Here is a 142,500-nt window from a genome sequence, read left to right as displayed (position 1 = left end):
CACATATTAACCTTAAAAATTTTATATATTATTTTAGGGATTGCTTAGGACAACAATACCATAAAAACAAGTTAGAGTAAGCAAACTTGCACAAAAAAACAGACATTAAACGAGCAATATTATTAATTGTTGAAAGGCAGACAAATAAGAGTTGCAAATAATAAGACTTGCAAATAAAGTGCTATGACAACGGTAAGGATAGCGTTAATATCCGAAACTGCCGTCGGCGATGACAAGAAGTGACGTCATTTCGCACATGCGCGGAACCGATCGTGTTGCTGGTACAGCTCGAGTAGCGACATCTCCCACACAGAGCGAATCGTGTGGATCTGCGACTCTAACCCCGCCCTCTAAAACCGTGCGTAACGTGGCAAACTTGAGCCCGGGTAGTTTTTCTCGCGATATTTGTGGTGCCAATTAACTCCATGAACGTGAGTGAATAGTGTAAACAGGCTAGATTTGTTTAGTCCGGTAGTTATGTCGTAGGACCGTTATAATACGACGTGGTGGTTTATGTGGGTCTCAGGATAACATTAAGATTCCCTTTACTACATAGTAAAAGGACAATAGATATTAAATCCACATGTAATTCTACTCATTACTGATCAATTTCCTCTTCATATTGAGGAAAACACAAATGCACAGAGCAGGGAGTCGAAAAAATTAGGGAAAAGTTGAAGAAAATTTGTCACTAACACTATCTATAACAACACTTGTATTAAGATAACTTTTCATACTTTTATTTAAGTGGAAATAACAACAACAACAACAAAAAACCACAGGACAATATGCAATGTTTGAATACTGGACCTACTAAATAAATAGAATTTCCTTACAGTTTCTTGACATTATGTAATAGTCATAAAACTGTTTATACCAATAATGAGTCACGGTTTAGTTTATTTTTTTCATTTAAACCAAGAAAAAAGTCAACAAACCTACACATCCAACAGAAAGTCAACACTCATATGAAGTAAAATCCTGTCAAAACTAAATTCTTCTATCCAATATATTTTATTTAAACTCATATCAACACAATTTCACTGGGTTTGAGTGAAATGATATCAGCTTTATAAAGAGTATATTAATAAAACCTGATAAAATAAACTCAAATTAAAAGTAGACTAATATATTTACATATTCACCCGTGGTTGAAATCCTATAAGAACTATTTTCCTAAAAATTCTTATTTTTTACCTATGTTGTGTCAACCATGCATAGTTCAATTCCTGGAAATTGTGGACTTGTCCGTACAGTATGTTTTAAATGTTGAGAGAAATGCACCTACCTACCAATTAAAACAAGTCAACGGCGTAAAAAGAAATTAGAGGAAGCACCTTTCTTGTGGCTCCATAGAGTTGGGTGTATGTGTGCTCTTAGACAGAGTCATAATAAGTATAAAAATTAAATAAGCAATTCAAATTAGAGAACATTCAAGAAAGTTGCCTACAATATAGCAGATATAAACCATTTTTATCTTGTTATTTTATTTCGGTAAAGCTTTGATTTGACTTTTGGGATTGAAAAAACACTGCACATTAAACGTAAAGGGGTTAATCAATGATGGAAAAGACAAATTACTGCAAAAAAGAGCAACGATTTTCACTTTTCACCTCTCGTATTAATCTGCTTAAAAGCACAAACGCTGTGCGTGTGTATGCCACTTTATCTAAGCTGTTGTGCACGTGAAAGCCCATTCTGATCCAGGTGATGGTTTGTCCATGTCACACCTCAGGAATGGAGTGGTCCATTAGAGATTTCACAATGCTGTTGCACATCCTGTGAAGAAAAAGTAAATAAAGCAATATAAAAAAGACAATTTGAATGACTGGATTTTTTTTAGCCATAATCCCCCTCTTTACCTTTTCATCATGTGATCGAAGATGAGCACTGGCATCACAGTTACAGTCACAACATTCCCACTAGTGTTGAGGATGTCTGACACTTGAGAGTCCTGATAAACAGAAGAAAGGGAGAGAAGCAGAGGCATGCTTTGTTTAGTCCTTCATGTGTACTTCAGGGGTATGATTACAATATTTTCATACTTGTGACTTCACTACTTTTCCAAGAAAGAAAGGGACACACTCTTGATTTGTGGACATGACGGTTCTCTGTACTCCGTAAAATAAGAACTGGAAATTCTCCAAAGGAACACTAAATATAATTCCACCATTTGGAAGACCTAAATACCTTATTATCTCTTAGGATGTCATCACATTTAGTCAGTTGAAACCTAAAACATCCCGCACGTTCACGGATAGGAACCACAAAAGGTGTGCCACAAAAATAAGTGTTTTGAAAGTTGAAGTTTGAAAATGATTAGAGAGAAAGACACAGAAAGAGAGAAGGAAAAAGAGAGCGAGAGAGCCAGTGAGAGTCACCTTTAGTCCAATCACATTCTGTCCGTTGATTTCACAGATCTGGTGGTCAGTGAGCAGTCCATTACGAGCTGCAGAGCTGTCCTTCACAATGGATGTAATTCTACCTTTCTTAAAGATGAACCCAAGCTGCCCATTCATGTCCTTATGCAGAGTGACAGCACGCTCCAGTGGCCTGCAAAACGACACAAGAAACACTAAATCCTCATTTCAATACCATTTGTAACATGCCCTTACTGACGCAATTATTTTACACCTTAATCCCACTCAATATCTTAGGTCCTGTTCCATTACTTTAGCAACAGGGTGTTCAGATTTATAACCACCAATTGAAAAAAAAGTTAAAGAGTTTTAGTAAGGTTTTGAGCCATTCCGAGCCACAAAAACAACTCCAGACCTCTTTGGAATGGTGTTTCAAATTCTCTGGAACTGTACTGACTCCAAAGATATTCCCTCAGTTGGTGTTGATGATACCAGTAGAGAGCACTGTTTAAAACGTATCCCTCATAAATGTTCGATTGGATTGACAGTCTGTTAATTGTAAAGACCAGTGCATATGGTTTACATAATTTTCATCCTCAGCAAACAATTCAGTGAGCTTTTATGCCCTGTGGATAGAGTCAGGGTCTTCCTAGAAGAGACTACTACAATAAAAGTGTGATCAATCAGCATGACTCTGTATTAATTTGAAGTGATTTCTTCCTCTCTCTCCCCCCACCTCCCCCACCTGCATAATATTGGGTAGATTCCCATTGCACCATTACAGCAACTCTGACTCATTGAGGCATAGACTTCACAAGGCTTTTCAAAAGGCATGCTGTGGTATCTGGCCCAAGATGTTAACGCCAGATCCTTTATGTCCTGTGAGTTGTGAAGTGGGGCACATCCCACAGATTCTCATTAGTCTGAGGCCAAGTGATCCCTGTGAACTCTCTGTCATGTTCCCTAAACCATTTCGGAAACATTTTGGCAGTGTGGCATGGTGCATTATCCTGCTGAATGAGGCCACTATTACATCCATATGAATACCAGGACCCAGGTTTTTCCAGCTTGCCCATTATTCCTGAATCCAACAAATCAGCTTTAAAAGCTGACTGTTCACTTACTGTCTAACATATCCCAGTTCATGACAGTTGCCATTGTAATGAGATAATCAGTTTTATTTACCTCTCCTGTCAGTGGTTTTAATGTTATGGCTGTTCAGGGTATGTATAATGTTATCAATGCAGAAAAAAAACCTATTAAAAATGACCTAGAAACCTTGGACCTTGAATACAGTGCCCTCATTACACAATGTAATTATGGAATACTACACTTTTAGTAAATGGCATGGATGAACTGCAGACTAAATTTAGATTTTTTACTACCGCATTAGTTGCTGCTGTTGTTCTTGCAAACACAGGTAAACATTTTCAAAAAATAAAAATAAAACATTGACACATCGTACTAGCATAATCCATCGTACTTCTCCTGTAGTATTGCTGTTAGTTTTGTTAATCGGCTTTCAGTTTCTTTGTAAAGCTCTTTTTGTCCCTTACTGGTAAAAAAAATATATAGATTCGTAGTAGACATAGTTACCCACAGTACATTTTGACCTGCTCAATATTGCTGAATCATTGTGTGGACATAAAATATCCTGTTCCCGGTAGCTTAATTAATAATTCAGCTGAGGCAATCTCATGTATCTGTGTGTTGTATTTTCATGACTACTGGATACACCGACTACCTGAATACATCCTAAAGATAAGATTCATGTGTGTACCTGTCTCGTACAGCTAGTGTTATTCTCTCAGGACTGGCATTCTTCAGAACCTTGTGTGCACGGTCACTGCTCCAGCCAGCACAGGACTCTCCGTTGATCTGCAGAATCTGATCCCCAAAGCGAAGCCCTCCCAAAGCTGCTGGAGTGTTTACTTGTACTAGCTGTACAAACAAACCCTGAATAACAGACATCACAATAATCAGCACTGGTCAATAACAAGCAAAAATTCTGTTTTCTCTGATATCAATCATAAACAAGGTGTTTTCACTTAGAGAACTGTCACAATTCTAGAGACTGTTGTGTGTGAGAATCCTAGATCAGGAACCTCTAAAACAAACTCCAAGCTCTTAACCTGTATTTGCATGATTTTTGCCAAAAGATGTTGTCATATGATCGGTTGATTAGAACGCTGCATCATTTTGCATGTGTAATGGTGTTCCTTATAATGTGAACGATGATATATATACAGTACTGTATATATTCATATACTGTATATTTAGGCAAAGACTAGATTTTTACTTCTTTGGATGCCGTGTCATTCATTGTGTTTTATTTTTGTGTCTTGTTTGTGGACAAATATTTTATTATTAACTCATTACCATAGAGGGAACTATCACAGCGTTGATTTGTTGAGCGTAAACTGTGCTCTTGATATTACAGAAAAATCAGAGAATTTAGACTATCAGGCTTGTCAATCAATATAACAAAACTCTAGAATGGACATTTTTCTTATAAATTTTATTTACCATAGAATAACTAATGAGAATTTTTTTCTCTATAGTAGTAGTAGTAGTAGTAGTAGTAGTAGTAGTAGTAGTAGTAGTAGTATGAATCCTATGTCTTCTGCTTTTGGTTAGACAATTGCTTAAGATAAAAATGAAAGTTTCTCGAAATTGCATTTTTAGCAGGAATATGCAAATTTTTCTTATGACCTTAAATTACTGTAATATTTAAGCATGTCAGCTGGTCTGCACTGTTTACAAGAGGAATGTGTTACGAAAGTCTGCATGTGCTCTGTGTGTGTGTGTGTGTGTGTGTGTGTGTGTGTGTGTGTGTGTGTGTGTGTGTGTGTGTGTGTGTGTGTGTGTGTGTGTGTGTGTGTGTGAAAGTTTATGGATTCATCTTACATTATCTATAGCTTTGAGACGGAGGCCGATCTTCCCGTCCATGTCTTTACAGATCAACACCTCCCTGACTCCCTGTCGAATCTCAGCCCGCTTCAGTCCCACGTCATTGCCAGTAATAGGAGCAACTGTCCAGTTTGTGCGAGATGAATATGCACTGAGAGCCTACAAACAACAGATGATATAATCTTCTTCCTACAGATTCTGCATTTATTTGTGCCATGTAGAACAACCGACATATACAAGGCCACAAATTCAAAAAGACTTACTCCACTAATTTGCTCAGGGGCTGTAGCAGAAAAGGTTTTTATTGCCTCAATACTGAGATTCAGGCCCATAAACTCACTCAGCTGAGGATACAAACTTCCAGAGGCATCTGTTCTAACACGTACACACACACACACACACACACACACACACACACACACACACACACAGATATATAAATACCAAAATACACAACCTCAAAATTGAACGATTATATTGTATATTGAAAAGGGTCTGACCTGTTTCAATTTCCTCCAAGTTTGACCCAGTGTGGGCGTGTGTATTGTTGTACTGGGCGTGGTCAGTGAGTGCCAGGGGCGGGGCTTTGGATGGACTGGCAGTAGGAGTGTTCTGAGCCTGTAGAAGAGATGAGTTTTTTGGGGTTTTATTCCATTTCCAAGACCAAAACCAAGGTAGTTACATAAGCTGAATTTATTTCCTACTCTTTTTTTTTATACATAATTACATTCACAAGGCACAGCATCATACCTGAATAAATTTATCCACCTTCAGGTCTTCTAAAGAAGGATACAATGACATGTTTTTTCTCCTGTTTCTTCTTGCACCGGTATGGTATCAGTTACCTGGATACATGCACGAGAAATGTTACAGTACTATGGTGTTTTGTGCCAGAACAGCTCTATAATTCTAACAAGCATACGATTAGTCGTTTCAAGCAAACATAACAATAATCTGTCTGATCCAAAAACCGACAGCTCTGAACACAAGGCGTCACGTGGAATGTTTCGGATGCAACATGATCCGCATCCATAAATCCATCCATGCAGCATGACGTCACAGTGTACATAATATAAACAAAATCTGCTCATTTCCCATAAAGCGGTCAGAGCCGCACGTTAGATCACTGACGCTATTCATTAGGATGCATGCTGGAATTCGCAAACAGAAGTGTACACATAGCTTCACTGACGGTGAGGCAACACCTAGGACAATTTCGCAATGCGAACATCTTTCAGACGTGATCCTGGTTACAACGTACAGTAGCAAACCTTTCGAATGGCACGTGCAACATCGACGCTTTAGCATTAAGCGTGTTATCGTGATGCATTACGATGATGGATTCGTTTTTTTTGTTGTTGTTGTTTTTTTTTTATGATTTAAATTAAATTCATCCTCAGACTCACCTCGATGATGCCGAGCTGGTGTCGGTCGTGATGTGGGTGCAGAGTGTGATATATCCAACAAAATGGGTCCGTAGGCTGCTTGTTAGTCGATGTCCTTCGTTGCGGTTCAGAAAGCCGATACTAATCGTGATGCTGATCAGAGTTGACCTTGTGTCTCAGATGCTGAGCGACCACGTGGTATAAAATACACACTGTCAGTTCAGACAGAGCGCGTGCACCTTTTTTTTTTAACTCTGGTGCGCGCGCGAGCTTAATCGTTTCTTGACCTGCTAATTGTTTTTGCTCAATATTCCGAAAAGAGGCCAAGTGTTTCACATAAAACTATGTATATATACTCTTAATGATGTTGAACTATTTATCAAATCATTTAGAAATACTTTCTAACATACACGGCTGTCATAAAGCCTCATTTTTATAGCATAATGCAGTGTTTGAAGAACCACCTCATCTTTGTAGCATAGTGTACAGTTTCTACTGGTTTCTAATGTCGTACCTCTCACATAACTCACACAAACACTGAAGACATTTGGCCTTGAGATGTCTTAAAGAACTTAAAACGTGGTACTTTTCCTCTGAACACAACCAAATGTCCAAAAATATCACTTTTCTACCACAGCTTTGCTCATCCTTGAGCTTCACAAATTATCCTTCCTTGGATCACTTTTTGCATTCCCAGAAGACTTTGTGTTTTTCAAGGTGCTCTGATCGTCGTCTTACCATCGCATCTGTTGTTTTTCCATTACAATTTGGTCGGTTTCATACTTCACATCATTACGCTTGCACATTCTTCCAGCTTCCAAAACACATCCCAAACTGTATGGACTGCACAGACCTACACCTAATACACACACTTCCAATATACATCCATCAAACTGTTTACATGCTGTTTTGCACACTGTTTTTGCTCTTTGCACATGCTGTCTCACATTCCAGTCGTTTGCTGTTTTGCACAATACTTAAAAATATCTCAGGTAACTGCTACTATAATACAGACAGAACGGGGCATAGAAGACTTTATTATCACCACAAATACATTACAGCACAGTGGAATTCTTTTCTTCACATACCCCAACCGAGGAGGTTGGGGTCAGATTGCAGGGGCAGCTATGATACAGCACTCCTGGTGCAGGGAGGGTTGAGGGCCTTGCTCAAGGGCCCAGCAGTGGTAGATTGGCTGTGCTGGGGCTTGAACCACAATCCTCCAATCAACAACCCAGAGCCTTAACCAGTTGAGCCACAAATACTGTGTTCATTCCAGTATTTCTGCCTCGCAATGTTGATTGAACATACATCATTTACACTGGTCGGCTTTCTGTTTATTGTCTTTTGTGTATTGTCTTGTATTTTTCGCTGTCTTTCTGTCTTGTTTTTTGCCCTGCTCTGTCTTTTGTCCTGCACTGTCTTGTTTGTATTGTCCTGCTCTGTTTGCACCTGGTTGCACTTTATGTATCTAGGACTAACTTACTAAGTCCTTATAGCTCTGTCTTTGTTTTATGTAGCACCATGATCCTGGAGAAACATTGTCTCATTTCACTGCAACACCTATATATGGTTGAAATGACAATAAAAGCTTCTTGACTTGACATCAACTTTAAGATGTCATTTTTCATTTACTGACTAATATATCCCACCTTTTGACAGATACCACTGTAACAAGACATTCAATGTTCTTCACATCACTTGTTTTAATGTCATGGCTGATCTGTGTATGTCAGTTTGTCATCAAAGGCTCAAAATGAAGTTACCTTAATTGTTTCTTTTAGGGTATCCACTTTGATTTCATATGCTTTATAAACCCAAAAAGACTCAAATTCAGCTGTCTCTGATTAATTTGTCAAGAAGTCCAAAATTCATACTGACTATAGCAATAAAAATCTCTTTTACGTAAGTCAAATGTGTTTGAGCTTTTGATTTAATTTTCTCCCTATGATAACACCTTCCTGTTCTTTAATCCAAAAACTGGTGCTGGGTGCCTAGTAAGGAAAACACAATTTGCCATTTGTATGAATAAATCTGAAATATTCAGGTTTATTTATTTCCAAAATAAATATGACATACAAATATCCAATTAATCGTGATGATCATTGCATATACACATAGACAAACAATATTCAATAGAATTTTCACACATAAATTCAACATTTCTAATGGTGAAATGATAAGGACTCAATAAAAGAAAAAAGAAGTAAAAAAAAAAAAGAAAAAGCAGATGACAATAGAAGTAAAAGAATTACTACTACACCCCTGAATTAAGTATGCACTCTGGTTTATACATTTACAGTTGACATACAACAGACATAAAGTATGTAGTGCTTTAATCAACCAGTCCTTTACCAACTGTAAGCAACTATTTATCAGAATATATATTATAATATATTTCTTACAGAATATTGCAAATTGACACTATAGAATATATGCACAATCGATAAAGGGCATTTCTAGATTGACAGAAAAAAAGTGCGTCTTCAAATTTATCCACTATCAAAGAAACATTAATTCATCACTTCCTTAAGTGCCGCTCCTTTTGTTGTACCTAATAATCAATATATATTTGCAGCTATAGTTGAGTAGAGCATGATTAATATGTGTAAAAGGAATGAGGAAAAGCCCCAAATCATAGCAGGGACTGTTGCTACAGGCCTGGGAGAACATCACCAGGTTAGATACTGCTTCTGCTTCTAAAGCTGGATAGAATGAATTTCATGTTAATGCAATAGAATGTAAAGTTCTGCAGCCTAATATTAGGATACTTGCCATATAAACCTAATTCCCCTATGGTTTATCCAATGAATAGAACTAAGTACCTACAAAATATACATGATAATCTACACATTACATTCAGAGCCACTGTTTCATTTCAAACTTTTTTTTTTATACATAGATATGATTTTTTCTAATACTTTTCCGCTGTTTTGGTTTAGCAAATGACATTCTTTTTTTTTTCAACTGACATTTTAGTCATCAATACCATTTTTCTCCCTGGGTTTCTCTGTGTACCTGTCTGCTCTTGTTTTGTATCTAAGCAATATGTCTTGTGAAGGTGGCAGGATGCCAAGGCCGGCGCGGGTACGGTCTGGTGACAGTGTGTCGTTATGCTCACTGATTTGTAAGTCATAATGCCAGAGCGCCAACATGAGAAACTGCTTTATCTCATTGATGGCGAAGAAACGACCCGGACACTCACTGGCGCCAGATCCAAACGGCACGAGGTAGTGCTTCAGCTGTCGGCCATTTTTGTAGAACTGATTCCGCCTTTGACCTTCTTCATCCAAGAACCGGTTGTACTTGAATACCTGCAATTTCATAAAAATCTCCATCACAAAAGAAGAAGCATCACAACCACCTTGATATACCACTCACTTGATATACCTTGATATATATTGCCTTGCAGCAATTACTGTAATTTTTCAATCTATTTCAATAGGATTTTATTAAGCAGCTTTTGTATTTTTATGAGTAATATTGTTTCATTAAAAAAAAAAAATGCTGTTTGGAGTATTTACCAACGGATCTGGATAGATTTCAGGGTCTAGGTGTATTAGTCGGGGGTAGAGAGCAATGTAATCTCCTTTCCTAATAGCTGCCGTTTGGCCTGAGTCCAGGGTCAGAATGAAGTCATCACTTGCGACTCGGATCATAATGGAAGCACTTGACAGCCGCAGAGCTTCCCTGATAATACTCTCTGCAATGTAAAACCACACTAATATGTTAATATTGGTTTAGTAGAAATAGGATATTAAATATTTACCTTTAAACACTATAGGTACCATATTATGGATATTATTTTGTAGTTTAGCGTGGCTTATATGATGGAACAGTGGATTTTTTTTTTATCACTGTACAAGTTATATGTAATTTTTATTAGCAAATGACTAAAAAGACTGAAGCAGCATGCAAATGAAATAGGAAATAACTTTTCCTTTAGATTGACTTCTTCATTATTGGGATGAACCTGTTGTCAGGCTTCTACACGGGTGTTTCTTCTTTGTTAGATTCAGTTTAAATGGCCGTCCACAACTGATACACGCTGTCACAAAGCTTTGTATTAATATGAAGCAGGTCCTAGCTTTAAGATAACCTGAATACTAAGCAGGAAGTTTAACGGATATCCACAACATTATCTTTATTTTATTTCATATAAATAAAGCAGCATTATTCCTATATAAGGCTTTATATACCTTTTATATATAGAAAATGGACTAGAAACTGAGTTATAATAGTCTGTGGGATTTTTTTCCAATTTGTTGTTTCTGTGCCTGTCTGTGTTTTTTGGAACATCTGTATCATTGACCTTTCCATTTCCTGTTTGGTTTCTGTTCTTCTTATCTTGCTTTAGGACTACAGTTATGTATTCCTTTCTGTCTATGCAAGTCACCGTGCTGTGAGATATGGCCAGGATGTGAACTGGTTTGCTGACTATATTCAGTATGAATCATAAGGCTTAAACAAGACGCTTTTAGCACATTCATTTGTCTCTAAATTTAGTTGTTTACTGCTGAATTTATATAACCACCACAAGCCTAATATGAAACAGATTTCTAAAATCTACCTAACAGTGCAAGCTTCTAAGTTTTATTTCCCTGGAAATTCCCTGTTCAGTTGACTTCCTTCCTTTTTTATGTACAGAATTGTTACTGAGTTTTATTCCAGAGCTAATGTAATCATACAGACTGCATGACTCAGGCTGCTGTAATAACAAACAAAAATAATGAAATGCTCAAAATGAAACTTACTTGATCTAAGCTGTTTTTCCCATCTTAACCAAGAGTATGCAATCATTTTTTTTAAATTGTTATTAAAGCAGGTTATGACAGGTATTATGACGTGTATCTGTTATAACCCAAGGTGGAAAGCTAAAACCGCCTACAGTCTTCCCATTATAAGGCTTACACACCAAAATGACATTCTATCCAAATCATCTTTTTATGTTTAGTTGCTTGCTTCCCATCACTACAGAAATATTTCAGTGACTCAGTCTGTTCCGGTGTCTTTCACAGGAAACACTATACTTAGTATTTGTACATGGTCCCAGATTGCAAGACTATTTTCCTCAATGAAACAGACTGCTACAATCCTTTTTGATGTTCCAAGAATTTTAAAACCAAAAGACTTGTCAAAATCTAATATTCCAAATAATGTAATATGTTGGGTTTTATGACCGGCGCTACACTCTAATTTATTAAAAACAAACTTTATTTTGCTTAATAAGGAATCACTTTTCGGTTGTTTTCAGTTTTTATGGCTGTGAGAATAATTGTATGAAATACTTAATCTTTTCTGATAATGTTGCAGACTTTCTGTACAAAGCACAATGTTCTTTTCTTACACACAATCACATACACACACATACTCTCTCTCTCTCTCTCTCTCTCTCTCTCATACACACACACACAGATATCTTGACCTTATCATAACCTCCTCTCCCTAGCCTCTCTGCTCTGCTACAATACGCTTTGTATGAAATAAGTTATGAAAAACATGATACTGCAGCTGGGAGGTTACCTGCTTCATGATAACAGTCAAGGTATCTTCTGCTGATACTAGCATTAAGCTCCGCACACACACACATTATGTCCTTCCTCTATATATTCATGTTTGACACAATAAACTTTGGAAAGACTGACGCGTGTGTGTTTCATTGAGATTTCCCCAAGCGCTTGTGGAGAACGGGAATCGAGCAGAGGTCCGAGCGGCTGAATTTTAGGTTATGCTGCCCAGGCGGCAGATGAGAATTCCTTACAATGGCCTCCTATAAATGTCAAGAAGCTGTATAAGGTGGTTAAAAAAGGCTTTTATTATAGGCTTTTTATTTTATCTAGCATGTATTATTAATAATAGGACCTACCAAGCACAATCATGGATTCCAGCTTCTCTTTGGGTACACTGATTGCTTTGTCATTTGGTAACTTGGTGAAGATCTGGTCGATCTCTTTACGAGCCGCAGCAAAAGCTTCTGGATGTCTGGAAGGCCAACAAACATGGGAAACATTGTCAAAGATAAATACGCACAAATAAACAAAATGACCTTGCTTGGAATGAGTCATGTAATCAGTGGTGAGTGGAGTGTGTTTTCTACCTCAGCATATAGTACAGACTCCAAAAGGCAGCAGGCAGTGTGTTGGCTTGCGAAGCCCAGAGCATGCATACGTGTGTTCGTGCTTTATTTGTCTCGTCCAGGTGCATGCGATCGAAGGCGTCCATCCTGCGCTGAATCAGATCTGAGACATATATCCTGTGATTGAGCTCCCTGTGCAGTAGTCCCTTGGTTAATGCTTCTCTGGCCCTCCACGCACGGCCGCACAGCGCGATAGGCACTCCGGCAGCCAGTTTAGGAAAAGCCCCGTCAAATGCCAAAAAATCTCTCTTCGCCTTCTGCACACATGTCCCAATAGCACCCTTTCCTTCTGGCTGAAGAAGCCTTGAATTCTTCCCAAACAGAGTGACGAATCCTGCCTCAAACATGATACGTGTGGTGAAGCACTGTAAACCTTCCTCTTTCCAAACGTTTTTGCTTGGCTGGCCGTGCTGGATAACAGACAGCAGATTAGCAAGCATGGTCTCGCTTAGTTGCTCAAGAGATGGGCCTTGCAGGGTTTGTCTGAAGAGCATGTGCACTTCACGGTAGCTTTCGCTAAACAATGGAGATGTAAAATCAGCATGCCCAAACACCTGGTATATGAAAAAGGAGAAAAAAACCACAAACACCAATTAAAAATACACTGTGACTCGAAAATGTCTATCATCAGTCTTATTTCTAGTGTCAAAATAATTCACTTCATGTAATATTGGTTTAGCAGACATTTCAAAATAGCCTCTGAAACTGTGCAGAGACGCACTGTGATAAAAGCACCTCGGCTTCAATGGACATGAAAGGTCATAGGAAGTATTTCATTTCATTTTCACACCACCACTTTCTGTGCTCCCCTTAAAGCTGAGGGAGGAATTTCTGGGCACTCTTTCTTAGCATTACTAAGCCTCACTATTGAGTAAAGGTTGAGGAGTATAAGAGATGTCATTCAAGGTCATAATTAACTTGCAGTGGAAATCTTTTCAGCAGAGACACACAGAACTACTTATTCACACTTTTTCCAAATCTGCAATGCCTCTGTATTGTATGTGTGCCTCACCCGCTGAGAGAAACCCATGGCGAATTTTTGAAAGTCAAGGTTTTTCCCCTGGCGCATCACCGATGAAAAAGAGAAAGGATCTGTGACGAAGGTGAAGTACTTTCCTGCAAGTTGGCATGTGAAGATGTCTCCATACTTTTCTTGAGCTGCTTGTAGGAAGGCCAGTGGGTTTTTACCATATTCTAAAATAACACCAAGAAAAGGCCAACCTTTCACTAGTGGAGGTTCATTCTCTCGCCTGAAAAACATACAGAAATCCATTTTGTGAATTTTAAAAACAAAAAAAATTATTTTTCAAATAATTCTTATAGTGGTTACTACATTTCCAATGATATATAATGCTATAGAAATATACATTATGTATTATTAATATATTCATATTAGATAAGATAACAGAATGGAAAAGCATAATGTAATATAAAAAACATCAGATTTGTGGAAATGAAATCTAGCCTTTATTCACAGTTCACTGAATCCAGATGTTTATATAATTAAAACAGAGATCGATTGATATTAGGTTAGACCTTTTACCTATAGTGCTAAAATTCCAAGATACCAGTCAATTCTAATCTATCAAACATCATCAACTGAATTAGATTCACGATTACTATCTAGTATCAATTTAAAGCATATTGAGATTTTAAATAAGATTTATTCTATTATTTTCATGATGTAAGTTCAGCTAAAGTACAGCTTTAAATTCTAGAGTTTTTAAAACTGGGACATTACAGGACAGAACGTGGTCTCCCTAAGATTGTTCTATAAAACAGATTGCATAATTATGAAGTTATACAGTTACATTAATCCATAACACTCATCCCCTCCCAACCCATGTTTCACAGCACATGTTCAACAATCTGATATCAACTGATTCACTCATTACACGTGACCAAAAACACATAAACACGTTTGAAGAAAAAGATTTTTTTTTTTTTTTTAAAGGCATGGAGTAACAACACAGTAAAATCTCATGCTATTTTTTTCCCTGTAACTTTCAGCTTTCCTCTTTTTCATGTGCCTTAAAGAACGTACCTTCTCCTGGACCATAAAGCGCTCAGTAATAGGAACGACACACCAATGGCGAGAAAAGCAACAAGAATCCATGTAGCCATGCCTAAGCTCCGTACGCTTTCTCCCACTTTCTCTTCCCTGTTTGCGGCTTTTCCTTCTGTCCCATCTGGCTTTATTTAACCCTGTAAACCCCTCCTGCTCACTGTAGGGGGGGCATAAATGCACCCTGTGTGCTGTTGTGAAATCAGCTGAAATGAAATACCAGAGGTGTTATAGAGGTCTTATCTCTTTAAGCCTGTGAGGACTCGTGCTTATTATTCTTAAAGAAACAGTATTATAAACAAATGCAATAAAGCCAGATCATGTGGACTGGCAGATAAAGAACAGGGCAGATAATCTCAACATGGTTTGGGTTCCTAGGAATAACTGAGAAATTACAGTGAACTCCAAAATCGGCTGATTTTCCTGTCCTTCATTACAATATGAAGTTAAAAGGGACAGAGTCACAAATAAAAAATAAAAAAATTCATTCAAAAAAAAGTGGAAAATGTAACACAGATTTTCTATCAAAGCAATGACAAGAAAAATTTATAAGGATATAATATCTATAATAATAATAGAATTGAACAATTCAATTAATTTTGAAATTTAACACATTAACAAAAACATTAACATCAGGCTCTCTCACTAAAGTAAAATAGATGTGATTTAAACAATCATAAACTTTACTCTTTTAGATTTATTTATTTATTTGTTTGTTTGTTTATTACCTAAAATATTTACAGAATTTATTGCCTACATTATCTTGACTCTACTACATTATTGCCTACATTATCTTGACTCTATCCTTCTCTCTAGAGATTCCATACAATAGAGACCGCCAGAATGTGTAATCGGATCTATCACATTATGAATAACTGAAGAAAAAGATTTCATCCCAAACGACTACATCTATCTGTTACAGTACTGTAAGTACCTCCACTAAGAAAGGATCTCATTAGCCTCTTCTTCACTACTCTCTGCAATGCTGAATTAGGTTGTATTATAATAAATGCCAGATTATAATCTTGTCTGATCAGCACCATATCAGTCCCTGATCCTTCATAATACACGCAAGCTTTTCTCCAAGACAAACAGTTTAAGTTTAAAGCTAGATATTTTATTATCAGGTGAATGGCTACAGGTTGTATTTGAATATAGGTACCTCTGAGTTCTGACTGATTCCATACTTTCTTTCATGTTCAAATTTCAGGTGAGATTCGATCAACAGAGGTAGAAAAGGTGTACGTGTATTCTGTGGTAATTACCCATATTACTCACTGTTTAAAACATCAAGCTCTAAAGATTAACTCTATTTTTCTCAAAACTCTGTCCCCCGGTGTTAATAAATGGAGGAGCGTCCCATGCGAAGACAAGTGTCCTGTAATGTCTAATAAGGTTGAGGAGCTTTTTTTTATATATATATAGAGACAGTGCTCCATGCACAACATTTCAGACTTCTTAATATTATTTTGGAAGTTGTGTGTGGTATGTATGTGGATTGCTTTCTGTTATCTGATTTACCAAGATATCTCAAGCATACTGTACGATATAAAGCATATACTAAGTTCCCCATATTCCCTAAAGGTTTTTGCTTCTATACTTAACCTTCCTATTTTCTCTGGGTCTTTTTGACCTGGCTGGAAGGTTTTAATGTGTCTTAACTTGGGTTTCCTTCCACATATTTGCCGGGATTGTTGAATTTACCAGGATTGTTCCAAATTATGAACTTTGCAAGTAAAATTAATTTGTGTTCAGACCAATATATACTTTGCGTTTTGGATCCGCTTGGGTCATTTTGACCCGGCCACATTTAGTGGGGCAATAGGTCACACTTTTGACATTTTCAGAGCAATGAACATACATACTGACACAAAAATGCACACATAAAATGTCCACTAACACACGCACCCAAAACACACACTCACACACCACACACACACAAACAAACACACACACAAATTGGGCATTGCATTTCATTAGGCCTCCAGAAAAAAAAACATTTGTAAATATTTCACAAATTTGATATGCCTTTGCCTAGCAGAGGGCAAAATATGATCTACCGAAATGATGCCACACACACACACACACACACACACACACACACACACACACACACACACACACACACACACACACAGAGTCAAACACTGTTCAAAGCATTGGGTGTTGCAATTCAGTTGGCCTCCAGACAAAACAAAAGCTACACATTTGTAAACATTTCACATTTTGACTCTGTGTGTGTGTGAAAATTCACACACACACACACACACACACACACACACACACACACACACACACACACACACACACACACATATGCAAACACACGCGCACACACACACATGCACACACACACATGCACACACACACATATTGGGCATTGCATTTCATTAGGCCTCCAGAAAAAAACAAAAGCTACTCATTTGTAAATATTTCACACTTGTTAGATGCATTTGTCCAGCTGGTGGCAAAATCTGATCTACCAACAAGCTTTACACACACTCACACACAGACACACACACGCAAACACAAGCATTAGGCATTGCAATTCATTGGGCCTCCAAAAAAACAAAAACAATCATTTGTAAATATTTCACACTTGTTATATGCATTTGTCCAGCTGGGGACAATATCTTCTCTTCTCTTCTTCAGTACCAACAATCTTTACACACACACACACACACACACACACACACACACACACACACACACACACACACACACACACACACACACAAACGTTGTTTTCATAATCAAATCATATTTGTTTCCTCTCTTATTTATAAATTTAGTTGCATCAGTCAGCTTTTGGCTTATTTTACTAATATTTTATTATTATTTTACTATTATTTTACTATTATTAATAAAAAACATAAGGAGGTAAATGAAGTTTTATTCACATGAAATTATGGCATGTTTTTTAGTCTGTGTGTGTGTGTGTGTGTGTGTGTGTGTGTGTGTGTGTGTGTGTGTGTGTGTGTGTAGCCTAATAGTAAAATTAGATATTACACACAGAATGGTGGTGATAGTAGAATTTTTGATTTATAAGCATTCAAGTCAATTTGGTCTGTAAAAAAACAGGTTTTATTATACATTGAAAATGGTCAAAATGGTTTCAAAACAATCTCCTGCCCTTGAAATATACCAGCCTGTAATTGTGCATTAACTGTTGTGCCTCTATCCTCTATAGTGATAAATAACTCAAAATTTCAGTTTTTTTTTACTAAAAAATGAGCCATGTTTTGTATATAAATAAGATATTATAATATATATATATATATATATATATATATATATATATATATATATATATATATATATATATATATATATATATAATATGTTGGAAACATGTTAGACTAAAAAGGTAAAAAAAAAAAAAAAAAAGAAAAGAAAAAAAAAGGCTATCATATATACTTCATTTTTTATAAGCAGTCAAAACAGACAAGGTCAAGTTGACTCAGCGCTCCGAATTTGTGTAGGAGGACAATAGGAGGGTTAAATATCTAAATGCTTAAAGGAAGAGTCTCCAATTTTTGAAAGCCAATGTCGACATTTGAAATCACCAAAACAAACACGCCCCTAACCCAAACGAGTCCCACCCCTGTATTGATAGCTCCGCCCACACATACATACGTAACCCAGGCAAATAATGAAAAGAAACGTGTCTTTATCATAGCTGAAGGGAAGAACAATACGATTGCAGATAAACAGGCAAAAATGACACACAAAAATCGATGCATTTTAGTGTTTTAATATAAAAGTAATTAGAAAATATGCTCGTTATGTTAGTATGGCAGTATGCTAGCATGCAAGCATGCACATTTCACACTTTGCACTTTACAGCAATGTTGAAATATTTATCTGCAAAATGTTTATCTGAACATTTAATCTGCAAAGGGATGTGGTGCAGTTTTCCACTGGATACAGTTTTCAGTGTTCACTATTAGTAGTGATACAATGTGATGATTTAACAGAGCACAAATTAATTAGCTTTAAATAAAGCAGAAGCACCACATTCCCCATACTCCTTAAGAACAACCACAGATATTTATATTAAGTATATTTGATTTCTCAGTCAATTTCACAGATTGTTCAAGAGGAAAAAATAAGGAAGAAAAAAACATATTCAATGTAAATGCATAATTTTAAATAAATCAAATGGTTATTATTATTATTATTATTACCGAGCAGCCACATAAAACACGCTGCCTGTGTTGCAAATGGGCTTCTTATTTTAAATAAAAAAATTATAATACATTATTATAATGACAGATAATGTACTGTAAGAGCACTGATAATCCTAGTTAGCACGAAAAGATCTGTTCAATAACTAGAATTACATAATATAGTTAAAAGTAAGCTGACAACTCAAGTCAAGTCAAGAGCCAAGAAGCTTTTTATTGTCATTGCAACCATATATAGCTGTTACAGTAGTTATATACTGTATATTGCGAAATGCGACGTTTCTCCAGGATCATGGTGCTACATAGAACAAAGACAGAGCTACTGTATAAGGACTTAGTATGTTAGTCCTAGCAACCTAAAATGCATCTGTGCAACCTTGTGCAAACAGTGCAGGACAATACAAAAAGACAGAAAGACAGTGCAGGACAAGACAAAAAGACAGTGCAGGACAAGACAAAAAGACAGTGCAGGACAAGACAAAAAGACAGCAAGACAGTGCAGGACAAGACAAAAAGACAGCAAGACAGTGCAGGACAAAAGATTTGTGGTGCAGTTTTCCACTGGACCAGGTGTGGCTTCTGCTTCAAATAACAACCTGCACTCACATTAACCCTTTCTGGATAACACTGGACTTTAGGTGTACAAAAGAAAACCTACTCACTATATAAACATTCTGTGGATTAATGAATGATCCCACATAATCAATAATAATAATATTATTACCTTCTATATCTTTACTTCATTCTGAATACATGAAGACACAAAAACCAGTAACTACACAATACTAAAAAAAATTGCAATTGGACTGATGAGTAAGGAAAGTTTTTTTTAAATGGCAGATTAAATAGCTTTGTTTTTATTATTATTATTATTATTATTATTATTATTATTATTATTATTATTATTATTATTTCACCACGTTCAAGAAACGCAGACTTAAAACTCAGACACACAACGAATTCAATTTAAAAACGAAGATTTATATGTATATAAAAACCAAAGTGCAATTCGCGTTACACGAAGGAATGACAACACAAATCCCAAGCTAATGTTACAAACTTTGAGCTTTCACGTTTGTCCAGACTGACAGAACTAAAGTCTTTACCTTGTCCTCGGCCTGCCTACTCTAAATAACAGGAAACACACTCCAACGAGGAAAGACGCAGCTAGGATCCATGTAGCCATGTCTAATGTGTGTATCACTTCATTTGCTCCCATGTTCTCTGTTTGCTTCTTGTCCTTCCTTCTTGTCCGTCTGGTGTTTTGCTCACTATAGGAGGCGCTCTATCACTTCACCATGTCGTTGTGTGTCCTGTGAGAAAGCACATGCTGTTACAACGCAGATTTCTTTATTATTTATTTATGCTATAGATTGTGAGTGGCTACTTATTTTCAGGCTCACTGGCTGCCTTTCCAACAAATTGCCTTATAACGCAGTTATTATGGATACAATTTTCAGTTACTGTGCCAAAGGTTACAGTATGTTCACTATTAGTAGTGATAAAACGTGATGAGAGGACAAATTAATTAGCTTTAAATAAAGCAGAAGCACCACATTCCCCACACTAACTCCTTAAGAACAACTGCAGATATTTATATTAAATATATTTGATTTCTCAATCAAATTCACAGATTGTTCAAGAAGAAATAAATATACAATGTAAATGCAGAATTTTACATAAATCAAATGATGATGATGATTATGATTATTATTATTATTATTATTTTTATTATTATTATTACTATTACTACTGCCGAGCAGCCACATAAAACACGCTGCCTGTGTTGCAAATGGGCTTCTTATATTAAATAAAATAATTCTAATACATTATTATAACAACAGATATTGTAAGAGAACTGATAATCCTAGTTAGCATGAAAAGATCTGTTCAATTACTAGAATTACACAATATAGTTAAAAGTAAGCTTACACCTCAAGTCAAGTCAAGCGTCAAGAAGCTTTTTATTGTCATTGCAACCATATATAGCTGTTGCAGTACACAGTGAAATGTGACAACGTTTCTCCAGGATCATGGTGTTACATAAAACAAAGACGGAGCTATAAGGACTTAGTAAGTTAGTCCTAGATACATAAAGTGCATCTGTGCAACCTGGTGCAAACAGTGCAGGACAAGACAAAAACACAGAAAGACAGTGCAAATAAAAAATATAAGACAATACACAAAAGACAATACACAGAAGACAATACACAGAAGACACTACACAAAATCACCACCGACCAGTGTAAATACTTTATGTTTACACAATAATGCAAATATTATCAATATTACCTAACCACCACACCCATGTCTGGTACTTCCACAAGCTGTTGCCACAAAGTTAGAAGTAAACCATTGTATAGAATATCTTCATATACTGTAGCTTTACAATTTTACGTTCATTGGAACTAAAGAACCCAATTTTACTAGTACTACAATGCTTATAAAACATGTTGTTAAGCTTGGTTCATTTAAACTCCAAGGTAAATGCAATCCCTGTTTCACATTTCACACTGCTCACCAGTATAAATACTGACTTGTCTCTTCTTTTGCATAAGTGAAAAAAATAGGCTTTATTTTTTTGTAGACTTTAAGAACTGATATCCAGCCTTTGTTAATTTTTCAGTAAAGTTTCCATTATATATAAATTGTATTTGTAACATACACCATCATAAACAGTATGGCATTTGGTAAAATGCTTTATTGACCATCTGAGTCATAAAAATAGAATCAATAAGAAAAAAGATAATAAAATAAAGGAGGAGTCAATAACACTATGACTTGGGAATGCAGAGAATGAGTCAGGCCGTGATGTAATCAGTATTATAGAATTAAACCAACTGAACACATTTAACATACATTTAACACTCAGGTTACAGTATTTATTATTCACTATCTTTGTTATATAGCAGTAGCAATTCAATCCGTATCACATCTAGGCTTCAGTCACGTGAATATGACATTAGGTGAACTATTATAAATAATTAATTTCAGTATTATCTTATATCACTGTGTGCTCTTTTGTGAACATAATTATATACTACAAATATGTCTACATTAGGGGGCATGTTGGCTTAGTGGTTAGCACGTTTTCCTCACACCTCCAGGGTTGGGGGTTTGATTCCCATCTCCGCCTTGTGTGTGTGGAGTTTGCATGTTCTCCTCGTGTCCCAGGGGTTTCCTCCAGGTACTCCAGTTTCCCCCCTGGTCAGAAGACATGCATGGTAGGTTGATTGGCATTTCTGGAAAAATTGTCCATAGTGTGTGAGTGTGTGAGTGAATGAGAGTGTGTGTGTGCCCTGCAATGGGTTGGCACTCCGTCCAGGGTGCATCCTGCCTTGATGCCCCGATGACGCCTGAGAGGCACAGGCTCCCCGTGACCCGAGAAGTTCGGATAAGCAGTAGAAAATGAATGAATGAATGAACACTCCTTTTTTTAAATGCAAAAGATAAGGAAAGAAGTGCTAGTTGAAGTGCTTCCTGAATAAGTAGGTCTTCAACCGCCGCTTGAAAATAGCCAGTGACTCAGCTGTCCGGACCTCTAGGGGAAGTTCATTCCACCACCTTTGGTGCCAGAACAGAGAAGAGTCTTGTAGTATACTTGCCTCTTACCCTGAGAGATGGTGGAACCAGTTGAGCAGTGCTGGTAGATGGGAGGTTGCGGTGTGCAGGAATGATGAGGGCTTTGAGGTAAGAGGGAGCTGGTCCATTTTTGGCTTTGTAGGCCAGCATCAGTGTTTTGAATCGGATGCGTGCAGCTACCAGAAGCCAGTGGAGGGATCACAGCAGCGGGGTGGTATGCGAGAACTTTGGCAGGTTGAAAACAAGCCGGACAGCTGCATTTTGGATCATTTGCAGAGGACGGATTGTGTTCATAGGTAGACCTGCCAGCAGTGCATTGCAGTAATCCAGTCTAGAAATGACAAGAGACTGAACAAGTACCTGAGCAGCCTGTGTGGACAAAAATGGCCGAATCCTTCTAATGTTGTAGAGAATAAACCGACATGAGCGGTCACATTAGCAACATGAGAGGAAAAGGACAGTTGATTGTCCATGGTTATCCTGGTAACACTGGGCCTGAGGCGGGAATAGGCACCAGTTAATTGTAAAGCACAATGTACACATACATTCAGAAAACCAGACAAACATAGGGACCCTATTTTTAACCCGCTGACAGCAGCTTATTTTGAAAGTTTTTTAAGGAACTTGGAGGAAAACCACAAAGACTAAGAGAATTTGCATAGACACAGAATTATAAACAATAAATTTGATAATTTTTTTCACTTAAAACAATCAACATTATAATATACAGGGAATAAAGCAAAGATATGCAATGCCAGAGTTTCATAAATCCTTACGCAGTTTGTGGTTAGTCTTTGCTTTGACATTTCCTATTTACACAACTATTGACAGTTAAAATACTTGCAAAAGCATTACAAAATAACTATGAACCAAAGCTGGACATGTGTGAATGTGTTGAAATTGTCAGCACACACAAGCTGTAAACAGCACAACACTAATAATAAAACACTAGATGGAGACAGAACACAAGTAAATGTGGCAAATGACATATTTTTAATAACTATCATGTTATAAGGTGAGTGTAATGTACAGTTACAGTTTTGGATTGAAACATACTCTTGCAACATACCACTGTAAAATAATATTAGTGTACACCAACCATAATTTATAACCCTTAGCTCAAAAGCAGATACTCAGAAATCTTGATAAACTGAATCAGACATGCTAGCTGGAACTGGAACTGCAGCAAATGATTTTGTGTTGGTATCAGCATCTGTATCAGCATCTGTTGTTCTTCATCTATAAAAAAAATATGTGAGTTTCTCATACTTTAATATTTATTGTTAATATTTTATTGTAATTTGCATTACTGCTTTCAAGAATGTGTTAGATGTATGTGTATAATGATAGAGTGTATTATGAGGAGCTTCAAAATGTTCAGCTGTTTGTTATAAGGCCTAATTATAATTCTCTTATCATTTATTTACCTTGTATTAAGTAGACATACGTTTGATTTATACTCCTTTTTTCATTCTCACAAAGAATGTACAATCAATTCTAAATAATCCCTTGTGAAATACAGTCATGTGAAGAAGTTAGTACACCCCATGTAAAGTTTAATTGGACATACAGATATATGGTCTTCATTTACATAGTGTTGACAGCTAGAGGTAATAGAATTTATCCCCTTCGACACTGACACAGATGAAAGAATTCTGCACAGAGGAATAGGCAACAATTTTGTTTATGCCAAAGAAGAATTATTCTATTGTTCTCTATATATACATACAGTATAACTGAATATATCCTGATGTGTCCACATATGTCAGAATAAGAGGAACATTTCAAAAGGGGTAATTGCTGTTTTTCTCTGGCCTTTCCTGTACAGCATGTCACTGTAATCAGTTGTAGCGCTGTAGACTTGTAGCACTGCATCACCTTCACATCTCTTGATGGTCCCTAATACACCAGGAATCCACCACAGACTCTGACACACAATTCTGAAGCCTCGCCGGTCTGTCTTATTGGTCAGATACTGTAGTCCACAAGCGAGGAGACTTTGTGGGCTTCGACCAGCATTGTGCTGTTTGTTCCCCAGTCAGAGAGGCAGTGGTTGTGGTAGAGGCATGTTTATTTCAAACTAAAGACAAAGAAACACTGAATATCACACAATTTAAAAATTCTTCTCAGTCCCCAGGAAATACATTTGTCTACAACTATTTCTTGTTTATATATGAATAGATATATGATGGTATGTGTACGTCACCACACCCCATGCTATTTATTTCAATGCAGAAAGCTCTGCTGCATTTTCACAGTGTATGATGGTTGAGGTGCAATAAAACAGTGGCAGAAAATAACCCTCTATCCATGGGAAAATTTGGTGTTGGATCATTGATACTATTTTTCACAAGCTCTTATGAAGAACAACAGCATCACGAACTCTGCTATGTAGAAGGACACTTAAAAGCAGGTAGCCTCTGAATTCACAACAAGATGTGGCAGAGGATAAAACATAAATCCAAATCAACATAGATCCATTTCTAACAATGGCCATGTTGAATTTGATCATTTCAATCATAATAATAAGAATTGGTCTGATACTCTGCTCCTTATTTGGTAAAATAAGAAAACACGCTATATATAATTTAAAATATACTTCAACCAGGATCATGTAGGTTCTTTGTATGCACCTGATTAGGAAAGGTGAAATTTAATCCTCAGCATTCTTACTTATTTTCTGCTCTACTCATTTCAAGTTTATTAGAATTATATGCCTCTCGCTGTGTAAACTGTGCTTGGAGTGTCACTTGATCTGTTTTTCCCAGTTGGACACTTGTAATGCCCATAATTTGTGATGATTTGAACATGGAAATAACCCCTGCTATACGCTAATTTTCTAGTTGACTAAATCCTTATAACTAACTCCCTTTTTTCACAATTTCCCTTCTTTCTCTTGCTGATCCTGATAGTTTCCTAAGAGTCCTTTTAGCTTTTTATTGAGATACTTAACACCTGATTTATAACCTTGATAAGCACAGAATTAAGACTGCTACAAACAAACCTGAATGGCATAATGTACAGGGCAGCACAAATGAACATTTTTGTTTTAATGCATCACAGTCAGTGAGTAGAGAGAGTGAAATCTGAACATTTATTAGACTGAAAGCTGCTGATTTTGTCCTGCACAATCAACTGCAGTATACTGTAATACTGGAATGTTTACTTTCAATTTTAAGTAAACTCATTTTTGTTGGTATTTAGTGAACTTAAGTAATGAGTAGTCAGAATAAGATATGTTCAGGTAATTAGACTACTTAAAGTTTATTTATGTAATTTACTTTACATTGAAATCACATTTTGAGTGGAGATTAGACACCTTTGTTTAAATGACTCTTGGAACCAATTATAATTAGAGGGAAATGTAACTAATTAACGTGATCAATTGTACAGACAGTCTACTACTATTACCACCACTATTATTACCACTATTACCACTACTACTACTACTACTGTTACATTCAGTTTAATGGTATATGATCATTTGAGTTCCTGACTTTTTCCACAGTGTTCTTCCCTGCTGTTCCCTGGTTATTTAACATACTACTTAACAACGTGTTCAAATTTTTATATACAATTTTCAAGTAGATTACTATCCATGGACACATTTACTCTTATAAAGTAAATATGAATCATTTGATTTTACAGTTAGCAAGATAGCAACCCACTGAGGCTGCTAGCTAAATCAATCATAGAAATATATTAGGATATACTATAATATTAAGAGTATTTTATATGATTTCTTTTTATTACATTTGATAATTTTGTACATTATTATTGTTTTGTGAACAGCTTGCTGGAAATGCATTAAAAAGCCTGGTATGTTAGTTATTTAAGTAGCTAGATAACAATATATACTGAACGTTGCAATCAAATCCTCTTTGTAATTGTTTCAAGAAAAGGCAAGAGACTACTAGTGTTCATTTTGCTAAGACCTGGCTGTATCAGGTATTAATGTCAGAAATTAATCAGAGGACATGTTAATGAGGAAGATGTCAGCGCTGCTCTAGTTAGATTAAGCCCTCAGCACAAAACTAGATGTACAAAAGAAGTGTTGTAATCATTGTTTAATTATGTCGATGTTGAAAACCTACTGTAGTATTATATAAATAATGCAAGAATTCTAACCTCCCAGTTTAACTCCTAAATTCCCAACAATTTCTTAATACACTGAAAATGTGATAAAAAAGGAAAATATCTTGAATACAGTCAGACTTACATAGTATTTCCTATTATAAGATTAACCAATCATAAAATGATTAAACCTTACTTTACCTAATTTTACTAATTTCATGCTTGAAATGATCTTTTTCTACTGACAGATTTTTTTTTTTCAGCTTTAGGGGAAAATTAATCGCTAATCGATAAAAAAACAAATTAATATTGATTTTTGCAAAGAATCTTGAATGAATCCAATTTAATTAATTTAATTGTAGAGCGCATTTTACAATTGACATCGTCTCAAAGCAGCTTTACAGAACATAGACATAGAACAAAAGGTTAATATAAAGAATAATATAAAGATTAATAGAATGCAAAATTCAAGATTAATATGAGATAGATTTAGTTCACAATGTGTATGTATTTATCCCCAATGAGCAAGTCTGAGGTGACTCAGGCAGCAGTGGCAAGGAAAATCTCCCTTAGACGGTAAAGGAAGAAACCTTGAGAGGAACCAGAATCAATGGGGAACCTCATCCTCATATGGGTGACACTGGGGGTGTGATTATAAATATACAGTCTGACAAATGTTGTAATGATGCAAAAGATGACATGGAGTTCACATCTCCTCTTTAGTATCGCAGAGTCTAACTGGAGCTGGTAGATCTCAAGATGCCTCAGGGTTCTCATTGTCGGGCTCATCTCAGTGGAGGTCTAAAATGTTCATCGCACGGAAGATTATCAGAGCTGGTACAGTTTCTGGATGGGTAGAAAGAGAGAAGCAGTGGAGAGGGATTAACATATCTGATAAAATGTGCAAGTCTGCTATAATAGTGCACAATATTATGGGATGAATACATGTATAGGAGATTTAGATTATGTAAAGGTTTGTTAGATGTTCTTCATGATTTTTTCAGTCAATTAAAATAAGCACATACATCCAGAGCTCACAGTATCAAAGACTCTGAGTGTCAATATTACGTGTCTAATTCTGTGTGTGAATACACATAAATATGAAGCAAAATGGCTATTTCACTAAATGATGTTAATACATGCTGATCAATAAAAGATTTTTCAGGCATTCAATCATCAATTGACCTCTTGCAAATCTAATCAGATGTCTTTCATGTGGTTAGACGGAGATCGTTGATCAAATGACTTTAAGCTGATTAACACCTTTCCATATAGGAATAAAATCTGTAATACTCTTTCGCAGGTTTCTCCTTAGTAATAAACACTTGCCTGATGTTGTTCTGCTTAAATTCTGAACCATAATGATGCCTTTTCACCTGCGGTTGAATGAGCCATGACCCATTAGCAAATAACATCCATTTAACTTACTACTTTTGATATATAATTGATGTTTTCATGGATCCTTCATGTCAGTAAGTCATTAAACCGAACATTTTAAATGTTACAAATACGGAAAAAATATGTGTTTACATGTGATGGTGGAAATGATCTAATGGCATATTTTGGTAAATTTGTCATTTTTATTGTTAATTGAAAAATATTTTTCAAAATGTGTATTTCAATATCTTGTGCAGCATTCTAAATGATTTATAAATTGCTTATTAAATATTTGCTTTATCTGTGTAAAGACCAAAGAATATTTTAAAATTTCTATTCCATTCGAAAAATGTTTCCAGATAAAACCACATTGGAGGCTGCAGAAAAGATGCAGGGGAAAAGTATCCAGAAGAAGGAGAGTCAATACAGTTTCTTTAACTGTATACTGCTATATAGATAAAATTATTTATGATTTTCTGATTATAGATCGTATTTTATTATAGATTTCAGTTGCTAGTATGAAAACTAGTATCCATTATGATGTGTTTACAGATTACTTGAATGGTTTATGGAAACAGTACTGCATATTTTCAATAGAAAAGAGAATATCACAGTGCTCTCTAGTATTCCTGTTTACCAGATAATAAGGGGTAAGAGGCATGACAAGCAGATTGAAACTGTGTCTAGTGGTGAAGATCAGGAAGATACTAAAAGCCCAAAGTGATAAAGACCTCCATGGTCCATTAACCCTACCACACACCCACCCACACACACACTGAGACTTTCAGCTTATGAGACCGGAGTCTGACCTAAACTGCTAAAGTGGAACATGTGAACAATATGAATATGTGATAGACACAAACATTATTAATTATTAATTAAAAATGTATTTCATTAAATCCACTTTTTCCTTTTCAGGACAGTGAATTCATTTGAACTCTGTCAGTCTGTTACGGTGGATGCAAAGCTATGAAAGAAATCATGGAAAAGCTTGTGGTGTGTGTTTTGTTTCTTTGGTTTGTAGCAAATTTTGCTGAAGTGGCCATCGATGAGAAGCTTTCATGAACCTCCCACGTCATGCACATGTGTATATGTGTACACATATACTCACACACAACCCCACATCACACAGCTAAACACTTAACACCAGCACGACTCAGGGTTGCCAGGCAACCATGTGGGATTCAGTAGGTTGTGTATGAGACAAGCACTATTCAGACCATGTCTGTTTAGCCCTCCAAGTCTCCACAAACTTCTAAATACCACTCTATCTACTTTATTCGATATCTGGACCAAGAACTTTAGATGGATCACTTAGCAATTCTTTTCATCAAGTGTCCCTCTTGGCTGGAGATTGGTTGGAAATCAATTTTAGCAATTTATGTAATCTAATGTTACAGCCAGGAGCAACACTGTGGGTAAGAGTTCAAAACACTCTGTTCTAACCAACGTGTGACTTAAATAAGTACACAGAAGAAACACACACAAAACGAGAGGTAATAAAGAAACCTGTCTCTGTTCTCTTTTTTATTGGTTCCTGCTATACCACACAGTGATATGAGTTAGACCAGAAAAATAAGAGTAACATATTCACAGTTGTGTGGCAAACACACGTGTGACATGTTTTTACAAATTAGGACACTAGTTTTTTTCCAAGCAAGTTCATTTTTTACTACAAATTTACCATGGTTAATAAGTAATTAAAATTAATAAACAAACTATGTTCTAAAGGTTTCCAATTAGAATTAAGCTAGGAACGATCCAATGAATCCTTAATGCAGGTCTCAAAATACATGGACACTATAATTCTACACTGGTTCCAAAACTCTGTATTGAGGAAGAGTTAGATGCCATGTTGATGCTGAAAGGCCTGCCATCTTCCACCGTACCCAACACCAAGCTGTCTTTAAGCTGTGCAATAGGCACCGGCGGCACTTGAATCCCTAATGCAGCAGCAGTGCGTCTCCAACTGTGTCCCCTGCCACCATGCCACATGTGATGCCAACCAAGATGGACTCCATGGAGAATCCAGAAATCTAGAGCTCCTTCCTGAGTATGCAACAGCTATATGGGCTCTCTTTGGAAATAAAGGAAAGAAAGAAAGAAAGAAAGAAAGAAAGAAAGAAAGAAAGAAAGAAAGAAAGAAAGAAAGAAAGAAATGACTTGTTTTACTACCCAAAAGTATCCCAATAATAAAAAACAAAAAAGGCATAATAAATTATTTTAAAAAAATAACTTATTAAAAAACTAATTTCTCAGCAATCACCATCACATTGAGTGACCTCACAAAAAAGGGGAGCACCATATCAGATCCAGTGGATGGAGCCATGCAAGCAGACTTTCTGCCAGGTGAACTTGGTTTTGTGTGGAGGTCTGCCGTTACATTCTCCTACTCCAATGGCTCTACTGCATTAATGATGCCTTTGCACAGATCACTAGTTTGTACCTTGGTTAACCACTTCAGCCATTGAAATTTGAGGTGGTCCACAGACTGGTGGTGCAGATAGTGGTTGTGGATTACGCTTATCAAGTGTCAGCTGTTGATGGGGAAATGGTGGTGTAGGTGTGTGTGGTGTGTGATGATGTAATGTGCCTCTTTATGCTTTTAGGAACTGGAGTGTAACCAATGAGTGAGAGAGTGTGACATAGCTGGCGTATACACACACATACATCTATACACACACTCGGTACTATGAACTTGAATATGACAGAGCAAAAGCTGTGAGACCTGTTGTACTGTTTTCCTTAGGTTTTGAAAGTATGGTGAATAATGTGGACTGAGACTAAGACTGTGGTTTGTACTAGATCGTCAGCCACCTTATTGTTTCTGATTCGAGATAACAACCATTCTATCTGTTCTATATTCTATCAATATTTGTTATTAGCTATGGACCTATTTAAACCACTGCTGCATTGGCTAGCAGTGCTCCTTACCCTCCCACTATCAGTTCATTAATGATCTGAATCATCACCAGCCCTTGCACCTCCCTCTGTGCCATGGCATTGTCAGGCTGTCATCAAGTTCCAGTGTTCCCCGGGGAGGATCAGATGCCAGCTGCACAGCTATAGCCATCCAATTCCAGGACAATCTCTAGTTTTTCCTGTTTGTTCCTTTTCTTTGGACCATGAGCCTCAGGCAAAATTCTAGGCTTGTAACTCATGTGATTCTGCAATCAAGAAACACCCTGTGGATTGAAACCATGGCAATTCTCTTATTGTGCCTACATGCTATGGCAAACAGGATTGCCAAGGATGAAGGGTGGTCTCGGATCAGAGACCTAGATTTTGTACAAATGAAAGCATTAAAATTCCATTGAATCATTGAGCCTGCGTTGCCTTGGCCTTATCTGCTGGTACCTCTCCATGAGCTGGCTTGTGAAAAATGTTATTATTTTTATCAGACCATGTTCAGATCCTATTTCATCTTTTTTAGGACATAATATAATTAAATAAATAATCTAATTGTAGTCATGCTGCCTACTAAATAAAATGTATTTTAAATGCTTTTACATTAACAAATTGTTGTTGTTTTTTTAATAATGGCCTTCAGAATAAAAAGTTGAGCATAGATAAATTATAAATTTCAGCTCATCACTTATACCATGGTCATATTTTGTTAAAGGATAATAAACTGAATTAACAGACACACAATTATGCACAAACCTGCCAGAACACAATATAAAAAAGAAAATGTAAAATTAAAGAAATTGTTGGTTCAAGAGTTTTTTTTAAATCCACTGAAAGTCAATGCTTGTTATATTAAGATTAGTATGGTATATTATTAAATTGGCATTTTTTATGTTATTATTGTGTATTGCTAATTGCTTGGTATGTTTCAACCTGTTTCAATTAGCTTTCCTTTTGAGCTTAAGTCACTATCTCTGAATATGTCCCAAGGAAAGCATTTTTTGTTTTGTTCATATTTTAGGCATTTGGATGCCAGTATTAGAACTCAAGACTTTCTGATTAGTAGTCTATCTTAAACACTGAGTTACTACTGGGGTAGTTCTCAGGGATATTCTGTATTTCTCTACCCCAGCTAAGGAATGCTTTACTACTGCATTATAGTTTTTGCTTTGTTAGCAGAGCACTTCACTGCTTATCTGAATAATTATCTTTTACCTTAATTAAAACAAAAGTAATGAAAGAGAGAGAGAGAGAGAGAGAGAGAGAGAGAGAGAGAGAGAGAGAGAGAGAGAGAGAGAGAGAGAGAGAGAGAGAGAGAGAGAGAGAGAGAGAGAGAGAGAGAGAGAGAGAGAGAGAGAGAGAGAATTGTTTCACTCGTTTTAATAGCTTAGGCCAGAATGTGCTTTATCTTTAAGGAGTTGCCAGTTATTTTACCATAATTAAACACCCCAAATAGCTAACAGAGCTTTGGTGATTATCACCATCCTCCCACCACCAAATTCAGCTAGGAGTTAAAAAACACAGTGGGAGATACCTCATCCACAAAGCAATAAAGCTCTGAGGTTATATTCAGTTTCCCACTACATACCTGTGGGTCAGATTTTCAATCTAACAGCCCTCATGTAGCAGCACACCATGACAAATACAAGCAGTGAAGATAAAATTCATTGTTTATTGTGATAGAGGCTAAGCTGGCATGTCTTCACAAGTCAAAGTGACAGCACTGAGTAGGATTTTCAAACATGTCACACTATAATTAATTAGTTTATGTAACACGCACATATTCCTCATTTTGACCTAAATAAGTTCCACTTGCTTGAGTTTAATAATGATGAAAAAATTGTGACCATCTTCTCTCTTGTTTACATAGACATAAGTTGCTATGCAACAGATTTGCCACTTCATACAACAGGTAGAACAATATTCCACGAAGATTATAGATTGTAGCATTATAGATCTTTAGAACTGTGCATACATTAAAAAAAGGAGGAGAAGATAGCAGATTGCTACTGACATATGGATACAATGAAGACTAAAATACAGCAAATATCATAAGGCACAAGTACAGGTCCCATCTTATAATTCAAACTTCAAGCATTTTATTTAGTAACAATCATGATTCATTCAGTCACTACATGAAAATAATAAGATATAAAATAATATGAGTAGCGAATATAAGTTTTACTCACAAGTCTTGGGACTGTAAAGGGTTAAACCTATTCCAGCATTATAAACATTATATTACTATTTAAGTACTGTACACTTAAAGCCAACTGAGCCAGTAGATGTTTAGTGTAATCTGATGGACAGTGATAAAACATAAATGTTGTATGCTTGTGTCCCTGGGATGTGAATATTTGTCTTGCAAACACAGAACCTGGACATAATGGGTAGAAAACTCCAGATGATGATGCATGTTGCTTTTTGCGTAGAATCTCATTAATTTCCTGGTACCAGATTGAGGCAGATTTCTGAATTACAGAATGCAGCTACTGTATACAAACAACTCATCTTCCACTGGAGTTACTGGGCAGAAATCATGCTGATTAACATACTGCTGTGACCAATCCCAATTAGCAAACAAAAAAACAGATGCAATAATACAGCTTATGAAACATATTAATTTAGTCTAATCCAGTCTAGATGTAGGGTCCACCTGTGTCTTGTTGTCTTTATATTTTATCACTAAAAATCTAACTTTTGGATCATCTGAGCCTTTTTCATTTTCCACAAGGAGACTTTTATATTTAAATTGGGGCCTACAATGCGCTTTTGTGGCACATGCAAGCTATATAATAACAAATGATTTAGGTGAAAAAAATGTACAATAACCTGGTTGCATAAATTATTCTCCCTGTGCATATAATGTGCAGGGGAAGTCACATTTGTGTCCAAATCAGATCTGTCCATCTAAGCTCCCTCCCTCAGTGGGGAGAATTAGGCAAAAATATTTCAAACTCGTGCTCAAAAATACCATACAATATGATAATAAAGAGATTATGCTTAACCTTGAACAAAAATCAAAATAGGATTGTCTTTGACTGCTGATGGTGGTCATGGTCCACAAAGATCTTACAAATCATTTAAAAACATGTAGGATTGTCAAAAGGAGAGGGTTACAAAGAATTAGGTGTGCTATAGGACACTGTGAAGATCACAGAAATAATTTGAGTGCTGTTTATCGGTATTCAGTATTGATGGATGATGTCAGCTAGCTAGCAAATTATGGCAGTCATGACTCAGAGCTCAAAAACTTTTAAAAAATTAGCATACATGCAGAAATGATATGTCTACAGCTTGACATTTTACGAGCTTATTAAAACTGCTGTACTTGCCAATTTGAGTTAACCAGTGTGCCACCTAGTATGTACTTAGTACATACCAACTATGTGTGTATGGGTGGGCAAAAGGTGAGCCCACTTCTTATCTGGCTGTAACTATTTCACATGCTCTGAATCCAAGGTCTCTACTTTGCAGACTCTGGCTACAATTTTTGCAAGATTTTGCCCTTAAATCAGTTCCAGTGAAATGATTAGAATAACTGGTACTAAATAATTTGCCTGTAAATATACTGTATATTTTGTGTACGCTGACTCATCCAGACCCTTTACTGGTTGCATAAAAGGTTTGGACGATGCACCAAGGAACCTAGTCTGTTCTAATTAATTTTGAATTGCAGATTATTTCAAATGGAACTTGGAAACCTGGGGCAAGATGTTTAGTAGTTAGCATGTATGCCTTGCACCTCTGGGATATGTGATTTGATTGTGTGTGGAGTTTGCATGAGGTTTCCTTGCAAGTATTTTGGTTTCCTCCCCATGTTTGAGTGTGTTTGTGTGTGTGTATGTGTGTGTGTCGCCCCGCCCAAGGTGTTCCCTGGCTTGTGCCCTGAATCCATGGGATAAAATATAGTTTTCCCATGACCCAGTGTAGAATATGCAGTACAGAAAATAGATGGATGGATGGAAACCAATAATGGAGACTGTACTTCGCATTGTTGTATCTTTTATCCTAAAAGCTGTCCAAGATACAGTATATCATCCACAGCCATCTTTAAGGTGTCTGTGCAGTACCATTCACAGTAACCACAAGGTGTGAGTGTTTTTTAGGAGAACAAGTCTTCAAGCAGGGTCCATCAGGATGGATGTAGCAGATGAGAATGTAATTATGTATTGCCTCATATTTCACTTTCATTACAGTGTTGCAGTGGTGCCACATTGAAATGCAATCACATCCTCAAGCTCTTCCAACTCTACCTTCGCAAAAGCCTCCAGTTGTATCCTGACCAGGATCTTCAACTCTCTCCACAAATTCTCAAGTGGGTTCAAATCAGGGCTCACTCCAGAACATTAATGTTACTATGAACCATTGCTTGAACACTCGTGCCGTATACTTATGGTCATGTTGGTAGGTCCAGTTCTCCGGCAGGTTGAGCTTGTGTGCTGACGCCACCAGGTTTTTATCAAGAACCTTGAGATTGTCCTCCTTTTTCATGATACCATCTATCTTAACAAGGTAACCTGTAACAAAGGATCCCCATAGCATGATGTGACCACCTCCATGCTTAAACGTTGGGATGGTATTCTTAGGATTGAAAGCTTCAGCAGATCTTTCTGCAAATGCAGGTTTTTGAACATCTTGAACTTCTTGATGATACTCTGTACGGTTCATACAGGGACACCCAGTTCTTTCCTCCACTATGGGCATTGGCTAAGATCATGACTGAATTCTTTCTTCTTGGCCATGGTGACAGTGACTGAGAATAATTAGAGCTTTGCCCCTTAATTATATTTTACCATGTTACCATGTAACACAATTTGGCCTTAATTGATTAGACCTAAATTGATTAAATACATTACAGTGACTAGACTGTGAAACCTTGTGCACCTTCACAAAAGAAGGAATTATTTATGAGATTGGGAATAGGGTATGGTTAATTTTTAAAAGGCTCATAAAAGACATATCTGACCATATCTATTTGAATACAAATGAAGTTTAGCTAACATATACAGTATGGGGGTTTGTGCGTCGCAACTAATATACTGTATATTGAATACAATGGAAGTTTTGCCAAAGTAGTTTTTATAAATGTAAAAAAGTTAAAAGTATTGATTTGAAGGGGTATGAATTATTTTGAGCACACCTGTATGTAATATACAATGTAAATACAATGTATGTAAATTCTAGTTTTGAAAATGAAGGTTGTGGCAAAGATAGGGTTAGCAATCATCCTCCTTTTCCACATGATTTCATTCATATAGAATCTAAACTATACATCCCAATGTCTGTACAATTCTGACAATATATTACAATATGAATTAAACACAAAATATAAATACTATCTTTTCAGGTTTACGATTTAAATATATTATAATATATATTAAATATCATTTATTTCAGGATGGTCACTTTCACAGTCTGGAAAAATGGAGTCGAGCCATTTTATCTGTGTGAAAAACATCTAAAGATATTTTAGTTGGTTGTGTAGCCAATTGTTTAATAAGTCAACAAACCTGTATTTTGAGAGTAAACAGTCATTTGGCACTGCAGCACCAATCTAGCACACTACAGCACATGGATACGTGCAGTTTTATATGCCTGTTTGCAGAAAGACACCTCAAAGCCACATTTAGTGCTCCATTTTCCATACTGTTATTTCAGCTTAGTAAGTGCACTTGTCCTCTGTGGAATAACAACTTTGTGGCCTAATTTCTGGCATAGTCCTCAGTTTGAAGCGATTCACTCCCCATGATTTTCTCTCTCTCTCTCTCTCTCTCTCTCTCTCTCTCTCTCTCTCTCTCTCTCTCTCTCTCTCTCTCTCTCTCTCTCTCCCGCTCTCTCTTTCTCTAAAAAAAGGTAACAGTAATCTGTCAGTTAGTTTTTGCAAAATAGTACCATGTCCTGCGGTAAAAGTGCAAAGCTTTAGTTAACCCTTCACACTCCCAGGACACTATGGTGGGTCCAAAACCTATGCTTATTAGGTTTTATATTTTATATAATTTTTTTCTGTAGTTTTATTTTATTTTATATTATTTTATTTTATTTTCATTTTACTGATTGTTATGCAGGGGGCACAGTGGCTTAGTGGTTAGCACGTTTGCCTCACACCTCCAGGGTTGGGGGTTCGATTCCTGCCTCCACCTTGTGTGTGTGGAGTATGCATGTTCTTCCCGTGCCTCAGGGGGTTTCCTCCGGGTACTCCCCTGGTCCAAAGACATGCATGGTAGGTTGATTGGTATCTCTGGAAAATTGTCTGTAGTGTGTAATAGCGTGAGTGAATGAGAGTGTGTGTGTGCAGTGCGATGGGTTGGCACTCCGTCCAGGGTGTATCCTGCCTCGATGCCCGATGGCTCCCCGTGACCCGAGAGTTCGGATAATTATTTTTTTTTTTTAAGGTCTTCCCAATGAAATATCCCCTTATTTTACCACACTGAAAGACATCAACTGTTTTCATCAATCTTCCACAGTAGTTATATGATGATTGAAAGGGAAAAAGAAAACAGCTACAATACAGATTAATACTGACATTTTGTAAAATTGTCTATTATATGCACACACACACACACACACACACACACACACACACACACACACACACACACACACACACACACACACACACACACACACACACACACACACACACACACACACACAAACACACACAGACATCATATTTCCCAACAATGAGTCGTCTGCTTAATTTTAAATTGCCAGAGAAGTCAGTTTTGTTGTGGGCGTGCAGTTGTTTGTCTGAGTTTGTTACAAAATTTTTATTGAATATTTGCTGTGAAAGTTCAAGTGATGTATCAGATGATTGAGCCATAACAACACTCTTGCACAGTGCTGTCACCATGAAAAAAAAAAATTATGTACTGCGGCTTTGAAATAAGACTACATTACTAAATTTTTTTCTGCGACAGTGCCAGGTGTGTTCTGCTAAGTTTATACCATGAGCGTTGAAATATGTGTGCATAATGAGCTGTCTGTATTTGTAAATGAGCTGTTTGTATCTTTCAGAAATGGACGACATTTGAATGAACACCTGATGCTCTGTGTATTTCGAAATGATTTTTAAATAACTTTCATAAATGTTTATAATCTTTGCTATTAAATCACGAAAAAGTTGACAGGTTCAAACACACCTCTCTTTTGTGGTCTTCAAATACATGCAAATGTGAATTCATCCTGATTCTGTCCTATTTTTTTATTATGACCTGTGAGATGCTAGCAGAAATGATCAGTTACATGTCTGACTAGGATTAAGATTCGTTTTTGTTTAACCGATATGGCACAAGTATAGCATACTACTTTCTCACCATTTTGCTAGGTCCTTAGGCGACAATCAAATTATGAGTGTAATTATTGGAGAATTTAAATGGACCAGGCTCTCATTTGGTGTTGTTTTTTTATATTCTGTCTGAGCACTCATGTAAGGACAAACTGGACCCATTATCAAACAAGCTATCAAGACAAAAACCAGAGTCTATACCACCTGAAATTATACTTGTGCTTCTTTAAGGGCCAAAAGTAATTTCTATTTGGAATGCACTTTTTTATTGGACCTTTAAACCAAATCATTTTCTGAAGCTACATTAAAAAGGCCATGCCAAAAGTATGTGCTAAATCACCTCAGTGGGTGGCTATCAGGGTAAAAACCAGAGCCAAACACAGAGATAACCAAGTGAACGATATATTTAAAAAAATTACTAGACTAGAAATTTAACAGTACGTAACAGAATACACAGACTGAAGGCACTGAAGAGAAACTATTGACTACAAACTACAAACACAGACTCGGCAGGGATAAATACGGGAAACAATTAAAGACACATAATGGACAGGTGTGCAGAGGAGGGTAAGGAAATAAGGCTAGGACGGGGCAAGGACACGTGAACAAACAACAAATAAAATGACACATGAAAAACACACACTGATGAATGCAATGTGAACACATCACCAGCATCACTTTAACGCATTATAAATTCTCAGTGTAATTTACAGGGGGAACAAATTTCTCAGGCCTCCAGGAAATTCTGTTCACCCTGTGATTTAAATATTTTCTGGGTAAAAGCACATAGAGAAAATACAGTTCTGAGGAAATGTCTGAACAGGATAATATTTCTGAAGAATACATTAGTTACTTATATGTGACACGTTGATTCCAAATGCGTTAAAACCAGAGCGAAAGCTAAAATTATAATATAAGTATATTTCGATCAAGCAATACAACTTCTTATAATAAGACATTAGTGTCTTTAGAGACTTTAAAGTTTGTATTTAGTTGCAAGCTATCAAACAAAGAACACAAAATATACATTATTTTGATGATAGTTACAAAGTACATGACGATAACGCATGCAATAGATGCTTTGGGAAAACGTCATGATTTCACGCATGCTAATGTGTGCATACTAAATTAAAAACTGGGAAACTAAATTCTCTGGAAGACCAGAACACCCCTAGAATGTCCAAGAATAACATTGACACACATGGACATTATCCTGTTAAATACAATGAATTATTATTAAGAACAACAACAAAATTAATATCTCAACTATTGAATGTTGATGAATATTCAATAATAACTTTAAAGTGAATCTAAACGTGTATGACTGAAATTTGCTCATGCGTTAAAAATATACTAAAAATTACGCAAAGCACAAAAATTCTTATGTCAAGAGTTATTTTCAGATAACTGAAGCTAGGGACAGCAAAATAGGATCATCCGTTCCCTCTAATAGTGACCACTCAGATGGGCCATTTAAAGCAATTGTTTTTCATCACTTCAGTCTGAAAAGACTCTACAATTGGCTCCTGTGGGTGCTCTCACTTTACTGTCAGCAGCTTCAATTATTTTACTTAGACCACACTGAAAGTAACTCGCTCGTGGCACAAGACTTTATGCTTCCTGTCATGTTTAATAGATTTACGTGAAACACATTTGAGCAGATTTAACACAGTTGCTCATATTTAAAAGATGCCGTTAATTCTTACATATATGAGTTTCTGGAATTTAGCATTGTTATGCATGCTTTTAAAGTACTGGTTGATCTTTGACTTCAACGCAGGTTGCTGTGGAAATTGTTTTCTCCTTACTGACATACTTTCAAAAGCTTGTTCTCTCGCTGCCATTTTTTTCTTTCATTTTCAAACCCATTCAGTGCTCATATAATAGATGTCTGTATGAAGTACTGTGTCTTTTTTGTGAAAAATGAAAAAGCAGCAATTAAGACGTCATTTTCAGAAGAGACTTTTGTTTCAAAATGTGATGAGTAGGTCATAAAACTTGAATGACAGTGACAAGAAAAGAGGAAAACAACACCCATTTGAATCTTCTTCCCACTATATAAGTATATATATCAGTATATCTTCCTATTTTCATTTTGTTTTTTCTCTGAAACTGAGAAGTGTACTTAAGGTAGTTTGACGTGAGACTTAGAGTAAATATATTATCAGTAGTGTTATTAAATGTATTATTTAATGTCATTTTTCACATACTGTAAAATTTCAATGGAATTTGGCTTGACCCTTGAACCAATCTTTAGACTCACAAACATACACAGCCCCTCTAGACTTGTCTATAGCAGTGATTGATCAGGTCCTTGCTCTTTTTTCTTTTCTGAGCAAAGGCTTTCTATATACATTCCAGTTCATGCCTGGACCAGGAACTTCATGTGATGTGATTCTGCTCAACAGACATCAGCTGACTTGATTTTCTTCTACTTAGCATGGTCCCATCCTTCCCAGGCTCCTGACAGTCTTATACTTTATCTATTGCTTTGTGGCAAACTTTGAGCTTTGGGTTAGGAACCATAGGGACAATTAGGGTCAGAAATCTGCAGGTAGGAGACATGAACTCTTTTACAGACCGTGCCATTCAGTGGCATGATGATGGGTTTGCATGGCATGCGAGCCATCATAATGGTAAATTGTCCTATCATGAAAATAAACGTTCACTACTAATATGCAGAATTTCTACACTTGGCTGGAATACTAATAAAACTGGGAATGCTGCTCCTCAAAACCATTTCAGTGTTACTTATTAAATACTACAGTAAGTGCCTGTTATTAACAATATACAAATGCACTAAAGTAGTTACAAGGGTATGTTTGTACCTTGAACCTATAATGCAAGACATTTTTCTCTTATTTACTGAATGCTCTAAGGTGTTCCCACTACAAACATTGAAGTTATATAACTGTTTGTCTTGTATGACATGGAAGCACATCTGAAAGGCTATGAGACCTAGATAGAGTCTCATTGGAAAAAAATTATACTGTAATGTTTGCAGAGAGAATGTTCAAGCATGAGTACAGTACGGGCTCTCGAGATTGAGCGAAATGTAGCTTCCAGCTGCTGGGTCACTTACTATCAGTTTATGTGCTATAAGGAACACGATAGAGGAGCTCAGTTATATAAAGACATTTTAACCCATTTCAGCATCATATTCTATGGGCTAGAATGTGTTCTTGTGTATTGGAGTTTTTTACATGTGCACTTTTGTCCATTACATGTTACTCAATGCATAATATGGATACATCCTGAGAGGGGCATTAAAATGAGTGTTATAATATCCCTCACCCTCAAACCCTCCCTTTGCCAATTTTTTGGATTTTAATGACTCTTCATTGAACCTTATGTGAAGCTTTAAGTTTCAGTGAACCTCATACTCAGAATCAGTATCAGTACTTTGAGGAATTTTCATATTTAAAAGTGAGGTAGTTCGGATAAAGCGGTAGAAAATGAATGAATGAAAAAGTGAACAATAACAAATTTCAGAGTTATCCTAAACCTCCATAAAAGTATTATGAACACTACTCATGTGCTCATGGTTTCAAATGTTTGATAAAGAACAGTATCCAGCACTGGTGAATATCTGATATTCCCAGTTGAATTATTTTTTAAGGTGAACAGGAAGGGACAGATATTTTGAACCTAAAAGTTAACAGAAGTATATAAAATAAACAACTCTATACTATTGTTGATATTTATTATCACACACACACACACACACACACACACACACACACACACACACACACACACACACACACACACACACACACACACACACACACACACACACACACACCAGCACACCTATATGACTTTTTACCCAACTCTATAAAAACTATCCATTTATGTTTTTATATATAAACTTAGATGCCAACTATAACTATTTTTCTGCTCTGCAATGGATTTTAAGCTTGTAGGCATTTAAAAAAAATGTGACCCATACTCAGAATTTGTTCTCTGCATTTAACCCATACAAAGTGCACACACACACCGTGAACACACACCCGGAGCAGTGGGCAGCCATTTATGCTGCGGCGCCCGGGGAGCAGTTGGGGGGTTCAGTGCCTTGCTCAAGGGCACCTCAGTAGTGGCCGACCCAAGACTCGAACCCACAACCTTCGGGTTACGAGTCAGACTCTCTAACCATTAGGCCATTAATTTTTCTATTTTATACCAAAATCACTCATATCACTCTTTCACATATTAACCAACAACAATTAGCATAAAAGAATAGTATCATCTATATAGTATTTGTATACTGCCTAGTCTATTCAGCGATAGCTAGCTAAGCTAACATTTCTGCAAGCATCAGACCTGAAGTTTTATCTTTTCGCGCAAGACAAGTCAAAGAGACAATTATTCTAAGTACAAAAATACAAAGCAAGTAAAGGGAAGGCTGAGAAATTCTGATCAATTGAAGGAAATTGTGATCAATTGAGGGAAAACTCAACAAATGAGATGATTGGTGCTTATCTATTGTTGAGGAGCTGTTAATCTGCTTGACATTCATATTCTTCAGATGCTGTAGGGACATTTGCATTTTCCAACAGGAAAAATGCTTTTTTAAATTGTGCATGTGTTTGTGTGTGTGTGTGTGTGTGTGTGTGTGTGTGTGTGTGTGTGTGTGTGTGTGTGTGTGTGTGTGTGTGTGTGTGTGCGCACGTGTGTGTATTTATATAGCTCTTATAGTTTGGAGTGGTTTAACAGGAGCAACCATCGCACATTTTCCTTTCATCTGATAAACATCACTATAATAGACTGTGGGTTTGAATAACAAACCTCTTTGTGAGAAGCACCATTTCATGACTCATATGCAATAAATAGCTGAATAAATAAATAAGCAGATACATTAATAAATAATGCATTATAATAATGTTCAAAACAACGAGTCATCACAGATAGATTGTAGGCCATATGTGTTTATTTGACTGTTTTTTTTTAACTGTGTGTACATCTGCTGCTATGATTCTTTGAAATGAAATTTACATTTAGTCGACTTTTTGCTTTTGCTTAAATTGACCCTAACGGACATGCAACAAATTACAGTAATATTAACATTCATCACTTCATACTGACCGAATTATTTAAACTTGTTTTTCATATAAGTACTGCATAGACATATTTGCCAACTAAGGCAACTCATTCTTATAACAGATCCCGCAGTGTCTGCAGTTGTCAAAGAGGTGTAATTAGTCTTAAAGATACAACAGCACGTTCTCAGGCTTGTGTAGGTTCTCCATCTTTGTCTACATCATTGTCTTTGAATTGCCTGCAGGTGTTTCTTTGTTGTGTAGGCTTATAAATAAATCAAAATACACACCTTGGGTATGGTCATATGCAGAATAACACATTGGAGCCTGACGAAAATGTATCATAATCAAACACTTGAATTTTTCAATTGTTTGTTCTGTTCATGAAATGCTGTTAGGTAATACAGGATATCTACATACTGTATATACTGTACATCTCAGTTTTTATATACGAAGAAACATTATATTATATTATATTATATTATATTATATTATATTATATTATATTATATTATATTATATTATATATGAAGAATCAACATAAACTGCTTTAGTAACTAGAACTGTATTAGAGCTATGAATATTCTGTTAAAAGATGATTCATATCGCTCAAAAATTCTCAGACCCATCAAACCATTTGGTGAGCCCGTTTGCCCAGTGATTGCTTTTATTAAAATAACTGGCAAATATCAAACAAATACAAACAGTAAATTTAGTATGTCAGCTGTATTTGTAAAGCTAAACAAATACTCTGCAGAGTATAATAAAGATGTGTGTGCTTATACAGGGTGTGGTGGTACATGAGTCCAGGTGATCGGGTGACAATGAACATGACACTGAATGTGGTCTGCTGGTATTGTAGTCCATAATGAATCCATGTTTGTAGACTGAGGTGCATTGTGCACCTTAGTGCTGCTTTTGACACCATTGATGATACTCTTCCCCTTGGTTGACTAGAAAAACTAGCTCTCTCCTAGCACAGGAGATCTGATCCTTGTCATTATGCAGATGTAATTATGACTTCTTTACACATACTAAGGAAAGGTTTGGCGTTCTGCAAGGTTCTGTTTTAGGACCATATGCTACTTCTGGGTAAAACAATTCATAAAATAAGATAAGATAAGATAAGATAAGATAAGATAAGATAAGATAAGATAAGATATACCTTTATTTGTCACACAGTGGGGAAATTTCTCTGTTACAGCAGCAAAGAGAAAGAAATGCAAATATAAAGAAGAATAGAGACATAATATGATATACAGTATATACACAACACAATGTATAAATACAGAGAAGAAGAAAAAGAGACCACGAGTAAGTAGTTACGCTAACAGACATATTGCACACAGGTAATATTGCATGTTTTTCAAAATTTCTGTTATTGCATGTGTTGTTTTAAATACTTCAGAAACATGGTATAAGCTTCCACTGTTATGCTGATGACACACAGTTGTATGTTTTATCAAAGCCAAACAAGAGCTACCAGATGCTTAAGCAGTAGTTTGCAATAACAAGTTCGTGTTTGTTCAGAATGCAGCAGCATTGCAGTCCTAACTAGAACCAGAACCAGAACTTATCCAAAGCCTCCCAGTCAAATTTTCCATTGGTTATAAAATACTGCTACTGGCCTACAACACAATAGCTGCAGTACCTGAGTGAACTTTTGTTTTTTTGATGATCTCCCTCACCTATGTCACTCAAAATGGGCAGGCTATTTGTTGGTACCTCTAATAGTTAAGGCAACGTTAGAGCTTTCTCTTACAAAAGCCCTACACTTATGGAACAGCCTGCCAGTGTCAGTTTTGAAAACATATTTGTTTTATTTAATTTATTTGTCAAGACTTTTGTGAATAGTGTTTTAACATACATTGCATGCTGTACATACTGCTTCTGAGATAACAGTGATCCTGCTCTCTTCTACTTTATCTCATCATGTGGAAACCACTTACTGCTGCGGAGAATGGCTCATCATGGACAGCCTGGAGATACATGGGAATGCTGTTGATAGTACCACTTAGAAACCATAAAGGTCGCATTGGACTGCAATTACCAAAGTCTCCATCAGTAAACAGTTAATAAATTCAAGGAGATAGATTTCATGTTTCCTGATTATGCAATAACACTCTTTGACCATATATCACACAGTTTGTCTACCAGCGAAATGCTTTACGATCACACTATCTCACACTATCTAGCTTTGGTTTCTCTTAAGGTTTCTTCATCATATAGTTTCTTCATCATCTTAAGGTTTCATCATCACATATGTGTAAATCTTTAATATCCTGACATAGTTCTTTAAAGCTTATTTGCAGAGCCATTATTAAAATCATTATACAATTTAAAACTGAACTGAATTGAATTATGGGAAATGGAATTGAATGGCAACTCTGGTGTTGCCATGATAAGATGATGATATTATCCTGGAACAGAACGCTTCCTTCAGGAATAAAAATGTTTCAGTATAGTATTAAAATGATCAGTCAGAATAATTTTTGTACTGATTTGCAGTAACCATTCGCTCTGAGGTGAAAATCGGTAAAACTCCACAGTATAACAGAGCCACCAGTTTTTGCTTTAATTTCTTTTTATAATCAATACTTTTATGTACAGAAATGTATAGAACTTTTATAGTAGTTTGCTTTTTTTAACAACCCCAGACAAACTGAACTCTAAATGAGCTGCTCTGGGTAAATCAAGAAGTCTGAGAGAAAGAAAGTGGTCTCCAACCAGCTCAAGACCTTTACGAAGTCCTGGAAAAGGTACAGCAAAGACTTTCTCAATGGAATGTCTGGAAAACTAGCTGTTTGTATAAAGAATGTGGGTGCAACAGCTTCCATGGGGTGCTTTTAATGAAAATGGAGTTCAGTTGCTTTTAATTTATTGATGCAAAGCCCATAAACTCAGTTAGTCTTTAATATTATTTAACGTTATGCAGACTGACAGAATTAATGTCCTTTTGTTAAATAATATTAAAGATGAAAGTGTCCCCAAACCTGACAGACACTGTGAATCATACAGCATCACTGTAGACTTCTGTGTTTTGAGAAATGACTGTCACACTCAGCAGCCTCTTGTGCCAGAGCTAACTCATTAAATTGGTCTCAATGGATCTGCTGTAGACAATATTTATTTCCATCACCAGTCAACCGTACCAGCTTCATAATAAAAATATAAATTAGTATATTTACTGTAGCCTCTGCTTAGTATATGTCTAAATATCATGCATAAACATAATAATAATAATAATAATAATAATAATAATAATAATAATAATAATAATAATAATAATAATAATAATAATAATAATAATAATATATCACAATTAAAATGTAGAGTTTTACCTTTGCAGGATTGGATATAGGAAAAAATATTTAAATATTAATATACAATAACACACAAATGCAATGATGCAATTCGCTTATGTCTGATAGCACTGACAGTCTAACAATTGCTCTGGGGACTTTTTTTTTCTGATCGGTGTCAACTGAACTGCAAGTTATAATTTAGTGTTTAACATCATAGACAATCAGTGCCACAAGAATCATGGTAAATCACCAGCCCCCTCATTAGAGCACATACACAGGCACATTGCTTTTGCTCAATCAAAACTAAATGATTAATGGCTATTTAACTATTAAGGCGAATGCTGTGGAATGATAGTTCTTCGTTAATGTAATATTTGCTCCAGTTGTGTTCCATGTCATGAACATTTTGGAACTTTATTGAGATGTGGCCAACCCTGTGAGGGTCCTAAGGCCTCTAAAGATGTACCAGATCCAGGAGATGCCAACTACATGTGGTCTTTGAAGACAACAACCTGCCAATCAATACACAATTCTCGGACAGTATATTTATAATCACAGCCTCCAGTGTCACCCAAATGAGGATGGGTTTCCTTTTGAGTCTGGATCCTCTCAAGGTTTCTTCCTTTACCATCCAAGGGAGTTTTTCCTTGTCACAGTCGCCTCAGTCACCTCAAGCTTGCTCATTGGGGATAAATACAAACACATTTAAATACAGTATATAAGTCTAACATTAATCTTGAATTTTTGTATTATATTAATCTTTATATAAATTTTTTTGCATTATGTTTTTTTATGTTCTGTAAAGCTGCTTTGAGACCATGTCCATTGTTAAAAGGGCTAGACAAATAAATTTGAATTGAATTGAATTGAATTGAATTTGGTCTTGACTGTGTGCCAAACATACCAGACAACTGGCATTGTGTGGGAAGTTTATATTATCATTGGAATCCAAGACAGTAAGGTTCATAGACAACTGTCCATCATACCATCTAATTCCATAAACTGTGGCCACAAAATAGGAAGCACACAGCTAAGTAGAATTTATGTGTATGTTGTAGCATTGGGCTTTCCCTTCACTGTTTCATCAAGAAAGTGCCCCTTGACACATTACAGGGTCCATAAAGACAGCATTGGTATGGATGAACTTGTCAGTTTTGCACAGAGCCCTGACCTCAAGACCACTGAACACCTTTGAGATGAACTGAAATGCAGACTGCACCCCAGACCTCCTCACACGACATCAGCGCCTGACCTCATTAATGTTTTTGTATCTGAATAGACAAATCCACATATCCACAATTCAAAAGCTTCTGGAAATATAATATAATATAACATAAAAGCAAAAGGGGGAGATGGGACCATATAGTATATATTTTGTACATATAGTGTATATTTGATCAATATTATACTTCATCATACATAGCAGCTTATTGTAGAAAATTTCTTCAGTCATACATTTTCTTTTGTTTTTGTGAACTATTTGAATCATACATTTCCTTTACAAATCTAGGACTAATTACACAGCAAAGACCTGGAACTGTGTTATTTCTTTTTAATTCCTTCTACAATATTAAGTTAATGACCAGTCAGTATCTATTACAAGCACTGTATATATCCATGCTCACAGGGTTGAAGGACACCTACGTTCAGTTACTGGGCAAATATAACTGTTGTATATCAAGCCATTTTGTTTATCTGACTAGATACGGATTGATGGCAAAAGCTTTATCCCATCACTTGTGAGTCACACTTATACCATCAGATGTCACAGAATGCCCTTCATCTTACCCTTTTCCAAAAAGGATCCTTTATCAGTGCAAGACACCAACCACATCTGGTAATTTGGTGCTGACAGAAAGATGAGCACATAAATCAGTCAAAAAGTATTTGTTGTAGATGGGATTATTGCTGTATGATGTCTTGATCTTAGCCTGTCTTTTTGTGGATATCACTTTAGAGTTTAACCTAGGATGACTGAGTCTGCTTATGTTCTAGTCCATAAAGAGGACAGCAAAATGTGTTTTGGAATAAGAGCTTCAATAAAACATCTAGACTTACAGAGGGTTGTCTCTGGCTATCGTTTAATGAGGTGTATTTTTAAATTGTACTTTAAATCCTTTAAAGTACTTGTCTACAAGTGCACTATAACCCTCTGAAAAATTGTTTGCTATTATGCAAATTATTATTTTTTAGTTTCTCTGTGGAGAGACCATACTAGTGCATCACTCCTAGCTTAGACCTCGTGTACTAGAATTCTGTTTGAAGAAATATCGAAGACGGCTCTACACATATTTTACATTTTCTTCTAATTCATACACCTTAATTGGGAATGAAAGTGAAAATATCTATAAAGGCCAAGGTATGAGGTAGGAGTAATGCAATGGACCATTCCACCCCTAACTTGCATAACAATTACTCATTTGAACAGCAATTATAATAGCACTAGAGAACACTTTTACATGAGTACTATACAGGACAATGACAAATAATAAAATCCTCTGTATCACACAGGAGCCAGAGTCGATAGGATGTAAGAAGGGGGTTTTATTTAAAGCTTTTCCAAAAAATCCTTTTCAGAGACTACAGAAGAGTACAGGAAGCACAGAAACCATTACAGAAAAAAAATAATTTAGAAAAAAAAAACAATACAGTTCATAAAATTATTAATTAAAAACAGCAAAGTCAAAACAAGAAAAACAAAAGAGCATTGGGAATCATAGCTTACAACCACAGCTTTAATATATGGAGGACTAAGCAAAGACAAGAGACAGACTTACACCCATTTCAGTAGGAACAAATGACCCCTTATACAATTATCCAATCACTCAATTATGTGGCAGCAGTGCAATGATAACATCAAGCAAGGTCAAGAACAAGTCAAAAGCTTCAGTTAATGTTCACATTAGAAAGGGGAAAAAATTTAACCTAACCTTGATCATGGCATGGTTGTTTGTGCAAAGCAGGCTGCTTTGAGTATTTCAAAAACTTGATTTGACATACAACCTTCTTTAGACTTCACACAGCATGGTGCGAAAAACAAAAGCATCCAGAACTGTGGTTCAACAATGCCTTTTTGATGTGAGTTCAGTCTACAATGGCCAGACTATTTCAGGCTACAGCAATTCAAATAAATACTCTTTACAACCATGGTGAGCAGAAAAGTAACTCAGAATGCACAACATATCGAGCCTTGAAGCAGAGGGGCTACAATAGCAGAAGATCATGTCAGGTTCCACTTCTGACAGATGGAAACAGGAATCTAAGGCAAAGGATGTGCAGAACTGCAGCTCACAGGATATTTTTTGTTTCCATTACATTGTGTGTATACTGTGATTATTTCCTGCAGTTTCTGAAATCCTCCAATCAGTCTTTTTGGCATTAAGAACATTACCATGTTCAGAGTCACTGAGGCCCCATTTACACCTGGCATTAACATGCACAATGTACAGGTGTACAATTGTGAGCAGATGTGATCAGATCAAATGTGTCTTGCATTTTATTCTGATCACACAATCCACATTCGCATGAGTGGACAGAGAGCTCTGTTATCCTCTGTAACATTACACATAAATAAATTCTGGTCTGCTTTTTTTGGGAAATCATTTTTGATATTCTAACTTTGACATCAACTTTTGAACTGAAATTTTTGTTCAGTTACCTGTATGAATAAATCTTTCACTAATTAATTCTTAATTCCAAATCACTTACATTACCAAAATTTTCTAAAAATTCAAATTTTATTTATTTCTTTTTTTTGTAGAGTTGTTGTTCAAAAATTATTGCACAATCTTGGTTTTGATGCTTTTGTATCCCATGGCAATGCTGCAGTAAAGCTAAAATTCCTAATCACAAAGCTTGTCTAAACACTTCTTCTAGCTTCATTTGGGACAAAGGTTCAAATCTTCCTTACCTGTAGTTTTTTTGTGAGTGGATGTGGTCCCATACTCCTGTTCATGAGTGAACATGAATTCAAACCTCCGTTGAGTGGCTTTTGGAGTGTTAAATAGACATCAATAATCTTTACGGAGTGCAGGCAGTGGTCAATAGCTGCCAGAGAAAAGCTGAAATGCTACAACAAAGGCATGAATACAGCATCACAATCACGCTCACATTGCCAGTGAAAAGACTGACATCAAATACGGAATTATATGTCTGGGTAAACGGATGGGTTTGCATTTCTGAAAACATCATATTGACCTCAAAGGAATTACACAGACCCCATGCTTGCATGCCTGTTGAAGTGTGTATACGCATGATTGTGTACTAGACCCCTAGCAGTGGCTTGACCTAATGGGAATGGAAAATACGGCTTTGGTCCATTGAGCTCGGGCTGGGATGTGATTTAGGAGACAGCGACCCTCCTGCCTCCACAATGACCCCTGCCACCGACCCCTTCTCTCAGTTTCACTTACGCATAATTAGCTGCATTGGATGAAGTGGGTCATTATGTGGTAGCATTTCGTTCCGTCTGCGTCATTTCACGCCAGAAAACGCTTCCTTTAGAGGACCGGGGGAATTAAAAGGCTCACGCGCGCACATCTGGAACGCTCGCGACGTGAAGAACAACTTTGTCCACACGTACAGCAAGTTCTGGAAGGGAAAAAATATAAGCCAGCCTCTCTCTCTCTCTCTCTCTCTCTCTCTCTCTCTCTCTCTCTCTCTCTCTCTCTCCCTCCCTTTCTCTCTACCCTTACTACTCCTGTCACTCCCTTTATCCCTCAGTTGACTTAATTACACAGACTTGTGGCTGCACATCGGCGGCGCGCAACAGAAGCGGACGCTGCGCACAACGCAATGATGAAGGTCAGTGAACCTCATAAACAATTCAGGGTTAAATTAGGAATAAAAAGCTGGACCAACTTATTTGAGTCTGGTTCGTCATAATATGTGCTTGATGTTATAGAAATGGGATGCATCTAAAAGAAATGTTCAACATTGGTCTATAAGGGACACGTTTAGTACTTTTCTTTTTCTTTTTTAAATATTTTTTGGGACTTAAAATGAAATCGAATTATTTTCTATTTATTATTATTATTTTTTTCAAAGCAACGATATGGTATCGAATCAAAGTAAAACTTTGAAGGTATTCCTAATTTTGATTTTATTTTTTAAAAATCGTTATTACTTACCAACATGATATAACATATATGCCGTCACAGTTCCCATCAGCTCTACAGACCATGCAGACATACGACATGCTTGTTAAATACGCAGTATAGTGTTGAAGTGGATCAGGCTGAGCAGTCACGCACTCTTTCTCTATGTAGTTGAATGTGGAACTTCAGATCCGAACACCATTAAACACTAATAAACACACGTTTTCTCTCCCTATATGGTTTCTGGGTGGTGGTGTAGCTGTGCTCGGGGATGATGCGCTTCCACTGGGTGCTCTTCTTCAGCGCGTATTTGCAGATGGTGAGCGCGGACTGTGGCTCGGATTGCGCCTTCTGCTCTGTGCACCTGCGCCTGCAACAAACACACGCCAACTCTATAGTAAGTGTGTTCACACTGGAGAGTCTTTGCGCTCTCAGCTCACATCAAGACTTTTTTCAGCTCAAAGACACTTTCTGGGTACAGATCCGCCTTATACAGTATGTCTTATTTATTTATTTATTTATTTATTTATTTATTTATTTATTTTTGCACAGCTGGATTTTATGCTTGGAAGAAAAAATAAGAATCAATAAATAAATATATAAAATATTAAAAGTATTTTTTTTTTTAGAAAAGCATTTAAAATGATATAGCAGGGCTATTGTTTATAGTCTTGCACTTTTCTCCCTAATAAAATACATAATTCTGTTTCAGTGTGCATTAGTGCAATCATATTCTGTGATTCATGTCTTTCTAACCAGTAATTGGTTTAAAAAGTTGAACAAAAAAGATGGATATGTATTGATATTCCATCTATTTGATGACAAAAAAGAATGAAATGTTCTGTGATATATTGATTTTCAAGCTATGATATGTTCCCTAAATCAATTTGTGGTGCTTAATGATGTATTGATCAAAGCTGTCCTAAAGCTCTTTGTGAATGCTTTATGACAAAATACTTGCTATATTTTGTCAAATATTTTCATGTCACAGATCTATCTATCTATCTATCTATCTATCTATCTATCTATCTATCTATCTATCTATCTATCTATCTATCTATCTATCTGTCTGTCTGTCTGTCTGTCTGTCTGTCTGTCTGTCTGTCTGTCTGTCTGTCTGTCTGTCTGTCTGTATCCACTATCTAATAGTGACTAATGACTAATAGTAATGAGTTTTAAAGTGCACTCTTTCTATTTCTTCTTGTTCTTCTTCTGAAGAATCTGGCATGGTGATCCTTTTATAATTGAAAGGGGCCCCTTCACATAGAGATACATCATTAAAGAACCAATGAGCTAAACTATTTTGTATCACAATATACAGTATAATGCAAAACGATCTGTGTTAGATTTGCTTAAAATGATTCACATTGCATTTAAATTCATATGGTTTTTCATGAGCTTAACTCTGCTTCCCACCTACACTCATTACACATGGCATACACTACTACATAAAAGAGTATGCAGTTAGTCAGGTCTAATTTTGACAGATGTTAGTGAGAAACAACCATCACCACTTATTTGTCTAATTATGGCAGAGTCAGATCATTTAACGTATGTACACGAGTTTGTAAGCCCAAAGACTGCAGGTGGTTTGTATCTCACAGATGGTATTCATGTGTTTTGGCAGGAATGTGTGTTGCAGTGTGAAGGTCATCTTTTCACCGGTGGCTCTTGGGGTATATGTCAAGAATTCCTGCAGACAACTGAAAGCATGCCTGAAACAGGGCAAACGTCCACACAAAGCTATAGCCTACCCCAAGAACACCATGAAGAGAAAAAATATGGTGGTTTCATGAAGCGATACGGAGGTTTCATGAAGCGTTACGGAGGCTTCATGAAACGGTACGGAGGCTTCATGAAAAAAGCAGCAGAGATTTATGAGCCACAGCCTGATGACGTAGACCGAGGCAGAGAAATCCTGTCTAAGAGTGACATGGAGATGCTGGCCAATCTGGTTGAAGATGATGCAGAGAAGGAAGGACTTGCAGTGAAGGACATGAATAATGCAAAAGGAGAGGTTGATGAGTTAGAGAGTGTGGTAAAACGCTATGGTGGCTTCATGAGACGTGGTTACGATTCAGGGGGTGGGTCAAAGCCACTACAGAAACGCTATGGTGGGTTCATGAGGCGGGTGGGGAGGCCAGATTGGTGGGAGGAGCCTAAACTTTACAGAGGTGTCTATAAACGTTCACCACAGGAGCAAGAAGAGCAAGAGAAGCCATCAGATATGGAAAAGAAATATGGGGGTTTCCTGGAATACTGATGTCCTTGCAGACTGTGGTTATCTGTTGATATTTCTGTTCTATTCCCATTCACCTGTTAATTGTTAAAGGTTCCTTGTAATCTTGGCAGATTCTTTCACATGCTTATAATGCACTTGTGCTGACACCGCTTGTACAATTTGTTTGTGATATCTTTGTAGTGCTAAACATTCATAATGTTAAAAAAACTCTCTCAAAGGTATATTGTGGCTACTGGAATTCATGTTTCATAGATGAAAGCATGTGTAGCAGAATCAGACAACAGATCAATTACAAAGTTTTATTACTTACGCTTGTATGTCTTACCTTCATTTGTCCCTTTTTTCTATTTCCTTGGCTGCACTACAAATAAAGATCTTGACACCAAACTTACTTCCAATTTACCACAGCAGCAGAATTTTTGGCATGAAAGTTTTTTTTATAACCACAGTAAAGTGATTTCCACACGCAGCAGTGTTTCTTATAGTGGGTTGTTCTGTTGACTGTCTAAATTTGTTATATGCTGTACAGCTTGAATAAACTGCTCGAAACTGCAAAACAGCGCTTCTTGGTATCATTAATATTTTAACAGTCAATGTTTACTGTTCCAGAGATGCATCCTTATGCCTATCTGAGAGATGCTTCAACCTAACACATAACATAACCAAGCAGATATAACAAGTATTTTGATCAGAATGTGTCAAGACTTTAGTTATTTATTTTATTTTATCAATTATTTGTAGCCTAAACATAAGATCAGTATCTCATGTCTTAGGATGGCAGTGACAAAAATCATAGAAATCTTTATAATGATATAACACTGAAGAATATAAAACAAACATTATAATATTCTAAAGTGTAGCTGTGTTTCTTACCTAGCAACATAATCTTTATTCAGTTGTATGCAAAGGTTTGGACACCCCCGAACAAAGAGCATATTGTATTGATGTTTGAACTTCTATACCACATGTCTCTCTAAATGTTAATGCACATACCTGAAATGTGATGAAGTTAATAAGTAAAAAAGCAATTATGTCAATTTTGTGTTCCTTGAATTAAGTCATGATAAATCCTCAGGCATGTTTTGGATCGTTGCCCTCTCGTAGAAGTCTTTTTTCAGCTTCAGTTTCTTGAGTGATATATACTAAAATATGTTATTCTTCTACCTGTGAAATGTTTGCACTAGCTCTGGGCCCAGGTCTAGTTATATGAGAAGTAACATGATTGGGGATGTGACAAAAAGCCTGATGGTAACATTTCAATCCACATCTAGAACATGCTTATGGTCCTTCTCACCTTTCTAATGGGCTGCTAATATAATTCTGTGGGTCATCCAATGTATGCAAAATTAGAGAACAGTAAACAAAATATCCCAGTGGTGTGAACCAAGTAATTGTGTAGATATTGCTTCATAGTGTGATTAAAAGATCTAGCTGATCCAACTGCAGGTAGTAGCCCAAGGTTTGTCCTAATGTTGCTAACAGTATCACTAGCATTTCACCACTTACTGTACATAAGTGTATACAGGAGGCCAACCCAGGAATAATGGCTTGTCAGTCCAATATGCTAGGAAATGACACCAGTAGTTTTTCACCTGTTTACTGATCTTATGTTCAGTGGACATAACAGAGAGGGCAAACATCTGTCAGTCTCTCACCATATTACTTGCCCATCTCTTGAGCATTATCTTTAGAAGTACAGGTGACATATCCATCTTGTCATCACTGTCTCACAAATGTAACCTGCAGAAAATCTTTATCTTGAATCCTTGATCTTAGGTGTGTATTGAATATGTTTTGGAGAAATAGTTATATTGACCTTTGTATTAGAGGTGAAAGTATGTGACCAAGTGAAAACCGCTGGTCAATCATCATTTACATGAGAAGTAAATGAGCAAAAAATCTAAGCATTTAGTTATTACATCAAATAAATTTTCTCTGTCTGTCTGTCCACCCCCATCTCTCTGTCCATATATCTCTCCTTATCTCTGGTGCTATCTTGGTCATTACAGTATGATGCCCAAGTTATAGCTGATACAGAGCTTTTTAACTAAGGCACACATTTCACCTTTGGTTCCTGTAATCATAAATAGAGGTACTTTTAATTATGTCATCTAGTCATCTAAGGACTTTGTGCCCTTACTCATAACAACAGTACATTGTAACATTGTCTTATATGCATATCCTCATCCAGCAACATTACAGCCATTTTCCTTCTATAATTTAAAAGCAGAAAACTGTGACTGGCTGTGACATTGACTGTAACAAGCCAATGGCCTTCATTATGTTTTTGTGTCTAAAAAGTGGTCTGTGATGTAACTTCCTTTACAGACATTTTCTTTTATCTATGATTGATTTGTTAAGAGATTAATGCTTGGAAATATATTTTTTAACTGACTTAATAACACAGTAGCAATAAAATAAACATTTAAGACAAAATTAAGATGACTGCACATTTCTTCATCTAAGAGAAATTATGTGCTAAACACAAAGAAAGAATTGTATATTCATGATATATAAATATATATGGTAACTGAAAAAAAAAATAATGTAAACCATTTTATCCTGGTCTGTGCCAAAGTGGATCCAGAATCTGCATAACACTGGGAATAATTTTGTAATACACCCTGAATGGGATGGCAGTTTCTTAAAGAAATGGACCAAGAGTTAATTAAACACAACAGAAATCTCCATGTGCTATGAATGAACCAAACACATTCAAACTCAGATTCAGGAGTAGTTACAATACAGCTGTCATTAATGAAGTGATTCTGATTAAACCCAAATAAAGATCAGTGGCTTCTGTAGGCTTTTCTGGACATCTTGTTTTTATTAGACTGCTGAAGCCATGACTCGCAAAGAGCTTACAAAGCCTGTTATTGTTCAGGAGAGGACAAGGCAAGGAAGCCACGTTTATTTATATAGCACACACAAGGCAATGCAAAGTGTTGTTCAATTAAACTGAAGACTATACAATAAAATAATTTCAAAATTAGAATAAACCAAGTAATATTTATTAAAGGGTTAAATCAAATCAAGTACGAGTCATAATATAATTCAGAAAAGCAAAGAAATGCAAAGGTGCTGAAACGAGTCCTGTACTGTACCCTCTGACTCCTCCAGTGATTTTTGCTCAATACAATGACATGGTGAGTTGGTTTGCAATTGATTGGTGAAAGAGGTAAGTATATTCTGCACAACTATGGTAAGCAATGCTAGATAGATCTGTAGTTGGTGACTTTATGTGTGTGTGTGTGTGTGTGTGTGTGTGTGTGTGTGTGTGTGTGTGTGTGTGTGTGTGTGTGTGTGTGTGTGTTGTCATTGTGATCCTGTCAGATTCATAACTGCCAATTGTAACAAATCAGGTTAACAAAAGAGAAGCAGTAAAAAAAATCAAATTAGATGTGACATGGAACACAGTTAAGGCCATTGTAGGAAATTGGGCACCGGCATTATAAAGAGTTATAAAAAGACAACACAAAAACTTATCAGACAAGCAACATTTGACACATTTCCACAAAAATATCATCCAAGCCCATTTAAATTTTCCCAAAACATACACATGTTCATACTCAAAACATGTGGCAAAATGTGTAATAGACACTCATAGTCTGTTCTCAAGAAAGAAAAAATATATAATAATTATCAGGACAGTCTATCACCCAAAGAACACGCACAGGGAAGCATGTCAGTGTCAGCATCTAGTCAATAAGAATTCCAATAATGGATGGAGTCATAGATGCACCAAATTCCCATCTTCTTTTGATGAAAATCTGCAGGTCTCTGATAGACAGCTAAAGATAAAGAAAACATTCACCTTCTACCATTACAATGACCCAAAGCACAAATCCAAGTCAATAAAAAGTGTCTTCAGAAGAAGAAGATCAGTGTTTTGGAATGGCCCATTCAGAGCCCAGATCTAAATCCTACCGAAAGCCTGTTTAATCACTTGAAGAAGGCTGTGCACAGCAGATCCCCTCACAATTCGATAGATCTAGAGCATCTGTACAAGGGAGAGTGATTTGGTAGATTCTAACCCCCAAACTATAAGTTAAAGGGTATGCACATTTGTGCAATGAGGTTAAGTTTTCCCCCCCTAACCATTTCTATTTGGTTTGCTATATTACATTAAAGTTGAAAAATTTGTGGGTTCATCTTAAACATGGTGTGCATACACAATGGCACAGGAATATATCAGAACTAGAAATGAAAAACTCATACAACATGATACTGTAAGTCAGTCTCTGAGATTTCAATAAACTGATATCAGTAAAATGAGCTTGCTAGTGCTGGTGTAGTGAGTAGGTTATCCAGTCTGATGTGTATGTCACTGTTACAATTGTATTTTTAAGTTCGTGAAATATAAAGTAACCGTGCATTAAAATTTGAAAAATTAAAAAAAAAAACATTTGCTGAAAATGTTTAGAATTTTTAAATAGATTGCTGAAGAGCTTGTTATTACCTGATTTCTAGTCAACAATATATGTATGGAGGGGTGACAAAGCTACCACATACAACACATTCTTCATGAATTATTTCTAAGTTAAACAAAATACTGAGACATCATTTAGTTTAGTGTTGAAGATGCTGACATTTCTAAAACTGACAGCATACAAAGTTTTAAAATGTTTAAATGACCTGATAAAAGACATTAATATAAAGAAATGTATGCAACTGTACATACTAAATTAATCAGTGATTATTTGCCCACCTACGTTATCACAAACAACGATCAACTGAGTGAAGAGAAGGCGCCTGTGTGTGACATTTACCTCAGGTAATGAGACCGAGAATTATGTGGATGCTGATAATTAATATGATAACTTATTTCCCACTGTAGGGCAATAAATCTATAAATCTGGCATAACAATAGCTTGGATTATAAAAGTATCGGCAGTTCAGGTGTCTTTCACTGTATTTAGAGTTTAATATTTAACTCTTTAAATCACTTTTTGGAGTTAACCATTTGAATGAATGGCAAAGGCAAATTTCAGTACAGGAATACTTGTATTTTTTAGAATTCCATTTAGAAGAAAATGTACACATTCGATCATCCGGATCGGTTTCTCAGAGTCCCCTGCATTTCCTTTGCCCTAAATTGTCTTTTAATGTCAGTCTCTTAACCCCATTTGAACCTGTTTGAGTATTTTTTGGTTTGTACATAAATGAATAATTCCGACCCAGGATTCGAGATGGACAAGCGTGTTTACGGTCTGTTAATAAATTAGCAACAGTACTGTAGTTGTTTTATGACAAAACATTCACTTCACTCCTGCAAGTATTTCTTCGATGTTTATGTCCTATAGTCAGGAGCAGCAGTAGGAATTTTGGGCCCTTTGAGAATTTAACAGACTGCCCTCTACCCCCCCCCCCCCCCCAACAGGTAAGTTTTTATACCTGAGAGGTGCTTTCTGGCCACCTGCCATCTTGAGATGTTAACAATCAACTCCGCCTTTCTTACTATTGTAAGACTATACAGATTTAACATTCTACGAGTGCCATAAATGTAGTTTTACAGACTCGTGTAAAAAATGCACTAAGCACATTAATAATAAGATTAAATGAAATCCCATTTTCTGAATGTGACTCACTCTAAGATGCCATTTTTTAAACATTATTTGTTATCATAACACAATGTCCCCTTTAATCGGGGTTTTATCTTATAGATAAAAATTCATGCAATTTGTTCTATTTTTCCTCTGCTTAGAAATTTCATAAAACTTTTTTCACTGCTCTTCTGTGTTCACCCAGAACCCACACTGGAATAGAAAAGAGTTTTGTGTGCAGTTTCCTGAAATATTATCCAGTGTAAGACTTGGCAGCTAAATGCTACACAAATAGTTAACCAGAAGCCGCGCCCTCTATCTACATCCTGTACCGTTACCGAGCCTACAGAAATATTCACCTTTGTATTGGAGGTAAACACGACGTGAAACTGAAGTTTTAGTGACCGAAGGTCGACTGTGTGACTATTTGTTCAGATAAAAAAAAAAAAGCGTTGGACAAACCGCCTGTAATTTCTGCCTGAGATAAATGCACTGAATTGGGACTGAAACTCGTTCCGGAGTTTACTGTAAACAGAAAGACGCTGTTCAGGCTTCTTGTTCACTCAGGCTCTGAGCTTGAACACTTTTGTGTCTATATTTCGTTATTTTGCCGAAATGAATTTCTTCCTTGAGACATTGAAGGTCATTGGATTGTCCGTGGTCTTTTATCTGGAGGCGTTTGTCCGGCTGTTTGTGCCTGCGCGGAGGAAGAGCATTGAGGGCGAGCTGGTGCTGCTGACCGGGGCTGCAGCTGGACTCGGCCGGACAATGGCGTTGGAGTTCGCGCGTTTCGGCGCGCGGCTTGTTCTCTGGGACATCGACGAAGCGGGAAATCTGGAGACCGCTCGCCTGGTCAAAGAAGCACATGGCGCACGAGCGCACACCTACACCTGCGACTGTAGTAGCCGAGAGGAGGTGTACAAAGTGGCAGACCGGGTAGGACTATACACATTATGTAGTGTATTACAGTACATGCGTGTCTTTGTAGCTAAAGAAGACTCTACAACTAATCTAAACTTGTACGGATGTTCTTCCTACATGGTCAAATGAATCTGTACTTGTACAGGAAACATAGAGGAAACAGAGAAACCTTATTAATTGAAACTGGCGTCTTTAAACTCACAGCAGAATATAAACAGGTGTAGTTGACAGTAAACAGGTGCAGTGCAGCCAAACCACAGTCCTGGGTATGTTTTAAGTAAGTCCTGAAAGTGTTTGACAACTCAATTGTGGTTTATTTTTTTCCCAGTTCAGGTACAGCTGGAGAGGAATCAAACTACCTGGCCACACAATCATGAAATTAGAATCAGAATCAGGTTTATTGGCCAAGTGTGTTGACACGCACAAGGAATTTGGTTCCAGCTGTTGGTGACTCTCAAAAGTACAGACATAAATAACACTATACATTTAGCCTGGACTATACAAGACAAAAACAGATAAGACAAAACAGACTATATGAGACAATACAGACAGTACAAGTATTAAATAGGAATACAGAGTATATGACAGATCAGTAATGTACATAAAGTGTGAGAGTGCATGGTAGTGCAAATAACAGTATTGTGCGTCAGGTACGATAAAGAGTTTACTTTAGAACTTTTGTACAATATATACCAGGGCCGTGCACAGACATTTTGAGGGGCAGTGGCCTAAACCAAAAAAAGGGGCACTAAGGGGGTGGTTGCTTGTTAACACAAATTATCCAGGTATTACAAAATGTACAATTTCAACAGAAGATAGCACATGCTCAAATACATTTTAGACTTTATTGTAGATGTTTTGATAGAACATAACAACAATTACACATTGCTGATAATAACAGAAACTATTTGCTGTTTTACATTTTTATATTTACCTGTTCCATTTACAGCAACACTTTTTTATTTGGTACCATGTCCTGAAAGATCACCAAGATCACCAATTTTTTTATGATTCACAATTACACATTGCTGATAATAACAGAAACTATTTGCTGTTTTACATTTTTATATTTACCTGTTCCATTTACAGCAACACTTTTTTATTTGGTACCATGTCCTGAAAGATCACCAAGATCACCAATTTTTTTATGATTCACAATTAGACATTGATGATAATAACAGAAACTATTTGCTGTTTTACATTTTTATATTTACCTTTCCCTTTTACAGCAAAACCTTTCTATTTATCCTAACCAGGGGTGTTCTTCATACCACTGTCCCTGAAACGAACGTCCTCGTTCATTTTTTGGGAACGGCAAAATTGGACGACAGGGTCCTACTGAATTTGAAAATTTTGTGAAGGCCACATTGTATGTTATATCGTATTTCTTTACATGAGCAGGATCTGATGGATTTTGTAATTGAAGCAAAAACTCAAAGTCTTCTGGCTTTTTCTCCCTTGTGACATGGCTGTGGCTGCCTCACTCTCCATTTCTTACTGTTCTGCATCTATCTCTTCCCTCTCTGTCTCATTGTATTGCTTTTCTTTCTCATTCTGAACTTTTTCTGTCTCTGGCTCAATTCCAAGACCTACACTTTTATTCTGCTGAGTTTATTCTGAGGCAGTTTCATCTTAATATAGAGAATGAATAACAAACCTATTACAATCGTATTTTAAACACAATTGTTAGGCTTTAGTGCTAATAAAATTTATGTTCTTGTAATATTACTCTTACATTCAAATAATTTAATGACTATATTTCTTGTTATCAAACTATAGCATATTCAGAATCCTTTACTGTCAGCCAGTTTAAAAACACTTACTTGTAAGTGTCTGATTTGGCTGATGCTCAATGGGCTCTTCCTCACTCTCTGAGGCTGCCTCTGCCTCATCTTCAATGGAGTAATAAGTAATAGACATTTAATTTCATATTCGCATACAGCATAAATATATATACTATGCTAATATAAAACTCATTTAGAGCCTATGATGATTATAGTGGGAAATATACTTACAAGGATTAAACTGATAAAGTGTCTGCTAACTGTTCTATATGATGATTTACCTGCTGGCTTGCTGGAGCTTTTAATCCATGTTTGCAGTGTTGAACTGATCGAGAGTACAATAATTTGATTAGACAAACAGCTAATACTAAAAACGTGAATATGTTGTACAAGTTGTTAGCACTAGTAGAAGACCAAGAGCAAAACATTACCGACATAAATACAAAAAATTTTCGCAGATTCAACCACTGTCTTGCATAGCCTACCTGTTAATGCGACAGCTTTCGTGAACTCGTGAACTTTCGTGTCGTGTTCAGTCCTAGATTCAAGAGAGCGCCACAGACACATACTGTAAGTGATGCTGCGCTTGCGGCGTGCGGAGCGAGCTGGAAAACCTGGAGCGGATTAGCGGAATCAGCGGAATGCTTTGAGCGGAGCGGTGGGGGTGGGGAACAGGGGCACCTCAGTCGATGAGGGCAGAGGGGCAGTGGCTTGGCCATCCGGCCACGCCCCTGTGCACGGCCCTGATATATACACGTATACGGATCATGTATAGAGATTAGTTCAAACAAATAATACAAAAGCAATAAAATAATATTAACGGGTTCGGGCACCATAATACATCTAAAAAATTCATCAAAGCAGCTCGACACCGCTTTAACTTGGCACGAAGTTCTGGGAAAACTGTCCAGCATCAAAATAAGGTTTGCGATGATGCGCCTGAAGTCACGGGATGAAGAACCAGTCAGTGACGTCACGATATGCTAATTTGTTTAAAGTCATACCTACGTTATTACAATCACCAAAATTGTACTTTTTTTTTTTTTTTTAACATTGAAACTTGGAAAAAAAAAATAGACCTACCTACCTACCGACCCTTTTTTTTTTTTTTTTTTTTTTTTACTGTTACTGCAAACCAAAATATTTTTAAGGATGGCCTGACGGTTTCTGGTTCTTGTATGGTACAAGTCCTGGAAAGTTGGCAGGGGAGCACCAGTTATTTTTTCTGCTGTTTTCACTGTGTGATGCAGTCTGTTCCTGTCCTGTTTTGTTGCTGCTCCACACCAGATCATGATGGATGTGCACAGGACAGATTCAATGACTGCAGTGTAGAACTGCATCAACAGCTCCTGTGGCAGACCAAACTTCCTTAATTGGCGTAGAAAGTACATTCTCTGCTGAACCTTTTTTAGAATGGAGTTTATGTTGACTCACATTTCAGGTCTTGGGAAATGGTAGTGTCCAGAAACTTCAAGGTCTCCACAGATGACACAGGGCTGTTGGATATTGTGAGAGCGAGTAGTGTTGAGGGGTCTTTCCTAAAGTCCACTATCATCTCCACAGTTTTGAGTGTGTTTAGCTCTAGGCTGTACTGACTGCACCATAGCTCCAGCCACTTCATCTCCTGCTGATATGCAGACTCGTCGCCATCTTGGATGAGTCCGATGAGCAGAGTATCATCTGTAAATTTCAGAAGTATGAGTTGGGTCACTTGACATGCAGTCATTAGTATAGAGGGAGAATAGCAGTAGGGGAGAAAACACATCCCTGAGGAGCACCAGTGCTGACTGTCTGAATACTGGAGGTAATACCTCCCAGTCCCACCTGTTGTTTCCTGCCTGTCAGGAAGCTGGTGATCCACTGACAGATGGCAGGGGGTATAGTGAGCTTTAGGAGTTTGAACCGTGGAGCCGAATTGCAGTCGACAGACAGAATCCGGGCAAGGTGTTGAAATTAGTTTGGAATAGGTTAGATCAGTTGGATTATGTTCCAAGTCAAATATGCGAACCGGGGTAATCCGCTGTGGCAGAGCATCTGAACGAATAACATAAAAGGCATATGTATATACTGAAGGGTTTGTAAAAAGACATTTATATTTTGAAATTTTTGCTACTAGACATGACATGCATGACTGAACAGACATTTCAACATAACCTATTTCTCATTTTCTGACATATTTCGGTATAGCCTAACGTTGACATTACAGAAAATACACACAGAAAATACAAAAGCCTATTGAGTCCAAAAACCACATCACTATATGTTTTCTGCTTGGAGATTCATAAAGCTGATTCAATTTGCTTGGCTCCTTAGGTCAAACGTGAGGTGGGTGACATTACCATCCTGGTGAACAATGCTGGCATTGTCACAGGGAAGAAGTTCCTGGATTCTCCAGACTCGCTTATACAGAAGACTATGGAGGTCAACAGCTTGTCACATTTCTGGGTTAGTTATTCTTACATTCCTCTAGGTCTCACTTTCTCTTCCAAATACACAGCTGTAGGTTTAGTCTATTTACTGGAGAGACAAGCATCTTGCTTTTTTCTTTAGACAAGCAAGGCTTTTCTCCCAGCTATGATTGCTGCAAACCATGGTCATATCGTCAGCATAGCTAGCTCAGCTGGACTTATCGGTGTTAGCGGACTGGCAGGTACACACTCGCAACACAATTTGTGACAGTATACACTAAATTAACCAATTAAACAACTGCCTTGTGTATGTGTGTGTATTTGACAGATTACTGTGCTAGTAAGTTTGCAGCAGTGGGCTTTGCAGAGTCCATTGCTCTGGAAATGTTGGCTATTGGCTGTGATGGAGTGAAGACCACCATAGTGTGTCCGTTCTTCATCAACACTGGAATGTTTGATGGGGCTAACACAAAGTAAGTCACAGAAAATATTTTATGTGTATAAATAATATGTCAGTGCAGTCACAGTGTTTTATGGGGGAAAATGCTTTTTTGAATGCTTGCTTATACACAAGGAGAAGTGTTACATATGCTAGTATTTTTTTCGGCTTATTTTCAGACATTTTAATTTAGCTTTAAAAATAGACAGATCAAGGACACAAGAGAGCTGGGGGCATACTGTGTCTAGACTAATGTCATACTAGCCCAGAACAATGTCTGAGATATCAGGGTTTTATTTGAATGATCGGTGTGTATTTGTTAGATGTTGTGTATGTAAGTGAGTGTTCTAGCATTAGGGGTGTGCATTGCAAAAAAGTGAAATACAATAATATATAATACATTCCGAATATGTTCAAATCTATCTGAAAGTTCCTATTATAAAATTGCAGTATATCAAATATATGCTTGATAGACCTTATTAATTAAAGTTGTCAGATAATATTAGCATTTATTTTTTACAAAAAAGCAAAGTTTTCTGCCTGGAAATGATTAAAAAAAAACAACTAAAAACAGTGTGAATAATCTCAGTGTTGTGTGATGACAATGTCATCATAAGGGCATTAGATAAAATTCCCCATATTCCAAATATTTTTATTTGTTATGATAGCGCATATGACCCTGTATGTTAGAGGATACATTATGGCTGGTCATCTTACTTTTCATACACCCAGTATTTATATTCATTAAAACACAGTATATCCCACCATATATACTGATAATATGCAGCACTGTTTTGAGATTATTAGAATTATTTGCACCAAAAAAGTGTCATCAGAGAAAGGTAGTGTGAGAGTTATTACGTAGTTATTGGGTCGTAATGATGAACCACTAGATGAATGAAGAAACTTCATTTCATTCATCTAGTACAGTAACAGTAACTACTACTAACTAGCTACCAGTTTGTATGAGACTTTACATAAAAAAACTATTATGCCTCAAAGGACTATGACTTTGTATTAGACTTCAGCTGCTCTGAGATTTTCAGCTGCTCTGTGCATTTCTACAGACAAATAAAAGTCAATAAGCACAGGTCTGTGAGGAAAAAACATTTCAAAGGCATAGATATGGTGATTATTCTAATTATTCTACACATCCCGGATCGTAGGTGGCCGAGAATCATGCCCATTTTGGAGCCGGACTACGTGTGTAGAAAAATTGTGGATGCTGTTCGGAGAGATCAGGTCTATCTGTATCTGCCTCGTAGCATCTATATTTCAATCGCTCTAAAAAGGTGAGTCACATTTCAAGCCGCACTGCCATGTTCATTGTGTCTACTCAGTACTCATATACTGTATGCAGGATTCTGTGTGTCTGTATATTATGTGTGAGCCCATGTGTATACACACACACTCTGCTGCTTATGCTCTAATCTCTTTTGAACTCTAGCATAATTGTGCCATCATTTAAGAAATTAATTAGCGAGACCAGTCTATGATGCCATAATGGATACACCTCTTACATGTCTGACTGATCTTGTGCCAGATTTCTGTTGAATTGCTGTTTGCGTTTGTGTGTATTTGTGTGCGTGCGCATGTAGAAGTGTTTGATTATACTATGTCTGGTAAAGGGGTTCACTTTTAGATCAGGAATTGGCACACGATGCAAAACACCCAAATTACCAGAATAGATGGCAGTATTCGATTTTGGTAGCAAATGTTTACCACTAAGTAAGCTTTACTTATTACACAGGTTGTCCGAACCGAATTGCAAAAGGTTAATCAGTTATTCTCTATTCTCTAGTATCTATTGTTTTCAATGCATTACTGCACCACAAATGTTGTCCTGCCGTTTTATTTTTCTGACATGAAGGCACTACATGATCATAGCAGCTAATGATCATGTAGTGTAATAAAGGCCATTAGAGATCACGTGAAATCATTTAAATATAGAAGAGCAGTTGAGGGTTGTGCAACACGTATAGTCTCGAGACAGTCAACACATCTCCTTTTTGTCTCAAGTCAAGTCAAGTCTAGTGTTTGGTAACTCGGTTTCTGTTCATATAAACATGTGAACAGGAATATTTCTCTTTCGGCTGTGCTTTAAGATCCAAATATTGTTCTATATTTTTCAATGCACATTTCAGACATACTGCATGTATTGGAAATACCCATACCATCCTCAGCACTACTACAACAGGACTATTTTTCCTGCTTATTCTTACCTTCCAGCTTTGATTTACTCGATCACTGATATTCCTGTATATGTTTCTACTGTATGCTCTGAACTGTTCAATTTAAGTCAAGACACATTTATTGTCACATCACCACAGCACTGGTGTCTTGGTGAGTGAAATTCCTAGGAGTGAACTCCAGAAATTGCAGAAACAACTAACATACAGATAATGAATTGACAGGTGAAAATGTGCAATATGCTCAAACACATAGTCAGTACACACAGTGTACTATTAGACAGTGACGTGACGTGACATACGGCTAAGTAAGGTGAACCATACTCAGAATTCGTTCTCTGCATTTGACCCATCCAAAGTGCACACACACAGCAGTGAACACATATATATATGTACTTGTATGTGTGTGTGTGTATATATATATATATATATATATATATATATATATATATATATATATATATATAAATATGATAAGGTGCAACAGATTGTACAGATACAGAAGTTTCATCGTATGATATCCAGTGGTAACAGATAGATTATTGTATTAAATGCAGTTTGTATGTATAGTGTATAGTCCAGTATGTGTAAATGCAGTGTGTATGTATAGTCCAGTGTTGAACTGTTGGAGTTAAAGTGCAGTGTGTGGCATACCAAATTGTGGAAGTATGCTGTAGGGTGTATTAGTTTTGGCTGTTAATTAGTCTGATAGCTTGAGGTAAAAAGCTATCCCTCATTCGGCTAGTGCGGGATCGGATGCTGCATCCAAACTAACAATAACATTGAAGAGGTTCCTATGCGAGTTAAAAAAAAGTTCACATTGCTTTTTTGCTTACTGCTTGAACTGGTCCAAATGTCACACTCCATTCGGTTTCTGTACCGATTTATTTTATTTTGTTTTGTTTATCCATGTATTTGTATGAACATACATTAACGATCTTTTTTCTTTTTGATTTCTTTCAGTATGTTGCCTGTTAAATTAGGAGTGCTGCTTGGTCAATATTTAGGAGCATTTGACTTTATGGCTAAGTTCAAAGGGCACGGAAAGAAGAGCAACTGATGCCTGAGGAAAAATTGAACCCCATCCGTAGAGCTTCATGATCATGGGACTTGTTTTCAGTAACATTAGTGTGAAGTCACTATTGGGATAGAGTAAATCTGCATTGAGAATAAATAAATGAAAAATTATTATTATTTAAAAATATGCAAGCATGGCAATGCAACTTACTATTGGCACTGTGCCATAACCACTGAAGCACTTAATCTGAAAAGTACATTAAATGTGCCAGTATAATAACAATGTAATAGTAGTAGTGTTTGTCTAACGTGTGTAACACATACTGGTTGTAAATGTGTCATGTCTTGTATCATGAAATACCTCCAATGAAATACCTCCAATGAAGTACAGTGTACATAAATGTGCCTTGACTGAATAGTTTCTACGTTGAACATAAACACGTTGATTTATAGACTTTATAGCTTGTGACTTTATTGTGCTTTTGTTTGTTTTTCAGGTTTATAGCAAGCCTCTTTAATAGGCGTGTAAATCTGCTTGTTCATTCTTATGAATCAATTTTTTTTTCTTTTCTTAAACTCACAGAACTATGAAAGCAGCTGATTTTCAGATGCATAATTCTACAGTATGTTCAGATCCCTGGTATGAAATTGTCATTTGCCAGTTTCACTGAGCCTGATGAACAACTGCGCTAAGTCCTGCATTTCATAACCATTCATCCACAAGATATATTGCACTCCTTCGGGGGGAACACTTACTCTGTACAGATGATTACTGAGCTAACAATAATAGTGAACACAGAGCGGTGCAATCAAATCACCCTTTATCCGCCATTACGATAATAACATGCTATTATTCTTATTTGTTCATGATAACCTATTGCTATTTAAGAGGAATGTCAATGATTGCTCATTTATGGTGCAGGAGCACATTTGTAGGCAGGGGGTTGTATGATTGCTGGGAGCCTGAACCAGCAGGCGCAGCAGCTCCTTTGATGATGAAGAAAATTGATAATAACTTCAAAGTACTTTGTAGCATTTTCTATGCAATATACGCTGCTTACATCATCATAAAGCCTGAATACCACTAGCACATTATTCATAAGGAGTCGTGACTTGAGTGGGAGATGACAAACATGTTGCATAGAACGCAACAGCTTGTCACATTAGTAACACGTTGGCTGTTCTCGATGCTTACTACAAAAAGGTCACTGAGGCATCTGTAATCACTCGGACTGTTAATCTGAAAACCAGAAAATCACAGTTCGGAGGATGAGCTTACTTGAACCAAAAGCTGGTGATTTTGTCAACCACCAATATATACACTGTAGAATCCTATCACCCTCATGAGGCCACGGAAGGAAGTGCACACCATAGAGTGTACACACAAACACGCACACAAACATGCACACACGCACTACAGGATGGTTAATTAAAGAGTCCTTTGCTTCCTGAAAAAGAAACCCTTACAATTTACACTGAAGTGAAAGAGAAACAACAGCAATTTGATTTTCATTATTTATTTGACTTGTGAATATTCATTGTGAATACTCATATCATATGTAACGGTCTGTGATTTACATTTGTATCTGCCAGATTTGCAGAATGATTTACATAGGATCTCTGTGTGAGCATGTGTTAAAAAAAAAATCATCATGGAAACACTTGCACTCACACAAACTCCATGCAGGTATGTACACACAAATCCTTACACAAGCATGCACATAGACCCACACACTAACATACCACACACACACACCCCTGCCCACCAGGCTGAAATGTAAATAAAGTTTTTAAGGTTTCCTATTAGAAGGATGCACTCATCCACACACTCACACTTCACCTCAGAGAGGCACAGTCAGTGTTCTGCTATTAAAAGTCAGTAGGGCTTCCCTCCCAGAGAAGCTAGCATTTCTTCCCTCTCTCTAGCTGTAGGCATATCAGGCTTTATACCTTCACGCCTTCGTTGTAGCATCACAGTATGCTGAGAGGAAAACAAAGGTGCAGTTTAACATACATACAAACTGTATATGAGTCTAAAAAAAATTAATGGTTATAAAAATTTGTCAAATGTGTGGTGGACTTTTGAAGTCATTCATCATAAAAGCATAATAGTGACAGTAAGAAATTTTTGCACTTTATATCTTTAATGTGTTCATTTATCTAAAATGTTTTCTCTCTTCAAGGGAAACTACAGTGCTTTAAAAAAGAAAAAAGATTCCGTTTTTTTCAGCATTCTACATCTAATTATTCATAAGGACAATGCAACGACGTTTTCACAATTTTTTTTTAAATTGCCAAAAAAAAAACCAAAACACCACAACAACAAAATCTTATTTATTTTTAATAATTTTTTTTAAATAGATTTGCAAAAGAAATCTAAAGACGCTTTTTTACTTTCTCCTTTTGGGTTAGTATGTGTAGATTGATGACCAAAAAAAGTCTACATTTATTTTAAATAAAGATGCAGTGGTTTGAATACTTTCCTTACCCACTGTACATGGTATTAATATGGTTCTTTCTGTCTTTTAATTATATCACTAAACCACCTTATTACAAGTTATTAATCACAAATTAAAAGTAACAGCCTAACCAATGAATATAAACAAATCTATCCTGCACAATTTGCTCTATATTATATTTGTAATTACTGACGCTTAAATAGAAATATTTGCTAAATAAACAAACAAACAAACAAATAAATACAAATCTTAAACCGAGGGAAAACAATAAAGTGGCCTAACATTAGCTGGCTAATCTACATGATCTCACAACTGAGTAATATTGAGTGAAGACGTCAGAAATATGGCCTGTACACCAGAACCAAAGGTTTTAATCAAGCTCTCGAAAAGACTGAAGACTTTATGTTCTAAAGTAAAATCATCCTGTGAATCAAAATCGGCTCATTGCAGAAACACTTCCTTGTTCTTCTACTACATTTGCAATGTAAAATCAATAAAGCTAGAGCTCCAGAAGATGAACACCAGAGCTCCAGAAGATGAACACCAATCGTTATTCATCGGAGGTATAAAAATATTCTAGCAAGGTAATGGATGGCTTAAAACTCTGAGCTACATCATAAAGCTCACACAGAGTGAGTATCTAATCTCACCCCACATAGCTGGTACAACTAGATGATATGGTGAGAAATATCTGCTTCAGATCTTTGCATGGGGTTAAATGATTGTGACGTAGTCTAACAAACCAGCCATCTTCAAGTTGTACTCTGTGCGCAGTGGGATACAGCGGTGGTCAAAATAGTTCGCCATTTGTTTCTAAGTATTTGTTCCCCACTTCAGTATTATGGGAATTTTGGGGTAGATTTAGGACATATTCATTTATTTGATTTGGTAATGGTTTTTGGGAACAAACTGCATTGTAGTCATGTGTTTTGCAGTTGACATGTTGAATCTGTCTGTTCAGAATGTACCTTTTAGATAAGTGAACACACAGTGCTGATGTGATACTGGTGACTAAATGTTTTTTTTTTGTGTGTGTGTGGACAATTTGACCTCAAAATTGGATTTCAAATACTCACCCAGTACTTCCTGCAGTTCTTGTACTCCATGAAGTACGCAGAGCACATGCTCTTATCGTAGTTATATGCTTCCAGGCACTTTTGGGATCCATCACTCTCCTACGCAGAGATGAATCAAATGTAATACTTGTTAGGGGAAGGCGAATTCATATCGTTTGTACAAGAAACGTTAACGTCGACAAATCGTGAATGTGTGTAACTTTCATGAGTACTGAGTGTTTGGTCAGTTTGTGAGAAAATAGCCTTGTGGTTTGTGTATTAATGTTAACAATGTTAACTCCCTTAACAAATAAATTGCTTGGCTTGTGTTCTGCTTTTCATTTAAGCAGCCTTGGTAAAAGTGACTACCAAATGAACACAGATTATATAAAAGAAAGAAATACAAAAGTAATTAAAGGGCACAGCAGGACAAAAAATATATTAATGGAAGTTACTGACAAAATGCTTGCCAGGCATTCATCCAGCAATTAATTAGTAATAAATCATAATAATTATTATATTAATTTATTATATCATTTTATATAATAATAATGATATAAAAAAGGCTACAGTCTATGAGGGCAAAGATGTGATCTTGTATAGATGCAGCATTTTGCTCAGTCATATGCTCACCATCCCACAATGTGTAAAATCATGCAAATGCGGGTCAAGAGCTTCAGTTAAGGTTCAGACGAAACATAAGAATGAAGAAAAGTGTGATCTCTGTGACTTGGTTCTTGTACATGAAACTGTTATATCTCTATAAACTGAATGAGTGACATTTCTGTGGATGGAAAACCTTGTTGATGAGAGAGATCAGATTGGTTTGAACTGCCAGGAAGGATTCAGTAACTCATATAATCAATCTATACAAACGTGGGGAGAAGAAAAGCATCTCAGCATGCACAAAAACACTGAACCTTGAGGTGGATAAGTTACAACAGCAGAAGACCACATCAGCTTCCACTCCAGTCTGCTAGGAACAAGAAACTGAGGCTGCATTGGGCAAAAAAAAAAAAAAATCCTTCATTGTTCAGTCTGAAACTCTCCTGTTCAGTGGAGTCTGTGCACACGACAGGCTCAGATCCTTGGTTTTGGATGCGTTTTTTGTTTTTCGTATCATTCGGTGTAAAAAAAAAAATCCCAAGAGATTTCTGAAATACTCAAACCAGCCCATTTGGAGATCACACTGTTTTTTCCCCATTCTGATATTTTATGTGAACATTAACTGAAGCTCTGGACCAGAATATGCATGATGTTATGCACTTTGCTGCATAATGCAATTAATTCATACACAATTCAATTGTTAGACATCTGATGATCTTATTCCATCGTATTAAAATGTACCAGTGTAGAAAAAACATCACTGCTGTATTTCCAAAGGCGTTGGAAAGCAGCAGACCCATAGGAGAATGAAAAAATGGTGGGAAGTAGACAGGAAGAAAAGAAAAAAACACAAACAAACAAGCAAGCAAAAAAGCAAATACACAAACTGGAGGAAACAAAAGTACAACAAGAGAGTGGATAACAACCGAGAAAGAAAATATACTGCATTTCTTTAGTCATTATTGAATCTCGGTTGGCTTTACATTTAACCTGATTGTGGGTTTACAAGAAGTGGCTGAAAGTTACATACAGTACTGAAAGATGATATGAAAACAAAGAAACACACTAGGCCATACTCATACAGTACCCTGACCTGTATACAAGGGTTGCTGTCTGCGTTCCTCACTTTTCCGGCACTCGACTTGGGGCTCATGATTCAGATGCAGCCGTGATCCGCGTGTGCTGAAAAATAAGAGTTGTGGTCAAAGTATATTTTATGTACATTTTTTGATAGCAACATGCTACTGGAGCTGTAGGAGATGTAACCGGCTGAGATGAGCATCAGGTATGATTGGGCAAATATTATTATTATTATTATTATTATTATTATTATTAAAGAAAAGAAGGACTTATGTGATGTTAATGGTCTTCCTAAGATATCATCATGCAGATCATTCCCATACAAATTTGCTACAGATATCTAGTGGTGTGTTACACGGGTAGTTCAGTTGTCTGCTGTAGAAGATGGTTTACAGTGTATCACAATGTAGTTAGTAGCAATGGCAGTAAAACTTGCTGCTGTTCCAGTGATGATTAGCAAAGCCGACACTTTCCTGCCCTTAAATCTACCCATCAGTACCATCGGCTCTAGCTATGTTATTAATGCATAGTAACTTGGTGTCATGTTACTATCTGTAAAACAAAAATGGACAATTCCAATCAAAATTATAGGCATGCTTACATACTGAATCATTTTTTAACTTTAGCTTTATTAGTAGTATTACTTTACTTTGACTGTTATTTTAGTGTGAGTGCAAAAAAAACACCTGAACAGAAACATCTGAATTTCTGCAGCCACTGAAAATGAACCACAAACATCTGAAGTGATATACATCAGTGTGGCGTTGAGAAGCTCTCGCTCGATTTGTCCATAAAAAAAACCAACAACAATTCACCTTGAGCCCTGTGCACATTAACCTTAATATCATATCTTTTGGTATTTTGAATTTTTGATATTTTGGGTATAAAAATCAAACACTGGTCCGTTTTTTACTTTTGTGATGAGTGATGTATATTGGCCTCCTCAAACTGCAAATCAATGATATAGCTTTAAAGTGGAAATGAAACCAAAAGAGAAGTTTTGTGGCTTTTAGTATGAATATGTGCCAAAGCTACATTTAGAACAGGTATGTACTCAAAATTTACACTCTTTTTTCTTTCTCTCTCCATCACCAATACAGATCAACTATTTGGGAACATCATTTTGCACTTCAGCTTCTCATCAAATTTCCTGTCCAATTAAATGCTCTTTAGAATCTAGTGTCCTGCCCCTAATATAAGAAAAATCACCTGTTGCTGCTGAGTGAAAGACATCATATCAGCATGCATGGGTCATTAATGTGTTACTTTGGCTGTTCCAACATGTCCGTTTTATACACTTTTCCAATGATACGTTGAAGAAGTTCATGGCTTAAATTCATTCACTTTGAAGAAGGAAGCATTTGTGCCAGCTCATGGCTTTGTGACATGATTTGTAACCAATTTTGGGATGTTCACCACAGGTAATGCGAGCAACCTTGGGGTACTGCCTCCACCATGAGTAAGTAGTTACTAATGTACCAATTACCAAATTATGTTTAATCAAATACATGAATATTCTAACATGACATTTATTTTCTAAACTTAAAATTTTAGCCAAAGCCTACAGATGTCTGGATGTCTATATAAATTGGCTTTGTTTGTGTGGTAAACAAAACGCTCAGAGCTATAAGGCGGAGGAGCCGCTCAACATAAAACTTCCTGTTTAAGTGGAAACGACGTCAACACTTCAAATAACGCTGCATGTTTCATGGCACTTCAAGGGGACTTTAACAAGAGAATTTGCCTGTATGTTAATTGATCTAAAGCAAATACATGTATCTACATCTTCTTTTCTAGGTCCTTAAATCTGTTCAGCTCTCCCATTGCTCCACTCAAACACAAACGTCAGGATTCTCTCCATCAATACTTTCATGCTCATCTCATAAATCGCTAACCATACTAGTGGTTTAAGGTGTTGGGCTACCAATTGGAAGGTTGTGAGTTCGATCCTACGTCCACCAAGCTGCCACTGTTGGGTCCCTAAGCAAGGCCCTTAACCCTCAATTGCTCAGGTGTACAAAAATGAGGTAATGTAAGTCGCTCTGGTTAAGAGCGTCTGCTAAATGCTATAAATATAAATACAAACCAAGTTTAAATCTAATGCTCACTTTCTCCACTACTTTTACACTACATTTGTCAGCCAGGTGACATTGTACACAGCAGAAAATGGTATGGTGCGTGAGAAAACAAGCTCTTGTGCCTTTTTATTTAATATCAGCTAACATTGGGACCTGACTATTATACCTCATGTCTGATTTTTTCTTCTTCTAATCTCTCATTTGAATAATTAAAATACAGCATCAACCAACGAATTATCACTAGAATCACGTCACAATCTTAAGATCTCTTACAATCCGGCATCAAGTTAATCTCAAATTAGTCTCAAATTATCTAGCTGGATTAAAGCTGTAAAGTATATTTGATGAAAATTATCTTTAAATTATCTTTAGCCACACCCACAACTCCTCCCATTTCCACAAGACTCCGCCCCCAGGATTGTCATGTAGTGTCTGTGAAACTAGCGTAATACAGTTATACATGTAACGCAGTAATGTAGCGTGTTAGTTCAATTTAATTTATTTGTTTTTCTGTCTTCAGCTCATTTAGCTTTTCTAAGCCACTTAAAACACTTGTGCTGAAGCCACGCCTTTCTTTAGATTTTATTATGACTTACAAACCTTCCAGGTTATTGGAAAACTATTGCACCTTTAAATATGCTTCTTTGTGTATATTTCATTTAATGAGGTAGAGAGAATTAATAAGAAACGCCTTCACGGGCTGAGAACATTGGCTGCTTTTCGAAGATGAAAATTAAAATTCTAAACATTGAGTCAATCGCTAGATTTCAGACCTTATTGTGGTTATAAGACACCAACACCTGAGCAAAAAAGTGACGGTTTTATGGTGCTGCTACTCGAGGCGAAGCTTCAATTCGATTTGACCTCCAATTAAACAGGTGAAGAAAGCTAAGCTAAGCTAAGCTAAATTAAACAGGTGAAGAAAGCTAAGCTAAGCTAAATCTTTGACCGTGTAACATCATTTATCATGAACGAGAATCATCGCAAATTGACTTATGTTGATGGTTAAAAATATTATTAATAAAGTTAATCGGATTTTATATGCAAACATTTCGGTCGTTCATTCATTCATTCATTCATTCACAGGTTGCTAAGCATTGTGTCAAGAGTCCTAACGGTGTAATAAGTTTTAGCGGCTGTTAGCCTGTAAGTTTGTTAGCCTGTTAGCTTGTTAGCCGACTCTCAGCTAAGTGTCAGCTGTTACACAGTGAACAGTTGTGTCTCTGTAATGGACTAAGAGGTAAATCACAACAGTTTGAACAATTAAGTAGACGTGTTTAATATTTTTACTCACCGGTTATTGCACCCCAAGCTGCAGAAACAGTGTGTCCTCACATCACTGAGTTACAGAGACATACAGCAGCTTTCCTTCATGTCAAACCGAAAGGCATACGAAACACAACACAACACAACTTTAGTCCCGCCCCTCGAGTGATTGACAGCAAGGACTGACGAATCTGCAGCGAGAGCTAAAATAAACCGGTCGCTACCCCGTCGACGGACAGGTCTTCTAGCCACTAATTCGGAGTCTCTGGCACTTTTAACCCACCTATTGTTTTAAATAGAAATCAACCGAAGTCATTTAGATTGACAGAATCGACGACGAGTACGAAAATTTTGATTTTCTGAAAGGTACGGCTGTGAGAGTGAAATATGAAAATGACAGGGTTGTACCCCAATCACAGAGAGCAAGGGGGGCGGGGCGACGGAGTGGGCGTGGCTAACGGGTTCGGTTGCACCGCAGCGCATAGCCTACACAATGGCTGCTGGAAAGAGGAGAAAGCAAACAATTTTCAGGCCCCGCCGCGTCCAGCAAAAAATATGAGAAAAAAATTTATTAAAATTCGGAAAATAAGTGAAAGTCAAGGAAAACGCCCTAGAAAGGATGTTAAAGCTCCAACGGTAAGTTTTGCGCAAATTAAGTAAATTGTTACGTTGTTCTTGAATTAAAATATCGGTGTTATTCAAATTATGAGAGTGAGGGTGAGCTAGGGGGAAAAAAGTTTGCGTTAATCAGCGCCCAGTTTGGGAACTGAGAGAAAAAGCAGCGGAAGATAAAAAAATGCATAGAAAATTACTATAAATGAAGGTGTTCTCTCTGGTCACCTCGCGTTTCTCTGCAAATCAACGTCAACACACGGAGGAAACGCTGGAGTTTAAAAAAAAGTCGGGGTAAAAGTTTTTTTTTCTCTCCGTCTCTGAATATAATAAGGTCGGCTGTACGGGGAAGCCGTAGCAGAAACGCACGCCCGTTTAAATATGGGGGAGAAAAACAAAACAAAACAAAACCCAAAAAAAATTCGTATAAAATGCACGCGCACTCGTGCTGCTCAAATTTTGACACACACACGCAGGCGAGACGACAGTAAACACCGTGCTGTCGGCGGAATCGCGTTTGCATGCGTCCTGTTGTGCGTTAACGCCGAAATTTGCGTTTTAAAGGTGTTAAAAGAGTTTCGTTTCACCACGTGATTTAAAGTTTTTTCCCCTTCGGTTCAAGAGTCACGGTCGTATTTTGCCTCTGATCGTGTATAACGCAGGAGGCGAGTGATCATATACTGCGTTTCCGTGTGGTTTCGGGGGCGATCGGCGCCAGGAACTTCACTTTGCTTGTCAATATCGCAAACAACCAAAATGGAGGGAGAAGTTAAGGGGGAATAATTGGCCGAAGCTAAACATATTCTCCCCCCGTGTGTCCTCTCCATCTACAAACCTCGTGTTCGGGTCCATAACAAATCCGACAGCGTGCTGATTTCTATTAGAAACTCACCTTTTCTTTGCATTTGAGTGGCGCAAGTGAGGACTGAGATTGTGTCAAATCGAGGTGTTTCCTAGCACAGCCTATGGTGGTGTGTGTGTGGTCAGTCATCATCAGAGGTGTATATGTATGCGATTGTGTGGTCAGGTCCATCACACCATCACGTATGTAATGTTGCGTTTATGGACGCACTCGCTTTCTTCACCAAAAACACATAGGATTAGTCCGAAGTTTGTTTTGTTTTGGTTTGGGTTTTTTTTTTTTTTTTTGGAGTTCTGCTGATGCGTGCGTTTGGATGACGGAGCATGCAAGAAGGTGGGGGCTGGGGTTACCTTCTGAGACAGTGGCACGCATGAAGCCCACGTGGGACGGTGTGTGTTGGTGGTCCGGCTGCTGTGGACTCCACGTGTTGTTGGGGTCCATGTGGCGCGCGTGGACAGTCGCGGCTTGCCGGAGTGCGCGTGATGGAGACGCAGCTCGGATATGCAAATTAAACCCGACGCTTTCAACCTCGTGGCGTCTCGGTTTGTTTGTGTGTCGCGTTTCCGCTCGAGAGACGCAGCCAAGTGCATAACAACGTCCTAAACCTCACAGGCTACTACCGCACTAAGTAGTGTGTGAAAAATAGCACGCGATTTCTGGTAACCATGGTAACCTCCGACGGTGTACTCACTGTGTAGTGCGGTTTGAGCTGCAGCCCATGTGCAGTCTGGTGCCGCAGATCAAAATCATGCTCATAATGTGAAAAGTTCTTAATGAAGGGATTTGTGATGTTTTGAAAAAGATGTACAAGCTTCTTGATGATGTTCTTGTGGCGTTCCTGGCCGTTTGTATTACCATTTATACCTGAAAACAATTAAAAACAAGTTTGCTGGAATTTTACTGCACTGTTCTGGTTTGTGTCAGAAAAAAATGATGTTGTTCAATCCAGTCATTTGGATAGTAATGTTTTGATGTGGGCTGTAATTGAACTTTTTTCTGTTTTGCTTCAAAATGACTAAATTAATTAAGAAGATATAATTTTGCTAGTTTTAATATCTCTCCTGTTTACTCGTGAAATGAGATTTTGTTTTATTATTGTTGAGAGTTGTATGCGTATGTGCTGTTTGTTTTGACTTTAAAGGAAGTGATTTAGGATTTTAAGGTCTGAAAAATGTTTTCAGTATTTTTGCTCTAATATGTGCTAAACATAATGGTTATAATTTTTTTAAAAGTCTTTTATAAGATGAAAAATCATCTCTTCAAGCTGATCCATTATTTTAGGAGGAAAAAACTTATTGCATTCAAAAATTTTCAGAAAAGTTTTCTTGTGGTTTCATACGTTTTCTTTTTTCTGTAATGTGTTATTTAAATGATGCTGAATGCTAATGAATTGTTTATCAATGCTGAACAAATAATTGTTACTGGATAAATTATCTTTCAAAGTATGTAGAAATTTGAAATTTGATTAAGGTTTCTAGTTCTTTCTGTGCACCAAAACAGTTTCCCTATCTACAAGTTGATTAAATGTTTCCTCAACAATTTGGGTAATAAATTTGCTGAATTAATTTAAGATAAACATGTATATTTATATAAGAAATGTATCTGAAAAATAATTATGTTGAATTAGTATTAAAGAATTCAATTTATTATAGAGAATTTCACCTCAGGTTCATAACTTGTAAATTTCTTTGTTTTTAGTTAATAACTATCACTTTAAAATAAGGCTAACAATTTAGCATCACTGAAAATATACAATTGTCATTGTTTTTAGTTTTTTAAATTAAATTTTTAAAATAGTACCTTTTATGAATTTACACTACAGTATGCATTGAAATACAAAAGAAAATGTTTATAAAAGTGAATGTTGCTGACTTCTGAGAAAAGTCTGAACTCATTTCTAAAGTCTGAAATCATTCAACCAAAAAGTTCATGGAAAATGCTGATTGTTCAATCTGTCACTCATGAAAAACAATAGAGCAGGATAGAGGAATATTCAACCCATACAGCAGTTTGCCAGTATGTGGACTTTGATAAAGAAACGCATTTCTAAAGGAATTGTTCAGGGTTCTAGATATAACTTTAGGGTCTTAAATGTAAGTGCTGAGTTCTAATGGGTAGATAACCAGACATTTGGTAGTCCTCTGTACAAGATCAAAGATATACAGGGCTGTCCATGTACAACTGAATTGATAAGGATGGAAAGTAGAAGTGAGTACTAAAGGGATCAATATATCTGCTGCGTATTTTTGGCTATAAATATTTGGATAAATATTACAATACAGCTCAAAAAGTTGCCAAAAAATACATAAATCTGGAGCCACATTTAGTTATCCAACAGTTTGACCAACGGCACCACAGAAGTGCCATGTTTCTGACTTCAGTTCTTTCATAGCATCAGAAATAGAATATTTATCTCCCTCCGTTCCTTGTTTTAAAGCATATTATTCATTTATTACAGTGAAACTACTACCAAATGCAGGTAGTCACTAGAGTAAGAAAAGTCATGCACTAACAGGTCCAGTGGGATTCATTTGGTTGCAGATACCTTGTAATTAATGACTTTAAGTGTCTGATGATATTTTATTTCTGATATTTCCCATTATGAACTAGATGCTGTAAGTGATGATACATGTATCGTAGTAGGTTATTGTGTTTGAGACTTCATATTAAATGCTGCAATTCATTACAGTTTTCTGAAGGGTTCTTCTTAATCTGAGCATGATACAAGACAAGGATTGCTGTACATCCAAAAGGTGTAAGCTTATGTGTGGAAATTTGTTTGAAAATTGCAGTTATTTTTACTTAAAGTTGTAAACCTATGCAATTTATTTACTCAGGTCCAATAACACAGACGTACAGAGCAGTCCATGCCTAATTGGACAGACATTTTGCTGCTTTGGCACTCTGTGAACACGTCTGAATCTGAGATGAACCAATAGTTATGAATAGGCTTTAATATCAAGCATATGTAGCCTACATTTATATCAGGTGAACCGTGTAGGAATTACACACGGGTTTTCTACATAGTTCTCCCATTTTATAATCCCAGACGTAATTTGGTAATTGACTGCTCAGTTATTTCTTGGCCAGTCGTGTGTTGTTACATCAATCCTTGAAGCGCAGGAGACCTGACAAAAGGTGTAGAATTGATTCAAGATTTTGCATTTGCATCTGGAGTCTGTTACCGTTGTCAGTGCCAGTAAAGGAAGCCATCACAAGACTGAGAAGCAGTATAAATCAATCAGAAAAAGAGTCAAGACAAATGACCTGTGTGATGCAGTGTTTGGTATACACGCAGGACACACACTATAAACACACCGTTTTTTTTTTGTCCTCAGAGAACATACACCCAGGTAACCACTGGTAGCTTTTAGAAATGTGCATTAAACTCCTGTGCAATATAATCTTATGGCTAAACGAGACGAAGACAAACCCGTACCAAGAGTCATAGGAAGAGGAAAGTTGGAGAAAAGGGAACTGCTCACAATATAAAGCCTGCTACCTCATACTATCTAGCATGAAAGATGGTGTCGTGACCATGTATGGCTTAGAACCCATTACTTTAACGGAAGACAAAAGTCCCCAAAACAAGCAGGAACTGAAAACAGCCTGCAGAGAATAACCAGGAAAGATACCCAGTGTCTGGTGATGTCTAAGAGTCACAGACTTCAGGAAGTCATCAATCGCAAGGGATTTGCAACCAAGTACTAAGTTACAGTTTTAATAAGAATTGTGTCCATGTGTTCATCCACTTTCTTATATTTCTCTGAGACTGTGTTTAAAAAACAACAACAAAAAAATACCTCTGTTCTGTTTGTCTCACTTGAAATGTATATAAACATGCAAACAAGCAAACGATAAATTTAGGCTAACATTTAACACTGCAGTCTTTTTTTTTTCATTTTAATTCTGCTTTTGAAGAGAGACACAGCAATAATCACTGTTCATTTTAAACTGTGATCATTTTCACCATTGTTTATTGTTTGCTAGGTGTTCCATGATTCAACCCTTGTATTTCATGCTGCAGCAGAATTTAGAATCACTGTTTTATCAAACAAAAATGCAAGATGATTGTCCAGCGTCTGATCTGCTTTTTTTCTCTCTTCTTTTGGAAACCTACCATCATCTTCTCTCACTTCCTCAGTGCCTGTCCTCTCTGTGGTGTTGAAAATTCAGCCTCTGTCACCCTGTCAGTGATCGGACACATCTCTGGTGTCCGCTGCGTGCTAAGTCACCATGGCCACAGTTACTCCCGACGATGACTGCCCCAACCCGGCAGAGCACGATCGAGTGAGGAAGAGGAGGCCTGAGGGGAAAGGGAGGAAAAACTTCCCGTGTCAGCTTTGCGAAAAGGCGTTCAACAGCGTGGAGAAGCTGAAGGTGCACTCCTACTCGCACACAGGCGAGAGGCCGTATCGCTGCACACACACCGACTGCACCAAGGCCTTCGTCTCAAAGTACAAACTGCTACGGTAGGTCCCAATGGGATGCACACACAGTCTGACTAACAGATGCCTAAAAGCAGACTACTAAACCTTATCCCCAACACACTTTTTCTTGCTATCCTGTTCTTTCAGTATAATGATGCGTGTTAGTTTGTTTCCACAGCCACATGGCCACCCACTCACCTGAGAAGACCCACAAGTGTAGCTACTGCGAGAAAATGTTCCACCGCAAAGACCACCTCAAAAATCACCTGCACACACATGACCCTAACAAGGAGGCTTTCAGCTGTGCCGAGTGCGGCAAGAGCTACAACACCAAGCTGGGTTTCCGAAGGCACCAGGCTCTGCATGCGGCACATCGCGGTGACCTCACCTGCCAGGTGTGTCTGCGGCCATATCCCAGCACCACACTGCTGCTCGAGCACCTGCGTGCCCATGCCGGAAAAAGCGCTACAGCTGCAGCCAAGGAAAAGCGGCATCAGTGTGAGCACTGTGAGCGCCGATTCTACACCCGCAAAGATGTGCGGCGCCACCTAGTGGTGCACACGGGTCGCAAGGACTTTCTGTGCCAATACTGTGCGCAGCGCTTCGGGCGCAAAGACCACCTAACTCGGCATGTAAAAAAAAGCCACAGCCACGAGCCGCTGCGTGTGAAGGCGGAGCCGCTGGAGCCCTCAGAGCCACACGCCTACCTGTTTGGCCACGCCTCCTACTCTCCACCACCACCACCACTCCGTCCCGAGCTGGAGAGCTACCTTCTAGAGCTGCAGGCGGAGGAGGTGCCGAAGCTGAGTGCTGCTGCCACGACCTCTGGAGAAACACCTCCTTCTTTTGACTTCCTGTCTCCTCTGTTTAACTTCCTGCCCTATGGGCAAGGGGCAGGGCCAGGCTTGGGGGTTTCCTACAGCCAGGAGGAGGGGCTCCCTGTGATGACGCCTTCTCAGGACACTCCCGATCCTCTTGGCCCAATTCACACGCTTGCGCATCCACACATGCTTTCACAGACGCACGCTCTCACCACAAGTTACACACACTCGCCAAGCCTGAATACAACCACCACCCTGCCTCGCTTTCACCAGGCCTTCCAGTGATCCAAAACATACACATTAAGCTACCGTAGCAATTACATGCACCTACACACATCAACTTGGCACTTAAAATAAATGCAAAAAACACACCAAGATAACACTTATTACTTAAATCAGTGACACTTCTAAAATGATCACCTGCTCATTTAAATCTATTTCAGTCTACAGTTTATAAGTTAGCAATAGAAGATGTTGAACATCTTGACAGCTGGCATTCGAAACAATCAGTCTGGTTTACGAACATGTATGTGCCTTGGTTTGCAGTGAAGTTTTGCTCTCAGACTCTGAGCACTGAGTGCATATAGCTTTCCCATTTAGCACTTTCTAGATGTTGAAGTTCCATCAAAGCTAAACATTGAGTTTTTTTCCTGATATTTTTATTGATCACTTTATTTGTTGGCTCACAAGCAAAAGGGTACTGAAATGCCAGCATCTGAGTGACTATACACAGCCAAAGGCAACCAAAACCCTCAGAGCCACAGTGTGGAAGGCTCATCTTGTTTTGCCTTTTTTTTTTTCCCTTTAAAATAAACTTTTTTAAATGGCCGTTTGCCTTCATGCTGCTGCTCGTTTTAAGGGCCTTAAACTTTACCAGTGCAGATCTGCTTCACTATACAAAGCAATAAAGGGAAACATGGACTGACTTTACATAGACTATCATATGTAGACACAAACAGCTCTTAAACACCCCTTTCATATTTTTCACCCCTCTGTTTGTCCTTTCATTGCTTTTTCTTTTCTTTTTTGGTCCTGGACTTTAGACACCAACACAACCTTCAACCTCATCTGCCAGAATGCTGTCCATTGCACTGATTCTGATTCTCATCAATTTTTATATATATATATATATATATATATATATATATATATATATATATATATATATATATATATATATATATATAATTCAGTTGTATGGCTCTGTGCTGTTGCATACGAAGCGCACACAGAAGCCCTGCAAATAACATACGCAGTCTGTGAAGAAGCTCTTTTGTGAATAAGATACATTTCTATGGATAGTTTTGCGGACTCTAGACGTCTCCAGAGGCTGTAAAACACACCTACATTTGGCACAGTCCTTTTCGCAATCCCCCCCAGCCAAAACCCTGTACAGATGTGTATTTGTGGGTGGGGGTGTGGCAGGGACGACAGAGGTGCCTGCTGAGTGAATGTTGGGGCTCATGTTTATTATACATTGGGAGCTGAAGGTTATTGGATGCTGGAAAGCCTCCAGGTTGGGCATATTTTTCATACTAGCACTTTCTATAGAATCTGATGCCTTGGTTTTTGTCATGTTATAAATATGTATTTTATGTTAAACAATCTTTTGCATCAAATGTTTAGATGTCATATATAGCTTTTAGCAGATTGTGTGTGAGTGTGTGTGTGTGTGTGTGTGTGTGTGTGTGTGTGTGTGTGTGTGTGTATACAGTATATATATACATACATACATGCACAGGAAGTATATATGTAAAATGCTAAGAGTGTGATATTTTTACAGGTACACGTCATACAGTGTTTTTTGTAAATGTCTTTTGTTTTTGCTTTATTGCACAAAACGTCTGTGTCTCTCACTGAGATTTTATTGCGAATGGTTTATTCCACCCACACTTCTTCTTCTTCTTCTTCTTCTTTTTCAAAGCACTTCCATTGTTTTCAAAGGGTTTTTATAAATATATTCCAAAATCTGCAGTTTGTAAATACTTCAGTATTGAAAAAAGTGTATAAAACTGGGAAGACCAGAAAGCCTCAATATTTTTAAGGTGTGAAATAGCGATGTCATTCGATGCTGCTGAGTGGCTGACGGATTGTGCAGAAAAGCTGATCGAAGTGCTCGGCTTCCGAGCGCGTTTTCATTGGGAGACACAGACCTTTAGCAATTCTCCTGTTCAATGTCAGTGGTACCATCCCGCATTGTGTATATTTTGTGAGAGTGGAACCTTCTCTCGACTTGGATAATGCTGCTAATGGACATGGCATAGCCCATGATGGCGCAACAGAACTTTTAGTGTCCCCCCTCCCCCCATCCTTCTTTCAGATCCATGAAATGTTTGAAGGAGTATAGACGTGTGTACTGTCCGTGTCCTATTTCCATGTGTCAGTAAAGCGATGTAGTTCTTATCAAAGCTGATTAGGAGCTGGATGTTGCCTCAGCCGTGCTTCGAGGGAAATGTCTTTGTAGAGCTGAACTCTGAGTGACCTTTTAAAGACAAGAAGAGAAGGAGGTTTTGTTCAAGAGAAGGCATTCCATCCATTATGGTGTTTTACATGGTGTCCTTATTGTTTTTAATCACATTTCTGTAATGCCATCCTGTGATAGTGGCTTTTGCTAATCAATGTATATGTTACCATAATGTACTTTTACAAACTACTGTTGTATGTGTATATCCCAAGACAGATTGATTCATAATTTGTGTGTGTGTGTGTGTGTGTGTGTGTGTGTGTGTGTGTGTGTGTGTGTGTGTGTGTGTGTGTGTGTGTGTGTTGAGAACTTGCTGCTGCAGCCTGTGTATTCTTTTGTCTCCAGATGACATCATCCAAAGAGAAAGTTATTTAGCGGCTGGCTGGAGGAGCCAGTTGTTTGCTGTAGAAGGTGAATGGCAAAGTGTGAATGTGTGCGTGTTTTGTGTCTGAGAAAGAAAGCGTGTATCTGTGTGCATTCAGACGACCTTTGCTGCTATGTGAGGAGAGGAGAGATTTGGTCCAGTGTTAATACAGTTCACAGTACTGAGAGCTCAATAAACATACCAGAAGGACTCATGTTCCACATTGTTGTTTTTTTTCTTGTCCATGTCAAATTCATTAAAGGTTAGAAACAAACATACTTCGTTTTGAACAAACTGCAAAAGGGTAATGGGATTGAAAAATTAGAGAAAATATTTAAACATTATACATGTTGCATAAAGTAAATTAGGATATTATGTTGGTCAGAGGAAATATATGTGCTATTATTGCAGTATAATTAAATATAATAAAGCATTATTTTTGTTTGTATTGTTATTATTATTATTATTATTGTTATTATTATTAGTAGTAGTAGTATTATTAATAATAAAGAAATCCATACATATGCATATACATATATCACTAATATATTGGAAATAAAATATTGAAACCACTCAAATAAAATAATGTTAGTATTTGCATTTATACAATAATTTTACAGGATGCACTACATTATCTTATATCCATTAGATGTTTTCTTTAGTTGTGTGTTTTAAAGGAGATCTGAATGCAGTGTCTGATTTTTGAATGCAGCATGCTCGTTTTTGATACCAGGGAACTGAGCCGGACAGTCCAAAATATTCCTCTTTTTCCACGTTTACTGGGAATATGAGTATTTTTGGGGTTTTCGGAAATTGCCTGTCCGTTGACCCTCGTCTCTGTTGGAGATTCGGTGCTTAGAACTAGAGTATCCAGAGACTGAAATGGTTTATGGGACAAAATGTTTCTGTCCTCTCCTGAAATCACTGATATGATGATGTATTATCTATAAAAGTGAGCACGCCTGAGGCTGCTCTGAAAGACTCATCTGTGTACAGTATATCAACCTGTATATCGTTTACGTCGTCAGCCATTTCCCTCTCTGCTCATCGACGAACCGTACGACATGCTGTCGATTTTATCCTCTTTTTTAATTTAAAAAACAAAAACAAAAAGGTATTAAAAGTGCTGTAATTTATACGTTTCCTTGTCCCAATGTCTATCGTTTGATAAATAAAGCCTTTTATACTATATTTTTTCTTTACTAATTTCAAATGGAGCAGAACCTAAAAACATCTTATTAATTTGTATTAAGTAAACTACACTATGTTTATTCTGTATTTTTTTTTCCCTAAATGCCTTTTTATTGTGGCTTTTATAAATCTGTGACGATTATAAATGTACATAGTATGGTATAGCTATGATGATCTTATTTTGCTCTTTGATTAGATTATTGTCCAGAGATGCATTGTTACCTGTTTTATATTGTTTACTTGAAGTTTGCAGCCTTTTTTGTTTTTATATATTTATCATTTGCTAATAATTGGTTACTTGTGAGAAAAGTACATTCAGGTAAATGGTTGTATAAATTCGGTATAGTATCTCTGCTTATAACTAGTGATACACAACATGGCAGTCGACACTGAACTAACAGTGAACACACATCCTGAAGCTCCCAGTGAACCCACTGACCCTCTGTCCTGCTTCTGGACGCTGACGTCAATGGGCGGAGACGCTGTCAATCATTTGTCATATCAGCCAATCCGTTCACGCGGTCTACTCCCGCCTTATATTTGCTCTTTCTATTGGTTGGATATGAAGGGACGCAGTCGTCGCGCAGTACCCGGATGTTGTATATAAGCCGCTGAGCAGGCCGTTAAGCCTTCCTTTCTCCGTGAACAGAGCACACTGTGTGTTTTGTGTTTCCTGGCTCACCGCTGTTCGCTTTTTTAACCGTACGAATAAGTCGGTCAGGAATACCTAATTATGGTAAATGTTTTAAAAGATTTTTCTATGATAGATTTTTATTTCGCCACGTCGAAGTTAGTCAGATTATTCTGTAATTTAGTTGTTTTTCTGTGCGCGTGAACCACGTGTTAGCTGGTTAGCTTGTGTTTTAAGTAAACTTCAGAATCAGAATCAGCTTTATTGCCAGGCGTGTTTTCACATGTTTTAGTGACAGAAGCTCCACAGTGTAACAGAATGGCATATACAGTGTAGACGAAACTTGGATGTTATTGATGATTGCCCTATCTATCTGTTTGGGCTGAATAGTTTCACATTGCATATAAACTAACCATGTGAATGTCTTTTATTTGTTTTGTGTAATGTGTGTTTACACACTTGCACATTAAATCAGCCCATAATGCACACTGCTTTGCGTCAACTTCCTGCATTCTCATTAATTCAGGGCTGACTTGCCAGGTCACCTTATTCAGTGGCTTTGGCCTTTTGTGTTTTGTGACGACTAGTCACAAAACTAGGCAATGCACTCTACCAGGCTATGGATTAAAAGCACTGCGTGTTTGTGTTTTTTTTTTTTTTTTTTTTTTTTTTTTTTTTTGGTTTTTTTTTAGTCCACACACGAAATGTGTACCATGACCTGTGGTAGCTCAGTGGTTTAGGTGTTGGAATACTGACCAGGAGGTCATTGGTTCGAATCCCAGGTCCACAAAGCTGCCACTGAACAAGGCCCTTAACCCTCAATTGCTCAGTTTTGTAAATTGAAAAACTAAATCACTCTGGATAAGGGTGTCTGCTAAATACCAGAAACGTAAATGAAATGTACAATAAGGTTCCAGATTTACTTCTTACAAAGTACCCTGATGGTTGTCTAACTTGCAGGCATTCAAAGACACTGGCAAAGCTCCCGTTGAGCCCGAGGTGGCCATTCACCGCATCCGGATCACCCTCACCAGCCGTAATGTCAAGTCTCTTGAAAAAGGTTAGTAATTGAGTATACTTTCCCTTTCCAGCATCCTATGGCAATGAGGACACCCTAAATTAAAATGATTCAATAGCTGAATTACAAATTATACGCTATTCTGAGCCAGTGCCTCTGTCCAAGCTTAGGATATGCCTTATGTTTTTTCACTAATATGAATCTGTTGCACCTTCAACAGTCTGTGCTGATCTGATCCGTGGTGCCAAGGAGAAGAGCCTTAAGGTGAAAGGACCAGTGCGCATGCCCACTAAGGTAAATAATACAGATCAACAGGAATTTTCAAAATGAGAACTTCATGTGTTTTTGGTGAAATGTGAAGTCTACTAGGTAATTGTCTAATCATACAAAGAAAATGTTACACGCACCACAAACGAAGCAGAATGATGAGCTAATTGTGTGTTAATATGTACTATGGAAAGTGTGCAAGGCTATATAAACACTGACCATTTAGAGGTGCTCTTGCTCCATGCAGCGTTTGAGTCCGGCAACTGTAGTGGAGCCACTGGTGGGATTCAGTATAATCCAGGTCGTTTAAAGGAAGTTATTTCTCTGGTTTTTCAAGTGAAAAGGAATGGTCAAGCCTGTTTGTCCAGCAAGCAGCTATCCGCTGTGCACAGTTATTAGTTGGAACAGTTATTTTGGAAAGTCTTTTAATGTTTTGATGTGTGTCCTGGGAATTATCAGCACAAGGACTTTTTAAAAAAAACTCAAAATGTAAATTGCAGTGAAGGGTTAGAATGCCTGTTCTATGCTATAATCCAGTCACTTTTTCAATTTCAGACTCTGCGCATCACCACCCGTAAGACTCCTTGTGGAGAGGGTTCCAAGACCTGGGATAGGTTTCAGATGAGGATCCACAAACGTCTCATTGACCTTCACAGCCCGTCTGAGATTGTAAAGCAGATTACCAGCATCAGCATTGAGCCTGGTGTTGAAGTTGAGGTTACCATCGCTGATGCATAAGCTGCTTTAACTGGTCAGAATAAACAGCACTGTACCATTCAAGTCTGCACATTAAAAGAAATTTTCGATAAAACATGCTGTGGTTTTCTTTGGTCTGTGTTCAAGCACAACTTGTCAATTTGTGTTTAAAAAAAAAAGTGGGCAGAGTATTTGATTCTTTCTACATGATGGAAGCACAAGCTTGCACTTTTCCCAATACTTGCATAAAAGATTTCTTCTCCAGTTTACTTTCTCAGTTTTGCTGTAACCTTGAGGACCATCTTGGCAGATGAATTTCAGTATGCGTGTGGCTGTAGTGGTGGACATGATTGAGTCATACATGATCAAACTACAAATGTTAATAATAGCCATTGAGGAACTATAACAACCATAAGCAGTTTTGTGATTTTGCAGAAATTGTGGTCTTTATACGCAACAGTTTACTTCTATATAAACAGAATATTTACATAAAATCTGTAAGGAAGATATGTATGCTATATTAATATTATAATCCACAATGAGCATTTTACACCTAAATTCTCCCTCTGCTCTCCAAACAGCCTCAAGTCTTTGTGGTTTGGGTTCCACAAGATGCAAGAAACATTTGAGATTCAGGTTCATGTCACACTTCCTGCCATCACATCCCAAACGTCGTGTTCTGGTTTTAGATCTAGTGACTGGGAATGCCACTGAAGAACTGAACTCATTGATATTAACAGGTCCAAAGTGTGCCATCTCCACCAGCCTAAAATGTTGAAAGGCAGTTTGGGCTCATGGATGATGGGTGCTGTGGGTGTCAAATTCTGACTCTACCATTGGTGTGATTGAGCAGAAATCAAGATTTATTAGACCAGTCTTTAGCTGTCCACTTTTGGTAAGTTTGTGCCCAAATCAGCCTCAGGTTTCTGTTCTTGGCTGACAGAGGTGGAACCGGACGTGGTCTGTTTTAACTCATCCACACCAATGTTTGATGTCTGTACACAATTGTACAAGTTATTCCATCCACAAAACTGCCTCTGACTCAGTGTTTTCCTTTACTGTACCATTCTGAGTAAACCATAGAGGCTGTTGTGTTTGAAAATCCCAAGAAATCAGTAGTTAAATAAATACACATACCAGCCCATCTGGCACCAACAATCATGACAATAAAAATCATCAAAATTGCTTTTTCCCATTCTGAGGGTTGTGAAGACTACACAGTTGATTGGCTGTATCTGCATGACTATGCATTGCACAGCTGATGGTCAGATTAGATATAGAATTGAATATAAATAAGATATGAAAATAGGTGTACTAATAAAGTGCTCTGTGAGTGTATAATAAAATATTTATAGAATACAGTTTCCTTTCTTATACATATTATTTTACTTAATGATTCATGTTTTTTTAGTCTAATAAATAATATTAAACAATGCAATACACTATAAATCAATCCAAAATAAATCAATAAAATCTAATATCTGCATAGGTAAAAAATTACTATGAGAAAAACAAAAATCCTCTTCCAAATGCAATTGCAATCTTTTTCTATTTATATGATTGAATAAATTTTTTGCCATATATTGGTCTGACACCAATTCTATAGGCTTATGTAGTCTCTAATCCATAAAATTTTTACATAGACTCACCTGCCTGACGCATGCTATAGACCTCTCATTTGTTAGCCAAGCTGCTGTATAAATGATTAGAATTATTATTTAACTTGCATTGGACTTTGTATTTTTAATAAGTAAGCTTTATTAGCTTCATCTTGAAATAATTCAGTATTACAAAGAGTAAGTCAGATAGCTGCAACCTTCTCATGCATGAACCTGATTAATGCTCAGCTCTGATTGGAGGGCTGTTTTTTGCAACTCACCTATAATTGGCTTGGTGGCATTTTGGGGCAGGGTTTTGTCTCATCACTGAAAGTGGATAAAGCTGTTTTACTCAATGGATCAGTGTGTTGAATTCATCTCACTACTTTCAACAAACGCAAGTTATCACCACTAGATGAGTTTGGAGCTGAAGAGGTTTGTTGGTTTTAGATGGTTTCTGACAGAATTTGATAAGCACATAACAACCATGGGCAATCATTTCTGAGATAAGTGTATTATTTGTTTTCTATCACAGTCATGGCAACAACTATTGACCTGACTCATGATGGCACGGTTCTGGTGGCCATGGAGTCAACAGCGTATGATCCTCACCACATTGCATTACCAGAACTTTCTGGCCTTTCTTCCATCACTTCACAGGTACTGATGATGCCACTAAATCCTCCGTTGCATCTAATAGTCCTGGTGATTTTACATTGTGAGTGTGTTCACAGAATGAGTCTGTTGATGGATGTGAGCAGCAGCTTCGTGTTTTTCTCCGAGTTCGTCCTTTCAGTAAGGAGGAGCTCAACAACAATGAGGACCAGGTTTGTGTCTGCTGTCCCTTCTTGTTTTAATTGCTGATTTTCAAACCAGTCCTTTGGGCCCTACTAACAAAACAGTCCATGTTTCTGCTGGTTCTCAGTGTAAAATAGGTTAGAGCAAAACTGCTGTTGCTTTGTATTGCCTTCTTCAGGGTTGTGTAGTGTTTGAGAGTGCAGAGACAGCCACGCTTCATGCCCCTAAAGGCTCTGCTACCATGAAGTGCAGTGAAAAAGGCATTGGACAACAGGTGCACAAGTTCACCTTCTCCAAGGTAGTACCTTTTAGCTACTAGACATTTAGAGCTTTTCTTATGAGCAGCTCCATACAGTTTTATGAAATTGTATGTTTATTATCTAGATTTTTGGGCCAGAGTCGACTCAAGCGGAGTTCTTCGATGGAACGATCAGGTCGCAAGTGCAGGAATTTCTGCATGGCAAAAATGCACTGGTGTTCAGCTATGGAGTAACTAATGCGGGGAAGACGCACACCATACAAGGCATGTACAACTGGACAGTAATTTTATTGATTTCTAGATAGATATGTGGTGGATTACTAAATACAGTAAGAAGGTTTCGGTAGGTTCTTTAAGGCTTAATTTGTCTGAAATGTTTGTATTTTTGATATCAGATCTGTTGGGATCGTGGGAACACGTGCTGAATAAAAAAAAAGTTACTTACATGAGGCAGATGTACGTGTTAACTAGCGTTAATACTGTCACACTGATGCTCAAATAGTATAAAATTTTATTACATTTGATTGAACGACCACAGCAGCAATACAATTACTTGCCTTTCATGTGGGATTAAAGATAAAGTGTACAATTTAATCTAAGCATGTTCTTCAGGCACCACATAATGAGAACTGGTTCCTTTTCCTTCTTTGGTCCTGTATTTTGTTAATTGTCAGTGTTTGCCTGTGTGTTACTGTGTACCTGCTATTATGTACAAGACTTGATGCTAGTTCATATTTTTTACAGCTGTTTGTGTGTGTTTTGTATGAGCACAGGCTCTACAAAAGACCCCGGTATTTTGCCACGTGCCCTTGACACTGTTTTCAGGCACATCAGTAGGCGACTATATGATCAGATGGACCTGAGACCGTACCTGAACTCGGATGTGCAGAAACTAGATCCTGATCAGATCAGAATGGAGAGATCTGCCAAGACTGCGCTCTTCAGTATGTTGAAAGAGGTACCGATCCAAATACCCCATGACTGGAGAATAAAATGTGTACATGTTTTTTTCCCTGTAAAATTTTACTGTGTGCACTGATCTTGCATTTAATTTGAAGATGGATTATTAAAGATCTTTTTGTGTTTTTTAGGACTCTGAGTCTACCAGAACCAGCAGAAGTCGGAGCTCCTCTTCATCTTCCATCAACAGTCTCTCTTTTTCTGGAGTTTCTTATGATCAGACCGGTAACACTGCATTATCACAAATGCTCTAACCCTTTTCGAATGCTTTTTAAATGTTTTTTTTTCCTGTCTCCCAGTGGACAGCGCGGAGGGAGTTGTCGACGACATGCAGTGTGTGTATTCGCTGTGGGTTGCTTACTACGAGATCTACAACGAGCAAGTGTATGACCTGCTGCAGCCTGCACTATCTAACAGGACGAAGAGGCGTGCTGCATTGCGTTTGTGTGAGGACAGTGCTGGAAATTCCTACGTTAGAGGTGACCATGCTTTATCGTCCTGTACCACCACTTGTGAGACCAACAACTCGTATGCTATAGCAATTTTTAACCACAAGGGGTAGCAGTTTATTTACTTTTCATACACTTACTTTCTATTATATCTAAATAAAGAGGGATTTTTAGATAGATATTTTTTTTAAATTGTCATTGCATTGTACAGGTTCACAGCAAGTTTGCAGTTTGGCAAAATGCAGTTTGGCATCCACCAGAAGTGCACAATGTACCAGTCGTGCAAAAGTGCACGAATGGCATTAAAATGATACTCGGATTTTTATTTTTCTGTTTTTGTTGGTCTAAGCTGAAAAAAGTTGTAGAAGTGTTTGTTTACTATTTACTTATTCAGCTAGTATGAAACAATTTGATGTAACTATGCCAGTACAACAATCCTCTGTATGTTGTAGATCTGAGGTGGATTAATATACAGAGTGCAGAAGAGGCTTCTAAAGTTCTAAGAGTAGGGAATAAGAATCGCAGTGCTGCTGCCACCAAAATGAACCAGTCCTCCAGCAGAAGGTAAGTCACTTCTTGATATTCCCTTGTACATTTTCAACACAATGTTTCCTAGTTTTTTTTCCTATCTGTTTGATAAGTACTATATTGTTGCTGTCTGTAGCCATAGCATCTTTTCCATTAAGCTTATGCGCATTGATGGATCTGATGTCCAGGGAATATCAGAGTAAGTTTTTATTTTTTTTTGTTCTTTTATTAATATATAAAACACTTATTATCTGACTGTGTGAATGGCAAAAGACTGATCTTTCTCCTTTTTTTTAGGCTTTCTCTGTGTGACTTGGCTGGTTCGGAGCGATGCAACAAGACAAAAACATTTGGGGAGCGTCTGAAGGAGGCTGGAAACATTAATAATTCCTTGCTGATCCTGGGAAAGTGCATTGCTGGGCTCCGTAACAACCAAGGTGACAGGTATAGATGTCCTGCTAAAGGAAATGGCTTTGACAAAAGATCTGTATGATTGATTGCAATATGTCTAGTGTTTCAGCCAGCATCGTTCCATTCAAATGTACTACAGTAGTGGGTCCCATCCCTGGGTCTTGGATTGCCCCGGTCTTATGTTTTGACTTTTTTTGTTCTTGCTTTACTAGTTGTCTTATTAAGTAACTGTTTATCTGTTCAGTTTGTGTTGCCATGAGGGACATGCTCAAATATTTCAGGGTGCATTGCAGGGTTTAATGTGAAAGTATTAATTTAAGTTTGAAAAAGTTTAACTCTTCACCAAATTATTTTTGTCGTATCTGTGCCTGTTTTGGTGGTGTCCATATTCATATAATAATTTTAATTGTAATAACAAGGTTTCCTTCTTTTAGTGCAATGATTTTTTTTATCTTTCCTCTTTACCTGTTAATCTTTATCTGCCTTTTCTAGGGTAAAGAACAACTACATTCCTTTTCGTGAAAGCAAGCTGACCCGTCTCTTCCAGGGAGTGTTTTGTGGTCGTGGAAGGGCCTCCATGATTGTGAACATAAATCAGTGTGCTTCAACTTATGATGAAACTCTACATGTCATGAAATTCTCTGCTGTGGCCAAAGAGGTACTGCTACAGTGGGAAAAGTCATTTTTATAAAGCTGTTAATAAATAAGAAAATAATATAAATCTCTACCTAGTTTGGAGGGAATTTTTTTTTTTTTTTTAGAAAGATAGAAAGCTTACTGGAAATTATGTGAAGATAAATAATAACCTTTTACCTGTCAGGTGGTTCAGGTGATCCAACCTCGCTCTCTGGAGTCTCTAGCACCACGCCTGCTTGGTCGGGATGGAAAGCCTTTGCTGAACAATGGGGTGCTTGACAGCCAGGCAGTGGATGAGTACTTATCAGAGGAGGAGCTGCTGGATGGTGATGAAGAGGCAGATATGTCGATATTACCTCAGGAGGTAATATGTAACTTTGTAACCCCAGCTGTTAATGCAGCATGATCGTGCTCTCTCTGTTTGTTTGTTTGTTTATTTTAAATATATAATATGAATACATTTTATTTATATATATATATATATATATAATAAATTTACTTAAACAAATTAGTCAATGCTTTTTTTTTTTGTTCGTTTTTGTTTTTCACATTTAAAGGATTAAGTCTTGTTCACCAAGATGGTTGTGTCTGCAGGAACTGTTGAATTTGGTCGAGAGTCTTCGAGCGAAACTATTGGCTGAGCGCAAGAAAAATCTCCAGCAGGAGATTCAGATTCGCCGAGAGATGGGTGATGCCATGATGCAGCAAATCATGGAGATGGAAGAATGTCACAGGTGTCTGTACTCATATTTGGTTTATAAATGATTAAGTTGCACCAATATTTGAAATGAAATTTGTGCAAGAAAAACAAGTTACAATTTGAATGTCAGATGGTATTGATTTACAGTGAGAAATTCCAAAAACATTTGTATGTAATTGATTTTATTAATGATTGGGATTTTGAGCAATGAAATTACCCTTCAGAAATCGGAACTAGGTTTCACTAGGTGAAAAATCAAACCTGAAAGCAAGCATTCAAATAACATAGTAAATAAATGATGATAAATGTGAGTGAGTTTTAACTAAACCAACAGTAGGTATCCTAATACAACTGAATTTCCTGAAAAGCAATAGTACCAACCTAAATAGCAATTGCTTGGCATTAATACATTAGAATGGTGTGCCTACGTGGTGGTTAGATGGCTGTTTCATTAGCACTTTTCTAAACCTGACATGACTTCTACCAAGTGCAGTCTTGCATAACTCAACTGGGGCAGAAAAATATCCAGAGACCTGTATTTTTCTTTCATTGACCTATGTTGCAATTATGATAAAGCTAATTATAAGTGGGTTCACAACTGATTGCCTGCTTTTTAGTCGACAGATGGCAGATTTGAAGGAGAGCTATGAGGAGAAAATGGATAGCACTTTTGAGATGTATAAAGAGGCGCTGAAGGAGCATGCCTACCAGTGTGCTCTGGAACGGCTAGAAGAAGAATACATCCCGCTGGATGAGTTCACCGCTGAGCAGGACCGAGCCAAGGTGTTTACTTGTACTGAATTTAAAAAAAAAAAAAAACAATTACTGAATTATTATTCTTTTATACTTTCTCATTAAGGACCTGTTTCCTGTTCAATTAGGAGCTTGAGAAGCATGTGAAAGAATTGGAACTGAAGCAACAGGGTTCTGCATCAGTCTTTCAGCAGGAAAGCTCAACACAGACTGACCCTGTGAAACCAAGCACAGAGGAGACAGGTTGGTATGGGTGTTTCTTTTCAATGCCTGAACGTGAGATGTCAACTTTTGCATTTCCTTTTAGATTCGGAGAGATTCAAGCTTCTATACAAGGAGAAATGTGCTGTGGAACAGGTCTGCGCAGAAAAACAAGAGGTAGAGTATACAGTATTACTGGTGCATATATTCTGATTTAAGTCCCATTCTTAAGACTTGGCTTGATGATCCTTAATTTGAGTAGTGGACCTATGCAATCCAAACCTGAACGGAGATGTGACCAGTAACAAGAATGTCTGTTGTGGTAAGATACCAGAATTCCTTCACCACTTCCAGATTCTACCACAGTCTGGAACTGTACTGGAGGGATAAACAACATTCATCTCCACAAAATATTCTCTCAGGTGGTGGGAAAACTCTACCATACCACTCAAGTCTCAGATCTGTGCTCAATTAGTTTGAGATCTTGTGACTGAAGACAATGGTATATGATTGCCTGTTCTAATCAAACCGTGCAGTTAGTCCTCGTGCCTTGTGTATGTTGGTGCAGCTTATACATAAGATGGTGATTAGTCAGAGTAAATATTGTTCTGTTGTGACTCTTCCCTAGAATGGAATAAGTGGTCGCAAACCATGTAGGGAACATGGCATAACAGGGCCGGTGGTTTTTCCATCAGTCACCTGTCCTTTAGTTCTGACAGCACACAACACTAAATGATTACACACAATCTAATTACTTGCACTCTCTCTCTGTCTAGTTGATTGTATCACTTGAGAAACGGATCCACGAGTTGAACGAGACTCTGCAGGAAGCAGGAGAGAGCTACATGGAGAAACTAGAGGTGGTTCAAAGTTTACAGAATAGGCTCAACTATCAGGTATGTGAACACTTGTCCTTGAACAAGAACACACCCAAAGCTGTACTCGCCTTTTAACACCTTAGTTATCCTTTCAACAGGAGCGAGAAACTGAGCATTTACAGAGGGAGCTCACTGAAAGGGCGCTGGAGCTACATGGGTTAAAGGAGGATCTGGCCAAGCTAACCCATGATTCTGTAGGACAATCTCGTCCAAAGCGTGGACTGCTGGTCAACATCAAAGAATCGATGTCAACCCCATCCTCAGGAAATCTCTGCCGCACAATCAGAAAATCCGTCCGCACTACAGCATCTTTGAGGAAAAAGCCTAACTGATCAAGTCTGTCTTTTTTAACAGGTGTCTAGTTTTATTGCATTGTCTTTTTTTTTATTTGTATAATAAATTTTTTTTACCTCAATCTTGCATTCTGGGAGTAAAATTCCGAATTGCTGAAAGTTTCATATACTTCCATTAAATGTATACGCAGTGATTATTCGTCATTACTGAAGGACAGAAGCCTCCAGAGATGCAGCCCTGTTACCGCACACGCTGTTTTGGAGTGAGAACTGATTTAATACAGTTTAATACATGAGGTCATTGTTACATTGTACAGTCTCTAGTAAATGGGCTCCACATGTGTTCCACCGTAGACACATTTTGGTGTTAATAATTAATTTATACAAAATGCTGGTGTTTTTCCAAACACTCTGTATAATAAGCACCTCAAGCTCTTTAAATTTAAGAGCTGAGACAAAATGTATTTTCAAAGGGTTTTATTTTCCTAAGTAAATAATTACCATTTGGAAGTCCTTTTTCTATACTACTCACTGGCCACGTTATGTGGTGAAACTGTACATTTGTCAGAAATACCTTTTTGTGTACTATGATCAGACTGGTTTGAGTTGACCGGAAGGCTCAAGGAGCTTTAATAGCCCCTGTTTACACCCATGGTGAGCAGAAAAAAACATTTCAGAGTGCAAGTCATATGAAGCAGTAAGTTGAAACCTGGAAAAAAGGTCAGTGTTCCAATACCCACTGTAGCCTCAGATTTCTGTTCGAATCAGGATTTGATCTGTTGTGGCCTGTCCATCTAAACATGTGAGCAGCCTGTCTGGCACCAACAACCAGGCCATGATCAAGTCATTACAATCACATTTTCCCAAACTATCATGTTTGATTTTAACATTAACTGAAACTCTTAACCTGTATCTGCATGAATTTATAGACCGTTCTAGTGCCATATGACTGGATGACCAGACAATTTTTAGCGGTACTATTCAAGTGGCCAGTGATTGTAGTTTTAAATTGGAGCTGTAGACTGAGCCCCTGAACACTTTTATTTGAACATTTCCAGCTAGTAACATCTATTGGTGGACTGATTTTATTTTTACCTTCTCACACAAATGTTAATGTTGGTCACCAACAAACCTGAAAAAAAGCCAAAATAAAGTATTTCTTTCTTTCTTTGCTGAATGATGAGAAGACCAGGCCTTCCTTCAGCACTGAAGAGGTAAGTTCTTCTTTCTATGTGAACTTCTAGGAAGCTTTCCTTGGCAAAGTTGCTCTCACACGGTGTGGTACTTGTCTGTAAATAATAAAAATTCTTTATAATGCTCTTGGAGGTTTTTGATCTTCTATCATGGCTGGCTCTGGTACTGGCCCTCTGTGGCTGTATAATAGTCCTCCAGCACGCTCTGCATGTAGTCAAACGTGGGCCGCTCCTCGGGTTTGGCTTTCCAGCATGAAGTCATGATCTCATACAGTTCAGTTGGGCAGGTGTCAGGAGACTGAATGCGATAACCACGCTGCACTCGTGCTATCACTTCACCATTGCTCAAACCTGTGGTTGGGTGGCAAAAAGTGTTTTTTTTGTTGTTGTTGTTTTCCAAAATGTGTGGATTTTCTAACATTTTCTCTACAGTTAAGTTACACGTAATGACCCAAATTCAACACCATAATCTGGATACATGTATAAAACTATTAAGCATGATTATTTTTTGCCACTAGGGGGCAGCAAACACTGTAGGCTTATCTCAGGAGCAGAGTTTAGCTTCTGGCTATTTCCTGGCTATTTTTTTTTTTTCTGCTCACAATACATCAAATTCAATTAATTAGCTAATTGACAGTTCTTGTTGATTTGTAATGGGTGTGTAAGAGAAGGGAAAACACCAAAATGAATAGGACAGGGCACTTCAAAATGTTTTTTAAAGGTAAAAAAATAATTAAAACTGATTTTAGCACATTAGCGAGTGCACACACACACACACACACACACACACACACACTTTTTTTAATTAACATTCTGTTTCTTATATAACTAACAACCTGTCCAAACAACCTGTCATGGGTAGATTAGGGAAGTGGTTGGGGAATGATACTGGAGTCACTAACCTGTGTAGGGGATTTTTCCATAGGTGACAATCTCATAGAGCAGGATGCCAAATGACCACATATCTGATTTGATGGTGAATGACCCATAGTTTATAGCTTCTGGTGCAGTCCACTTAATGGGGAATTTAGCACCTAAATAAAAGAAAACAATACTGAGTAATAAATGAAGGTGAAAACACACAATATAATTCAGTTCTATTTTAAATGTATAGAATTTGGCTTGACAATGGACATTGTCACAAAATAGCTTTACAGAACTATATAAATTCAGGATAAATCAGGATAAAACATTATCTGCAATGAGCAAGCCAGATGTAATGGTGGCAAGAAAAAAATATGGAAAAAAAAATCCTTGAGATATTAGGAAGAAACCTTGAGAAGTACCAGAATTAAACGTGAATCCATCCTCATCTAAGTGACACCAGACAGTGTGATTTAAATTGTTTTATTATTGGAAATTAAAGTGCTTTTAGTCTGTTGTACAAACGATCAAACTTTTTGAAATGGGCTGCTCTGAAACACTAACATTAAGTTTGCTCATTCATTCATTCATTCATTCATTCATTCATTCATTCATTCATTTGTTTATTCATTGTACCCCTCGGATCAAGTTTGTGTAGTCAGCCCTCCTACCGGAGAACTGGAAGAAACCCTTACACTCACAGAGAGAACATGAGAACAGAGAACAGCTATAAGGCAGCAATGACACCCACTAACCCAAAGCCATTGTAGTGGGAAATAAAATGGTTCTATTCGTCTATACCTTCTCTGGCTGAATATTCATTGTCCTCAATGACCCTAGCCAGGCCAAAGTCAGCAATCTTACATAGCAGGCTTTCACTGACAAGGACATTTGCAGCTCTCAAGTCTCTGTGAATGTAGTTCTTCTTTTCAATGTACGCCATTCCTTCTGCAATCTGAGGCACAAAAACAACAAACCAGTTTCCATTATAGCGCTCCTAGTGATGCTGAACACCGAAGTTCTGCTTTTGTCTGATTACACACACCATGCTTCACAGAAAGTCTCAGTTCTCTTAAAATATTTATGTCATTCTGAGAATATAAAACACCTGTTTTAAACCGCTCTATGTAGAATATGGCTATTTAATGTCATTTGACTTGGTGTGTGAGTACAATAATACATACTTGTGCTCCAAAGTCAATCAGTTTAGGCAGCTGTATTTTTCTGCCTGAGGTACTTTTCAGAAAGTCCAACAAGCTCCCTGACAGCAAGGAAAAGAGAGAATTCAAACATTGTTAAAGTGCTTAGAACCCAGTGTTCCTGAATAAAAAAAAAAGAAAATCTTCTTGGTCTGTCATATGGGCATTATAATAAATTGCTGATCTGCCTGGAATGTAACATCTAGAAAAAAAAACCATTTAAATCTGCTAAAATATTTGTTGTTGTTCATTTGATCATTTGTCTGTGCTTTTTAACTCAGTAATGTTTGTGATGTTTTACAAATTGCTATTTGATATAAATTTTTGATTGAAAATGGCTTATTTTCTCTTAGCCCTGTCTTTTCATTGTTATCAAAATAGATAAAACTCCTAGTGTATACCATTAGCCATGAATTCAGTGATGATATAGAGGGGCTCTGTTTTGGTGACCACGGCGTAAAGGCGGACAAGACGGTCATGCCGTAGAGTTTTCATCAAGTTAGCCTCCTGCAGAAATGCCTCAACCGACATGCTGCCTGGTTTTAGGGTTTTCACTGCCACTTTAGTCGTCTTGTTATACATTGCTAGAGAGAGAGAGAGAGAGAGAGAGAGAGAGAGAGAGAGAGAGAGAGAGAGAGAGAGAGAGAGAGAGAACAGAAGTAAACTGCATGCATGGAAGGGAACAGCAGGTACAGTATGTTAGGAAACAGGAAGCTCTGATGATGCAAAAAGGAAGCAATAATGCCCATAGGATCATACACACTCACCTAACCAGACTTCACCGAACTGACCAGCTCCAAGCTTCTTGATCATATAAAGAGATTCTTTAGCAATTTCCCAAGCATCTTCATCCCACTGGACTGCTATTTTAGGTCTCACACATGCTTTGCCTAATCGCAGGCATAAACCACTGGCCTGCTCTACAGACAAATACACCATAAACACGCATAAAAGGCTATATCGTTAACCATTGATATATTTATCAGATGTCTGAAATATATTTAAGGTTAATATAGAGCCTTAATAATTTACTGAAATTTATGCATCAGTTTGTTGAGACCTTTAGCACATTTGGTAGTTTATTTACTGTTGTCTAAATCATGTCCAAATATTGGCCACTGAAATGTTTGTTTTTTTCTAAAAAAAAATTAAGAATTTCCTGCTACTTTGACTTCCTGTCACTTGAACCTTTTAAGTGACTTTTGAGTGAATTCTGTGCCTTTCTAGATAAAAACATATATTTAAAAAAAAAGTGTGAGATCATTAAATATCTACTAATAAGTATTTTAAATATTTTTTCATTGATTCAATCTAGGGATGAAAGTTAAAAGGTTAAACTGAACTAAAAAATAAATGAAGAAACCAATCCAAGGACAAGTTTTTCATTCTAAAGGTATTTCTAAAAAATTATATACTCAGTATTTTCTATTATTTACAAAATTGCCTCTTTTTTTTTGGCAAAATACCAACTACTAATTTAAAGATGATAAGTTTGCTGACTATCCCTTCTGGCTCAAGGTGGATTATGAATATTATTGTAAATGTATGTTTTCCTACTTTGATAGTACGCGATGAGGTCATCTATTGTTTTGAAGTTGATTCTTGGGCTGATGTAAAATCCTCCATCTTCTAACAGGCGAATCTTATAATGCTTTACCACAGCTGAGCCATTAGGACTCACGTCTCTCACTGACATCGAGTAACTTCCTGCACACAGTAACAGATATGTTTAAATGCAAAAAAAACATTGTTCTGTATAAGATATATGGTATGGATACAAATAAATTTGACTAAATATGTGAAGGAGTTATTTGAATTTGACTGAGTGAGTGAGTGAGAGTGTGAGTGAGAGTGTGAGTGAGTGAGTGAGTGATTGTGAGTGAGTGAGTGAGTGAGTGAGTGACTGAGTGAGTGAGAGTGTGTGAGTGAGTGAGTGAGTGAGTGATTGTGTGTGAGTGAGTGAGTGAGTGAGTGAGTGAGTGATTGTGAGTGAGTGAGTGAGTGAGTGATTGTGTGTGAGTGAGTGAGTGAGTGAGTGAGTGATTGTGAGTGAGTGAGTGAGTGAGTGAGTGTGAGTGAGTGAGTGAGTGAGTGAGTGAGAGTGTATGAGTGAGTGAGTGAGTGAGTGATTGTGTGTGAGTGAGTGAGTGAGTGATTGTGAGTGAGTGAGTGAGTGAGTGAGTGAGAGTGTATGAGTGAGTGAGTGAGTGAGTGATTGTGAGTGAGTGAGTGATTGTGAGTGAGTGAGTGAGTGAGTGAGTGAGTGATTGTGTGTGAGTGAGTGAGTGATTGTGAGTGAGTGAGTGATTGTGAGTGAGTGAGTGAGTGAGTGAGTGAGTGAGTGTGAGTGAGTGAGTGAGTGTGATTGTAAGTGAGTGAGTAAGTGAGTGTGTGAGTGAGTGAGTGAGTGAGTGTGATTGAGTGAGTGAGTGTGAGTGAGTGAGTGAGTGAGTGAGTGATTGTGAGTGATTGTGAGTGAGTGAGTGAGTGAGTGATTGTGTGTGAGTGAGTGAGTGATTGTGAGTGAGTGAGTGAGTGAGTGAGTGTGAGTGAGTGAGTGAGTGAGTGAGTGAGTGAGTGAGTGATTGTGTGTGAGTGAGTGAGTGAGTGAGTGAGTGATTGTGAGTGAGTGAGTGAGTGAGTGAGTGAGAGTGTATGAGTGAGTGAGTGAGTGATTGTGTGTGAGTGAGTGAGTGAGTGAGTGATTGTGAGTGAGTGAGTGAGTGAGTGATTGTGTGTGAGTGAGTGAGTGAGTGAGTGAGTGAGTGAGTGATTGTGAGTGAGTGAGTGAGTGAGTGAGTGAGTGAGTGAGTGAGTGAGTGAGTGAGTGAGTGAGTGAGTGAGTGAGGGTATGTGTGAGTGAGAGTGAGTGTGAGTGAGTGTGAGTGAGAGTGTGAGTGAGTGAGTGTGAGTGAGAGTGTGAGTAAGTGTGTGAGTGAGTGAGTGTGTGTGAGGGTATTTGTGAGTGAGAGTGAGTGTGAGTGAGTGTGAGTGTGAGTGAGAGTGTGAGTAAGTGAGTGAGTGAGTGAGAGTGTGAGTGAGTGAGTACGTGTGTGTGAGTGTATGTGTGAATGGGTGAGTGAGTGTGAGTTTGACTGAGTGAGTGAGTGAGTGAGTAAGTGAGTTTGTGTGAGTGTATGTGTGAGTGAGTGAGTGTGTGGGTGAGTGTGTGAGTGTGTGAGTGAGTGAGTAAGTGAGTGAGTGTGAGTATATGTGTGAGTGAGTGAGTGAGTGAGTGAGTGAGTGTGTGTGAGTGAGTGAGTGAGTGAGTGAGTGAGTGAGTGAGTGAGTGAGTGAGTGAGTGAGTGAGTGAGTGTGTGTGTGAGTGTACAGTATGTGTGAGTGAGTGAGTGAGTGAGTGAGTGAGTGAGTGAGTGAGTGTGTGTGTGTGTGTGTGTGTGTGTGTGTGTGTGTGTGTGTGTGTGTGTGTGTGTGTGTGTGAGAGTGTACAGTATGTGTGAGTGAGTGAGTGTGTGTGAGTGTACAGTATGTGTGAGTGAGTGAGTGAGTGAGTGAGTGAGTGTGTGTGAGTGAGAGCGTGTACTGTACACTGCAGACCTGCGGTTGTCTCACTCTGGCGTATAAGGAAGGCACCTGGTTTGTTGGCAGGAGCCAGCAGGTTTCTCTCAGCTGTTATTCTGCTGATATTCTTAAAAAACCAGCTGTAAAAAAAAACAACAAGCTGAGAACACATTGTATATGGAAGAGATATAGAAAGAGAAACATTCAGTGGAAAGAGTGTGTCTGGCTTTGTACTCCAAACAATATAAATAATATTAATGATACAAATGCGATGAAAACTTACTAATTATTGCAATTTGAAACAATATTTGGAACAGAGGGAAAAAATCGACAAAACAAAATAAGACCATAGAGGCAAAATCAAGATCACAAAAATGACATTATTATTATTATTATTATTATTATTATTATTATTATTATTATTATTACTACTACTACTACTACTACTACTACTACTACTACCAGTAATAATAATAATAGTGAGTTAAATAGATATATTAATATAAATAATATTAATAATAGCAAGTTATTATTATTATTTTTTTTATTATTGTTGTTGTTGTTGTTTTATTAATAATAATAATATTAATACTACTACTACTACTAATAATAATCTATAAATATATGGGATGTGGTAGATGTGTTCATCTTGGTTTCTCCTGATTATAAAACAGGAGAATACACTAAACCTGAACAAAATACTCCTGCAAAGGGGAACAAAAGCATGTGTTGCTGTGAAATAACTACATTTATGTGAATAGATAAACAGGGCTTGACTGACATCATGAAGTATACATGATTTGAAGATTCCTTACAGAAAGCTGCATACATTATGATCAATATTCTCTTGACAAATTAAAATGCTCCCATTTTTCTCGGTGATCATCGTCTTTGCAGTGATAGCAGACATCTACAGTATTCTTCCTGTTATACATCCGCTTTCTATAGATATGCAAATATATAGATATTTGTTTTTCATCCTCCGTTTTAACTTCAATATAACTCCAGTACTTAAAACACAGTATTGTGTTACATTTCATTTCATTATATTTCCAGTTCTAAATTACATAATGCGTTTAATATTGCATATACACTCTGGAGACTGGAACCACTTACTCTTTATTATCCATGCCCTCTTCTATCTGTATATAATTGGAAGGTATTAATCCTACTTTGCCAGAGGAAAGAGACTTTGCTTTCCACCACTCTCCATTCCTGACACACAGACAAAACACACAGTGCAATGACCACAGTGATAATTATAGATAAAAATGAAAAGATTAGCTGACATTCAGGGTGTGTGTTCTTAGAGGAGTTATATAAGAAAGGCGAATATATTTATAGATAATGTAGGATTTATACTCACTCGTCCAATATTACGAGTTTCTCTCCTTTCTTGAAAGTTAGCTCCTTTTTATTGTCAGCTTCGTATGGGAATAAGGCTATCACAATCTTGCTGTCTGTGGATTCAGCTGCGGATACATGAACACCATTTTTATCCAGTATAAACTCAAAGTTGAACAAAAACTCAGATGCTATGCCTGAAATTGTAATCTCAGCCCCACTGTGACAATCAAAGAAAAAGGACCATAAATTCAGTGCACCGTGATTATATTCTCAGCACAGCACTGACACTGACAGGGTTGCTGTTGCTTGAATGTGATGCTGATGGAGAAGTAAAGGATTGTCCATGGAATCTTTAACTATATACAAAAGGGTTAGTATTAAGTGTACACAGTGTTGAAATAAACCAACAATGTTGCTCATGCTAGTGTCACTGTCCTGCTCTGTACATAGGGGAGTGAGACATATTTTTTTTTAAAGTATACATTTTTAATTGCAAATAAGTGACCCATGCCTAAACCTTGTCTGTTATTACTGCACACCAGTGCTTTTCTTTCTTTATAAGAACATTCAAATTTGTACTGCTTTGACTATGCATTGCAAATCTTGCTCTTTTCTCCCATAGACAGCACTCTGGTCTTCATCTTGGTTTATCCATTTTAATAACACTTGCAGTCTTTACAGGTGAAACCCAGGGTAGACATTCAGATCTATTGAGTGTTTAAATCAATCTAATACACATCACAAGAAACACCTGTTAGTCACGCAAATTTTTTGATCGCTTTAACAATGAATGGATTCAAACCAAAGGTGCCATGTTCTAACACATCTAGGTATAATTATTAGAGCATGAAATCTGAAATTCTGATCTACTGCCTCATATTTATCTTCTTGTTTTGAAGGGGTCTGTGTGTGTGTATGTGTGTGTGTGTGTTTGCATCTTTTGCTGTACCATCGCCATTTTGCAGAAGCTGCCCAGGCAACAGTGACGAATTCTAGACACAGAAAAACCAGAGTGAGTAAAGGTGTACAGTGGCACTCTGCTATGCAAATATAATAAAAATGTTCTCTTTTTTTCTAGGACATGTTTAAATTTGCATATGATTTGAATGAGGAAGGAATAAACATCATTTTAATCTGGCTTGAGGTTGAGTTGCTGTAAATACAGTTGTATACAGTACATATCAAATGTAAATGATCAACAACAAAAAAAAAAACATTATGTGGTACATTTGATACATGGCTGCTCAACAGTGACAGAATAACTACTTTAAATCCTAACTGTAATAAATCTGTGTAGTGAGTGTAGGCAAGGCAAAAGAAATAATCGTTAATAATAAATATTTCATTTGCTCCAAATACTGTAGATATTTTAAAATAAATTCATGTGCACTAAGATAGACAGACAGACAGACAGACAGACAGACAGACAGACAGATAGATAGATAGATAGATAGATAGATAGATAGATAGATAGATAGATAGATAGATAGATAGATAGATAGATAGATAGAATTTGATTTTACCTGATTTGGGTCTCTGGTGTTGTTGCTGACTTCTGGCAGTCGGGGATTATGTTGCATACCACCACCCTTTTCCCTACTACTCACACATCCCATTCTACCAGTGGAGATAGAGAGAAAGAGTGAGAGGGATAGAGAGAGAAAGAGAGAGAGAAGACCAGCTTTCATTGACCTTTAACACTGTAACACTCCTATTGTCTCTCTCTCTCTCTCTCTCTCTCTCTCTCTCTCTCTCTCTCTCTCTCTCTCTCTCTCTCTCTCTCTCTCTCTCTCTCTCTCTTTTTCTTTTTTACATTTATAATGTTTTATGTATTTAAATACTAAATGTGCATTCATTTACAAAGTCATGTCAATAAAGTTTCTATTTGATTTTGAGAACAAGAGAGATTATAATTATTTTTCTACTATGTGTTTTTAACATCTGCCTGTTTATTTAAAACATCTTAACATTAAAAGGTCTTGAAAAACCATGACAAGAGTCTGCTGTCTAGTCAAGCTTTTCTTCCTCGCAGCAATCATTTTGATATAATCAATAAAAATGGCTTACAGGTCCCTCCGAATGCAGACGTTTGCTCAGCTCAGCTTCAGAGTGTAAATTAAATGATGGAAAATGTAACAGGGAATAAAATGACACTTTCTCATCCCATGGACGAACAAGAGGCATTTGAAACACTTACGTCCGGGTTAAAATGAGTCAGAGTTTTTAAAGAAAGCAAATCCTCTGTTGAAAAAAATGGGTGAGAGTGTGAACGTTACTGATAATTCGGCCGTGACATTTTGAGCTGAACAAAATGAAAGTTGTAACACGATAAACTGAGTTCTACACTGACATAAAAAATGGCTGCATAAAGCACATTTACGTTCTTCAGTCTGTCAGTTTGTCCGTCTGAGTCTGAGACGGATGTGAAATATAGCCAGAGTTCATAATCATAAGCCTTTTAATACACAAGCTGCCTGTTGACATTGAACCTAATTTGTATATGAGTGGAAAATACCATTAAATACCAGAAAGACAAAATGATGTTAAGCATAGCTTCAGTTTACTCACCTAATTCTTAAAAGTTCAGTCAAAGTTCAGAATTCACTCTTGCTTCAAGGTGATAATATCTCACATGTTTTTGCTGGGTAGGTTCTCTTAACTCTTGTTGTGTACTTCTCGTAACTTCTGGCTTCCAAACACCACATTGCTACCTTCATTTGCATAAAGAGTCATAAAAAGCACTGGAGATGTGCCAGAGTGTGTAGGCTGATTCAGACTCATTTACTGGTCAACAAGTAAACAGTAACAACATAAAATATACTCATCTCACAAATATTTAATTTATACACAACTGAGATAGGAGAGTGTCTTCTAAAGATTTCTAAACATTACTGCAGTTAATGAGATTACTGATGATGCCAAGCCATGCTGTTTAATAGTAATCGATCTTGTGGGTCTCCACAGCTGAATGAGTAAGTCGAATTACTTAGTAAAAATGTAGTGTACACTGGCTACTAAATGATAAAGGTTTGTGGATACGTTAATATCCATAAGCAGACAGCTGTATGTTTATATGTACATAATAAATCATCAGAAAAAATGTATGTAAATTTCAGTAGCCTACAGTATAACCATTCTTCTTCATACCCCAAGATATGTATATATTTGTTTACTGCAAAAAGCTCTGTTGTTATCTCATTTCAACACAAAGCACACTCCGAGTCAAATACATGGTAGATTGTACACATATGGCTCCTAATACTTCAATTCATGGTAAGATTAAATAAATAATAAAATAAATAAAAAAAAGGGGGGAAAAATACCAATTTCAACTCAGTACATATTTTAAGCTGTGCTAAAAATATTATTAGAGGTATTATAAATGCTTATATGTGTCCTCATACTTCACTAGGGAAAAAAAAGCAAAATAAATATTTTAATAAATAAAAAAAGTCAATTTAAATTAACAAGCACACAAACAAACCTACAGCTAAATATATAAGGTGGTGAAGATCTTAAGGTTGCTGCCTCACAGCTCCAGGGTACACTGTTCACACCTGGGTTGATGAATGAATGAATGAATGAATGAATGGATGGATGGATGGATGGATGGATAGATAAATAAATAAATGATACAAATAAGAATCATTTTTTTGAGCACCTTTTTTTCTCAAACAAAAGACATTTCCATGATTAATGGAAATCCAATCCAATCTATATAACAGACATGAATCTAAATTTAATAGAGTTTATAAAACAGGACAAATACACATGGTAAATTCTTACAAAGCTGCAGAGGGGTTAGAAATTAGTTTGACAGTATTTGGAATTTGTTACTAGGTGCAGGTCAGTTTTCAAGAAAATCTAATTTCCTAAGTAGCTATATGAGTTTGTAGCTCTAATGTTACAGTTTCCAAAGCATAGATCAAGTGATAAATAGGAGTTGAGATATTAGACAGGAATTAAAAAGGCATAATAAAGTCTGTGTGATGTTGAGCTGCGATTTTTTTTTAAAAACTCCCTGATGAGTGATGGGCAAGTGGGAGTAATATTGAGGAGATGATCAGAAAAGTCAGAGGCATGTTGGTATAAAAAATCTATTTTATTTTCTAAGAAATGAAGAAATGATTCCAATGGCAGTGGATGCAATAGGAATGTCTAAGGAATGGAGTTCATTATTGTATTTACAGTATAGCAAAATGTGCTACCTGTCAGTGTATTACACATTAGACAGAATGAGAAGTTTTAAGCTGCCATCTAGTGGTAAAAATATCTAGAACAGACAAAAAGAAACCTTTTAATTAAACATATTTATACTAAAGTACAGCGGAGAGCAAAAAATAGCCAGCTGCCATTGACCTTACAAAGCTGAATTAAGACTTGGAATGGAAGAATTGTTTTTGCTGTTTTTTTTTCTGACACATAAATAAATAGATCTAAATATATGCACATACAGAATTAATTGATCAGAAATTGCAGTATTTTGACAACACATTAACCTTGTTTCGAACAATTTCTATACAAAAGCGAAGTAACTACAGTATATACACTGAATATGTACAAATGAATTAAAGGAATTTTAAGCCCATTTCAAATGATGGGTTTTAATACTGTATACTCACAACTGGTATTAATTAACTGGTCTATATAAATATAATTCATTCAATTTACCATAAGAGCTTTTCTTAATCCTGCCTCAAACAGGCAAGGCAGTCATGATGTAAACAAACCTGCATCTCTTTATTATTATTAACAAAAGTCACTAGGCAGGTTTCCATAAGGGAGACATATAAAACATGTTTTTTTTTCAGTTTATTATATTAATTACAATTCCTTTTTTTTCATTAAAAAAAGTATGAACACAAGCACTGAACAATTGACAGTTCAGCGTTATGATGAGAGATCAGGCACTAAATTATTCATGTTCTGTCACCTTAAGTGCTAATCAGTAACCAACAGATGTGTTTCATAAATCAAGGTGACGCACACGATCATTTTCAGCACCTCCAGAAACTGTTGCCTTTCAAAAAGCCATTATGTTAACAAGGAATGTAAGGCAGCTTTAGTCATCATGAGTTATATGTTATACATTCAAGTATTACTACTACAGCAATGTGAATTGGTAAATATGTAGTTTACAGTATGGGGCAGTGTTGCCCACAAAATACAAACAGCATCTCCAGGGCATCAGGTTCTGCAGATTGTTTTATGAGTCCTGTTTGTGCATGCTGTGCTTTGACTGGCTGAGTAACCACAGTAGGGGTTGTAGAATCTGTCAATGGGTGCACCTTATTATCTGCTTTCTTTAAGACTGGTGGGCTGAAGGCAGGTAGAAAGCTGTTTCTCTCAGCCCTGGTTTTTTGTACCTGTGTTGCAGGGGCCACTTTCACTTCCCTTTTTTCTTCTGGCTCCAGGTCGGAGTCACTTGCATTTGGAAGGTTGAAATAAGTAAACGTTGATCCTGATTTCTCAATATTAGTAGAATGCTGTGTCCCATGAAGAGAATCTTCCTGGCCACAATGTTGCTCAGGCTCAGCTGATACGCTTTTGTTGTTCTCATTTCTGTAACCTTCTTTGAGTTCTGGAGAGCATTCACAAAGTTGTTTCTCTGCAAGTAACCAGTGCCCTTTGTCAATAAGATTAGCATCTCCAGATTGCACCTCTTCGATCAGTGTGGCGCAATCAGTTGCAACACTGAAGATATCAGACGCGTTTGTGGCACTAAAGTATGATAAGTCAGTCATTACTCGAGTGCGAGCTTCATGGTAGGAGGCCAAACTAGATACATTCGTTCTTCCTGGACCTTCTCTTTGCTTGGCTTTCAACACAGCTGGGGATCTCATGTTATCTGCACTTACACTACTTGAATTACTTCTTCCATAGAGCCTCTCAATGGTTCTCCTGACAAAACCCTTGGCAATAGCTAACCGACTTGTATCATCCTCCCCACTGGATGTCTCTTGTGACCAGTTACCCCCACTGTCTGTAGATTCTGGTTGGGGATCAGACAGATCAGAATTTGGACTATGTAATTGTCTCTGCCCATTCTGGGTTCCAGTTTGGCTCTTAGCAAGAAACATGTCCCTAATGAACTTCACTCTGTGAGCCTGCACACTTCTTTCTGAGTCTTGTGCCACAGAGCTGCTTTGGGAATCGTAGCTAAATGCTAATGAAGATGAGTTGGTTTCTGAGTTTGTGTCTATGAGCTTATCTGTTAAAGAAACATTATTTAAGTTATCTGGGTCTGATACTTCAGTGTGACCTACAAATCTGCGTGCTGGCTTCTCAGGTTTACTGCTTGGCCTTTGTGTACATTTTTCCAGGTTACTGATGAGCTTTGCTACTGAACTATTTTTCTTTTTAGCCTGTACTGTCTTTCTCTCACATAATGCAGCTTCTTTGGGATTATATTCCTTTTGAATTGTGTTGCATTCTGGTACGTCCACAACCCCCTGCTGCTCCATCTTCTCGGATTGATGTCGTGTCTCATGTTCCAGACAAACAGCAATCAATGTAGTTTGCGGTTCAGAATCTGCAGCGTTCTTCACGCTCTCTGTTTTACTGTATAAGTGTGTGTGGTCTTGATTCCACAATCCTTTACTTTGATATTTTGCTTGAGGTTCTAGTCGGGAATCACTGACCTGATCTTCAGAAAAGTTCATATGTTCTTCATCACAACTATATTCTTCTATGCTGGATTTCTCCTCTTCACAGGTAGGCAGACTTTCTTTACTCATCTCTGGCTCTGATAATTTGGGGTACACTTCAAGAATTCTACCATTATCTATTTCATTTGCATATGTCAGGTTTTTCACTTCCTTTATTTCTTTATGAGAATATTTATGATCAGTCTCCCTTATGTAATTTTCCTCTACACTGTCAGATATAATCGTTCCTTGCATCATCCCACTCTGTTCACACACTACCCTGTGCTTGATCTCTTTCATATTTATTTCCTGATTTGCAAATGCTTCTTGTTTCTCTTCATGACTTATATCTTCATCCTCAATTCTTTGTTGCTTTTCTTCCAAGATGTTTCCACAGATGTTAGAATCTAATATGTAGTCTACCTGTTGTATTCTCTTTGTTGGACAAGAATTTCTTTCCTGTTCAGAAGTTACCACTTTGATTTCTTTTTCATTGTAAAGCAATGAGTGTGCCCTACATACCCCTGAATTGATATGTGCATAAACTGCTTTGTCAATGACAAATTTAACATAGGATTTTATATCTTGAAGCACAGAGTCAGGGAACCTGAATGTATCTTTGTTTAAGCCTGATTCTGTATATCTTTTTACCTTTTCCTGTGGGAGTGACTCACACAGCTCTTCTGATCTCTCAATCTGGTTACCTTTTTCCATTCCTTGGGTGTGGAGAGCAGCCAACTCTTCACGAACTATGTCTGGAACACCTAGTTCTTCCATGAGACCTTGAATTGCCTCCTCCTCAGAGCTTGATGCATTGTAAGACCCACCTTGAGTGCACTCTGGTGTGACACTGGAACTCATGCACATGTTGCTCAGTTGTTGAAAACATTTCCAGCTCTGCAGCAACTGATCAGATGTTGATTTCTGCAGATCATTTAAGTTGGCGCTTAGCTGCTCTGCATCCTCAATAGCTGCCATCTCTTTAAGAGACTGAAGCATTAGCAAAGCCTCCGAGCAGCTCAGACTGTTCTCCTCTTGGAGTGTATTCAGATTATCCAGACCATCCCTCAAAGTCATGACTGAAAGGAACGCTAAGAGCACTCGTGTTGAAGAACCAAAAGTAGAGGCCAAGTGTGAGGAGAAGTCTGGAAGGCTGTTGGATTTCTCCAAACAGGACCGCTGCTTGTGCTGTGCTGCTTCACGGAGTGAATTAATTGAATGACAGAGTTCATCTAGAACATGCCTCATATCAGGCCTTGCTGATATTTTAACTGTGTATGGTTTTTCTGCTGGAAAGACTGACATTTTGTTCTTTGGAACTGGACTTAATGATGTATGTTTATCATTTTGCCATGAGCCTACTAATCCCTGTGCGATTATAGATTTAGATCCCTTTATCTTACCTGATGGTCCAGGTTTTGGCTTTTTATGAAATGTTCCATTCTGAGAAATTGCTGTTTTCTCTACAACTTGACTGCTGAATAGTGATGCCTTCGATAATGTGTTGTTTTTGGGTATTTGTTCTATGGAGTCTTGGGTAGAAAGAGACTTTTCTGAATAATGCTCTCTTGTAAGAGATGTTGGCATTAAACAGTTGTTTGCACATCTCCATGCGTCATCTATAGACCCATCTGAGTTTTTATCTTTTTTTACATTTTGGGGAAGTTGGATTATTTCTTGACTTGAAGATAATTTTTCAGATGTGGAAAACGTATTATCTAAAACAGCATAACTAGTCAATTGCATATTTTCTTTCGACATACTACGGCCAATAGTCTTGCAAGATGGACTTCCATTTGGTGATGAGTTATCTTCCAAAGACATTCTTTCCCAATGATTATTTCTCAGAGATTGTGTCATTGGTAAAGGCATGTTCACTGACATGTTACTTTCAGATGACATAATGTCTCCTTTCTCTGTGCTAATTTGGGATAGGGATAAACTATCCTGGGCAGAATCTCTGGGCAATATTAATCTTTTGGGGGAGGAACTGAATGACTCTTTCACTGACAACTTTCTCACATTAGTACTATCTAGTGGAATAGGAGGTGTTAAATTCTTTGTTGATGCCACTTTAGCAACTGGAGTCACACAAGTTATCACTAACTCCTCTGAAGGCTTGGATGGTGGCACCTGCTCCAGGTCAGGGGGTGGTTTTGTTTCATTCTTCTGTAGCCAGAGTTCTACATATTCATTTAAAACTGAGGAAGAGTAATGTAGTGCAGGAAAGGGGGTGCTTTCTTTAAGCTCTTGTATGTTTTGTTCCTGCGTCCCATGCTCTTCTTGCATTGATGCTTGCCGTGTTAGGGTACATTTATTGGTTGATACATTAAGTAAATGTTCCTTCTGTGAGGTAAAACTTTCTCTTTGTTTTATGTCAGCTTTGGCAGGATGCTTGTTATTTGTACTGTATTCTTTCATAGATAATTCAAGTGGACTTTGTTTTTGCACCAGAAATGTCTTGGGCAGATTGGTTCTTTTACCTTTTAATAATTTCTTGACAGATCTGGTTCTGCATGGTTCATTCGTACCTCTCATAACACCGGCTTGGCTAAAGATAGCGCCTCTTAATTTCTTTATCTCTTTCAGAATGTCAATTTTGTTATCTTTCCTCCTATTGTCATCAGTCATAATGTGGAAGATATGACTCTTTTTTACAATGACTCTAACTTTCTTTCTTTTCTTGCAAGTATCTGCAATTGACAACATCCTAGGAGCTGGCTTTTTAGAAGATTCGTTTAGAGCAATATGCATTTTTGACTTTTTATTTTTTATCTCTGGAGAGTTATTTCTTTCACTTGATGTCTGGAGCTCCAATGATGGGAAGATATTTTCCTGTCTTTGGAGAGAACCATAAAGAGTTGCAAGTCTGCAATCAGACTCTTTGTCAGAAGATTGAATCGTGTCAGGAAATGCGGAAAATACAGTATCACTTGTTTGTATCCCCTGATCATAGAACTCTGTATTGGCAAGGAAACACTTCTGGCAAGTTTGATTCTCATATATTTGAAGCACTGTCTCCTGCCCACTGTCCTGTAGTTGTAGGACCTCTGCAGATTTACAGAGGCTAGCTTGCAATTGTGAGATCCCAGAGCTACGTGGTTTAGGTACAGGATGTTTACTGTACTCCCTACTTGTGTCTTTTACTTGCTCAATACTTGTGTCTTCCATTGAGTCTTCCAATCTTTGCACAGTACCTTCGCTCTCACTTTCAACAAATATTTGATCTGGATATTGCTGCATAGGCTCTTTTATTCTGAAGCCTTTTTCTGCCTGAAGACCTTCATTAGTAGATTCATTGTTATATTCTTCAGGCCTTCTTTGGATCGCTGAGGCAAAATCTGGGGTAATTTTGTCAGATAAAGCTGCATCCAGATTAGATTGTGACTCCAAGCCAGACCTCATTTGACTTATAACACTTTGCCGACTGACCGTCGTCGTCCAGTGAACAGTTTCCTCCTCTTTAATAGTCAAGTGCACTTTCATCTCTACAGTCATGCTGCCGTCTTGATTGACACGAAAGGTTTTCTCAATGTCATCATCTTTGGGCATGCAAATGTATTCATTAGGGTCACCATCCATACAGGTGACTGTATCGGTCTCTGCAACAGATTCAAGTTGATGACTAATTTCCATTTCCACAGAACCATTGGGGTCATATGCACTTTCTGCAAAACTGTTGTGTAACTGATTTACAAGATAACGCTCTGAAGATGGTGAGAAAGGACGAGATTTGGTGCTGCTCGTAATAGATTTTTTTTTTCCTATAATTGATGATGATTGATCAGAATTTCACAAACAATGCAACAAAATAAAAGAAGAACAGGACAGAATTTTACCAGAAATGACAGACATGAAAAAATAGATGTATCAAGAAGATATCAGGATATCAAATTAATTATCCAGGCCAGATCACCATGAAAGCATTAAGAGAGAAAAAAAGAACAGAGAAAGGGATTAGAACCAACAAAGGTGTGAGCGAGTGAGTTATGATGCATGTTGCAAAATATAGGTCAAGCTGGTTATTAGTGCAGATATCAATGCCTCAGCATTTACCTCAGATAATCTCAAACACAGACAGGCACCTATTTCATTTACAATATATATTTTACAGTTGCAGCCAATTTGCGGTCCATATTTTTTGCTTGTTTTTTTTTTTTAAATGCAAATAATGTAAGAAATATCTCAAATTGCTCACATAGAATACATCTTATCCAATATAATAGATTTTAAAAGTCTACACACCCCTATTAAAATGGCAGGTTTTTGTTATGGAAGGAAAAATGAAACCAAGATAAATCACATCAGATATTTTGCCATCTTTAATGGGAAATGATTTGAAATACAAATTTATGTTTTTGTGGAAAAATATAAAAGGCAAAATTAAAATTAAAAAAATTATTTCCAAAAGAGTGAACACCCCCTTATACATTGTTAAATCTAGTCTTTTTTGGCTAAGAGTCTTCCAAATTAGTACATCTTGATATGTCAATCAAGATTCTTGCAAAGTTCTAACAAATTGGCTGACCAGTTTGGTGCTCAATTCTGTCTAGGTTCTGACTGGTCCATTCCACAAGATTTAGATTTAAATTTTTTTTTATCTTCAGCTGTGTAACAGAGGCCTTCTGACATGATTCTGACATGATTCCCTCTATTTTAAGTAGAGTCCTAGTACGAGCTGAAAAGATTATTCTTATTTTTTGTTTGTCTTTCAGAAATGATCAGACGTCTTACTAGATACACACACAGCTCTCTCTCTTATCTTTGGTGCCACTCTTTGAAACACAGAATATTCCTTAAACAAATTCCTGTTCCACATTCCATTAGGAAAATTTGTTTTGCAAAAACATATCTTTTAGAATTCTACCTTTGACCAGAACACATTTATCCACTTGTTTTGTGTAAATTTAGGTTAAGTTTATTTTTCAACACCCCACCCCATAGCATAGATATGTGGAAAAAATTTGAATATTGTCACATGCAGGGGTGACCAGATATCCCTGCAGCTCCTTTAATGTTGCTGTAGGTCTATTGGCAGTTTCGCTGATAAGTTGCGATCTAGGCTTGATGATGGTTGATCGCTGGTTTTAGAAATTCTTTTGTGACCCTTTGCTGATCAATATCGTTTGATTCTGTACATGCTTTGTAAGCTCTATCTGGATCATGGCTTCAGCAGCAGAAGTAATTCAAGAAATGTAGAAAATCCTAATGATCTTATCAGCTGAACTTTAAGTATATGAAACCATTTGGTGTGAGTTTGAAAGTGATTGTTTAACCCTGAGCACGTGCCTCATTATATAAGGGTGTGCACACTCATGCAACCATTGTATTGTAAGATTTTTCTTTTTTCTGGACTGGATAATCTTGTTTTGTGGATTTTGTAGGTTGCTATATCACATTAATGATTAACCTTGGTTTCATTTTTAACGTCACAAAAACTATTTAAAGATATTTAAATGCACAACATATTGAATATTTGCAGGATAAAGATTAAATGAATGCATATCAAAGGACGCTCATGAAAATATTCTATCTCTATTTAGTATTTGAAGTGGATAAAGAATGGTAGACTTACTAGTGATTGGATGCAGTCTTCCTACGGTTTTTGCAGGCAACCAAGTTGGAGCAAAGGGCTTTTGAACATCATAGTTTAGTTTTCTGAAAGGCTCACGACCAGCAGCTACCAAGACACCAGAACACAAGATCAGAGCTGGAAGTCCATCCACCTGTAATACAGCAAAACATATTTTCATAATAGTTAACTATTGAATTATGCACATAAGTGAAATGCCTATTACATTCTGCATACCAGGCGAAGCCAATTCTAATACCGACACCAACCTGTTTAAAGTAAGCATTTATTAATATTTCCACAGTCGTCTTCTTTTTCTTTTGGCTTTTCCTGTTATGGATCGCCACAGTGTATCATCTGTTTCCGCCTATCCTCAGCATCCTCTACTCTTGCACTAGTTAACTTCATGTCCTCATTTAACACATCCATATATCTACTCTTTGTTCTTCCTCTTGACCTCTTACCTGGCAGCTCCATCTCCAACATCCAATATAACCCTATATGCTCCAATATAACCCTATCTCCCTACAAGTCCAAACCATCTCAAATTAGCTTCTCCGACCTTGTAACCAAAACAGCCAACCTGAGCTGTCCCTCTGATGTGCTCGTTCCTAATCCTGTCCATCATCGTCACTCCTAAAGAGAACCTCAGCAAACTCATCACTGCTACCTCCATCTCTGCTTCATGTCTTTTCCCCACTGCTACAGTCTCTAACCCATACAGCATAGCTGCTCTCACTACTGTCTTGTACACCTTTCATTTGATTCTTGCTGACACTCTTCTTTCACACAACACTCCTAACACTTTTCTCCACCCACCCGCCTGCACTTGCCTCTTTACCTCTTTTCCACACTCCCAGTCAAAATACTTAAACCACTACACTGTCTTGACCTCACTGTTGACCCCTGTAACTACTTCCCTCCCTCTAGTTCATACACACGTATTCTGTCTTATTTAAAATTTCCACAGTGCCGCCAATAATTATCAAGATATATAAAATGAATTGAAAATTGAATATGTGGTGCTTACATGTTACGTGATTAAAATGAAATCATAACCACCATTGTTATCTTTTACAATGCTAGATTCTGACACATATATCCACTGACACATTTTGAGCCAATTGTTAATGTGAAGTTTTGTTGCAATAAGGAATAAAATCTGTAGTGTTTAGTGGTTAGTTATCTAGACTACAGAGTATTCAAGACATTCCCACCCATAGGCTTTGTTCCAGGATGCAGGCCAGCATAATAGGATGAAACAGTAAAGAAGCTTAATGCTGCAAGGTGCTGAACACTCTTTAACCATGTTATTAATGCTCATAGCAACCATAGACAAGCACATATTATGAGAAAAACATCCTCATACACCACTATGGTTACATGGACAAATCTTCTTGAAAAATCTATAAGCATTTTGACAACCCAAAGTCCTATAAAAATGGATTTCCCCATGGTTGACTTTTTTCACCATGGCCTTGTGTTTTTCTAGGGAAGTAACTTGTGTTCTGGATGTCCTATGTAATATAATAAATTAAATTTGAATTTAGCATAAGTAAACTTTAATATATTCCAGTATTACAGTAATTAAAAACAAACAAACAAATGCTTGGATATTGCACATAAAGATATAACAGAAATAAAGAAAAAAGAATACAACTATAAAAATATAGTTTCAAATATTATTGGAATATCTTAATTTTATCTTATTTTTATTGAAATAAAAAATGGGGAGACAGCAAGAGCACAAATGCATTGATAACCTAAAAGAAACAAGACAAATACAAAACAAACGTGTGTGTACGACTATGCAAACAACAGAAAGCGTAAAGCATAACACTATTCGCAGTGTACACTATATACACGTAAAACATGGTAAACTGGAACAGTGGTGGTTAGTGTTTAGGGCTCTGTGTTACTACTATGGTGGATGTTACATTACTAAGCTTAATCTTCTCCATCTAAGCCACAATGTGCCAATGTACAACATTGAGAATGTATAACTTTTGGCTCATAGCAGACTGGATCTTTTTCACCCTCTTCTAAAATTCCATATAAGGACGATGAAGTCAACGTCACATTTTTACATACATGTAAATATTTCTATGTTTACACTTTGAAACTCTTAAATGGATTCGATCACTCCATCTAAATCATTATTACTTTCTAAAAAAGTGCTTAGAAGAATATGGTTAACATCACTTTATTACTATTTGTTCTTGTGTAGAAAATGCAAATGTAAAGTAGCATTATTTGCCAGTGGATTTAATCAGGTGTGTCGCTAGCATTAGTTAGATAAAATTAGTTAGATATCAAGCTAATATCAAGCTAGAACTCTGTTACAATAATGTTATAGATGTTGCTGTACACTTTAGGCTAAGCAACTTAGGGAGAGAGGAGAAAAATACAAAAAAAAGCAAAATCAGAAAGAAACACTGACCAGTATGATAAAGATCTATTTAATTTATTGTCAACCAACGATTTACCTTTTTTTTAAATAAACATAATACCTAAGTACTGTGATGCACCAAGAAGTTTTAAATTAGATCAGCCTTGTTAAATAAATGCAATACAGATTTAGTGCACATTTTTTGTTTTTGTTAAATGATCAACAAATCCATTGAAATGACTAGATAAAGAATTCCATTATCAGTTATTGATATTTGCCATAAAAAAACCTAATTGTTAACTAAACCAAATTGATTTGGAAGCCCATTATGTATGTGTATGTGTGTCTATACAAACACAAATTCATTTACAGACATTTCTAGAATTCTGTTTTCAGTTTGTCATTATGAGGTACTGAGTGTAGATTAATGAGGTAAAAAATAATAAACTGAACAATAGAAGTATCAGACTGCAACACAACAAAATTGAAAAAAAAAGTGAAGTGGGTCTGAATATTTTCCAAATCAAATTAAGAAATGAATAGAATGTCATAATCATAATCTTTTCAGGATTTGTCTTTTAATTTTTTATAATGAATTACAGAAGCATTAATGTGGAGCTTCACAGCACAGTTGGCAATTTTGGCAAACAGCATCAGTAACTCCTGGCAACTGCAGATCACTTGCTAAACCGAACTGCAGGTGAGAAAATAAGGTGAAAAAAAAACAAGAAAAAAAAAACAAGCCTAAAAACTTCAAAAGAGAGAGAGAGAGAGAGAAAAAAATGAAACTCTTAGGGAGTTCTCACCCTTTTCCCATCTGGTGTGTGCAACCTGCGCACAGGGAAGCACATGACCTCAGAGATATGATCAAGCAGTGCCTCGAAAGAGTGTGTGGTCCTCTTTTGCAGCAGAAGCGTATGCTTGACTTCTGGATCTCCGTTGCGGAAAACCACCAGCCGCTTTGGGGTGTGCAGTAGGGCAGCATGCTCGTTCCGTTTTAAATTGCGCGTGAGAGGACTCTGCCTTTCTCTTGGACGCTTGCTGGTGACAGGTCTGGCATGGTACCATGGTGGTGGTTTGCGTCGTGCTTGCTCCAAGTCGATGGGCTTGACAGTGCGTTTGTCTGAGCAGATATACGATTGGCCGTGCTGAAGCTGATCAAGGGCATGAATTGCTGTATGGCCACGTGGTGTTGTAATAGTGCGTACTCCAAATGGCAGTGGAACCCGCCTGGATAAACTGTCTAACAGGGCCTCAAAGGTTTTGAAAGTGCGATTGTTGATGACCACAGGCAAACCACTAAATTGGGCATCCCCGCTTTTATAGAAACACACACGCCTGGAGGCAAAAGGTTTGCTCGTGTATGGTTGCCACAAAGGTACCAAGGTGTGGCTATTTGCAGGGGACTGTTCTTGTAGTGCAGCTTTCTGAAATGCTGAAGTGTCATTCATAATCTCACTGTAAATGTCGCCTATATGGAGAGAGAGAGAGAGAGAGAGAGAGAGAGAGAGAGAGAGAGAGAGAGAGAGAGAGAGATTTTTTTTTTTCAGATAATATTAATGATACATCTTAGCTCACATGACCAAGCTGGAAAGTCCAGCATTATTCAAGTCCAAAATCACTAATATCATTCAGTCAAACCAACAATCAATAAACTCTCCACAGTAGAAAAGTACACACCAACCCCCACCCCTTTCTAAAACTGTTAAAAACATTGGAGACTAGACAATGACTGCCAGAGGTCTAGGCAGTATATAGCCATGCACTTGTACTGAACAACACTAGGTATGATGTGTCCATAGTGAATCATCTTTGGCAGGTTCCTGAATAAACAGAAAATTAAAATAAGACAGAATCAGCAATTTTGTTTGTTTTTTGTTTATTTATCATTGTCAAGCACTACAGTTTTATAATTAAAAAAAAAAATCAAACAAATAATATGAACAATAATTTTGTATAGAAAGGTTTTCATTTTTAGGTAACACCAGGATCTGATTCCCCGGATCTGTACTAGGCTGATACCAGCAAAAAATAGTAGACCAGAGAAAAAAGGAAGAAAACAATGACTCGATCCCATCCTTTAGCAAATGAAAAGGGTATAGATGTGGGGTTTAAAAAATAGATTTTTTTGGAACTGGAAATGTGTACTGAAATATGCAGCTTTCTAATAGCTTCTAGAACCTTCTTCTTCTTAGGAAAAAGTGCCATCTCTAGTTTCTATGACTGCATTCAGAATGCGTCAGAGTACCGAGTATCTCTTTATCTGATTAACGGTAATCAGCATCCAGCAGGCAAACTGATCAACATGCACAGCAGCTCAATTTAATCTGATTTACCATATGAACAATTTATTGCTGTCTAATACATTAAAATGTCTATCCAATAGTCAATAATTCAATATTTGTAGTAAAACCTTCAAACCTGTGGCTATTCGTATTATACAAATCCATCCGAATAAATAAATGATATGAGTAATAAGAAACAAATCTACCAACCACTTAAAAAAAGTCTTCACAACCACATAGCGATATTAATCAGACCCACAATGCATTTAAATCAATAGGTAAATAAACAAAGAAAAACAAAGTAATCTAGCTTAATAGAAATTGCTTTTAGATATAAAAATGCTAAAATAACAGATTACTTCATTTCTGTTTTGTTTTAATTTGTTAGTTATAATTTTAACTTTTTTATTAATATTTAAATTATTTTAATATTTTATTTACATAAACATTTTAAATATTTCTATTAAGAGACTACATTTACTTTATCATAGACAATCTGTCATTTAACAAGAACCATTCCTTTTCTATATTTTAATAGCCTATTTTTTTATTTTTATGTTTGACTACTAAACAAACAATAATATTAGAGCACAAGGTACACACAGCAACAGGAAGGTTACTGTTATATAAACTCTGTAAACAAGTATTCTTAAATGCCAGGATGCAATACATTTACAATACAGCAACAATTTTCAGTTTAAAACACACTAAAAAGGGATTTTCACACTTACCAAGTTTCCCATATTGTGCTGGAAGGTGTTTAACTGCTCTCGCGTGTTGGTCGGTGAAGCACAGTTGGTCGGTGGAGACTAAGAGTTATTTTGAGCAATGGCTTCACCAATAATTTGCTTAATCTTTGCTCACTGCTAATCCCAGTTACATGGAGGAGAAAACACATCACAGAAGGGTGCAGGTATATGTGTGTTTATAGGTGTTTACATGTCAAATAGTGCCACTGTATCACTGTATCACAATTATAGATCCTATATAATTTAAGCATTTACACAGCCAGTGCCCAGTGTCAGGTCATGACATTCCTCACCTTCATTTAATTTCACTACATACATTTCCGTCACCTTCACTGTAGTTTCTAAATAAGTCAAATTAGTTACTGAATAACATGATCTAATAAAAATAACTGAACAATACACGGGACCATTAAGTAAAATTGTGTGGCCCATATATAAATGACAGGCTACATTTAAAAAATATATATATATTTTTATTTCTGTGCAATAGACATAATTACATAAGCACAATACCTGGTAAATAACACAACAATACTTGCTCCTGTCAGTACAACTCTTTGTTTCAATGTTTTAACTACAGATGGTTCTGTGCTTAATCTCATTTCTATGCTTTAAAAGGATAACACTCACACTGTGTGTGTGTGTGTGTGTGTGTGTGTGTGTGTGTGTGTGTGTGTGTGTCTGTCTGTCTGTCTGTCTGTCTGAGAGAGAGAGAGAGAGAGAGAGAGAGAGAGAGAGAGAGAGAGAGATGGCAAAACAGCTTGATAACCATACTGATCAAAATATTTGATATTTGACAAGATATGCACTTAATGCACTTAAAATTTGACTATTTCTAAAGAAACTATCAGCAGAAATGCAAAGAACAATTATACAAATAGTTAAATTAACAAATTAAGGTAGAATTCAAACTTTTTTTGAGAATACATTCTTCCAACACTGATGATACAAATGTGCCTTTGTCTGTATTGGCAATAAAGCACTCTAAATTTATTTAAGTAGTAAGGTGTCTTTCTGACAGAAAAAAGAAAATCGAGTAGACAAGCTCAATTTTGACTCGCTTATTTTGGAACATTGAACTCACACTACATAATTACATACAGCACACATACGTAGATGTGGATGCAGACATGCATAGATTACTGAATATACAGTATGAAGCAAGAATAAGTTCAGAAAAAATCATTTTATCACTAGCAATATACCCTTTGTCTTGTGTGTGTGTGTGTGTGTGTGTGTGTGTGTGTGTGTGTGTGTGTGTGTGTGTGTGTGTGTGTGTGTGTGTGTGTGTGTGTATACACATGGAAGAATGTAAAATGTGAAGGAACTGAAAAAGTGTGGAATGCCGGTGCGGTCTCCTGTTGAGTGTGTCCTATTCCCAAAACAAAACTAAGAAGAGGAATGTCAAACATTCACCAAAAGAAAGCGTTTTCCTGCTACTGATAAGAGAGTCTGTGGCAGAGTCTTGTCTCATCAAATAAATATCAGAATTTTGCTTACTCATTGCTTAATCAGCACAAAATCTTGCTGTACTATACTATTGTTACATGCACATACACATACACACACACACACACACACACACACACACACACACACACACACACACACACACACACACACACACACACACACACACACACACAAAGGCAAACTGAGGTCTCTTCCCTTTTAGATCTAAGCACTGCAGTATTTAGATGTGTGGATGGAATGTGTGTATCTATATTTAACACTTCGCTGCAGTCTCGGCGCCGGCTCATGAGCCCTGAGCCCTCTTTCAGTGGGAAAGTATTTGTGACACATTTAGGATGAAATAAGGGATATGTTTGATATATGAAACTTGTGTGTGCGTATGTGTGTGAGAAAGAGAGAGAGAGAGAGAGAGAGAGAGAGAGAGAGAGAGAGAGAGAGAGAGAGAGAGAGAGAGAGAATGACATTATCCCACCCTACCTGCCATTGCCAACTTCTTTCCCTCTTCCACTTTCACCTACTGTACACTCCTCATGACCCGTCAAATAGATGACCACCTTTAAAAAGCACTGTTGGAAAGAAAAACTCAGTTTGACACATTGAGATAATTTAATTTATTTTTCTATATTTTTTTGAGTAGGAAAGCAGAGGATTGTGCTGTTCCTGCTCCTCGCTGCTCCAGGTCCTGACCGATCTTCCACTGGAATTCCCTGCGCTGCCTTACTACCAACCGCTATGCCATCCTGACAATCTTCCCAGGTTACCCACAGGTCTTTCTGCACTAATATGCACACATAAACATGATACACTTCAGATAAAACACATCATCCTATTAACATTTTTGACAATACATAGCTGTAAGTGACTATTACCACATTATATAATATCATGCGAGCTATATAAAACTTCTGATACACCCATTTTTATGTCATAAGGAAATAGCTATCAGAGTAGATTACAGAAGAACAATAGCTTCACCTTTAGCTCGGTCTCCATAAATTTAACCTACACACACACACACACACACACACACACACACACACACACACACACACACACACACACACACACACACACACACACACACACACTGTTCTTCCTTTTGTATGTTGTGTAAAATTTAAAATACGATTTTTCCTAAGAAATTTCCTAGATTCCTTACTAGACCATATCTATCAATAACTGGGTGTTATTCAAATTGCTTTAGAGTTGTGTTCTATTCTTAATAAACAACTTGTCAATCATGAAGCATTGTGTGTTAAGTGAGAATGTTTCTTTTCTACAAGCTTCACCAGGTCTTACTAGTAGCTCCTTGGCTAACAAATATAAAACATACATAAACACTTTCAGTGTTTCAAGTTCAGGATAAATAAATTACACATTAGAATAAACACTATTTGAATTATTACTAACATCAATCCTTATTCCAGCTCAGCCTGTGTTTTAGCAGCTGGCTCACAATCTCAGTCATACAGACCATCATAACTTGTCTAGGAAATATGAACGTTCTGAAATGAATATATTCAGTACACAAGACGTTAAACGACGCTGAACACGTGAAGCGTTTTCAGCCATTTTCTCAGTTAATGGACGTCTTGCTTGACTAATGCAGCGCGCGCGCCCTCTAGAGGTCAAAATCCCCAGAGCTCAAACGTGGTTAGTGGAAAATGACACGTTTTTATGTATTTATGTATTTCTTAATGTGTCTATTTTGTTTAATCTATGTCTGTAAATCATTACAGACATAGATTATGTCTTTTTTTTTTAACCGGATATACTGAACAGACATCATCACTGAAGATTTCTTCTTGTTTGTATTTGAAGACTTCTATTCACTACACATTTTATTCAGTATATTTTATACACTACACATCTGTATTGTACACACTAACTGCCCAAAACATCCAATTCATAGCATAACTGGTTTTTCATTCTTTAGCTAAACTTATAACTATTGCTAGCATGAAAATAGTATCAGTATTGAAACATTCTTCATGAAGCATTAATATATAATCTGTTATTATATTATTAGTTGTTGTTATTTAACAGTTACTGAAGCCTGTGTCTATCATGGTGGACAGTTTCCTTTTCTGGACTGAATGAATGGACTGGATTCTCAGCAATCTAAGACACCATGTTTCTCACCCTTTGGTTTGTTTGTTCTTTTTATTACCATTTTATTTTCTGTAGATCCTTCATGTATTTTCTGTATTATTTATCCTACACAAGGTCACATGGAGCATAAAGACTATCCCAGAGGACTCAGGACTCAGGCAAGGGACACCCGGGATGGCATCTCACTGCAAAACACAGCCATGCACACACCTATTTACACACTATGGAAAGTTAAGAGATGGCACTCAGCCTACAGTGCATGTCTTGACTGTGTGAGTAAACCAGAGTACACCAAAGAAATCCCAAAGGAGGATAAGAACATAGAAACTCCACACACTCGTCGGATGCAATGTGTGTGTGTGTGTGTGTGTGTGTGTGTGTGTGTGTGTGTGTGTGTGTGTGTGTGTGTGTGTGTGTGTGTGTGTGTGTCTTTGTTTGTGGGTGTCTTTGTGTGTGTCTGTGCATGCATGTTTGTGTATGTATGTATGTATGTATGTATGTATGTATGTATGTATGTATGTATGTATGTATGTATGTACAGTATATATGTGTAAAATATAATGAAGTTTTTATTGTTATTAAAAGTATTAATGATTTTGAGTAATAAAAAATGTAATAAAAGGTAAGTGAATGTTCAGGAATATATATATATATATATATATATATATATATATATATATATATATATATATATATATATATATATATATATATATATATGTAGTTTGTAGGTAGTATTGCCCTAAATGCATAAACTGAGGTTAAAACGCAGTTTATATATAATATTGACAAAGCGCACAACAATTTTAGCTAAACTAGCCAGTTATACTTTTCAGAGTAGAGAAAAAAGTTTTATGAAATTATTTTCTGATTATTTCCATGCTTAAATCTATATGAAACAGTGCTTCACTTATAGAAAGTCAGAAAATCAGCATGCATTATCTGCATTTATGCTGGTTTTGTTAGTTCCTGTTCTGCTCAGGTGTGAATGTGGAACTTCAGTAATAAACAGGAACGTTGTTGTGACCCCAGTCTGGGACATGCATGGGAAAGTCACACACACATGCACCAACACACACACACACACACACACACACACACACACACACACACACACACACACACACACACACACACACACACACACACACACACACACACACTTTGTCTGACCCTGACAAAGGTGTCTGTCCTGTGTTATGTTTTGACCTTTCTTCTTTATTTAGTTTTATTTTGATGTATTTTTATTTAGGAGGAAATCCTTCTCTTTTTCCCAGACTAGTGGAAGTTCTGTCAGTTTTAGGGAACTTTGTTTCCTGCACAGCTGAGGATGTTCCCAGCTCATCTTTTATGTGTTAAGTAGCCAAGACAGTATCTGAGTCGAGGAAGTGAAGACCGTTGCTCTTGAAAAACTTCCACAAATTTTAATATCGTCAATATTAAACACAATAAAGCACATTCATTTTTTTGTTAAGAAATCCATCGAAAACAGTTTCCAAAACAGGACCTATTTTTAAGATTCTAAAATTATTATAATAAAAATGTTTTATATGAATTATGGATTAAAACAATTACAGTACTGATTTGTACATTTAATGGTTATGATCAATTAAAAGAAGTTCAAAACAAGAATAATATAAGGAACATAGTAGCAAATAATGTAAATTTCCTGGATATGTCCTCCTGACTGGCTGTATACAATTTAGAGCAGTAAAACATATCAAAGTTAATAAAAAAGATAAGAACTTAAAGCTGTATACATGGCATCAGGAAACCCCGAAAATTGTCCTGTAACTCACCATGAAGGATCCGGTTCAGGCAAAGAGCATACATCCATTTACATTGTTTAGGTGGACTGATAAACTGAAATGATAATTGTTGCCATTTGAATATGATCGCTCGTTCACCCTTTGGCCGCTTGCTTTGAAGCTCATGTAACAAAACAACAGCATTACATTTATGCATTGCAACAGATGTTGTCTAAAAGCCAAGATGGCAAAGGTTTATTTCTAATTTTAAGGCAATTCATATACAGGTATCTACTACATATTCAAAAATAAACTTTTGTCTGTCTATCCATATATTTCTAAGGGTCAGTGAAAATAGCTTATTGTGTCAGAGCTGGGAGCGTTGATCAAGTATGAGCTTATATTTAGAAGTGCGCAACTGAACCGACTGGGTTTGGTTTGGGAAAGCCATGCCTATGAATGTGATAAGGCCAGAAAGGAGACTCATATTCCAAGGATTATGAAAGCGAGTCACTCAGCCCCACACACATGACACACACACATACATTGAAGTACACATGCACTCACACACACATTCCGTTTCAGGCAGGAGACGCCCCGTCTATTGCAGCTGCCTCCTCTGATGGACATTGTGCCCTTCTGTGCTTAAAGAGCTCATGCTTACAAGACTGTACACACTCAAAACTCCCTTATTTACATATTGTTGTATATGTGAGGAGGACTTGTCCATACAGACTGTTTATAACATACAATGTGTCTGTATGCACATACACAACACTATTTTTTTCTTTTAATAATGCTATCAGAAAGATTGAATTTGCATTAGTTGCCTGTTAATTTGGGTATTAGTTACATGCTATAGCCAACTAACCCCAAGCTCCACCACATTCAGCTCACTCTCTCTTACACACACAAACACACCAGTACAGGTGTTTCAGGGTGGAGACAGGGCCTATTGTTTAGCCATAGACTCAAAAAACAAAACACACACGCACTTACCAAGTAGACCACACTTTCTGTGTGTGTGGGAATCTGGAGGTCTTCGTGCAAAAACCTGTAGCTGCTGCATGTTTCCGTCAGTAGGCTAAAAAGGGATGCAGGGTCAGTGTCGGTGACCTCCTCCGAAAAAGCCTCTTCCTTTTTCAAACAGAAATGAACGTGGTCGTACTGCACACTCTGGACAACACGCTGATAGACGGAGACTAATTGTTTCTATTATGGGACAAGGCGCAATACGTGGTTCCTCCATTGGACTGACTTTTATTCTCAGGCTCTCACAAGCCTTTGTTTGTGTGTAGGAAGGTGTGAGTGTGTGTGTGTGTGTGTGTGTGTGTGTGTGTGTGTGTGTGTGTGTGTGTGTGTGTGTGTGTGTGTAGAGATGGAATGGGGTTGGAGCCCAGGTCCTTATTGATGTTAATGATGGGGTTTGTTTAGTGAATGTAAGGAGATTGTGATCATATTTAAGTTAGCAAAGCCAGCAGAGCTGCAATAAACAGGAAGAAGTGTGTTAAGTGCTAATCGCAGTTTCTAAATCATGCACACACACAAACACACACACATACACACACAAACAACCACTTGCACACACAAACACAGAAACGGGAGAAAAAACAGGTCAGAATTACACAATTGAAATATTAGGAGGGGTAGAAAACTTGAAAAAAAATTACAAAAAAGTTGTCACTGAAATTTTTATTTTCCAAAAGTGCAAAAAAAAGAACTTACATTTCAAAACATTGATGACAATTTATTTTATAAAAATGACTTATATACAGTGCTTTTCAGCATTACTATCTCCTTTAAAACATTTTAACATGTTTAATTAAGCATGTTTCAGTGAATTTCTACAATTCATACAATTCTAAACATTTCTAAGTTCATAAGTCCCTTCATTATGTTCTTCAAATATATATGTATGTGTGAGTGTCTCTGCAAGATGTTGCACCAGTGTGTTTAGACAGTGTGAAGTCATACAGCAGTCATTATTGGTGGCTCAGGACTGTTTGCTGTCATTCAGGAGCTTCAGGTGTTGTTATAGTTAGAGTAGTAAACAGCAGTGCTAGCATCAGACAGTACAGTAGAGATGAGGTCAGACCCCTGCATTGGTGCATGAGGCAGCCCATATGACAGGTACTGCTCAAATTCCCCACAAGCCATTTCACTTAGCATCTCAGGAGCATCCCGACACGTCTCTGCATGTGTATGGGTGTGTTGATCAGAAGTAGCATGAGAATGTGTGGGTCCTTCTTGTGGAGGTGACTGCTGCTCAAGCGTGCGTTTGACCTGAGATCCAGAGTTGTAAAAAACACCCAGAGTAGATGGGCACCCCAGGTATGCAGGGGGTGGGGCCTGGTTGGAGCCAGGCGACAGACTCCGGTTAAAAAGGGATATTGAATGCGCATGGTGAGAATTGATATTGTGGCTGATATTGTGGTGTGTGCTGCCATTTGCATGACCGAGTTCCTGAGGGTGTGAACTGCTCATCAGATTAACTTGTGTGTTACCGTGAGTGTGTACTAAATGTAAATTGGAGGTGGAGTGCGTGTGGACCTGTGAGTGTGTCGTGGCATGCGGGTGTGTATCATTTCGTACTCTGCCTTGAGCTTGTGTACTAATGAGAGGGTGCTGGTGCCCTAGCGGTGCGTACTCTTGTTGGTGATTGTAGCTATATGCCATGTGAGAGCTGTCGTCCTGAGAATGGCCAGTAAAGAAAACACTCTCTGTTCCCATCGCATCCATTGGGGAGGAGTCAGGAGTTGGAAGACTGTAGTGTTCAAATAAGCCCTGGGCATCACAGTACTGAGAGAAACCAGCCTGAGGCAAACCCCCAGTGGTAAGGGAGTAGCCCACCTCAATGTTCTCCATACTCATACTGAGAGCACCCTGCGCCTCACTTGCCCCAGGCATCAGGAATCCAGATTCCAGGCGCTTGATTCTCTTCACCTGTTTGCGGCGACGAGGCCGGTACTTATAGTTTGGATGATCCTGCATGTGTTGCACACGCAGTCGTTCCGCCTCCTCCACAAATGGCCGCTTATCCAACATGGACAGAGCTTTCCATGACTTACCTAACAAAATACGGAGATACAGTTAATTTAGCTCCAATACAAATTCAAAAACATCAAATGTGTAAACTGTTTGTCTTAAACAGTCAGATCATGTACAACAAGCATCAAGTTGCAACTATATAAGCCTTCATACCTGGTATATCTTGGCTAGTAAAAGAAAGGTAATCATTTCTAGCTAAGTTTCTGTGATGTTTTATAATGACCTCAAAATTGTAACGTACAAAAGGAAATTAGTGCAGCTCTATTTTGCCAAGTATGCTATAGATATTCAAAAAAATTGAAGATTATATCCGTATACATATTTCACTCCTGCATTAAGGAGAAATTTTGCATTTTTCTTTTAAGAGATTTTGATTTTGAAACTGTTTTTACTTTGTACCAGATGTAGTTATGGAGAAAGAAATACTAACAAACCCTAAAAAAAAGCATAAAACAGAGCACACAGTGGACACTACTGCAAGAATTCTTCAAGTATTATTTATAAATGCAATATAGTTAACACAGCTTCGGATAATATTTCAAATAAGCTACAACAATTATAATGTACAACAATCTTATGATTCTATTTAGCTCACTTTTTCATCAGATCTTAAAATGTCCCATTACAGAGACCTCACATGAGCAGGTTAAGTGCCTCAAGGGCAAAATGGCTGGAGCAGGCTGTTATCAGTTACAATCAAACCAATGACCTTTCAATTCCCTGCAAAGTTCCATCTCCTAGCTGTAATATTTGAGAAAAATATCCATTCGAACGCTGATCAAAGTTACTTGGCACATAAACATGCAGGAGACAATGTCACCTAGCTTTTATTACCGTCTCTTAAGTTTTGAATAAAGATATTTTGCATTAAATATTATATTTAATTAAAATGAGTTTAGAGACAAGGCTAAACTTCGATGGGTGGTCCTAAAGATTTCAATCAATTGAAATGAATGTTTATAGAAAAAAAAATCTAGGTATGTTCAATGCAATTTTGTTTAGTTCTGATCAAAACAATTTTTTTAAGAATTAAATTTAGAAATAAATTCTAACAAAACAAAAGATTAAAAATTCAGCAATTCATACTTTCTTTTACATGAAAAACTCCTGGTTACTTTATCAGTATCATGAAGCACCACTGTTTAATACCTGCTTAAGATTAGACTGATGGTTTAAAGGCAAATGCTGCTGTTTGTCTAAAATCTCTATACTGTATAGTGAGAAAGTTGCAATTCTAAAGCCTGGTTTTATTTATTTATTTATTTATTTATTTATTTATTGCTAAATACATTGTTAACGAATAATATAAAAACACTTTGTTAAAATACAGTTTGTTTCATTTTAACATAATCTTCCTCCTCTCAAAAAAAAAATAAAATAAAATAAATAAATTAAATTCTAATGAAATTAATCTGTGATAGAAGGATTTTGGGGTCCTAAATGAATTAAGGTTATATAACATGTCATGGGCGCGCGCAGGTCTACTGGGACAGGATGGTGATGTATAAGTTATAACATATTATGTAATAGGTGTCGAGGTAAATGGTAAATAGTTTGAAATCGTTTTAAGAGTTCGAGGTCATGCTACAAAACATGCACGGAGTAAATAATGATGTTGCGCATTAAGCTGCCGCCGCTTACCGAGCATTTTGCTGAGCTCGGCGTTGTGCAGGTCTGGGTTTTGCTGTGCCAGTCTCTTGCGCTCGTCTTTAGCCCACACCATGAAGGCGTTCATCGGCCGGCGGATGCGCGCTTCGCCTTTCCCGCGCGCCGCCGCGCACGCTTCGCTCTTGGCTTTGGCATGCGCTCTCGGGCTGAGCGGCTCCGGCCACGCGCACTGAGCCGCGCCGGCCATCATGGCTGAGCTGGTCCCGCGGGCCTGGCTCGGATCGTCGCTGGCGTAGCCCGCATCGGGACTGCTCATCTCGCGATAACCCGCTCCCTCCGATTACCGCGGGGCCGAGAAGCACTTTTCTTTTCTTTTTTCCCCCTAAACTTTCGTGGAACTGGATAAACTTAACACGAGCGCGTGGGTGAAGAGAAAAGTCGGATCTGGTGCAGGTGTTTGCGCTGCTTTTTTTCTCCGCTGGAGGAAAAGAAGATGCGGGTGACCCGCTCCGGGACACTGAAACAGTCGGAGTAAAGCGGAGGGAAGCCGCGAGCTTTAAAAGCGCGGCACCGACCAATAGCGCGTGCAGTGGGAGGGCTCGCGCAACGCCGCCGAGGAAGCTGGGACATTAAAGAACATCAGCCAAGTCAGAATCAATCCTAACCGCCCTGTCTGTCCCTCAGGGACCTTGTGAACACCAGCGTTGGGACAATCCCCCTAGCATGAAGCTGTACATTTGTGTCATTGTGTCATTTTGGGGCTCTACTGTGCTTCTGATCCTAGGCCTCATTAATTAAATGTAAGAATAATGAAGTGTAAACTCCCCATCAGTACTGACAGTCAAACCTGATAGCAGCTGTACAGCTTCATTTTAATATACAATGACAACACAAGACAAAGAAAAGGTCTGCATTTTACTTTTCATCAGAGAAATCAGTATTTATCTCTGTCTGTCTGTCTGTCTGTCTGTCTGTCTGTCTGTCTGTCTGTCTCTCTCTCTCTCTCTCTCTCTCTCTCTCTCTCTATATATATATATATATATATATCTGTCTTTCTCTCTCTCTCTCTCTCTCTCTCTCTCTCTCTCTCTCTCTCTCTCTCTCTCTCTCTCTCTCTCTCTCTCTCTGTGTATGTGTGTGTGTGTGTGTGTGTGTGTGTGTGTGTGTGTGTGTGTGTGTGTGTGTGTGTGTGTGTGTGTGTGTGTGTGTGCCCACATTTGCAAACAGTGGTGAAAGAGAGAAAGCAGAGATAGAGACTTGGAAGACCGATTAAACACCTTCCCAGAGCATCTTGTTATCTTGTTAATGTACACAGTAACCTGTTTGCCTTCACACACTGACTTCACTTCAATACATGTGCCAAGTCACTTAATTAGTATGATGTTACTATATTTCAGTCAAAAAGTTGAAATGCTTGTGTATGTGTGTGTGTGTGTGTGTGTGTGTGTGTGTGTGTGTGTGTGTGTGTGTGTGTGTGTGTGTGTAGGTGAGAGAGAGAGAGGGTGATCAGATTAATCAGATAAGGAAATACTGACAGTAATAGGTTTAGTCTTGACAGTGAATTTAGTGTGTTGTGGTGTGTGTGTGTGTGTGTGTGTGTGTGTGTGTGTGTGTGTGTGTGTGCGCGCGTGCGTGTGTCCCAGGTTATGTCTGTTAGGTCTGTTCCGGGTGGAAGTGGAGATGGTGGGATTGCACAGCAGGTGTGTTTAACGAGAGGTTCTGCAATTACTTTTCACAAAGAGGATGTGTGTTTTAAATGATTCCCACAATATTACGAAATACTTCTTATTATTGGTAATATTCCAGAGTCTAGCGAAACGAGTGACTGCCTGGTAACAATATAAGAAACTGTTAATATTATTCTACATCCAAACATACAGCAGTAGATCTACAGCATCTTACCTAGACACTTTCTAACCAATATAAAAAATGTATTTGGACAGAATAAAAAATATATTTTCTCTGAAAAAAAACAAACAAACATTTATTTGTGTTCCATCACATCATATTTAAAATATGAATTATATAAATTATTTGAAATGCTTAAACACAGTATATAGTAGAATCAGTTGTGTCGATGCCTCCATGTACTGCTGTGATGGAAGAAGAGAGGTTTAGGAATGACGTGAACATAAACAATATAATTTGATATTAGTTTGAAGAAATACCAATACTATGCTGAATTATTGCTCTTTATTATACCAGTCTGTTATATATTGTTAATTTAATGTTTCACAGAACCATATAATCTACTGGAGTATTTTAGCAGAAGGTGTATTATGAGAAGTTAGTACACCTTATGTGTATGCTGTTACGAGAAGAACTGGGAACCTTACCCAAACCACATCCTATTTTTCCAACAACCATATTCTGTGTGTATATATATGCATGCATGTGTGTGTGTGTGTGTGTGTGTGTGTGTGTGTGTGTGTGTGTGTGTGTGTGTGTGTGTGTGTGTGTGTGTCTGTGTGTGTGTTTGTGTGTGTGTGTGTGTCTGTGTGTGTGTGTTTGTGTGTGTGATGAGAGCAAACAGTCTGCCTGATTCCTTTACCCATAATTATATTTCTATAAATATAATGATAAGGTCAAAAGAAAAGTCTGAGTTTTTGTAAGTACAGACAAATTCAACCTCTGTCTTCACACTCAGGCACACAGCAACACCTCATCTACTCTCCCACATCACACACACTCACTCACCCACACCCATACAGTATATTTGGACTTCTACACATCTCTATTGTCCCCCTGAGTAAGGGCACAGAGGGAGTGCTGGATCGGTATTACTGTCATCATCTATTTTACTACCAGAGACCAAATACGTTGTATGTGAGTGTGTGTTAGTGTGTGCACGGTGCTAACACATATACAGCTTCCGCTTGACTCATGTAAAAAGCAGCACTCAGGAGCCAATGCTATTGTGTAATTCCCCAGAAAGACTCGCCTGGCGACAGTCTGTGTGTGCATGTGGGAGTGTGTGCGAGTGTATGCGGGTGTGTGTGTGTGTGTGTGTATGTCTGAAGGCGGACAGTGTGTGCTCCTGCACCAAGGACAGGAAGCAGTTTGTGGGGGACAGGAAATGCACGCTGAAGCAGTAGCTCAGATAAGAATGAAAGACTGCTCCATCATACACACACACCTCACTCCACCCCAGACTCCCCTAGGCCATGCTGGTGCCATACAGACCTGCTTACCCACCCTGCATCTGTTGGAAATTCTAAAAGTGTTAAAATGACCTAACAGACCTGAAAGGGACAGTCAGTGAAAGTGTCAGTGATTAATAGTCAAAACAGACTGTTTATCCATTAAGATAGAATCTCGGATCGGTCACGGAACAAGTAAAGCTCTACACTTTCATTGACCCAAATTATATATCGCTCATCCAAGTTACCCAGATATTAAACAATTAGGATTCAATCTTGGTTTCTGGCATAGCTATTCTCGTGGCACTTAAAACAATAGAGAATTGTTAGAGCTAACTCCAGTTACTGAGCCCGATTAAGTGGTCTGTATAATTTTGGTATGAAAAGTAGCAGCAATTTTATTACTTCAGAGTAAAAAATTAATTACAGTTTTTCACTTTCAGGTCTGGAAAGATTTAGCGTCTCCTGCCATTTTAATAGTCTCCACACTTAATCAGAATCAGAATCAGCTTTATTGCCAGGCATGTTTTCACATGCGAGGAATTTGTTTTAGTGACATAATCTCCACAGTGTAACAGAATGACATATGTAGTATAGATGAAATTGTATGTACACATTTACAGGTGTGAAATGTGCAGTTTAAATAAACAACACTGCGGAGCTAAGCACTGAGGCTGCCATTTGCGGCGCCATCTTGGATCATCAGATCAGATTGTTTCATCAATAATAAGAGATACATATCTATAAGAATAGCCAAAGATTTTTTTTTATTGATTATGATAATGAGTACTCTTCTTTGAAAAGAAGTACTTTTTTAAAAACATTTTTTGGAGGAGATAAACTTTCTAACACTCATTCTATCACTTTTAATAACTGATTTATCTTGATCTGGGTTAAGAAACTTGAAATGAGGCGAGAATACACTATGGATGGGATGCCAATGCATCACAGGGAATAATGCACACACATTTTCACACTTATTCACAACTAGAGACAATTTATCATAGTGCACATACTGATATATTTTTGCCAGGAAGAACCCCAGAGATGCAGATTACAGATATATATTTTGGGTATATATTTTATAAATGTTTGGGTATGTATTTTTATACCCAGGTATTTAATTGTATGCAGGATTAAAAAAGGCTATCTAAACAAAAACTTAAAAGTACAGTGAAATACTTTGTTTCAATTGCAACTCTTAAATATAATATAGACAACAGTTATCTCCAGAAGGATCAGTGACATTATAAGAAACTATGTTATTATGTGACAAGCCATAGTCCATATACTGTGTATTCAAATAAGATTTAAGCCTTTCAGATTGTCTTTAAGACAAAAGAAGAAGGTATTGAAATCATTCTCATGGCTGGATCAGGAAGCGGTCACAAGGTTGCCACGGATTTAACAGGAAAGTTAAATAGAGTTAAAGAGAGACGACTCTGTGTGTGAGTGTTTACAATGAAATTTCAGTCAAGTAAAGGAAGCTTTGTAAATTGTATCTATTAATTTGCAGTCTTTTAGTCGGAGAAGTGGTAATAGTAATTTGAGAGGTATGATATGTGCCCAAAACACATGCTTGTTGAATATCTCATCTTTCTAGATTTACTTCCCTATTGTTGTTATAATAAACTCATCTCTTAAAAGGTTTTTATACCAATATTTTGAAATATTGAGTAAAACTCTGCTTATCAGGCAAAAATCTGATGGAGAAACACGTTATATGTAGAAGGTTGTTTGAATGTTCAGTTTTAGACAATTAGATCACCTAATATAAGGATGATGTCAAACCAAGACTAAACCTATTACTGCCAGTGTTTCCTTATCTGATTTATCTGATCACACACACTTTATTTTTTTACAGCAGTTATAGTCACACTTCACTGATTTAATCTTAAACGGATCATACTGACTTTTGCTTATTTACAATTATCCCTGATCGAATCTGACTGATCCCTGAATGTGATGTTGTCTTGATTCTAGAAGTCTATGGAGAGTCTGTTGGACTTCATAGAGTTTGCTCTGAGGTACACTGTGAATTGTAGGACCGAATGCCCTCATTAGGAAAATTGTGTGACTTTCTAAATCATGTCTAATCGCGTGCAGCAGATGCACTCCAGTCAAGCTCTAGAGACATTTTAAGCAAACCGCAGCAAAAAGGATGCACTTTAATGTATTAACTAAGGGTATGAATTCTTATCTAAACAAGACAGTATTTACATTTTCAATTCTGAATTATTATTTTTTTTAATTCTATACAAGTGTTGTTGGTTCAGAGATCAATCAGATTCATTGAGGTGGCGCAGGTGGTTAAGTCTCCGGGTTGTTGATTGGAGGCACTGCCACTGTTGGGCCCTTAAGCAAGTCCCTTAACCCTCATTGCTCCAGGGGCCCTGTATAATAGCTGACCCTGCACAATGACCCCAACATCCAAAAGGTTGCTGTAATGTATATGTGACAAATAAAGGCTTATATTGTATCCTATCTATAATTGAAAATGGGCAAAAATTCAGTATGATCCATTCAAAATTAAATCTATAATACAATAAAGTGTGCAAAAGCCACAAGGATCTGAATCATTTTCTAACCCTCTGGATTTAGGTATTATTATACACAATCAGCCCATACAAGTGTATAATTTACACATAAAAATTTATTCTAATATACAGGTTTACAGTTTACAAAGGCTGTTATTAAAAAAAGTATGTTTTAAACATTTGTTATAGTATATAAAACCTTTTTAGTTTTTAGTGAACTAAACACTCATTCCTTTACAACCTAAAGGACAATGTATCCATAATATGTATTTGTTTATATATTGGTACATTTTGTTTATTTGTAAATTAATATATTTTTATGTACATTTTGTATAGTTTTGTACAGTGCAAATTGTTGCACTTCTCCTGTATCTACTGTATCCACTTTTTTCTGTAACCTTTATCCCTTGTATTGTATGAATATTTTTGGCTGCTCATTTTTTCAGTGAGGATTAATAAAGTACCTATCTATCTATCTATCTATCTATCTATCTATCTATCTATCTATCTATCTATCTATCTATCTATCTATCTATCTATCTATCTATCTATCTATCTATCTATCTATCTATCTATCTATCCATCCATCCATCCATCCATCCATCTATCGTTATATGTGTGTGTGTGTGTGTGTGTGTGTGTGTGTGTGTGTGTGTGTGTGTGTGTGTGTGTGTGTGTGTGTGTGTGTGTGTGTGTATATATATATATATATATATATGGGGTGAATAGTTTTACGTTGCATATAAACTAGCTGTGTGAGTGACTAGATTTTTTTTATGTATGTTTACACACTTGCACATTAAATCAGCCCATAATGCATCTATTGACTGCTCTACCAACTGTTCTTTCGTTCTAATGTGTGTGCTTTTCTAGTATACAGATTTTCTGTTCTTTTCTCAAACCTTTACAGTCACATGCAACACACACTGTACACAATTTTTTTTTTTAAATGTTTGTGTTTTACACATTTTAAATGGTGTTACTGTATATGAAATTTGCTGCCAATCCTAAATGGAAAACTTTCTTGCTAATATAATGATATACCTTACACACATTAACAGTGTAATGCACTAAACTACATTCACTGTTAGGTTTAATACACCTGATGGTTTCAGAAATATTTCCAAAAGCTCTATCAAAGATTAGGATCTTGCTCCACTTTCAACCTTTCACCTTCCTGGCCTAAAAAACACACACATACACACACACACACACACACACACACACACACACACACACACACACACACACACACACACACACACACACACACACACACACACACACACACACACACACACGCTGACAGGTTGACACTGATTATTGTAACAGTTTATCATTTTTATGAGCATTTGTGCAAAGACAGAAGAGGAATAGCCAACATCCTGTGACAAGGCCGTGAATGAGTATGAGAGAGAGAGAGAGAGAGAGAGAGAGAGAGAGAGAGAGAGAGAGAGAGAGAGAGAGAGAGAGAGAGAGAGAGAGAGAGATGCACATTGAAAAAGGAAGAATAAAATCAGTGAGAGTGATATATAGTGCTTGAACTTGCCCATTGTTTTTCTGCATGAAGATAGGACAGCCTATGGACATTAACCTGAGTTTGATCTCTTACAGAAAAACATCAGAGTAAAGTATTGTAGACAGAAGAACAAGCTCCCCTACCTCTTCCCCCCTTAACCAACCCCCACACACACACATACACAAACAAGCATTAGAAACTTTATATTGATTCAGACTGTATTGAGTTCCTTTGATTCAGAGTTATACAAGTTTAAATAGAAGTTAATCATCATCTGTGTGTGTGTTCTTGTGCATGTGTGAATCGATCTCTCACACACCTACTCCAGTGTCAGGTGTGCTGTTTCACCAGTTGTGTGCTAAAAGACAGAAAGGTGGAGATGAAAGGCTGAAGTTGCACACACACACACACACACACACACACACACACACACACACACACACACACACACACACACACACACACACACACACACACACACACACACACACACACACACACAGACACAGGATAGCAAACTTTGATAACGCAGATCAGATAATGAAAATTTACTCAAGAATCAAACAGTTTTGTTTTTCATTATTATTTGTTGTGGTCATATTTGTTGCCAGCTCGCTCATTACTTTAATGTCAGATCTGCATAAAGCCCCTCTAACATGTTGTGTTCTACCAGCTAATTACATTAGCCAGCTAAATCAGTTTACCTACAGAGGCATGGGAATAATACATAGACAAAAAAGGTGTTAACATGTGACAGTAGCTCACCTGCTCAAACATAAGCTCTTGTTAAATATGATATCTCGACAGAGTGTTTAATATGTTTTGTATACGTTTTAGGGAGCACAAACCTAGAGATTTTAAAGGGTGCGATCTGATTTGCTGTTCACAGGAATGAAAAGAATGTAAGTATTTTGAAGCACTTAATGG

General features: G+C 37.3%; 11 protein-coding genes, 1 long non-coding RNA gene and 1 other non-coding gene across 19 annotated transcripts; 6 read left to right on the top strand and 7 right to left on the bottom strand.

Moving 5' to 3' along the window:
* Nucleotides 1-718: 718 nt before the first annotated feature.
* On the bottom strand, nt 719-6,891 carry LOC113657381 (syndecan binding protein (syntenin)). The gene is made up of 9 exons (XM_027169116.2): nt 6,677-6,891; nt 6,021-6,115; nt 5,771-5,888; nt 5,534-5,640; nt 5,268-5,429; nt 4,141-4,316; nt 2,382-2,553; nt 1,863-1,954; nt 719-1,779 (listed from the first exon to the last, which is right to left on the bottom strand). The coding sequence occupies exons 2-9, from the start codon at nt 6,069-6,071 to the stop codon at nt 1,725-1,727; spliced, it is 933 nt and encodes a 310-aa protein (XP_027024917.1). The 5' UTR covers nt 6,072-6,115; nt 6,677-6,891; the 3' UTR covers nt 719-1,724.
* Nucleotides 6,892-8,680: 1,789 nt separating this feature from the next.
* LOC113657587 (cytochrome P450 7A1) lies at nt 8,681-20,307 on the bottom strand. Of its 3 annotated transcripts, none has more exons than XM_047822184.1 (7): nt 20,150-20,307; nt 13,804-14,041; nt 12,753-13,345; nt 12,522-12,637; nt 10,180-10,358; nt 9,674-9,969; nt 8,681-9,360 (listed from the first exon to the last, which is right to left on the bottom strand). In XM_047822184.1, exons 1-7 carry the CDS (start codon nt 20,260-20,262, stop codon nt 9,336-9,338), a joined length of 1,560 nt encoding a protein of 519 aa, XP_047678140.1. In that variant the 5' UTR covers nt 20,263-20,307; the 3' UTR covers nt 8,681-9,335. The 3 variants fall into 3 exon arrangements, with proteins under 3 accessions (XP_047678140.1, XP_027025308.2, XP_047678133.1); XM_027169507.2 differs by adding an exon at nt 14,836-15,062 and having other exon boundaries at nt 8,681-9,969; nt 20,150-20,306; XM_047822177.1 differs by having other exon boundaries at nt 8,681-9,969.
* Nucleotides 20,308-51,174: 30,867 nt separating this feature from the next.
* Nucleotides 51,175-54,513, top strand: penkb (proenkephalin b). The gene is made up of 3 exons (XM_027169455.2): nt 51,175-51,421; nt 51,974-52,111; nt 53,342-54,513. The coding sequence occupies exons 1-3, from the start codon at nt 51,413-51,415 to the stop codon at nt 53,975-53,977; spliced, it is 783 nt and encodes a 260-aa protein (XP_027025256.1). The 5' UTR covers nt 51,175-51,412; the 3' UTR covers nt 53,978-54,513.
* Nucleotides 54,514-59,823: 5,310 nt separating this feature from the next.
* Nucleotides 59,824-68,716, top strand: sdr16c5b (short chain dehydrogenase/reductase family 16C, member 5b). Its single transcript, XM_027169229.2, has 6 exons — nt 59,824-60,435; nt 64,518-64,649; nt 64,755-64,854; nt 64,941-65,085; nt 66,218-66,343; nt 68,204-68,716. Exons 1-6 carry the CDS (start codon nt 60,115-60,117, stop codon nt 68,298-68,300), a joined length of 921 nt encoding a protein of 306 aa, XP_027025030.2. The 5' UTR covers nt 59,824-60,114; the 3' UTR covers nt 68,301-68,716.
* LOC125141514 lies at nt 60,941-63,277 on the bottom strand. Of its 2 annotated transcripts, none has more exons than XR_007140914.1 (3): nt 62,436-63,277; nt 62,244-62,312; nt 60,941-61,758 (listed from the first exon to the last, which is right to left on the bottom strand). It is a non-coding gene; the product is annotated as an uncharacterized LOC125141514 (long non-coding RNA). The 2 variants fall into 2 exon arrangements; XR_007140915.1 differs by having other exon boundaries at nt 60,941-62,312; nt 62,436-62,529; nt 62,690-63,277.
* A 1,042-nt stretch (nt 68,717-69,758) lies between the features above and the next one.
* Nucleotides 69,759-78,364, bottom strand: chchd7 (coiled-coil-helix-coiled-coil-helix domain containing 7). 2 transcript variants are annotated; one of them, XM_047815222.1, is made up of 4 exons: nt 78,306-78,364; nt 73,471-73,559; nt 71,793-71,891; nt 69,759-70,238 (listed from the first exon to the last, which is right to left on the bottom strand). In XM_047815222.1, exons 2-4 carry the CDS (start codon nt 73,528-73,530, stop codon nt 70,134-70,136), a joined length of 264 nt encoding a protein of 87 aa, XP_047671178.1. In that variant the 5' UTR covers nt 73,531-73,559; nt 78,306-78,364; the 3' UTR covers nt 69,759-70,133. The 2 variants fall into 2 exon arrangements, with proteins under 2 accessions (XP_047671178.1, XP_027025031.1); XM_027169230.2 differs by lacking the exon at nt 78,306-78,364 and adding an exon at nt 76,830-77,015.
* plag1 (pleiomorphic adenoma gene 1) lies at nt 77,274-86,564 on the top strand. The gene is made up of 3 exons (XM_027169228.2): nt 77,274-77,437; nt 82,420-82,747; nt 82,884-86,564. Exons 2-3 carry the CDS (start codon nt 82,512-82,514, stop codon nt 83,809-83,811), a joined length of 1,164 nt encoding a protein of 387 aa, XP_027025029.1. The 5' UTR covers nt 77,274-77,437; nt 82,420-82,511; the 3' UTR covers nt 83,812-86,564.
* A 1,558-nt stretch (nt 86,565-88,122) lies between these two features.
* On the top strand, nt 88,123-90,272 carry rps20 (ribosomal protein S20). The gene is made up of 4 exons (XM_027169041.2): nt 88,123-88,281; nt 89,137-89,236; nt 89,415-89,488; nt 90,017-90,272. Exons 1-4 carry the CDS (start codon nt 88,279-88,281, stop codon nt 90,197-90,199), a joined length of 360 nt encoding a protein of 119 aa, XP_027024842.1. The 5' UTR covers nt 88,123-88,278; the 3' UTR covers nt 90,200-90,272.
* LOC113657646 lies at nt 89,275-89,347 on the top strand. Its single transcript, XR_003444209.2, has one exon. It is a non-coding gene; the product is annotated as a small nucleolar RNA U54 (small nucleolar RNA).
* A 1,759-nt stretch (nt 90,273-92,031) lies between the features above and the next one.
* Nucleotides 92,032-98,976, top strand: zgc:56231 (uncharacterized protein LOC406257 homolog). Of its 2 annotated transcripts, XM_047821638.1 has the most exons (20): nt 92,032-92,190; nt 92,291-92,415; nt 92,490-92,582; nt 92,732-92,851; nt 92,938-93,076; nt 93,586-93,770; nt 93,904-93,997; nt 94,072-94,251; nt 94,674-94,785; nt 94,886-94,948; nt 95,047-95,193; nt 95,653-95,818; nt 95,981-96,160; nt 96,391-96,530; nt 97,114-97,279; nt 97,378-97,492; nt 97,557-97,627; nt 98,227-98,346; nt 98,427-98,682; nt 98,813-98,976. In XM_047821638.1, the coding sequence occupies exons 2-19, from the start codon at nt 92,293-92,295 to the stop codon at nt 98,658-98,660; spliced, it is 2,448 nt and encodes an 815-aa protein (XP_047677594.1). In that variant the 5' UTR covers nt 92,032-92,190; nt 92,291-92,292; the 3' UTR covers nt 98,661-98,682; nt 98,813-98,976. The 2 variants fall into 2 exon arrangements, with proteins under 2 accessions (XP_047677594.1, XP_027025279.1); XM_027169478.2 differs by lacking the exon at nt 98,813-98,976 and having other exon boundaries at nt 98,427-98,743.
* Nucleotides 98,977-99,083: 107 nt separating this feature from the next.
* LOC113657552 (tyrosine-protein kinase Lyn-like) lies at nt 99,084-109,472 on the bottom strand. Of its 2 annotated transcripts, none has more exons than XM_027169479.2 (13): nt 109,315-109,472; nt 108,270-108,363; nt 107,696-107,738; nt 106,766-106,871; nt 106,516-106,614; nt 105,436-105,539; nt 103,435-103,584; nt 102,645-102,797; nt 102,279-102,461; nt 101,863-101,939; nt 101,480-101,633; nt 100,717-100,848; nt 99,084-100,165 (listed from the first exon to the last, which is right to left on the bottom strand). In XM_027169479.2, exons 2-13 carry the CDS (start codon nt 108,360-108,362, stop codon nt 99,963-99,965), a joined length of 1,497 nt encoding a protein of 498 aa, XP_027025280.2. In that variant the 5' UTR covers nt 108,363; nt 109,315-109,472; the 3' UTR covers nt 99,084-99,962. The 2 variants fall into 2 exon arrangements, with proteins under 2 accessions (XP_027025280.2, XP_027025281.2); XM_027169480.2 differs by lacking the exon at nt 109,315-109,472 and adding an exon at nt 108,814-109,271.
* A 1,421-nt stretch (nt 109,473-110,893) lies between these two features.
* On the bottom strand, nt 110,894-124,648 carry LOC113657563. The gene is made up of 4 exons (XM_047806114.1): nt 124,371-124,648; nt 122,161-122,825; nt 118,969-119,119; nt 110,894-117,157 (listed from the first exon to the last, which is right to left on the bottom strand). The coding sequence occupies exons 2-4, from the start codon at nt 122,803-122,805 to the stop codon at nt 111,882-111,884; spliced, it is 6,072 nt and encodes a 2,023-aa protein (XP_047662070.1). The 5' UTR covers nt 122,806-122,825; nt 124,371-124,648; the 3' UTR covers nt 110,894-111,881.
* Nucleotides 124,649-131,408: 6,760 nt separating this feature from the next.
* sox17 (SRY-box transcription factor 17) lies at nt 131,409-134,926 on the bottom strand. The gene is made up of 2 exons (XM_027169040.2): nt 134,411-134,926; nt 131,409-132,789 (listed from the first exon to the last, which is right to left on the bottom strand). The coding sequence occupies exons 1-2, from the start codon at nt 134,691-134,693 to the stop codon at nt 131,744-131,746; spliced, it is 1,329 nt and encodes a 442-aa protein (XP_027024841.2). The 5' UTR covers nt 134,694-134,926; the 3' UTR covers nt 131,409-131,743.
* Nucleotides 134,927-142,500: the final 7,574 nt, after the last annotated feature.

The sequence above is a fragment of the Tachysurus fulvidraco genome, chromosome 1 (genome assembly GCF_022655615.1).
Source record: "Tachysurus fulvidraco isolate hzauxx_2018 chromosome 1, HZAU_PFXX_2.0, whole genome shotgun sequence".
Lineage (NCBI taxonomy): Eukaryota > Metazoa > Chordata > Actinopteri > Siluriformes > Bagridae > Tachysurus > Tachysurus fulvidraco.
This window is presented reverse-complemented; position numbering and strand designations above follow the sequence as displayed.

Bases quoted from the DNA above. Each gene is read 5' to 3' on its own strand.
- LOC113657381 (XM_027169116.2), bottom strand. From the start codon at position 6,071: ATGTCATTGTATCCTTCTTTAGAAGACCTGAAGGTGGATAAATTTATT. The intron at 5,889-6,020 runs GTATGATGCTGT...TCTCTTCTACAG, and splicing joins AGGTGGATAAATTTATTCAG to GCTCAGAACACTCCTACTGC. The intron at 1,780-1,862 runs GTAAAGAGGGGG...TTTTCTTCACAG, and splicing joins TTCGATCACATGATGAAAAG to GATGTGCAACAGCATTGTGA.
- LOC113657587 (XM_047822177.1), bottom strand. From the start codon at position 20,262: ATGGGAGCAAATGAAGTGATACACACATTAGACATGGCTACATGGATC. The intron at 14,042-20,149 runs GTAAAGACTTTA...TATGTTTTTCAG, and splicing joins GTAGGCAGGCCGAGGACAAG to GCGAGAGAATGAACCTCCAC. The intron at 12,638-12,752 runs GTAGAAAACACA...TTGGCCTTCCAG, and splicing joins AGTCTGTACTATATGCTGAG to ACATCCAGAAGCTTTTGCTG.
- penkb (XM_027169455.2), top strand. The intron at 52,112-53,341 runs GTAAGTGTGTTC...GTGTTTTGGCAG, and splicing joins AAACACACGCCAACTCTATA to GAATGTGTGTTGCAGTGTGA.
- sdr16c5b (XM_027169229.2), top strand. From the start codon at position 60,115: ATGAATTTCTTCCTTGAGACATTGAAGGTCATTGGATTGTCCGTGGTC. The intron at 64,650-64,754 runs GTTAGTTATTCT...TTTTTTCTTTAG, and splicing joins ACAGCTTGTCACATTTCTGG to ACAAGCAAGGCTTTTCTCCC. The intron at 66,344-68,203 runs GTGAGTCACATT...GATTTCTTTCAG, and splicing joins ATTTCAATCGCTCTAAAAAG to TATGTTGCCTGTTAAATTAG.
- chchd7 (XM_047815222.1), bottom strand. From the start codon at position 73,530: ATGAGCCCCAAGTCGAGTGCCGGAAAAGTGAGGAACGCAGACAGCAAC. The intron at 71,892-73,470 runs GTCAGGGTACTG...ATCTCTGCGTAG, and splicing joins ACAGCAACCCTTGTATACAG to GAGAGTGATGGATCCCAAAA. The intron at 70,239-71,792 runs GTGAGTATTTGA...TTTTCCTCTCAG, and splicing joins AGAACTGCAGGAAGTACTGG to CATACTGTGATGCTACAACG.
- plag1 (XM_027169228.2), top strand. From the start codon at position 82,512: ATGGCCACAGTTACTCCCGACGATGACTGCCCCAACCCGGCAGAGCAC. The intron at 82,748-82,883 runs GTAGGTCCCAAT...TTGTTTCCACAG, and splicing joins TCAAAGTACAAACTGCTACG to CCACATGGCCACCCACTCAC.
- rps20 (XM_027169041.2), top strand. The intron at 89,237-89,414 runs GTTAGTAATTGA...CACCTTCAACAG, and splicing joins TGTCAAGTCTCTTGAAAAAG to TCTGTGCTGATCTGATCCGT. The intron at 89,489-90,016 runs GTAAATAATACA...TTTCAATTTCAG, and splicing joins CAGTGCGCATGCCCACTAAG to ACTCTGCGCATCACCACCCG.
- zgc:56231 (XM_047821638.1), top strand. From the start codon at position 92,293: ATGGCAACAACTATTGACCTGACTCATGATGGCACGGTTCTGGTGGCC. The intron at 93,077-93,585 runs GCATGTACAACT...GTATGAGCACAG, and splicing joins GAAGACGCACACCATACAAG to GCTCTACAAAAGACCCCGGT. The intron at 98,347-98,426 runs GTATGTGAACAC...TCCTTTCAACAG, and splicing joins AGAATAGGCTCAACTATCAG to GAGCGAGAAACTGAGCATTT.
- LOC113657552 (XM_027169479.2), bottom strand. From the start codon at position 108,362: ATGGGATGTGTGAGTAGTAGGGAAAAGGGTGGTGGTATGCAACATAAT. The intron at 107,739-108,269 runs GTAAAATCAAAT...TTCTGTGTCTAG, and splicing joins ACACCAGAGACCCAAATCAG to AATTCGTCACTGTTGCCTGG. The intron at 106,872-107,695 runs GTACAGCAAAAG...ATGTATCCGCAG, and splicing joins GCTTCTGCAAAATGGCGATG to CTGAATCCACAGACAGCAAG.
- LOC113657563 (XM_047806114.1), bottom strand. From the start codon at position 122,805: ATGAATGACACTTCAGCATTTCAGAAAGCTGCACTACAAGAACAGTCC. The intron at 119,120-122,160 runs GTGAGAACTCCC...GCTGTATTACAG, and splicing joins ACACACCAGATGGGAAAAGG to GTGGATGGACTTCCAGCTCT. The intron at 117,158-118,968 runs GTAAGTCTACCA...CATCAATTATAG, and splicing joins AAGACTGCATCCAATCACTA to GAAAAAAAAAATCTATTACG.
- sox17 (XM_027169040.2), bottom strand. From the start codon at position 134,693: ATGAGCAGTCCCGATGCGGGCTACGCCAGCGACGATCCGAGCCAGGCC. The intron at 132,790-134,410 runs GTAAGCGGCGGC...GTATTTTGTTAG, and splicing joins CGAGCTCAGCAAAATGCTCG to GTAAGTCATGGAAAGCTCTG.